We start from the raw sequence: 144,179 nt of genomic DNA, 5'->3' as shown, positions 1-144,179 counted from the left end.
AAACTTTTGATAGAGTATAATAGTTCAAGGATATTAGTAATGTTATATACAATACTTTATCGCAGTATAAAGCACTATGATAATAATGATAATAGAAATAAAAATTTAGATAAGAATGAAACTTACGTATATTTATATATATATTTTGAGTTATGTGTGCATACCCCTGTATAACCGTTTTGGCATGTGCATATCATTAAAATGTATCAATAATAAGAATGCACAGTGACGTTTTTGATAAAATACTCACTATAATATTTCAAATGTGTCAATGATATATTATAGATATGTGATAATATGAAGTTATAGATTATATAACTTCATATAATAACAAAAAGATAAAAATAAAAATATGTTTATACCAATATATTATGATTTTTAAATTGTATATCTAACTAATATTAGTATGACGTTAAATTAACATATCATCTACCTATTTTTTTTTAAGTTACATACATAATATAGTTTTGGTAATACTATCGTCGAACTATTAAATTTGAACAATAATATGTTCATAGTTATTACTAAATAATTACAATAGTAATTGACCGAGTGCTTAATAAAAAGTGTTTTTGAATAGTTGTAATACTTCGGTACACATAATATGTAATATAAATGGTGTTTGCTAATAATTACTATTAGAGTATCGCATATACAGACTTTTTTAGTTTTTACAGCTGAGGAAAGATTTAATAAAATATAAATTCGAACAATTTTACAATGGTAGGTATATTTATCATTCTTAATATCAAATAAATTCAAAATAGTTTTATTTACAGTAAAAATGTATACACTTTACAAATGAATAAAACTTGCTCTCTATGATTCAATACGTTACGAGTATAATGTTTATAATTTATAAGTGCATATTTTTTTTATAGATAATATTATTTTAAATCCAGCATCTATAGTAGCCACTAGAAGTATTTATTGTAATACGCAAAAAAAATAATTACTATTCCAGCAATCAGTATTAACATTATACCCCACTAAAATTCTAAATTAAGCATGAATTCATTTTAATAATAAATTCATTATTGGATAGAATGGATACTCAGAACCTGTCGATATTTCTTGAGTGAACTGTTTTTAAATTTAATATGACTAATAAGTACAACAAAAATAAAATTAACCTTTCTAAGAAATCAAAACAGACATGATAAGTAGTTGATAGGTAGTTAAACATAGACAACATATAAAAATTAAAATGAATTAATTTCTTTCAGTTTTCCACAAACACACGAGAATCTGCTGTAGGTACTTTATAAATAATTATTATATAAAAATGTTAATTTTAACCAAGTAATTATCTTTATTAAAAAAGAAATTTTAATAAAAACTAATTAATTTGACATAGTATTAAATCTAATAACTTCGTAAGCATAATCGTATTTTAAATATAATATTATTAAACACCGGTTAATGTATAAAAATTATTTCTCGACATCTATTGAACCACGCTTTGTGCAGTGTCCGTTTGTACCTTTATAATTGATACGCTTCAAAGCTTTTTTATATAAAAAAAAGTTGAACTAAAACATAAAATAAGGTGGTTGATGGCTGAAACAAACCATTTAAAAAAAATATAATTGTGTATGAGCAAACGACCGTTAATATCTGATTAACCGTTTGTAAAATCCTTAAAATTATATTTTATTCAGTGTACACTCGATGTATAAAATAAAAAAAGGATATTCTACATTTTATAAAATATATATATAAGGAGTTAGAATAATATTTTAATTTAAATTGAAACTGAGTAACATAAAAATTAATTATTTATTCTAAAAACATCTCCTCGAAAATCAAAATGTTTTTGCAATTAAAAAGAATATCCTAACCCTAGCTACTTATCGTTATTTTAAAATAAATCTATTTTTTAACGTTAATTAATGAATTAATTTTATTCTTTTAAAATGTTAAATAATATATTAATTATTAAAATAAGATTTATTGCCTATATCGATTATAATAAAGTTTCTTTTAACAGAATATTTTACTATACGTCAAAACGTATGAATACATCGTGTGGTGTATATTATTTATTCTCGTCATTAGCTAAATAAGTGGCAACTAAATACTTACAAAAATAGTTTTACCATACATTAGCACATTATTTACACATAACTTTCAATCTGTATAGGTTAAAACAACGAAATTTGCATGATAATGTTGAATGTTTATCCATAATATCATTCTGTTTTCATTCTTCATGTAACTTGTATAGCATGTGGATTTACGACACGCACTACGGTATGCTACCCACAAAAAAAAATTAAATCTACACAAAATTACTGTACTACCTTTTTATACAGCCCAGTTTTGGTCATAAGAAGTATTTATTTAATTTGCTCAAATATACCAGAAAGATCTCATTTTCTACTATTTTTAAAAAGCGTCATTTATTTATTTATTTATTTGTTACACATATTCTAATTTAGTATAATAGCCTATGAGCTTTTAAAAATTGCATCACTCAAAATTCTTTACATACATAATTCACCTTAATTACTCAGATTGAAAAAATTGAATATAATCTAACCTAACAATTAATATACACACATTTTTCAAACGTCAAGTATAATATTAAATACATATTATATTATAGGACATAATGCAATCATAACAAATTTGTCAAATTAATAACATTGTATTGAACATTTTGAAGATATAATATTATTATGTATAGCTTTATTAAATAAATATATAAATATCATAAGAAGTCGGTAGTGTATTGAGTTTTCAGAAACTGTTAGAAAATTAAAAAAAAAAATAGTGCAAGACTAAACTATTCTATTCAACAATAAAACATAAATTCGTAGTAATGTTATGTTTGATATAAAAATAATAATAATAACCTAGTATTATAGGTAATAACGACAAAAACTGCACTCAACGATTTAAATCAAATTTATTTGAATATCAATGAAATATGGTCACTGCGAATTCTTCGTATTAATAATAATATACAAATTATTAATTGTCTATTACCAAAAATATGAAATTAAACAATTATCTTGTTAAATATTATAAATCTTTTATATATTTACTAAATAACAGAGAATATATTATAATTTAGTTATTAAAAACGTCTAATTTTTAGAAAATATTGAAATTATTTAATAGTAATATTAGCAATATAATAATAAAATTATAATATCATAATATAGTGATGATAAATAGGCAGGTAGGTACCTATTTAAATTATTATAATATTATATTTTGTAATTTACATTATTTTGTTAAATTTGATTATAAATCGATAAATGTCTAATCACTAGGTAAGTATATACTATGAATTATGATACAAATAATATGTATTATGTATTTATTAAAATCATTACAAATTATATTATAACGTTGACATAAAAACCTTTGATACAACTAATCAATGTTTTAGTTTTAACAATCAATATTATAATAATTTATAAAGTATACATTTTAGTAATTATCGCTTTCAGAAAAAAAATATCTTAGTACACTAAAAGCGTTTTAATTAGTCAACAACCATGATTGGCGTAATAGATACAATAGTAGTTGTTTATTCAAAGTGTTTAGGGCAACAAATATAAAAAAAATAGAGGGTGATTAACCATGTATTGCCATCCAATATTTTTCTAAATAATGCTGTTATTCAAAATATGATTTTTATAATTTTTAAAAATACATTGATATTATATTTTCGAATACTTTATAGTTTATACTTGTCCTAGTACTTTTAAGGAGAGTAAAATAATATCCCGTCTTTTTCAATTAATACAATTCACTATTCAGCAAATAATTGTTTTTAAGAAATATTAAGTATTCGAAAATATGATAATATTTAAGAATATTGTTTAAAAATTTAAAAATCATATTTTATACATATAGCTGCATTATAAAATTAATAGACAGCTAGACATGCTTGGAAAATCACTTTGTATTTATTATTTTACTTCATAATATAATATGATATAGATACGCATCATTGTCGAATCGAAAAAATCAAAAATTGTATGAACTAAAACAAAAGATTAGATACACTTGACTAGTGTTGACTACCTCACATAAGCAAATGCCATGAGTCATGTCATAAATTTGAAAAAACAATCTGACGTCAAATTAATAAGTAGGTTTTCTTCACTAGATGAGTTTCGTCTTGGTTTTGGAAGATTGCTCCAAACCGTGTTGTTCGTGTTTGAAGTGAAACTGGGCAATGAAGTGTCGCGAGATTAAAGGCTGTTTTGTGTATTTGGAGCGCACAAAGCGAAGACGGTACGTCGGATAGGAAAAATAGGGGCAACAGCGTCGACGCGACACGGAAATTCGCCAAAACCAAATTATTAAGACTGTCTTTGACTCGTGGTGCAATATAATCGAAACGCGCTCATCCGCGACGCGATTACGCCGCTAAGCAAACGATAATAATGATATTATACCAGTCTGTCCGGTTCGATATTTCCGCGAAAATGATAACGATAGTAACAACAACAACAATAATAATAATAATACGTGTGTAAGTATACCTATCTACTTTGTAAGAGATTATGTCTTAATCAACTTTACGTTTGCCCGTCATTTGTTCGTATTATTATCAAATTTCGTCCGAATACCAACAACTGGTCAAAACAACATCATCAAATAGTTCTTATTTAGTCGCTGTCGTTCTTACTACTGAATTGGCTGGCACAATTTGATCACGAATTACGTTTCATGAAATAATTTACTATTATAATCATTATTTTTGATATTATAACACTATAATTTATTATTACGCTTATCGTCATATTATAATATAATACATACATATAATATTATGTAATGTTTCCATTTTTGAGATTTTCAGTTGATTAAAACTGACACTCCCGTCGAGTGTGCAGATGTGCAGATAACACAATTATAATTATAATGAAACGCAAATGAAAATATTTTGGGGGAGGGGGTAAGTACGTACCTGCCAATGAGAGTAAAATATTTAATTGAAAAATGAAATAAAAGTCTTGATACAATATTTTTGATATCAATGATTTTTTGTTTGATTAAGTTTACCTAATAAACATGAAGAAGTAGTAATGCTGTTGAAAGTTAAAATAAATTACAGTCTCGAAAATGCTATTTTTGTCGTCATTCTTGCACTACGTCAAGAATGTTCTCGACGCCTTAATTTAAATTAGATGGCTCAACAAACAGGGTAACTTTTATATCATATAACCGTTCATTACCTACAATAATCTCAGGATTTACGAATCGTTCTTAATTAGTGATAAAATATATATTATAAGCACAAAGCTCAACGAATAATTCAATTCGTGGTTTAAAAAATAAAAAACGAAAAGATGTTATAAAAAAAAAAATTTTCTTGAGGACTAAAATCCAAGAATTTAAAATGAAGTGAAAATTCAATGCACAAAAAAATATATACAAAAAATTCATAGTCGTTAATTTTATTATGATTAAATTTAAGTTATCTTTAAATTTAAAAAATTATCATGACCAGCCGCCTTCAATCAGCTCAGCAAATACATTTTTTATACAGCTTTTGCGTAATTAGCTAGACGCAACAACAGTATAACATTTATTTTAATTATATTATAAAAAATAGTATTTTTTTTTTTTTTTAATCACTTTCTCTAAAAGTAAAATCGTTTTATTTCCATAAACAATTTTTTTATATTCTATAAAATTATTTTTGGGCAAAAATTGTTTTTATTATTTTCATAATTTTATATTTAAAATATTTAATATTTTCCTAAGAACTAGAATTTGTGAAAATCGAATCTCAAAAGTATTATTTAATTATTTATATTTCATAAATATTATGTATTTAAAATTGTATACCGTGAGCGGTGTGGTATGGCATAGGAATAACATTCCACTATAGTTGTTAGTTCACTACTCCACTGATAAAAAATAAATAAAAAACAATAATATAATTAACTAACTACTTATATAGTTTAAAATTTGATTTTTATATTTTAAATTTCCAGAAAATGTCAATTTCAGAATATTAAATCAGTAATGTGCGTTGCAATTCCAAAAAGTAAAAATAAAACATAGACATAAACAATGATAGTTTTAAATAAAAGTTGTTTTGTAATTATTTCTAACTTAATAAAAATTTACACTTTTAAAAATAATAAGTAACTAATAAGTATTATAGTCATCGTCCCTTGGCTTTAACTTAATTTCCCTGTATTACCTACCTATGTGTTATTATATAGAGCACATTTAGGCTCCAGACACAATCAAACCAATATTACATAGGTATTGGTTCTTGCACATCACCACTGCCGGAATATATTCTACATATATTCCGTATAATATATTTTCATTTCAGCGTATAATTTTTCTTGCTCACACATGCCTAGTGAAACTCACCGGTCCTGAAACTAAAGTTATGCATATTAACATACAGATCTTTTTTTCATACAAAAGTTTCGCTTAATTCTATATTAATGTTTTCAAACACATAATGAGTTATTCCCAGCGGGAATATTTTATAATTATTATCGGGGTTGCGAGTTTAATGTATTTGCATATTGTTTTTATTTAATTAAAAAACCTGAAAGCCTTTGTCGAAATTCATTCCGTAGTGATATTTCCGACGTAAGTGTGTTGTTTTGTTTTGCATTCTTTTGCATTATTTAAAACATTCACACATAATTTTGCATATACCTACATTCGTTGGTACATAGCATTTATTTATTACAATACATTTAGAGACATGTTATCACGTAGGTGATTGTGTGAAGTAAATTATGTTTTTAATGTTTGAAAAATATTTAAATTAAAGTTGTTTCTTTGTTTTTTCATCAGGTCAACTTATTTTTATCTGATTAATTAGTTCTTATTTTTTAACTACAAATACTTTATATCATTTTCATTTATTATCAGATCAGTTTTATAAAATTAAATATAGTTTATTGTCATATCTATTATATTATTATTAACCACCAACAAATTTAAAATTTAAAATACAATATAATATATACATAATATAATGAGACATTTTCAGCTGATTTATATTTAGTTTAACTGTTTGACCTTAGTTTTTACTTAAAATTGTGTCTGTCTTCTTGGTTATTTTTATAATAAAATAATTGTTATAAATTTTATATTTAAATAAAATTATGATTATTTATTGAATATCGATATTTATCAAAGTAAACAATGTGGTCAAGAATTAGTTTTAGTGAAAGAGAATAAGCGGCTTTATTTTTATTTTATGACAGCAGTAACTTTGAATTTTTTTTTATTTTTAGTAATATTGGACCTTAAAACGAATAATATTGTACATTATAACTAATAATATACCAATAATAATTATTGTATTCTGAGTGTGTTTTGTTTTTTAAATTGTCAAATAACTAATTGCGTGTCACCGAAAATATGCATTTTTGTTATTATAGACTGAAAATTACAAATATATATCATATTTAACCCTTTAAAAATTATGATTATACAATATAACTTTAAAATAATGTCATATTAATTATGTCGATAAAATAATAACTAACTTACTGATACGAAATAATATGCTAGTGAGTTCCATCAAAAGAGATATAAAAGTTCGAAAAATGGCTTGTATTTTGAAACTGGATATTGATTGAACTTTGGTATTTATCAAGGTAAATAAAGTTACCCGGCAATAGGTTGATTGAAAGAGAAGCAGCTACTTTGATTTCCTTTTAAGTTTTATGACAATAAAGACTTTTATTTTTAGTTTGATAGTGTTTTTAGCAATATAAATATCGGGAAAAAAAAAACTTAGTTGTGGAACTATAAAAGGTAATGGAAAGTATTTTCCTCCAGTAGCTTATGAAATTTATAAAAGTTTCAAGTAAGATGAATTTGAAATAGTTACTTTAAAAGGCGTCTTTTATAGAAAGAAGAAAATATGAGGTGCTAAGTATATAAATGTTATAACAATAGAATTCTGTTATTGTAGAAATTTCCATTTTGAATCAAATAAAAGCTTATCAACTGATTTAACTACTTATTTTATTTTTATATTCAATATCACTCTTAGTATGCACAATAAGTATTATAATTCGTAGACTTTTATTTAAATTCACTACAAAAATTGTATTTTTTTAGTAACGACGTCATGTTTGGTTGTCTTATAGCTCATCTCATATGAGTTATAATATTACTAATAGTACACCTGTTAAAATTTTAGATTCTGAATGGAGCGATAAATATATATCGATTTTTCAACTTGAACTAATATTCTCTGTAATAATTGAATTTTTTTCTTACTTCTTCAATTCAAAATTCAATAACCCTTGAATAAATTTCTATTGTAGTAATATTAAGTTTTGAGTATAACCATAAATGTTTATATTTTCAATTATAATTTATATTTTTGTTTATTATTATTATTATTATTGCTGGTTCGCAATTTTAGGTTAAACTTTTAGGTTTTTGAATAACTCAACCGCGCACCTTTTTATAATAGAATCCTGTTGTACAAATTTAAATTTTGAACATATTGTAAATGTTTTGGTTATTTCACAACTTTATATAGTCGTGTTTCCATGAAAGTATAGTATACTGTTTGATTCTTAATAAATATTATTGCACATTTAAATTCAGATTTCAATATTATATTGTTAATTTATAATTTGAATTGGTCTTCATATAGGTAATATAATATGTAATATCAATTCAACTCCAGCAATCAAAAGAATTGTTATAAATACAATTCGACTTCTACATAAAAGTGGTTACCTATTTTGATTAATTCATGTATTTTTCCAGGTTGAATAACCATAATTCAATTCAAATTCAATTTTAAATTTAATTTAATTATAGCTAATTTTCTTTCTAGTTATCTAGAATCTAGGTGTTAACAAGTATGGATACAATAATCTTACTCATGCAGATATTATTATCATGCATAATGTGGTTATTTTGCATGCGTATTGCGTCAGTTAATAGTGAAAATGTACAACAAATAATACACTATGTGTACCTATGGTTCATAATTTATTATCATTACCTCTGTAGCGTTTGTACTCGTATAATATGTTAATTCTTTTAATTGCATTTATCATTGTTTTTATCTTTTTTCTAAATCTTATTAGGTAGGTATATAATATTATATCAATTGTCAAATTTCCTATTCCCGAATTTTCTGCGTACATTCTTCATCATACACTCTTAACAAGAATCTACATGTAGATAATATGTATATATATTAAATATTTATATACGTTACATATATATTATACCAGGGGTAGCTAAATTGCGGCTCTCTTCATCGACGTATACGGGGTCTTATTTACAAAAACTAAAATTTTAATTTTTCTTGAATACATTTATAAAAAAAAAAAAAAATGTTTTTATTATTATTATTATTATTATTTTATAATTTCATATTTCGTAATTTGATATGTTTATCGGATGTTAGCTAACTTTATTATTTTTGTGATATAAAAGTACAGATTAGATAATTTGGCTCTTAATATAATTGCATTAATATATGTGGCTCGCGTACATAGTCATGATGACCACCCTTGTATTATACACTCAGAGAGTGTGAGGCTGAGTCAATCTAATGAAACCTACGCCCCTACACCAGTGCAGGGATCGGATCTGGCGGTAATCCGGGGTTGTCAATAACGCCAGATCGAACTAATTATATTTTATAGAAATATTCAAACACTTAAAAGCAATTAGGGTGAAAAGTACAAGCTCGTTCACAAGTTCGGGTCTTAGACATGACGTTGGCTCGGATTATGTGACCTAAACAGTCATATAATGAAACTATATTTAATAGTCCGATAAATGACTGGAACAAATCGGTAATCTTCTATCAATGGTATAAATGTCTTAGACCCGAAATATTTCTTACGTCGTCAACGTTTATGATTTTTGGCGATTCTTAAATTGAGTTCCAGATTGATGATTGGCTCGCAGTAAATTTCACAGTTATCTAATGATTTTTTATTCATAATTTTCTACTTTATTGTGTCCGTCTGAGCTTTCTTGGTCATAATTATTTACCTATTAATATTTAAAATCCCTACTAAATTTTCTATACTTACCTTTTTGTGAAATTAATTTTTTTTTTATCATTATTATTAAACATTTCGCGCCGAACCCGAAGCCTATATGGGTGTCAGATATTATATCCCTACAAACTACTCTCAAAGAGAAACTTATGCTCACTTGTTATAGTGAAAATAACAAATTATATCCTTTGCGCAATATCATAACTCCTATGAAATTTCAAATAACTTTTAAAAAATCAATTTTATGGTAATTTTATTTTAAGTAAAAAAAATGTAATAAAAAAAATATATACATATATATATACAAGTCGTAATATAATATAAACAGTGTAATCACTGATAAATAAAACTCTCATTCAAATTTAACCAAAATCCAATCACAAAACTTTTATTGTACAATGACTAATATTCATAATAATACTATATTATCATAGATATTGTATAATAAATAAAATTAATAATGTATTGTAAATAATTATTTGTAACTACCAAAACTTATATATCATAATAAATTCTGTGTTATGTTAACTATTCATTTATACGCCCAATAATCAAATAATCATTATCCATTTATACTTTTGTTTTTAAAATAACATTGATGTGTTAATATAATATTAATATGCCTATAAGTATTAAATCTATATACCTACGCATATTTATGCTATAAATATTTATAATATATAATATTCAATGTTAAAATATGTATAATAATATATTAACAACTATTGTTCATTATTATATTATTATACTATAATATTATCAAATATTTTAACCAAACTATATACAGAATGTCCCATGAGGATTTACCCACCGTGTTATCTCCTGAAATAATGAAGATATCATAATTATGTTTATTTTTTGAAGACTCGCAGGCCAAGAACTACAAGTATTTCATATTTTAATTGAATTTAATGTTTTGGTAAAAAAATTAAATGTATATTATATATTATATATAGCTATATATATTGTCATTTATTAACTTAATTTTTCTTCAAATTAATTAAATTTTAGTACACTATTCATTTATAATATTTTTAAACATTTAAAATTACTGTACTTAATTATGAATAATTTATGTCTTAAGGACATAAACCTTATTTGGGCATGTATAATGGACTCTGGCATTTTACTATGTAGAATAAATGAATCATAATAAGCAAATATGACAATGCGAGCAATATCAACAAGACGTGTGAAGCCACAATAACCATATTGTTATAATTTTAATCAAAATTCAGCGATGTGAACATTATTGTAATCATGGACCATTATGATATTGACGAAAAACACTGCAGGCGTCAGCCGGACGTACGTACATAAGTACGTTGTCCCCAATGGTCAAGCTGAGCATATTAAACTATAACGTCCCTAGTGAATCTCCCAAAATCAGTAATTTGGTATCCAAGTCTGAGTACCTTCACATCAGTCGATGCAATAATATATTACTCATCACTTCGAATGATTTCCAACTGAATATAAAGGATTTGTAATCGTTTTATTATTTTGAAACGTAAACTATTCAATTGAAATAATAATTTGTATAAATAATAACTTTAGATGATTATTTAGATATTCTCGATAAAAGTATGAATACAATTTGGTTCCTTAAGTCGTTGCTAGTACAAATATAATTTGTTTTTAATTGTATTCACTTGAACAAACAAAGTTAAAATTCAGATAAAATAATTAAAATGTAATATTGAAATATCTCAAAATTATTTAAAACAAAATGATAAATACAATAATTATTAAAATATTGAGTACCTACTATTATTTAAGTTGTATAGATCGTGACTATACCTTTTATTTTAAAATGTTAAAGATAAAGGTTTAATAAATGTATTTATTTATCTGTTTTCAAATAACATCAATGATTTGAATGTTCTAAGTGAAAGTGAGCTTCCGTCGGATTTGGCTTAAATTGTTTTACACATATTTTATACATTTTTATAACACTGTGTAGACCTTGCAAAATTCAGTACAAATATCCACATTCTACACATTTACGGGTTCAAGAAAAATGTAAAAAATAAAAGTTTTGCTGCGCACATATACCAATATTTTCACCATTTATATTTTGTTTGTATACGTTTCATTTGGGCTTAGTCATTTTATAGTAGGTAGTTGTTATTCCTAATCTCGCTATTACGTCGAACGAAAGCAACACGTAGGAAATCGCAATTAAGACTAATATTTATAGTGGGTAAACATTAACCTGTTGTACAATCACAGTCGGTTATACACGAGGCGAGAACTCCAAACGAATATAACGTTTAAACAATATTAGTTGCTAGTTAGTTTAGCGGTTGAGTGGCACATGCCATGCCAGACACCGCGCTGCACTTTACCATCAAAATAAAGTATAATATAATAATATAAATTATATTAATAATTACGATGGTTATGTAACTACACAAAGTATCAAAGTCATAAACGCATTTATTATAGATGGACATTTTCGAAGTAACATAAAGTATATACGTTTACATTCTCGTCCAAAACATGAATTATTATGTTATACACGATATAATAGTATAGGTAGGTCATAATATGACCTCTAATAATAATAAAATAGACAATATTCTGAAATCGTAACAATATACAAATTAAGTTTGAATTTTGATTGAATATAAATCAAATTATCTACCTACTTAGCTCTGCGTAAATGCAATAACAGCTGCTTTTAAGTTCAATATAATATTATCGTGTATTGAAAACACCTTACGCGCACTTTTCATCTATTCTGTCCATCGTTTAAATTCGTCGCTATAGTTACTAATAAATAATGTACTGATATTGTAAATAATATACAACATTAATTAACTCAATTTCTATAAAATTGCATGTTCAAAAATGACATTGATGGGTGTTATAAAAGCGCTGTGTTGTATTTAAAAAAATGATGAAAATATTAAATTTTAATTATATTTCAATTCATTCTATTTCTATACATACGAATCAAATATATTGGCATATATTTCTGTACCTATTTCTATTCTTAATTATATATTTTTACTTATTAAAATGTAATAACATTATGTATACGTAAATATTTCATTTAGTTAATTTAGTTTCTTCAGATAACAAGAAATTAAGTCTCAGTAGAGATGTAGATATATAACTGAATAGCAGCAATAATTTATTTTAAAACATTATAAGAATACCTTTTTTTTATTTTAATGAATACGCAGTCATTATTAAAAACACTTCTCGACTTATAATCTAATTAGAACGAAAAATCTTAAAAAAAAGTATGTTTTTGTATGTAAAGTGATCCATTAATGTCTATAATTAGTATTTCAAAATGTTTTACGTTTTTGAAATTATTGTTGTTTATATAAATGTTTTAGAAAAACATGTTTTTATCCTGTACATCTTTAAATTTATTTTAATGGCATCATATTTTATTAATTTCATATTTTAAATTAGCCGATTTTACGACACATTTCAACATATTTTGAATAAGTATAGTTAATTACTTATAAGTTATAACTAATTAACTACTCCTTCGAATTGCGAATTATATGTATCAAGATACTTAGAAAAATATTCTGCATAACATTTAAAATGTATGCTGGCATTTAAAAAAGTAAGAACTTGAAAAATATTAACAATAACAAATTATAAGAATCTCAATAAATTTTACTTCAAAATCGCTTTTACAATGGAATTATATTATAATTTAAAATAAAATAAAATAACATAATAATAATATAGTGTTGACACTATAACGGAATACCTTGAATTCATGGTTATTATTTTTTTACAAGTATTTTTTTTCTTCTGTAAACGTTATTTCAGACACTAAACATTCTTCAAAATTCTTAATTAATCATAATGTCATCATATGATTAATTTATTAATTATTCATTTATTTATAGAGTGATTTTTTCATTTTTCCAGTAATCTAACAAACGTAAAAAACATATTAAAATTTTTTTGAAAACGAATAGTTGTTTTTCTGATTTGATGATAATTGATATTAAATTTATAATAATCCATATACGTAGCTATCGTGCACGATATATAAGGTGGATAAAGCAACTCGACGTCAATATATTCAATTCTAATTCTAAATTTAGTTCATTTGATTTAAAGTTTAGACAATGACTTTTTAACATGCTTAAAAGTTAAAATACATATTATATTTCTTAACATAATGTTATAATTTATTATTATATTACAATTTAAGCGTATAACCTTTTTTTTTAAATTTAACGTAAGGTTAAAACGCATAACTGTTAAAATTATTTAAAGCTTAATTTTTAAATAAATATTTAATTTGTAATTTGTTACTACTATAAATTATACTGATTATAGTATAATATACTCTGTGCACCTGTTTCATCATATAATTATTTACACATAATGGCTATCGGTAAGTTTATAAATCAAACGACTGTATTATCTTAAAACTTTTTAATAAAACCACTATTAACAAATCCGTTAAACATTTTTAATGCACAAATTAAATAACAAATATTATTTTTTTCACTTAATTTTATTTTTAAACTAAACATCGTTACCTAAATAATATTATTATAATACGTAAAACTAAAATTATTGCAGCTGACATGCACCGCCAAATTATAAAACTCAAAGTTAACATGAAAATACATCAATAAAGCGCGTATTTAGATACTAGGTATTTGTTCGTAGTTATCCACGTTTTAAGTTACGATGAAAAATTAAACACAATTTCCCATGAGCCGTGAACCGCTTCGCAACGAAAATTTTTTAATCTACCCTGGCAGAATAATACTGAAAATTATAATCATTAAACTATACAATATACAATGGTCTTTTCGGCAAATATTCCCAACATGGTCAGCAGGATATGTATTCATAGCCAACGCAAAGCACATTCCACTTGTACCATAATATTATATGATAATATGTTCCTTGTTTTAAATATGCAGAGTGATTCGCCAAGGAGGTTCAACCCCATCATTACTTTTAAAAACAAAAGTATTTAAATTATGATTTGTGAAATGTCTAAGTACTCTATTAAGAACCATATTTCCAAATACTAATATATTTTTATATATTATTTTAAGGAGTATTCTGTTGACGGTACCTACAAACTTCATTTTTTTAAATGAGATCCTACTTTTGCAAATTTTCATGATTATTTTAAAATACAGTTTATCACTTCTTGTATCGAAGTCAAAATTTTATCAAGTTGTTTTTGAGTTATTAATATGTACATACTAGTGATAATAGTCATTAACAATTGTCTTACAAAGATATAAAATATATATATTATGTAATATTTAATTTACCTTAATTTACTTATTAGTTATTACACTGATAATTTTCAACAATTTAAAAATTATAATTCATTAATATTTAATTATCAGCTATAATTTTAAAAATCATCGTAGCTCTTATAAGTCTTAATCCATAATATCTTCAAATCTGTCACCATAAACCTATTATACATATTCTAACACACAATTTAAAACCGCAAAAACTCATTATTTAATTTTAGATTCATCAAAAATTTCAAAAAATGTATCAGCTTAACAATTTTGGGGGAAAAAATTATTATTCTCATTTAAAAAAAAAAGATCGTATGTCTAAGGAGCTCTTTAAATTATATAAAAATCCAATTATTAGAAAGTATGATACTTTGGTATACCTTAAAATTCTTGAAGTCATAATTTAAATAAATTCTTAATTTAAAAAGAAAAAGGGGGTAAGCATTATTGGTGAATCACTCTGTATAAAGCGAAACGTGTTAAATACATAGCCTGCAATATTTATAATAATATATAACATGTGCATAATAATATTAGTGCACACAAATATTTCGTATTTTTTCAACGCAACGTTTGGCGATGTTACGTGCATAGATTTAGTGTTTCAAAATCCATAACAATGACCAGGCATTGTACTTATACACCTGATAAAATAATGAATTTTATGAAAAAAGTAAGCACGTAAAAGGATTACCTCGATGTAGCAATGGTTATACTAAAAGAAAAAATATAAATATGTTTATGTATAATACACAACGACATATGTTCACATTCGTTATCGTCCGCAGTTATTTGCGTACAATATTTCCACTGATTTAACTCCCAGTCATAATAATATTACGTGCTTAAATGCTGTACACGTGTGTGGTTCGACCAATAATTTCCCCAGTGTATAAAAGAGAACGACATCGTAAAATGCGTTATTTTTCGCTAGTTTTCCCACTTCGATTATACGCAATTTTGAGCCAATTAAATCTCCAGTGAACAAATATTGTAATATTATTTAATCTAGTCGTTTATTGTTGTTACTAATATTGTAATATTATTATATACACGGATTATAAACGTGTATAATGGAAATTATACCTATTGTTATTTTCAATTTCAATTTAAAAGTCTTTTACAATAATATTGATTTTTTTTAAATGCGTCGGATACTTATTGGTAATTTATAAATAACTATATTATATTATTATTGTAACAAAATAAAACTTACACCGAGCGCTTACATTTTATCCGCTTATCATTCACTGATAGTATGCTGTTAATAACGTATTATTGTCTATGTATTTTTGAAATATAAAAGTATACGACGTTCCCTGCAATGAGAAAAGTCGAGTGGAAAATGCGATTTCGTCAGTAAGCTCCGTACAATGTACTCACGTCGGTATGTATCAAACGAACTTTAGCAAACGACTCGCGTTCAATTTTTCCGTCGAAACGTTTTGTTAGACAAAACTTGAGCTTGTCTGTGTCACTTATTTTCCCAGTGTGGTATGCACACCTGCAAAACTTCATTCGTCTGCGAACTTAACGTACCTAACCATTTTGGCCGAATGACCTCTATTTTACGGTTACGTCATTATCTCTCGTATCTCGATAAACCCGCTCGAGTGTACGTGATTGAACAGTGATCACGCGACACTTAATCTATAACTAAAATATAATAAACGTATCGTCGCAACTAGCCATAACTAACATTTTAAATATGCTGTATAACTTTAATGTTTGATCCAAAAATAACTTGATGTTCATTTTCGCGAGTCAAATGGTAAACGAATAAAGAATCTATTGAAAACGAATCGCTCAGGAGTTTATAATTAATTGTATGTATATCTTTTTTCATATTAGTTCTACAGTTAAATATCAAACTATAGGTTTTAATTATTATCACTAATTATATAGGTGCCTAATTTAAATACTCTACAATTACAGTAATTAAAATTAAATTGTCTATCATAAACATATTTAAAAACTTAAGTTATTATTTTTGAATTTATAAACTCAATAAATTTTTTGTTAACTTTAAACTGATTGCTTAACGTTTTTAATATCGACTTAACTTTACCAATTCAAGTCATATTGTTTTCCACCGTTGAATAATAACGACAAACACTAATCTAATGCGATTTTTTTTACTCATAGACAGACATTCTTGTAGACTTTCTAACTCGAATATCGTGGCGTGATGATTATTCACTTTGCATACTAAAAGGTGGAATACGCGTTATTATTTATGCGTGATGTAATATTAATTTCTTCCCGATTAAACAGACGGACAATTATTCGATGTGTACAAAATCAATACAACCGTACGGACGTAATCGTACGATAACGATGATAATATACCAACTATTATTGATTAAATACACTTAATAGTGATTTTAGTAAATTATATTTTAACAGATGATTAGGTATTTGGTATACCATTATACGAGTATAATTTAACATAGTCAAGGTATGCACCTACTATAATATACATTGTATGAAAATTATTGCAGCAAGTGATACGTGTTAATTTGTGATAATGCTTTACGATGATGTTCAAAACCCCGTCGTTCGTGGCTCACCATTTTTCTGTGTCGACTAAAGTAATAAAACAGTAAAACATGGTGATTCGTTCTATAAATATTATATATATATATACAAAAAATATTTATTTGAATTGTCAATCGTACGTTACAATTATTATGCATACATTAAGTAAAATAAGAACTACAGAAAATAATAAAATTAAGTTTTAATGTACGGCCAATATGATGAACATTATTAAATATATCAGTGTTCTTAGAACACTACAATTATTAATTTTTGCGTACAGTTTAATATAGTATTTAGTATTTACACAGTATAAACATTCCGAAAATTAATAATTTCGTCAACTATATTATTATTCCTAAAAAAAAAAAAGAAAAAAATCAAAACATGCCTGGTCTTTGAGTTAATGTAATAATATGCCATTGACTTTTGTTTAAATCATCTTTTGTTTATTATTCCACTCAAGTCTGAAAATAATTTATGATTTTCGAAACAATTCCTCTGTATAATAAATCAGACATGTCTATGCGAGTTTAAATAAAATATTTTTTTCCACTCCTTGAATTTTATAATCATATATATTGTAACTTTGAACGCTATTTATGTTGAAGAAATAAAGTATATTTATCATCTTCTTTTGTCTACTATTATTAATAGCTGTTAAGTGCATTATGACGTATAGTTTTATTGTATTTAAAATGTTCATATTACCAAATACCTAACCAGATATGAATTTAATTACCATGAAAATTCTAGGATTTGTATTTCCGCTATATATTTAGGGTTCTGCTGAATTTATTCCATCCTAAGCCTCTCAAAACATAATGCAAATGCTAATTGTGTATATGTCGGTACTTTATGTTGTAAATTGAATATGTTTTAGTTATTTGAATGTACTTCGTGTTAAAAGCTTGTGTTAGCTTTCACGTATAATTTTTCTTAACGCTATTTAATATAGTAAAAAATATATCTATTGAATAATGGTGTATGGTATCTGAAAAATAATTTAGATAAATGAACAAATGTTAACTGCTACTTACTAATTTGATCATATCCCATCAGAAAATCTTATGTTGTTCTTTTTGTTTTTGGATGAGTGATCTAAGTGTTTTTATATAGTTTATAATTATGTATATTATGTATTTAAATGATAATTATATGTTCTAGTTCAATATATTTTTACATTTTAAACCTATAAACTAAAGAGCAAAAGAATAATAATAACATATAGATATGAAGGTAAAGCTCTCGTCCTAATACGTCTCCCAGGAGAGAGAAAATTACGGGTCTCGGGAAAAAACCCATAAATGTTCTCTCGATAGTTTTCGCCTACCGCCCTAAGTGAAAACAGTTCTTTCTCCTTTTAAAATTGCACAGTATTTTTTGTTAGTTTTCGATGTATTTTGATAAAAATGTTTGTTTCTTGGTCTTAATATTCAATTCAAGATATCTTGTAACTTATAAGTTATTTTTACATCGGATACAAAAAAAAAATCTAAAGTACATAATACATTATAGTCCACAATTCTAACATGCCATAAATTAATTTTACAATAGCTTTTTTCCGCTTATTGATAATATAAAAACCAATTAAATGACTTAAAAAAAACATTATTTATTTGTGTAATTCAATACAATTACAATATGTAGTGACAGTTAATTTTGAAGTAAATGTATTATAATTCAAATAATATCCGCAATACGCCAATATATTGGTTATAATATACCATATATTATTATATTTTATACATTATAATATTGTAATATTATATTTATAATTTAAATACTTATATGTAACGTATATGATATATTACGTTTACTATGATATACTACATATTATAATCTATAATATAACCTGCAATGGCTTCGGCGTCGTCAAAACAATTCTATAAATACCTACGTATACATTTTAAGCGAAGGCACTGCAACCGTGTGCGTGCGGGTACGTTTAGCTGCGATATTATAGACGGGTTTAAGACAACCGGCAGCGTCGTCTATACAGTAAAATATTACTATATTGGATACATTTTTTTGTTTTTTTATTTAACTGCGTGTACGCTTGTCGTTGTCAGTTGCTAATCGCTATTATTATATTTAAACGTTTTGGTTATTTTACACGTATTAATACAATGATATTATATCATTATCTATATTATAATAAGAAACGCTCATAAATTATAATCGTGTGCATAGTGTATGCATGTACATTTAAACTGCAAACTTAATTATACGTTTTGGACGACCGGCAGCGTCGTCCGTGGCACATTTCATATTATTGTATTCATTTCTATTTTTTACTTTCATACGTCATCTTGAAAGTATAAAATGTATTATTTATGATTTGGCAATTCGAAATTGTTATGAAGCAGCTGTTTTGGTGTACAAATATTTGAAAAATTGTAAACGTTTCACAAACCGCTAAATTAAATAAATTCTAATTATTCAGACATACATCAAATATTTTTAACAAGTGCATGCGTAATACACACAAAAAATATCCATGTATGGACTATGGATATATATAAATTATGTCTGTTATAAATTTTCTTATATACTTTTATATAATATAAATAAATAATAAATACATATATGATTCAAATTATCAATTTAACATTTTATCTCGTTGTGAAAATATTTATACAATAGTTTTCTAATTATTTTTACGTTCTCATAATATCATTATCAGAATTTTGAATTAAAAGTTGTAAATTGTATACACAATATATAAATAAAATAAACTTAATAATTTGGATGCATTGGAACAATGCAAGAATAATACTCGGAATATACGCAATATGTATTAACGCAATAGTACTACAGGAGGTCATTCTGTATCCGAGTTAAATCAAACAACCGTATTTCAATTTCAGTCAAGCATTTTAGCTATATATAAAAAAAAAAGTATAAATTTGATAAATGAAATAGTGGTTCCTCTAATGCTCTAAATTTGCAATAAGGACAAACGGAAATCGAATATTTTTGTTTGTGTAGGGTTGCTATTGGTTAGGAATAGAAAATTTAATAGTTCTTACAATTGAATATTATTTTTGAACTGTATTAAATTATATGAAATTTACCCAAATTAAAGTGTTTTAATTTATTTAGTTTATATTTAACCGAATTTAAGGTAGGATAAATCTTTTGATATTATTTAATTTAACACGGACAACTACGCTATGCAGACTCGATCATAAATTATATGATTTACAAGAACATTCTTACAAACCGGCGTACTAAAATGACACCGGAACACATGGAACAATATATAGTTATTAATTGTTATTGTAAAATAGATTAAATTAAATATATTTAAAACCAAATTAATAAAAAATAAATTTAAATAATAAATAAATAATAATTTAAAATAATAAATAAAATATAATTTTTTTTTAATATTAAAAGAATATTTTGCATATTTAAAGACATAAAACATCATATATCTGGTATTTTAAAATAATATTAAGAGAATATATTGCCTATTTTATGTGACATAAAAACATCATATTTTAAGGATTTTAAGAGAATATAAATCCGACCTCTAATCATATTAAATTAATATATTTATTTACAATATAAAATAAAAGGTCTTAAATGGATGACAGATGGCTCTTATGCAAATCCACAATCTTCGATCGGTTATCATAAGATTTTCGTCAATATATATTCAGCAAAATCCATAGTATCATAGAATATCTTCTATTACTTAATACTGTTTACATTAAATAACGAATATAATTGATTCACGAAGAACTATTATTTTTTATTTGTATATTATTGCCCATTATTTACAGAAAAGTAAATATTTGTTATGATTGAATTTAATGATAGATCTGTATTTTATAGTTGACCAAAATAGCCCAAATAATTGTGTTAAAAATCTGTGTAATTTACTTTAAACAGAATTTAAGAAGAGTGGGGATTTAATTTGTTTTTTTATTATTCATCGTATACACAAGAAAAAAATATATTTACAGCTATAAAAACTATACATAACTATTGTGTTACATTTGACCAGTAAATATCTTAGAACAGACTATGATATTATTTTAAATAACAAAACCATGACTGCACATTATGATATAATACTATAGATAATAAAAATGTTTATTATTTATATTATAGGTAATACGCGAATTATTCAAATATCAAAATAAAAATTACATAAAGTAAAACGGCGTCTTGAATAGGCAATTTAGCTACATGTGAGGGGTCTTAATTAATAATTTTTGAATATTATTTCGGACATAAAAATATGCAGTTACGGTAGGGTAGCCATACATCCCGTTTAGTAAAAAGGATTGTAATTTATTTTAGCTTTATATGCTGTTGTTATGATGAACTTCTTTGAGGATGCGTTTTATCCTGCTTTTTTGTTGATTCCAATTATGCCTTATTCATTTTTATTAATATACCTACATAATATATATCACATTACTAAATATTCATTTTTCAATTTTGTTTTTTTAATAAAAAAAACTTATTGATAAAAATATTATGTTATTGTATAAATAACGACTACGTCACTACGAGAATCTATTAAATGAGTGAAAAATGAAAATACGTAGGTTGTATTATATAGTTTTGTGTCGAGCGGCGATCGTGATTCAATCGGAAATTCAAGCAATAAAAATAAATGTGACTTTGAAATCGTTTATTTTTATTTTTTGTTTTTATTTCATAAATAATATTGTTACAACACTCGTTAACGTAATATATCATATTCGAATATATACTAATAAAATACTAAAACATTAAATTTAAATTAACCTTCTTAAGAGGATGTCACACGCTGTTTTCTTTCTCTAGCCCACGCGCAATATAGACAAAACGCATTTACACAGTCTGAGTAGAACTAGCTCAATTTTGGTTCTAGAGTAAATATACCTATTATAAAATTAAATTTTGATAATATTTCTGAGTACAAGACGATGAGTTTTTTTAAAAACATTAAAATTTTGAAAATTTAAAGGTTATTTAAAAATGTTGTAATTTATAAACGATATAATTAACGATGTATTGAGAATAATAGAAAAAAACTTATCGTCTTGTACTCAGAAATATTATCAAAATTTAATTTTATAATAGGTATATTTACTCTAGAACCAAAATTGAGCGAGTTCTACTCAGACTGCGTAAATGCGTTTTGTCTATGTTGCGCGTGGGCTAGAGAGAGAAAACAAACAGTGTGTGACATCCTCTTAAGAGGTGTGAAGGTGTGTATATACTCCAAATTTAAAAAAAATGCATTACCGTTTTTTAAAGATACTGACGAATTCGGAAATGATCTAAGTTCTATTTTTTATTTTTTTGAAAAATGGTCACCATAATTTAAGGTAATGATAATAATTAATATTCAATTTTCTACTACCGAACACCATATATACTCAACCAACGCTTGAACATTTTATAGACAAACGATTGAAATTATTTTATATGATTATTAACAATATTTACTTATTACTGAGCAAGTTTTATGCGCATGGTTAAAATCTATACCTAATATATATTTCACAATTTTTAAATTTTATGTTAATGATGATAATATACAATAGATCAATACATTTATTTATTTTTTCAAGGTACCTATATTGGCACAGGCCATGTAAAACATGAACAGCATTACGTTCAAACCACGAGTACGGTATATTATAGAAGGGCTCACTCATACATACTTTCAGTTTGATTAACCATGCGAGGCACAACATTACTTTTTTAATAATTTAAAATAACCTTTTGTGAACGTATCTAAAATAATAATAATAACTACAATGGGCGCGCATAATAAAATCATAACGGACACTGCAATATCTGCGGTATATTATATAATATATACAATTTCATTTTATTTTTACTGTAATATACGTAATATATATTATTATGTATAAACGAAAAAAAGTAAATATAACATACATAAAATATAATAAATATTATGATATAGATACTATACATTATTATAGGTATTATGATGTAAGAAAAGGATGAAGTATTTGTCCTGTATCAATCTTTTTGGAATTGCAATTGCATGTGCATCGTGCTATACTGGGGCAATTGCAACTTGATAAGTTTCTTGTGACTTCCTAGTTCCTTAACAGCTGACATCATTGTTCTTAGATATTATTATAATGACATATACAAAAGTTAAGTATACATACACCACTACACCTATACCTACTCATTTACTTATAGTTATTTTTTAATCTGTGATTGAAATAAAATAACCGACGAAAAGAACTGGTACCTATAAAACACGTGAACAAAATGAAGTTAATTATCTATCACAATATCACAAGTGGCTATTGATTCACAATAAATAAATATATTTTATAGTTAATATAGTGATTATAAAATAAATCATGTCAGGATAAAATTAATACCTTAAATATTAACATTCAAAATAATATAAAATATTACGAAATATTAATCAACATGTTTTACAACAGAATTAAACCTGGAAGAACCTATTGATTATAATATAGAACTGAGTGACTGTATAATACATAAACATTCCAACATGGTTTATGATCTTACAATTCTTACATTGACTCGATCGTGTTATGATTTCCGCGTATCACGAGTTGTTTTGCATTAATTATTGTATTTTATTTTTTCTATAACCCGTATAATATATATTATGTATGTACGAAAATAAAGTAAAAATAACGTACGAAACATATAAAATATACAATATTATATAAAACATAACTCTATCATTATGGATAAGCAACACAAGTACGCGATATAATACTTGTGCTGTAATTTGTATAATACTGATGGTCCTCTACGCATGTTCCCATCGGACTATCGGAGAACGCAAACGCCGAATTAAATTAAGCTACCATCAGACTTTATATTGTTATATATAGTTATATAGGTAGGTACGTAGAAATAATATAATAGAGATAAGTACCCTTTATTATAATAGAATATAAGTTCGAATTAGAAGATTTTAATATAAAATAAATATCACCTGAAAAAAGTATGGTAGAGTTCTCACAACTAAGTAATACCTACTGCAGGGGTGAGGTACTTGTTGAACTCCAACCATGTAATATGCATAACTAAACGTAATATCTAACAGTTACAGGGGATATAAGGTCAATATTTTATAATTTACCATGGGGGAACAATAATGAAACTTCAAATGCCATTTATTTGATAAAAGGTCCCAAAGGGTCGAACACTGTGCCAAAACGTTTGAAATATATTTTAACTTCAATGTGTACTATGGCTTTTACAGGTCATCCACATGGTGGACATTCACGGATTAATTTTGATTTTTGAATAATAAATTATATAAATGCTTATGGTCTACCATCGGACGAAAAGTTAAAAGCCGCACGTTATAAACCTATATTTTATAGATAATATATTAGGTAGATATATAGTATATACCAAAATATCTATGCCATATAGATACCATGGCGGTGGTCTAACGTTCTATTTACAATTCACAGTCGTTGTTTATCGGTATAGACTATACTACCATAGATGATATCTATACAGACGATATAATTAACGCTTAAAATTAATAACATGAAAATAGCAATAATTATGTTTTTAATTTTATTACAAACATTTTTAATAAATCAAAATAATAAAAATGTAGTTCAAAATCTTACCTTTAATTCCATAAACCGATTAAATTTTTTAATATTCCAACAAATGTTACCTATAAATGTTGATAAGCCAGGTAAGATGCATTTGAATTTTTCCTTTTTTTTAAAAAAAATATTTTACATAAATCTACAGAACATAAATCTTTTGTGTAAAAAGAATAAAAATTGCTTGTAACGCATTTAAAAAAATAAAATATTCAGGATTCTTGTCACTTCAAAGTAGTTATCTGCAATGATGGACTATTATACAATACAATAATAGATATGTTCATACTTTATATGAATTCTTCTTACATATAAGTAAATTTAAAAAATCCTTTGATAAATATGGAATATTTTGTGCCAAGACACTTTTTAACAATCGCTTCAAAAGTAGTAAACAAGAAGAAGGAAAAAACAATACAAAATATATAACAATCATTTTTCGATTTACTCACAAATATATATATAAATATATATATAATTATTCAGAAAAATGTACATAAACAAAATACATAATCAAATAAAATAACAATAAATTGAACTTAATTAACACTATTGCTTTTATGATTAGGTACACCTACGCATAAATGTTAAGTCAAAAGTTATATAGGAATTTTTTTATGATCTTTTGATTTTTGTTTTTTTTTTAATTTTTTTTTTTGTTTGTTTATAATAACAAATTTTGATCTAAAATATTCTTGACTAATTGACTAAATTGATTAATATTTAATCAAAATTAACTAATATCAGTATGGCATGAATTATTATTTATATGATAAATTATGATATACACAATATAATAAATATTGTAATAGCAACCATCAATGATCATGTGTAAATTTTTTAGCAAAAACTTGTAGATTTTGTTCGATAATAATTTCCTACAAATATTTTTCTACATAGTATAATATTCGTTTAGTGTTTTTGGAATGTTTAAAATAATTTTATCTATTGATTAAAAGGAAAAACACATGAATTTTTTTATGCGTGATTGACTTCACAAATGCGATGACAAACATTAAATATTGTTTTACAGATAACTATGTATGGACTATTACATAATACAGGTAAAGAGCACCATTACAGAACAAAAAAAAAAAAAAACAAAAAAACAAAAATAAAAGATAAGTAATAGTAGTAAAAGTAATAACAGAACAGATTAAAAATGTTACGTATACAATCGTTCTTATCAAAATATGTCGATGAAGGAAGCATAAAAGGAAAATGGTAAAAGTCACAAATATATAATATAATATAGCCGTAAGACGCTGAGAAAAGGTTAATAAATATATTTGTATAATACATACATTTGAGAGAAAAATATTTTCTAAAAAAAAAAACAAAAAAATAATATAATAATAATTCTGTTTTCGCCCGGTACGACGCACAGCCCATCGAGGTAAATGACGGCACTAGGTGTGCCGTATGCCGTTTCACATGCGCTCACTATACAATATAATACTATGGTACTATTTTAATAACTATTCAGCACCTATTCATTGGTTAAGCGGATATTATAATTATGTATATCGTTTTTCAACCGCTTTTTTGTCATTTTATTACTTCTTATTTAAAAATAAATAAAAATATAATTTAACTATGAAATTAGTAATACTTAATAATATTTAAAAAAAGATAGTTTAATACAAACATATTATATTATGTACAAGATACTTATTACAAATAAAATACGATATTTAAAATAATATTTTTGTTTATTTATTAAACACTATATATCATTATGCCGGACGTTTTTATTTTAATCTTTTAAATAAAAATTAAGGAATGTAAACCACAGATAATGGATTTAATGGGTTAGTTTTTTTATTATTTTATTTTCTGTTAAAAAAAAAAATAAATAATAATTATACAATTTTGAGCAATGAAAAAGAAAGAAAAATTATTTGTATTTTTATAATTTCTCTAAATAAATATTCCTTAAGTAAACACGACCCTGGTAAATAAATGAGCATATAATAATTTTTCGTCAATTTATTATTGTTTTTAACTATTTAAATAAAATGTAATAATTTTTTTTAAATCTTTATACAAATCGGTCGACACGATCAATCGACTCGAGATGATATGACTGGTAAATGTAAACAAACGTTAGTTTACTTCATACTTGATTTATTGACGTTGGACGAGAATTTTCAGACGAGTGAAGAAGAGATGAAGAAACAGAGAAAAAATAGACGAAGGGGAATGGCGATAACGATAGCGCGCAATACGCACGTATATAGAAGTAAACGTGTACACATACGTAGCGACGATATAATAATATTTTACAAGTAAAATTACGTCGCGAAGTCTATTCGGTCCCACAGGAAGTCCATATTGGCAGGAAGTTTAAAGTCATTGTCGGCGGCTTCACCATTGAACAGGTCGGCCAGCGGTTCAGCTGATGGTGGTGGCAGATCCAATGAATCGAGCCAGTCGGTATCCACGTCCATCATTAGGTCATCGTTGCACACCACGTCCATAGCGAATGGATCGTCCATGTGTATATCGAAGTCGGATGCCGCATTTACCACCGAGTTATCGACTCCGGATCCCGCAGACGTCTGATCGTGCGCCGCCGACGCGGGCAACTCGCCGTTCCTGATCAATATCTCCAGGACGTCGTCCATCATCTGACTTTTGGACACATTATGCCGGCAAGTGTCAGCCAAATGGTCCTGAAACACAACAACATATTTTTATTATAAAAACGATTAAAATAAGAGATCGACCTGAACAGAACATATGGGTTAGATTAAAATAGCATGTAGGTAACGAGCTGTTTAACGATTTTATATTTAGCAAATAAAAAAAACAATTTGTGATGCTTAAAATAATAATGACCCAACACGTAAATTGAGGAGAAGAAAACCAATCACGAGATTCTATCCAGATACCGAGTACAATAATTTAGAATATTAAAGAATCGACTCACGTTTTGAAACAGTTTAGTGTCGTCGAACACCATTGGCAGACTGTTAATATCGATGTAAGGAGACGACGATGGTGATGGTGGTTTTACGTCCTCCTGTTTTGGACTTTGGTTGTTGTTTTCCAACGTGTCTTGGTGTCGATTTTCCGACGATGATTCAATAACTCTCTCTACTAGCTGCTGCTGCGATGGCAAGTTTACGGTGGTTTGTTGCTGCAATTTCACGTCATCTACTACCATGGGAACGTCGATTTTGTCGTCATCCACCACTTTGTGGAACCCGGAGGGGGTCTGAACGACTGTAATTGTCGGCTTGTTGTTGTTGTTAATGTTAGTGTTGTTGTTGTTGATATTGGTGGTAGTCAGGTTGGGTTGAACGAACGTACCCAAAAAATTCGGCAGAGAAGTTGTTCTACTGAAATAGATTTAATATAATAAAATAAACACGATAGACGACAATTAGAATCAATTTCAAAGTTTAATTTGACACATACCTTTGATTGTTGTGGTCTAACTGACTCAAAATCGATGCCGCTTGTTCCTTGTCCAATACGATTGTATTGCTCCTCCGTTTGGTTGTCTCAAGATTGTTGTTATTATTCTTCATTGAATTATTGTTGTTCGTCGTCAAGATCATATGTTTCTGTTGTTTTTGTTGTTGGTTCAACTGTTGCTGCTGAAGGAAGGCTGCCAGATTTGCTTTCGCATTAACCGGCTGATGAGGCTGAAATATAAATAATATAAATTAATATTATGAAACAAACGTTATGGTTTTAATCATTAAACTTAATTGACAATAATTGCGATACATTAATGCCAAAATAGGGGATAGTCGTTTATACGTATACACGGTATTTCGTTACCTCTAATATCAAACAATTAACCATGAGGTTAGGTTATTTTCCAAATACATATTTAAAATAGTACGTACAAATATAAATATATATGCATATTAAGTATTCATCAACATCTTAAAATAATAAACTGTTGTAATCAACAAATAAAACCTAAAATGGGGTTAATACATTTTTTATTTAGGTCATTAAATTTAAAAACGAGTCGATGACGATACCGTTGATTACATTTAATTGACTTGTAATAAATTCGATAATGTGGAATTATATTGCAATCATTTAAGTCTGTTACCTAACTGCATTTCTATTACTATGTCGTATAATAAATTTGCTTAAACGTGTTGCTTTTTTGGTAAATGCATGTTACGTGAACGCATTTTTATTTTTAAATACCTGGAATGTTTGTACCCTGGTTTGCTGTTGTTGTTGAAGCTGTAGTTGGGAGTTAAGTAGTTGTTTTTGTAGCTGTTCTATGCGCCTCTGTTGTTCCCGTATGATGCGGTCTTCTTCTGGCGTATTTTGGGATCCCGGTGATGGTAAGGGTGGTGGTGGGGGTGGAGGAGGTGGCGGTGGTGGCGTGGACGACGACCGCGGAGGACTGTTTGGATTCGAATGACTACTGGGTGATAGTATCATGTTCGACAAGTCCGAATTGTGTTCAGCAAATGATCGTAACCTTTCAATTAACTGTGGTTTCGGCCCAGACACGGGTAAATTACGTTTCTTCAGCTCAGCCTTTAAGTCACTCACTAAAACCAAATTTAATAATTATTTAAGTAAAAACGTTAGGTAAACAAAAATTATATTCGAATTTGTTATATGTATATATTAATATAGTACTAACCCTTTAAATCATCGAGATTTCGTAATGAACGGGTTTCGATAATCTGCGGTAGATTGTTGATGGTCTGGGCGGACGCTGTAGACGACGCAGAAGATTGCGCAGACGACGGCGAAGACGATGAAGACGACGACGACGATACAGTAGAAGATTGCTCAACGATTGATGAGGTCGATTTGTGTGGTGGGGCGGGCAGTATGAGTTGAGGATACTATGGATAAAAAAAAATAATTGATAACATTTTAATGTTAATGTTTCCAAGACACGAGGTATACACGATGAACTCTTACTTTTTGTTGCCATTCGAGTTGCCACTGTAAGAACAACTGCTGCTGCTGCAAAAGCAATTCATACGAGGTCTCAGCCGAATTGGCATTTAAATTTTGCGATTTATGCGCACTTGGTGGACCTTTGTACTCATGGAACTTGATCGTTCTGGTCTTCGCCTGCGACTTACTTTTGCTTTTCTTTCGGTTTTTGTCCTTACCCGGTGCCGGCTGCTGCCCATGCACCTGTAGCGGTAGAGTTGACGGAGGCATTGGTGGAGGCGCAGGGGGTGGCGGTGAGGCAACAGAACTCATTGGTGACAAGCTGGACGTGGACGAGCCCAAGGGTGAAGGTAGTAACGTTAAGGTGACAATACCTGCGTTGGCAGCGGCTGTCTCTATCATATCATACGCTGGCCTGTGGGTCAGCGCTACCGTTGGTGGCGGTGGTGGTGGAGGCGGTGGTGGCGGAGGCGGAGAACACGAACTTCCAGCACCGCCCGAACTTTGAGAGTCCTCGTCTAAAGTCAAATACTGATCGGGGAGTTCAGGTTTGACCTTTTGTCCTTCGCTGGTGGCTTTGAATTCGATCTGACCCTCTGCAAAACAAACGAATGCACGTCTATCAAAACACACCCGTGAAGCGAGATTAGGAGCCAAACACAATAGCCAATGAATATTGTATTTTTACTAACAGCTAAATAAACCATGTTATTTATTATGCATTTTGTAATTTTTTACCTCAGATAATAATTTACTGGCATAAAAAGAGAGGTAAATTTTAACGTTTATCTTTCACCTTTATATAGTACTTTCAAAACTGTCAACTATGAAAATTTCAGAAATGTTCACTTAAATTTGTGGTCAATGTATACACATACCTTTAACGGCCCTTTCAATAGGCTCGTCTGTATGAAGTATATTCTTTTTGATCAATTCCAAAGGACCTGGCCTATGTGCTAGTTGGGTATTTAGCGAATCGGCCAAACGACACTTGACCAACATGCGCTGACGTTCGGCTAATGATCGGTCAACGTCACCGACGTCCTCTAATATGTGCTGTCTGACCAGCTGCTGTTTGTCAGGCCTCTGTTGAATTTTGGCTTTCAACAGATCGCCCATCTTGGCCCTCTCCAACTTTTGTCGTTGTTCATGGAAGGCTGGTGGGCTTTTCAAACCTGCAAATACGCCAAGCGAAGATTATAGTTAAAAGACTAAATCACAAATGCTGACACACTATCGTAGTAGTGTCGACAAATAATCATTAAACAACAACCGCAAGACTCATGACTGATACACAGTAATATCATCTGGTACATATCAATTAACAACCAAATGCTCCGGATTAAGCATATTTTTTTTTTAGATTACGCGCGACTAAAATGAAATAAATGCATGCTAAACACAGAATGTGAGATTTGCTAATAGTTAACTTTCGTTCAACCTTAAAGGGCGGTGGTGCATCATAAAACATAGGGTAGAACGCTCAAAAAAATCGTCTTGCGTGTCGCCGAGTATATGTCGGGCGTGGTCGTATACTTACAGGGCATAATTCCTTGGGCAACCAATTGGTTAATGGGTCTCCTCAACATCAACTTGACTTTGAGAGCTGAAAAAAAAACAAAAACGAATTCATAATAATAATTATAACCAAGATGAATAAACCAGAGAATATAAATGTGTCGCGTGCGTACACAATTATTACGCTTATGGTTTCGGTCATAAATTAATGGGCGTAATGTATAGTCACTATAGTAGTAGTAGTAGTAGTGTGTTTTTGTGTATGTGTGTGTATTAGAGGATCAAGTAGTTAAAAAAAAATCATAATCTCCATCGCGTCCGTTATTTTTACGAGCGTACAAGCGGGTTTTTCTATTTCGGTACGGCTGGCGGCGGCGCGCTGGCTTAAGAAGACGTTAAGACTGTCGTGGGATATTAATTTGAATCTGCGGGCGAGTGAAATGAAGAACGGGGGAAAAAAATTACATAACACGAACCGCGGAGAGTAAAACGTTGAGATTTTTACAGGCTATGGCGCGGCAGAATGAATTATACGTGTCATTATGTGGACATTGTGGCGGCGGCGGTTGGACGCCAAAAAATAGAATTTTTTTTCCGCTGAACCGATAACAACACATTGTAAAATCTCGGCTTTGGCCGTCGCAGCAAAAGAATTATTTCGAAGAAGAGAGAGGCGGCGGCGGCAGCGGTTAAATATGCACACATAATATATAAATATATTAAATATAGGCAAATACTTTGCAGACCTGTGCCAGACAATTAGGTACTATTTTTTTTTCCTTTTTTTTTGCTACCATTCATACATAAAATATATACATAGTTTACACCAGGGATAAACAATTAATATTTTTGGCCACCATAAAATTCATGAAGTCTTAGTCTTCGTCATATTCAATGAACATGTTCATTCAAATAAATCTAAGGTAAAATCAAATATCAAAAGAAAGCTTATAAAAACCTCATTTAATTCAGAATAAAAGTAATAATATATTTTGTCCTCGCACCTTCATTTGTGGTGATGTCTAATATACGTTTTGATAAACAACATATATGGTGTGGAATAACAATGCTAGAACTTTATTACGGGAAATTAGAAACGATATAATTCACACGTTTCCATACGTAAAGCTGAAGGATTTCATCGTCGGGATTAAAAAATGAGTCGGAAAATGGTACTGTTTTGTTTTACCAACGACGTGACGACAAAAATTTCGTCATCTTTGCAGGATGAACAATATTATATAAAAGACAGCTGCAGTTGGATAAGATAACATTCGTTTTCGGAGAGACAGCTATTGTTTACCCGCACCGTTGTCGGTCCAGACAATAATTCATGTACGACAGTTGACGACAAAAAAATTAATTTGGCCGGACACGAGTACGTTTTTTAAATTTCTATATAGAGATGGAATACGAAAACAGCTCGTACGGGGTCAAGTCCGCAACGATCATATCACCACGACTGCACAACTACCGCAACGATTGTCAACACGCCGCTAAACGGAATTACTTAACAACAACAATAATAATAATAATAATAATAATAATGTGTGTATATATATATATATATATACACAGATAGAGATATGTACGGTTCGTGATTGATGGCCTATGCTTTACGGCCGCCGCCATCGAGTCGACCGCACGATTAGAAAGGGCCAACGTCTACGAAAAGGGACACCACACACACCATGCTTGCGTAATTAGGTATATATATATATATATTATAGCACAAGAACAACGGTACAATTACAGTATACTACATAATATACATGTATTCTTGTTTGTGTGTGTGTAAAGTCGAGATCGCAGCAAACGTTTCCGATTATACATTATTATATACGAGATGAATATCTTGGCGACACGGTCTTGCGAAACCGACAGAACTATAAATGGGAGGTTGTCGATCGGTGTTTTTTTTTATTCTCCATAGATAGGTTGTACGTGAAATGACCACCGTACAATCACAACGATCATAATATTGTATTTTTATTCGTCGTGATTATACATATGTTATGTACGTACGAGTATTTATTTATTTATTACTTATTTTTTTTCAACAAAAATTATGGTTTTGATATTAAAATCATCTGGACAAGAACGAAACGGTACGACGCGGCAATATTAAAAAATGTTTTCCTGTCAACAACTGTCGACCAACAGTTGCGGCGCAATCGCTAAATGTGTCATCATTAGCGTGATTAATTCAATGCCGCGCGGCGGCCGAGACTTGGCTGTAATTATTGTATTGGGTAAAATATAATATATACTTCGGTCGAGTACCGTATAGTAAATACTAAATAGCAATCGTCAATCGTAAGTTTTTTTACTCTAGCGGCTGATTAAAGTATGTACATTATACATGGTGTAAGTACGTATAATATATATCAATGTGGTCAGTCCCAAAACCCAAAATTCTTCTAATCGACCTCCTCCCCCCCGCCACCGAAAAAAGATGAATTTTAAATTTTAAACAAAGTTAAGTAAATTTATTAACTCTCTAAATTGGGTGTAGATGAATATATTGAATCGAGTTTGGAATACCAGAGACCAATAGAGAATATATTTAATATAATTGTTTAAAGTACCATAAGTGATAAATACAAACAAATTCTTAATATAAAAATATACATATTTACCGGTCCATCGTATACAGCCTAAAATTAAAATAAAATAATTAATGCCTATTATTGTGCAGACCATGTATAAATTATAACACCCAACAGCATAATTGCAATTAGTTTGTTTTTATGCACTTTTCGTGGCTCCAGGTGGTATTTATTAAATCTAACGTTAATTGAAAACTCGACTAATAGCAAGTCATTCAAAATTGCACACTTACATAAAAATATATTGATGAGAGCACTTTAAAATTATTGGTCTTTGGTCATACAATATACAGAACCTATAAATGATTTAAATTTTCACCACACTGCCTAATTATATTTATCGAATAATTCATTATTTCTAAATATAAAAAAAAAATGTTCGGGCCAAATGAACGTGAGATAACTTTTCTGGTTTACGGGTCATTGACTTAGACCAAACAAATTAATTAAGAAATGTGTTTATATTATTAAAAAAATATTAGTTTCCATATTATTTTTAGATCATTTTTTTCTTTGTATTCCGCTGATTAATTACTAATGTTTATTTTATAAACAAAATATAGTACAATACATATCTGTGGTACAATTTCCACGAATTCACTGCAAACTTTGACTAAACTCAACAATTTTATCCTACAATAAATACTCTGAGGGGACGGAATAATAAAATAAATAGTTACTATGGCATAAATTAAGCACATAAATTATTATTCATTTAGTTTATAGTAAAAATATCAAAAATCACACCTACTTCCTTCACACACAATATGTATACTTCAGTTTAATATGTAACTCAGAAATATCAAATATTAGGGACAAAAAAATTACAAAATAAATGCTATACAAACGATTTATTCCACAACAGTATAATAATTAATAATCAACAAAAATATAATATTATTATATTTCCATGCCTACACGCGACACAGTACTCATTAATGTATTTAATATAAAGTAGAGTATAGCACGTAGCGCATACTTAATGCATTTTATTCACACCATGGTGCCTGTAATATGGTACAGTAATGGGTTGTCAAGGCGACGATGAGGCATTCAAACGCAACTACGTTATTACGATGACAAAACGAATGATAATAAAATTTAAAAAAAAACGATATTGCTATGTTTATTATCCAAGAAGACCTCGTTCGAGTTTTCGAACAATATAATAATATAATTATTATTAACGTGTGAACACACTTTAAACAATTAATCTTGTCTATGCATATCGTATAATTTACAGAAGTTTATCGCGTGAACAGTAAATACACTGTATTGGTTTTAATATCTATTTTCATATGTTTCCTTATATACATATATATTTTCACCCGCCGACATGCCATGAATTGTTTATCTTTGTTTAGGGTTGTGTTGACAACACGCCCGTCTATTTTTATTAAACACTTCAGCACATATTATACATATATATATATATATTTTATATCTTAGTATTATACAGACACATACTACTAACGTTCGGTTTACAGATGAGCATCGTCTCACACGAGAGTCGGTCGTAAGTCGTAACCCAACGACGCGACTTTATTGTAATCGGTGTTTTGTTTCTCGTACACATATTCACATTGCAGCTGGACGTAACGCCATTATAATATGTTATAAAATGTTTAATATTATAGACTATATAATGCGTACAAGACGACAGTGTTCATTGTTATGTACATCGTATAATATTCACTACATTCAGTTGGGCAAAGTTTCTCTATAACATAACCGTTTGGTTGTTGAGCATATTGAACGTATATCAAACATATTTTTGGTGGGTTGTGACCAAAAACAATAGATTTTCGTCATGTCAATCGTCGCGTACGATAACATATTAACCGTATTATATTATATACGACATATCGAATGTTTTACATTAAGGCCATCTCCCACGCAACGCACTAGACTATATAGAAATACGATATATATAAATAGCTGAATATGACATGCAGATCGTATCACACATCGTGTAACCTAAACCTATTCGCAGATGGTTCACCGTCGTCTCGCGAGTTAGGCGGTACAAATGCTACAAATTTAACCGATAACCGATTTAACCGCTGTACAATAAGAAACTGTAAATGCTTTAAGCAAAAAAAAAAAATTTCCGAGAACATTTATGAGACTAATTACAAAAAAAAATTCCATCACCACCCCACCCGTCCAACACCCACTAATCTTGTACTCGGTTCAGCTATTTCATACGCGAAAAATCTCATGATGCTCCTATCTACTTATGCTAAATAGCTTAATTAAACTAATTTTGAAACTTCCCAAAACGTTGTACTCGAAGCCGTGGGCGAAATGAGCAAATCACTTTATCATATTAGGACTATAAGAGAAAAATCATTTTTGGGTGAAAGGAGTTACAGCTCGTGAAATCCTGTAGTCATTCACTTCGAAAGCACATGTGTGTACAGGTACATAATATTATTATGTAGATATACTAACACATATGTATATAATTAAGACACAATAACAGAACAACGCGATCGTCGATTGTCGTCGGACGTCATTATGGACGATTATTAGACGTTTTGTGTTTCGTCGAGGCTGCGATGACTGCGCCGAAAGAAGGAAATCATTTAAGTCGTACGTGCGACGATGTGAGGTCTAAGAACACCGCGAAACTCGTTGGGCAAAGCCAATTAATAACCCCGTCCGTGTATGCACATTGCACGTCATCACTCCTTCCACTCACCCGGACACCCATGGAAATATCCTAATCCTTCTCTTCCTTCGCGGGGTGGGTGAACACATCTAGTCGTGGGGGGGAGGTGTCATAAGGCATGACGTACACCGACTGTAATGGAAAACGGGGAAGGTAGTGACCAGAAGTCTGAGTGGAGGTGTAGAGGAGGAAGAAAGTACACGCAGATTTCGCAGCCCGCGGACAGACCATATGTCGCAGCAGCGCACAGACGACGCCGCTGGGCGCGTGACATAATCATATAATATTATTATTACTATAATGGTTTTTATTTCGTAGAACGGCGACGGCCACTTGTTATTATTGAAATATTATCGTTTCGTTCGATAGCATAATGACGGCGCCACCGCAGCCGTCGGAAAGTCTGTATTACTATTATTATTATTATTATAATCTAAACACTGTATAACCACGTATTGCAATATGCACGTTTAGTCGTCATTGCATCGCGTTTTACCGTAGTCGTGGTCGCATAAAATTATACAATTGATATTATAAATCCTTCGCAGCAACAGTCCTTTTATAATAATAATAATAATAATAATAGGTAATAATAATGCATACGATATGCGTCGATAAATTGCATATCGTATTATTATTAAAAATAGTACCGTTTTTTATTCGCCGCACAGCAGTGGACCGAGAAAATCACAAAACCATCCCCCTCCGCCCATTCCTCTCGTCGGGAATCCACCCACCCGCGGGTACAGAGTTGACATGTGTGTAATAATCGTCGGTTATTAGTCCGCTGTGAGCATATAATGCATATAATATATATTATTTTATTATTATTACTGACGTGCGCGTGTACTGGCTGCAGTATAATTACGCAACGTTAACCGCCCACGGGCCCATATTATATTATTTGTATATAATATACGTTATATATTACGACTGTGTATCATATATATTTGGTTTATTAATATCGCACGTGTCGTCCGTGGCGAATCAACGGGACACGATTTTATATTTTGCGGTCGTCATTACGCACGCTACCGCCGGTCACCGCAGTAGCGACAACGATGACAACACCGCGCCGCTACACGCAGGCTGATAAACGAACGACGTATACTCAGCAGACGGAATAGATTTAAAGAAAACTATATCTTATATAATATAATAATGAATGTACAATTATAAGAGACTCGTAAAATTGGAAAATGTAAAACCAATAGACACGACATTTCATACATATTGATTAAGCCTCGCGGAATGTTTTTTGTTAAATTTTTCAACCCATTTGATACCATTTAGAACCCATTTGATTCACGAAAATCAATTTTTTTTTTATTTATACTGAGTGATTTTTTTATCTAACAACAATACTCATTATTTCAAAGTCTATTAACGTAGGTATTTGTAAGAAAAAATTTTTACTTTCATAATCTCCAGAGTATAATTAGTAGAGGTTAAAAAATTGTATAACGAATAACGATTTATAAATGTTTTATAATGATAAAAAATATTAAGATATAATTTTTTTCATGGTTTTTTCGGCTGAAAATTATATAAAAAATTATTTTTACTAAGATTTTAAAATTATAGTGTTGTTTGAAAAAAGTAGAACCCTCTACTTATATATCGGACTTTAAGAACTCGTCTATCCATAATGCCTTGACGCAAGATAATATTATAATATTATTTTAATATGATATAAAATAAATCACAAGAAATAAAAACCCACATATTTTATAAAGAATTTTAAAGCTAAATATTATTTTACGCTTCTTCTACAGCTAAAAATGTTATTAGTTATTGAAAAGTATACTGATGTAAATATTTTATTTTATTATTTAGTTAACGATATTAACACCACGTTTTGAATTAATAAAACTGTCTGTAATAGTTAATAAGGCTATAATACACCTATTATATTTTGTACATTATTTTGAATTATTTATTACTATTTTAATTATCCTAACTTTATTAGTTAGTAGGAAAGTTATATTTTTTTATACTATTGTGTAATATTTACTTAATTTACTACTGTTAATTATAATTTGTAAATGAAGTTTTCTCCGTATATAAAGTATAATAAATAAATAGTACCAACTCATAATACGGGGTTAGTGGTAAATCATAATATATGGCAATGTGACATACGAACAAATGTATTCGGTTAAAACTTCATAATTTCTCCAATAATTGTTAAAAGTAGTTATATTGGTCACTCGAATGGCATTTTCAAAATGACATATTACCAAATGGTATACAACACTATAATTGTATACAGTCCAAATAAAGTAACATTGTGAATCCAAAAAACCTAAGTGTTTTTCATACTGGGATCTAAACTATTACAAAAAACGAGAAAATATGACTTGCTTTATTTTTAAATTTAAAAATAGTGTGGGATTCTCAAGTACTATATAATACACATACACCTATTGTACCACGAGTGTACGCGGATATACAAGCCGCCGGATCGGTGCCAGCTGCAGCGGGTGTGCACAGACAGACGGACGCAGCTTTGAGTCGGCAATGTCATATGGACTGTTTAAGAAATCGCGTTAACACCTCTTGTTTTCGGAAACCGTGTTATTATTATTGTTGTTGTTACGATCTAAAGAAATCCGCCGGACGTTACAGACACCAGACTCACGTGTACGGGTGGTATATGCCGTGAATGTTATGTGTATAAATATATATAACGTATGATGTTTTTTAACGTTTCAAACAGGCAACTTTCCAGCATTCTAGCTGGGGTTGCCGAGCAGACGAAAATCGCGAAGCATTAAATATATATATATATACATATGTATAACGAGAAAAAAAAGCTATTTACTTACTATATGACATTATATTACATAAACATGTAAATATTGCTATACACTAAAGTAAATACATTGCGTGAATGGTAAAAACGGGTTAGTTTTTCGTTATCTCATTTCCCTACAATAAGGGTACGTTCATTATTATTTCGCCTTTGGTTAGGTTCTCTCTCGGTCACGCGGCTGCAGCATACACGTTATTACTATAGCATTACATTATTATACCGTTTTCATTATTTTAATTTTAATAATTACCGCCAACAAACGTCCCGTGATCGTGATTGGCAGTCTCGGAGGCGGGCGAGAAAAATAAAATGATATTATATATACGTATATTATAATAATGTGTAAATAGGAGAACCGTGATGTCGCTGCAGGAGCGGCGGCGGGTTGGTCATTAAAAGATGTATAAAGATAATTAAAGAATCTTTTATCACGCCAGAACACAGTTGGCAGTGGATGCGAGAAAGCACTTTCATCGAGTGTGTCGCGCGAAACGGCCGCCATCAAAGCCAGCGGGCACGCGTGTATATTAAACATATTATAAAATAATATGCTCACCCGCTTCGGTCGCCGCCCCATTCGTATATCACTACATCGTCGTCGTAGCCGGGAATCGTCACCGATCATCATCATTAAACTAAACCATCATACGATTTCTTCGTATCAAAATACCATCATATGGCATATAGACCTTTTGATTTCGTAGGAGGGGCTTAAGTTTAAGATTTAAGTCTAACTTAAAATGTCCTCTAACTAAATGCCATTTTTTATTCTAATTTTTGCTATATTAATAAAATAATAATTTTACAAAAGAAACATCTCTTTCGAACGGTTCTTATAGTCATACTCATATTATATTCTATACTTGAGATGCAATTTTGAAAGTATTATGTAAATATGATCATAGAGTGACATTTTTATTTAATAAAATAAGTACATAGTATAATACGCTCTTCGTGTACGTAATAATCGTATTATACCAAACGTGCGCGACCTCATTTTTAATGTATATGAATCAAAAAAAAAAAAAAACGATAACTTTTCGTCACATGATTCAACTGCTACAGAATCAGACAAAAATATTAGAAACCAATATAACACGCACTCGTGCCCGAAATACCCATACATATTATATATTTTTTTAACGTACTTCCCGGAATATCGTTTTGGTTTCCAATAGTTTGTCTCGTAGACTTCAAACGAAATATATTGGTCAAACATTAACTGTCAGACGGTTTTGGCACGCAAAAAGATCGACAACTGATTACGACGGCTGAAAAAACGATCCTAGAATAAGACCTTAAAACGATTCACCGCAATATAATATGATGGCGGACATGCGGTTAACAAACTACATTTAGTTGTAAAAAATTAAAAAATGTATATTATATATATTTCGCGATAAATAGCATATAAATAACTTATAAGTATATAAGTATTATCTAATAAATATAATATTGTAAATTACCGCTGCTACGCTGTAGTAACATATTTCCACAAATCCAAATGTGTTTCACACGCTCAGAGACGCCGTACAAAATGAAAACTGACCAAATTTAAGTAGAAACAAACGCACCCACATATTTTTTTGTTCTTTTTATTCGTAGAAGCGCATCGAATAATATACTTATAATATAATGATGATCGTCGTTGAATAAGGTAGGCGTCGTGAACACAAATATAGCATAATTCAGTACCTAATAGTAAAAAGAAAAATGTGTTCATGGTGGATAAATGTGAAAAAGAACATTATTCTACTGACATACAAAAGTTAAATCACGGGAAGATGCCAAAATTAATCCTCCAAGTTGGACATGACCTAGTGAGTCCGGCGACAAAATCCCAAAAACAAATGTTTTACACAGAAAAAGGGTTAATATTATTAAGTTTCTCCTGCTAACACACAAATTATTTATATGATCGACATGTACACGGGAAATAAATTAAAAATTCGAAGATATAGATAAGCAAACGTGGTTTAAACTAAGCTCTACTAAAAATCATTTTCATAATACAATAGTTTTCCGTCGTTATTTTTGAATTTTAAATCACAACACAAACATAACACGTCTTTCTTCTGCAAATTATTATTTTGTAATTAGTGTTGTGTTTTTATGTGAATTAAGAATCGATAGTAAGATGTTTGTATACTATACAATATTCATAATACGTACATCATACGCGTAAATAAACTAACCTATCCACTTATTTGTGAAGTAGAATTAATATATATATATATATACAGTGGTGTTCCCATGAATTTTTTTGAGAGTATACTATATCATCAAATACGCATGTATTATGGATTTATGGGTATACGCAGTTACCCATAATATTGAAAAAAAATCTTGAGAGTATACGGCGTATATGTAGTATACCCTATGGGAACACCCCTGTATATATATATATATATATATAGGTTATAGTCGAAGGTTCAATTTTTTTTATTTCTTTAATGGAACCTTATCGCTGTGACGATCAGTTCCAATTTATTGTTGTCAAAACGGTATTTTATATTCCACACTATAAAAACGTTTTAGACGATAATTCGTCTGCGGGAGTCTGCTCGAGCAAAGATTACAAATATATATTGATTGTAATATGTATATACTAAGGTATATATTATAATTTATCGTTTATCACTATTTGCGTTGGATATCTACATACAATATATAGTATGTTGATAATATTATAATTCAGTTGGGATGATATGTAATAATTAATAATAGCTGACTGTTGCACTATACAGAGATTTATTATATCGATGACGAGAGATTAGGATAGATGAGAATTTTTAAACATTAAGTATCCTGCAGCGACGGTGAGTTTATTTGCGCGTCAAAAAAAAATGTATATACATAAATATAATATGTAATATTATGTATAGATATAACATTTTCATTACGATCGTATAATAATGGTACGGCAAATCAAACGGCACGTTTTATACATTAATCGACTGATTTATGTATAATATATATAAACACACATATTGTCAAGGATGCAAAATTCAGTGAATGGACCCCACGCTGATTGCCTTCAATAGTAATCGTAATTAAATTGTCATCATTTACGGCGATTTTAACGTAATAATATATAACATAGTCGCGACCTCATCGGTAAACGATCGCATTAATATACTATTATATAACCGCAAAATTTGACATGTTAGAGAATGTACCTAATGACAGCCATTGTATAATATGTTTATACCATTATATCACCAACAACTAGACTAGATATTCGTTTCCTCAGCTTTTCGTAGGTTAAGATAAGATGAACCAATGGACTCACGAATACGACCCTTCCTTGGCAGTACACTTGATAACCGAGAACTGTCTGACCACGAAATGTCTCGTATTGTTTCTTATGATAAAATTGTATTTCATATAATAACAAAACAATTTCACAATACTGGGATTTTCTATGATTCTGGAACAATACTTTGGGTTCATACTTGTAGTATACATTTAAAAAGAGTGACGTGCCACAACAACTAATATAAGTCTCTTTTTTAAACTTAATCCTGAATCCCCTTTTCCCCGGCCGAGTATTATTTTTATAAAATAACTTTAAGTCAAAATCCAGACTTAAAAAAACAACTTTTAAATACTATATTTTATATTCTCTACATAACGAATGACCAACGTAACTTATTATATGACCCATTTTGAAAACTGCTAAATGACAGCGTACAAAAATATTCCTATTTCAATGATATTTTTTTTAAATATTCAAAACATTTAAATTTGAAAATAGATAAATGTGGGTTGAGTATAAAATACTCTAATCAGTATAATCTATACTTTACAGTTTTACACTACGGACTTCATTTTATTTAATTTCTTGCACAGCATAATTTACCAACTATGCTTATCACTTGTATAATATAGGTATTAATCTATACCTAAATGTATTTAATATATTGTTTAAAATAATCATTAAAGACTATTTAATTTGTACGCATATGTTTCGATAAACGAAAACTACTAATTCAGATTTCAATGAACAAACTACAAAAAAAAGTTATCATTTGAAAAAATAATTCTGCTGTGTCGTCATATAGACAACAGTGCTCTACATAAAAGTTTGGAGAAATCTAAGTATTTGAAAATATTAGATGGTATTTAAGTAAACTTAAAAATTCAAAAAATACGAATTTGAATAAATGGCGATGAAAGGAGAGGTGAAAATAATGATTGGTAGTGAATCACCGTTTACAGTGAACGTAATTGCCATTGAATGACACAAGAATCGCGTAGTTCTTTTGATGATCACGTCGTACAGCGTATCACATCGCTTTATCATAATATAATATATATATATATATATATATGATATGTATATTTGCAGGCACTTCAGCGACTGAATATAAACACACGCACACACACATATATATATATAATAGGTGCGTATAATAATAATGTATGTATGACAGGCTCGATCCGCGGTCACGTACACGCGCGCGGACGGTGGTAATAATATAACAACACGAGTTCGTATATTATTATTTTCGTATTTACACGATTTTCCTCGAAATGATAATATTATATACTTGTTTATTATTTTTTTGTTTTTATCCAGCGGAGGCGTATAAGTAACATCGTCGCACGTGACAATAATCGCGTGCCGGTCGCGTGTGTTTATTTGGGTCATCGACTCGAGCAACGGCGGCGGCGATGGCGACAGTGCCACCCCATCACCGTCGTCTCCTCTCTGGAGGCCGAGGCGAACGTTCCTCTCGCGATCTGGCACGCCGCCGCTGTCTTGGGCAGTTTTTCTCGGAACAATTAGCTTCCGTTATAATAATAATAAAAAACAAATGCTAGCGAACGCAATAATATCAACGACGATTTATCGCTATATCACTTATATAATTATATACATTGTTGCCGTCGCCGTTGCACAGAGTCATTAATCGTTCGGTAAATAGGCCGTCGCCGCAGCAGCGACCCAACCCTATCACGTCGTATTTTTCGAATACAACTGCACTGCCGTTGCCACTGACGCCGCCGTGACGGGATGAACGGCCGGCCAAGACTTTTTTTTTTTCACTTACGACTATTATTAAGTTATTTTTTCGGTTCGATTTTCGAAGGCGGAGTTCAGGCGACAGATCGTGACATAAACAATGCGATTTGTCACGCGTCGGCTAATAAAACGAATGTTTTATAAACAACATAATTATTTAAACTTTAAACACGCGCCTTATATACAGAGGGTTCTAGGCCTACACGAGTAATGTATATTTATATACATGTGTGTATATATATATATATATATGTGTGTGTGTGTGTGTGTGTGTGTGTGTGTGTGTGTGTGTGTGTGTGTGTGTGTGTTTATGTAAAAGAGACGCCGTCTTGAAATTTTTCGTAATAAACGATCAGCAACAAGAATCTGTCAAAACGGTATTTCGACGACAATATGTTTTCGAGTGTTTTTTTTTTTATTTTAATGTGTGTAATATTATTTACTTATTTTTCAACGGACTCGAATCAACAGAAAAGAAAAACAGCTCGCGATAACAGGTCACGACGATAATAATTTTATCAATATGTTTATAACACGCGTCCTCCGTAAACAAGCGCTATTCTCGGGATCGGAATGATGAAATCATTTTCAAATTTTTTGACTTTTTTAAGCGATATTCGTCGCATCCGCCAAAATATACATTATGAAGGTTTTATTTCCATTTCAAAAAATATATTGTAAATGCGTCTGAATAGATTTTGTATGATGACGGTCACATGTAAACGTTTTTGCAGAAGTTAATTTCGCTACGCTCTCGAAAACTTTTGAAGCGATCAGTTATACACTTGATGATATTTTGGTATTCACAACCATGATAGCAAAATTGTTTGAATTTATATAGGTAACATATACTTATAATTGAAATATGTCGATAAATAAACATGAAAAAACAGCAAATCCTTATAAACCATAAGCTTGCAAAGTTTACAAATTAATGTAAATACTAGCGGTAGGTACACTAGTACAGTCGTCCACTACGAAATAATTATAAGTTCTAAAGCTATTGGAATATACTTGGAACGCAGATTAGATAGACATTTATATGATTCAATAGTTCATAAAAAATGATAGCTATTTTTCGTATTGTGGTATACGTATACCTAACTACTAACATAACCTATAGAGTAGTATAGACCAAAGTGAATAAGGCCGACGAAAGTCTCAATCTATAACTTATTGATTTTCGCAGAAATATTTATTGTGTTTACTTATATAAGACTTTTGTGATGAACCATATATTTATTATATACACAAATAATGTTTTATAGTGCTAATATAATCGTAACCCAAACAATGCAAGACTAATGCGATTTCATATAAACAAAAAAAATATTTGTGCACCATATACATATAAATATGCAATCATTGACTCAATGTTCCCTCGTCATTGTATGAATTGATAAAAAATTAAATTTATATAATATGTACAACAATAAAGTATAGTAATGCAATAACTCCATGGTATAGTGTAATCACAGTCATAACTGATGCTGTAGTGGGTACTAAAAATAAAAGTACTATGTGTAAACCTTACTACTTTATATTTATGCACGGGAGTGGTGTTATTGTCTCATATACTAGATAGCCAATAGGTGTTATATCCGGTGATTTGTAGACGGAATTTCTATCGCCCCACGCGATATCCTAGGGGAAGGGGAGCTGGTCCACGGAGTCACGCATGCACGTCAATATAATATAGTAACCCCGCCCACTACTGAAGTACGTATTTGTGGTTAACCACAGGTCGAAACGTACAAATTTTAAATTGTGGGCTATTTATATAAAGCAATTCCAATTGTGTGTTGATAGCTTAATTATAATAGTAAATATTGACCTATAATCGTATTTAAAGAAAAGCACATAATCTACAGAGCTTCTCGTAAGTTATTTTTAAATATTTTAATTTAAAATATTCTTAACAATCAACGAGAGGACACAGATTATATTCCAATCTTTAAATTTAATTATATGATAATTTACTCTATTACTTATCTAAAAACACAAATTTTACACTGATAAACATACATTTTGGTATGTTATATATTAGTAAGTCAGAGACAACATAAATTATGAGAAGGAAAAACGGGATTTTCATCGGCAAACACGATATTATCCCCCGAGGAAATGGGACTAAACCACAAGTCGAGCTGTATATATATATACACCAATAGATTGTACCCCGTTAACCACTAAGTATGTATTTGCGATAAAATATATATAATTAAAATGCAAGTACATAATTATAATATTTTGTTCATCTTCTTCGACTATCAAGTGGTATATATTATCATTATTAACACAAAAATAATTTGCAGGAATGATACCATACAGCTGGGAGAATTGCATTTATATAAATAATATATATATATATATTAATAAACATAAGTCAGATTGTCACTTACACTCTTTGTTTTTGTCCATAGACTTTTGCAACGGCGATTCGTCCACCTCGGCTGAGGGCGGAGACGATTGTGAAATATTGTTCTGCATGGTCAACGAGTTGGTATGCTGCTGTTGCTGCAGCTGCTGTTGCTGCTGCTGTTGCTGTTGCTGCTGCTGCTGTTGCTGCTGCTGCTGCTGTTGTTGGCGGAACCACTCGGGGTAAATTGACGAAATGGTGTCCACCAGGTCTTGGTCAAGCTGAATTTTCCAAAACAGCTCACCGCGGCCGCGATCTATGATATAAAAAGAAAAACGAAAAAAATCAATAAAGATTCGTTACCGGTTATAAAATAATATCGTTATATTATACACAATTTATAGAGCAGACTGTAGGCATATAATTTTTTTTTCATATAGGTAGTATCACATGCTTGTGTAGTACGGGCTTATTTTTTAAGTTTCGCAATTCATAGGACGAAGGTCACCGTTGTGACGTGCACAAATAACAACAACAACGACGACGACGAACGAGAGCAATCCACCGCATAAACACACGTAACGTATATTTAATAAAAAAAAATTATAATGAAAATTATGGTAATTAAGTTATAATTATAATAAGTATATAAATATTATAATAACGCGTTCCATTGTCGTACGCGCACCGCGAATTCGCAGGTATAAGGCTGGCGTTGGTGGGCGACCAGCAGCCGCCGCCACCACTAGTGCCACCCACGTGCATCTCTGCTTCGTGTCTCACTCGCCTACTCGTCCCATTATATAGCCATTTGCCGTAGCACTGAAATTCAGACGTCCGATGATTGAAGACGGTCGACTCGAGCGAATTTCCGGTGCCAAACCCGTTCCGAAAGCCTACCCACCCTCAATATAACCTATACAACCGATCACATTCGAGTAGGTACATATACATATATAATATATATTACATGATACACCTATCTATGTATACTATATAGTATATTATATTCCGACTACTGTGAGTCGTAGTCGGCGAAAGGTCGCGGGTGAATCGTTTATTACGTACACTGGCGCAACGGCAGGCGCGATGACACGATATTATGACAATATAATAATAATATACTTGTTTATGTAATCTCATAATAATATTATATTATATATAATACTATATACTGTACAGAAAACCGTTCGTCCTCCGCGGTATATTGTGGTTATACGGCAAACTGTCATGCCGTAGCCCGTGATCTATACAGGTATAGATGGGCACTTTCTGGTATCAAATAGGCGTATATAATTATATGCGCTATCACTGGTCGAATAATAATATTATTTACATTTATATAGAACAAAATATACACAACCAATGATAAAAATATTAAAAAGTCTTAAGTTTTTTTTTAAACATTTGTCGATTTTCTCTATATTACAATCGATAAGTTGTAATAACTTAAGACACACAATATCTATACCTGTATATAATATTATGACGAAACTGTATTTTCTATTAGTATTCGTATAGTTTTGTACAATAATGCATTTAATGTGCATATTATATTTATTAGGTTAAATTAATATACAATTCGAGAAAGGCCCCCTAGACAAGTCCCCCGCCCAATCGATCCTCCCTCGTGGACAAGCGTATTATATATTGCGTAACACCATACATGCTACATAATACATATACCACATATAAATAACAATCAATATATATATATATATATTCACACTGTAATATAATATACTCGTCAGTCGTCGTAATCGACGACAGTACATATAGGTATGGATTACGAGCGAATGGAAAAAAATATATAGAGTCTTAAAACAACCACCTGTACAACAAATATAACACAACATAATTTTTATACTCGCTCTGATATATTATATAAAAATAACTCCTTATACGTGAACAAAAAATAAAAACAAAAAATTATAGTCTAAATTTATTTATATATATTATGATATACACTACCTACTTTCCGACGTTTACTATATACGCACATAAATATAATCGTTAATATCATCAATATATATATTCGCACCAACTGTTCGTCGTAAATTAATCGTTCAGACATCGTTTTCGATAAAACGAATATATTATTATTTTTAACCGACTATATTATACGCACATCATCCGTCGATTCCGTTTAAACTTTAAACAAAACTCGACTTGTTTGTTTACCCGCGATTATTTTGCTCGTCAGACACGGCTATATACGTGAGTATTATACTGCGGTATACTGTAAACCATTTCAGTGTTTTGTACTCTCGTAAATAATCATAAGCGAAATAAACAAGTATGTTACGATTGAGTACAACGTGCGCGTAAATTATATACAGGAGGTACCAATACTGTATAAACAATATTAAATTATATCGATATGATGATAGTATCATACATAGCAAACTAGAAATCGTGTATGGTACCTACCATATGTGATTAAAAAAAAAAAAAAACGACTAAGCGAAATGGACTGAAAATTGTGATCTCATACACTAACAAAAACCTTCAAATATTTTAAATGAAATGCTACTGCTCGCGTATAAACGAGTATATATGCTGGAAACAATAAAGTATGTTATTTATTTTGTTTCACATAAAAGTGTAGTGTACAAGAATAATATTTTCGAAATCAAAAAGATCAATCTGAATAGACAATTAAACATATAATGATATATACATATTATATGTACAAAATAATGATGATATGTTTTTACCTACATATAGTCGTAATAAACACGAGTACCGTGTACAACAGCAAAACAAGGACACTGTAACAGTAAAATACAAAATAATGTTTAATGCATCGACCGTAGGCTTCTGTAGGCTCGCCAGTCGTCATCGTCGTCCGGTAAAAATCGCGTCATGGTTTTATTTTATTTATTTATTATTTTTTTTTTTTTTGCACGAGGTAGGCCGGGCAATAAATTAACGTCAAATTACTTATACGAGTACACTACACACTAGTACGTGTACGCACGAAAACAAAAAAATAAACAATAACCGTTTATTGTTTTTGCGTTCGATACAATAATAAATAATATTATATGTAACAGCGATATAAACTTTGTATATATAATATACACGTCTTATCGCACGCGTGTTATTTTCTCTGAAATGTAAGAATTCAAAAAAAACGAAATCATCTGAAATTCTTTAATAATTAATCATTGCGTGATGCAGTTTATTCAAAATACTGCATACATCATGTGCCAGAACTCAATAATTATAAGTATACCTATACAAATACAATAATATAATTTTCAACAAATTAAAGTATATTGTACGTGCCGGTAGGTATAGCCAAAATATTAAGTTGGTGGCATCCACTTGAGATAACTTACTATAGTATTATTATAATATGTACGTTGACCCAAAAATGAGTTCTCGAGCGTATCATTCTTTTTTAACACGATTATTGATATCTTCGTTTTGTCGTTGCGCGAACGGCAAAGAGACGGCATCATATTACTCGTATTGTTATTCTATGGATTGTGCACGATTCTATATATTATATAACATTTAACGGCGGTTGATATGTTTTTAAATGTAAGAACATTACCTGTTTTTACTGCGGTATTCTCAATGTTTTAATTTTTAAGCGAGACGTAAACATTTTTAATTGTTATATTTCATATATTACTATTGCGATCAAAAATTAAAATATTTTCAAAATACTGATGCAATACAACGGATATTTTTTTTACCGTTAATACTTAAATTCGATACCAAATCAATTCCCTTCAATATTAAAACTAAAGACATACAATTGAAACTGCCAGACGTAAGTTTGTTATGCGTGTTACCTTCGTATGTAAAACATCATTATACGGATGTCATATTGTCCTCTTAATGCTTTATTCGTGAAGCGAGCACGAAGCATTTTCATGAACAGTTTTACACACGTCGTTTCAATTCAATAGTAAATGAAATAAATATACAGACTGCAATACTCAGTACCTACCAAACTCGAATCAACATACACGGGATAGACACTTGATTGGAAACAGTGAAAAACACATCAGTCACCGTTAAATATATAAATATATGCATCAGAACTGTATATACAGAACTATAATTCATAACGATATCATAACAATTTCATCTCCTGACTCCTTGCAACAAAAAAACGAACACAACAATAATAATTGTGTAGAAAAAAAAGTGAGAAACGACGCGATTGAGGATAATCTTCTTTTAGGTAGATGCGTATAATATAATAATAATATTCTATTGTAATTTATATAATATAAACTAATAAATGTCGCCCAACGGCCAGCACTATTCGCCAGCCCATTGAAGATTGCTGACCGTAATTTCGCGTTGGCGACCCGGCTGGACTAACAGGTGTCAGCGGCCGGTCCATCCCACGCGCTAATGCCGGCGCCGCAGTGGTTTTACATCCGAAGCTGATTGAGAAACTCACGACCCCGTACATACAACAGCAACACGTATTAAACATATGCTGGCCGCGGGAAAACCATATAGTCAAATGCAAACGGAAATCGAAAAAATTTAAAAAGACGATACTCATAATGCGTGTCCATACGGCATTTATAAAAGTTAAAATAAAATAGATGGCTCTGCCCGATATAATATACGTGTCTTGCACCTCTAGATAAATATATTTATTTATATACACATATATATATATATATATGCGTACGCTCTGTAAATTTAGAACACAACATATTATACGCAGCCAAACGCCTCCCACAACTGCAGTACACACATCAAAATATATTATACGTATATGCTAACGTGAAATAAATGCACAGCCTTGTCCAGATGACAGACAACCAGACGCAGCCTTGGACGAGACGACGGTGAAAGCAGCTTCTCCGTACGCGAAAAAAACCAACACGCATAATATACTATTGATATACATAACCATACGAACATATGCGTATAATACGACAGGTATACGCACACGACAAAATAACGTATGTAATATTATAATAACGACACCTGTTTGCTGCAAACCGGGAAAACAGATTGTCAATAAGGATTTATCGAGTGTTCGTCGACTGATGTCCACTCGGGTCATGTGGAACTGTCGGAAAACGCGAAAGAAAAAAATCCCTATTCTCTCTATTTGACATTATCTATAAAAACGCACATACGCATATAGGTGAAACGATCTGCTACCGAGATGATCACCCTTATTATATTATTATACAGAATACTTTGGGCTTGCAGCCGCATGGAGAAAAATTGTTAATTACTGCACTAGGCCTAAAAAATTCACTCTTTAACTGTTGGCTGAAAATAGTTGTATATTTAACGCTCAGCAGTGTCCACACTCAAAACTTAGCTAATCCAAACTGCGAATTCAATCCATTAGACCTGGCATAACATATGTGCGTATTAATAATATATATGATAGGTGGGCAAGATGCAGGCAAAGTAAAAAGATTGTTCCCTATAGAACGTCGAAATGCTGAACTAGAGAAGAAATATCATGTAACATATATTGGTCGACGTTTATAATACTATACAAAATATCAAAAAATATAATTACTTAGATAACGCATATAAGTACTATATATACTCCTATATACGATGTATAAATCTTGCAAAGGGTACTGTACTGGATTCCCATGATGATTCTACATCGCGATTTTCGGAGTCCACGTTACGCGAAGCGTGAGACGAGTACGAACACATTGTGTATATAATACATACATAAGCATTTACCAAGTTATTATATAATATGCGTATAGATATTATCATATTAGCACAAATATCGGGGAAGGGGTAAGAGAGTTATTTAGTCCCCTCAAATTTCAGCTAAGTATCCTTATTTCAAGTCAGTACTAAAAATTCTAAGCATATTAAATTTTTTCGAATATATTCTACGTGGTCAGATGCGCCCATATGGTTATTATTATATAACGTATATATATAATTCATCATCAACGTGTGATTTTACTTTTTGACTGCTGCCCGAAGCGTACATGACGGCGGTGGTTGCCGGGAATTCGTGCAAGCAAACGGTAACCGGTGCGGCAACGGCTGAGGCAGTGGCGTTTGCCGGTCAGCTTGACGATTACACTAGCACGCGACGGAAAAGCCGAACGGGAAGAACACTATTTAACGCGACACACCACCGCCGATGGCGAAGGGAACAACACACGCGAGCGGAACTTCGGCGGGGACGCACGACACATATACACAGTACGACGACGGTCGGGGGAGGACTGCGAGCACACGACGACCGGTTCGAGCGACGTTTCGGTTCGTGATGCGTACGAGTTCAGAGCGAGCGGTGCGTGCAAAACTGTGGGCGAATCCCACCACTCCGATCCGCAACAGTGTCGTGAATGCAAGCGTGAGATAACGAGGTTACTGGTCCCGCGTATATCGGCAGGGGTGGTGTCACAGTGCCGATTGCGGCGGAAAGGACATTTATTGGAACGTAATGAGGACCTCGCATAATAATATTATGGTATAACATGATGTACGTTCCATAACGCGAAGTATCGTGAGTAACAAAAACATGTAATATCATAGAAAAGTTTGTTAGAAGGGCCCCGCATGTGTAGTATCCGTCTAACAAACCTAAAATATATCAAATTAGAGTTCAGTAGAACCAATTTTTTATTACTTGTATAAAGATTAGAGTGAATTGACCAGTTATGATCAAACTTTTAATAGTAAGAACATTATACCTATTGATGAGCATTTATGTATATATATATATATATATTAAATACTGTAAAACTAGCTTAAAAATAAAATATCGTATAAATTAACGAAAGAACACAGATAATATTCATACCTTTAAGTTTAATCATAAGTTAATCCACTGCAATATTAAATTTAACAACACTAAATTGATTATCCTGATAGCAAATTTGTTATGTTATATACTTATATTTGTAGAACTGAGTAACAAACAGGGGCCGATGTGGCGTTAATTTAAATATAGTTCATTAAATTTGTTGTAATTTGATTTGGTTCTCAAAAATATTTCGTTAATAGAAATGTTGTCGAATGGAAATTCTTTACACGAAAGTTTCAAAGTATCAAACTAAATACGAACAGGTTTTTTCTTGGAAATCGTATAGTTCGCACATCATCTTTACAGAATGCCAAGCTGTGTGTGTGTGTGTGTGTGTGTGTGTGTATGCATGTGCATGTTTATTATATATGTGGTTCTCTACAAGTGAGTATATGAACAAAAAATAAAATTTGAGTTTTAGACTAGGGGGTATATTTCCTTCTTAGTCATATCGGAAAACTCAAACCGGTATATATAATAATTCGAGTGGAATAATAGTCGTTATCATCATCACCTTGATCCACCCATTGCCGTGTGATAATTGCTACGAAATAGTTTCGTCTTATAAACATGTTTTATATGTATTATGTATTCACATACTTCGGTTATTAGTATACAATGTTTATATTCATTGACATTTTATCAGAACACAAAACATGACAAACGAGCTTCAATTGTTTTAAATTCATTTTTTCAGAGCTGTCATAATTTAAGATAATAATCCAGTAAGTATATATAGATTCTATGCAATTAAAGAAATCTGTGATCATATTATTATATGGTAGCGGTGCGCATATATATACGATGTACGCTCCACCCTTGCCACAATTCACGTATAACTACAAACGAAACGGGAAAAGGCCACGATTTATTAATGAGTCACGGCGCGGTAGCAAAGTGCACGAAAAGCTCATATGGGTATTATAATCACGCTTAAGGACATCGTTTTTTGGCGTCCGCACACACGAGCGCCTTTGAGCATTTAATCGCATTAACCTAGTTTATACGCGGCACGATGGCGACCGCACAAATATAATAAACGCGTGTGTGTTTTATCACCTTTAAGAATATTTTTTACAATGGCTAGTCGTCCACCCAAAGCGTCGCGACACGTACGATTTGGGTACACTTAGTTGCCGCCGCGAGTTTCACGGTCATCGGTAATGAATTTCGCGCACAGTAGGTGTGCGTCTTATAATATCAAAAAAAAAAAAAAACGAGAACGGTCTTCGTACACTTCAAAAGATTAACGTAATAATACGTATACTGAAAGCTGCTAGACCGAAGAAAATAAATATTTGGGAGAAAAAAACGCCCGTCTGAGCCAATAATATTATATTATTTTCGCAAAACAAGCGTAAAGGCCAAACGTGCCTTTTTTTTTGGCTACAAGGGCATCGAGTACGGCACAATAATAATAAAAATTTTGTTGTTGTCGACTCCGCCACGATTTTTATATTATTATATGTATTTATCGGTCGACGGCAGCGCGTGTGTGGTAACCTAACGCACATGGTCCCGTTGAAGGGTTGGCCGGTCCGTCCCAGGTCGTGGTCAGAACGACAGCCGTCGCCGTCGTACGAGCACATTGGCCACAAACTACAGGTGTGGCCGACCGGATGGACGGAAGACTGGCCAGAACAACACCATATGGTTCGGCCACCCGGCCGGATGACGTCATAACTATTACGAGGACGGGCCGTGTGCGTAGAATGTACACACGCGCTGCCGTGCTAACTGCTAACGAGCGGTTTTGCGTTTCGCATAACACAACAATAATAATAATAATATAATAAGATCTCAATGATTATCAAAATGCGCGTAGTCCCTTAAATACTCGAGTGTTAGGGATAGAGATAAATCGGATTCTTGTAATATTATGAATCCGATATAATATGTTACAGAGATTTCTCTTGTATGCACATACTATATTTTATACAAATTATTGTCACGTGCGTAAAATAAATAATATTTATAACACACTTATCCAAGAGCTCGTAATATATTAACGTGTAGAAGTAACGTGTTGTACAATACTGGGTATAATTATGTAGATCAGAGAAAATACTATAAATTGCAGAGATTCGCCGAAAACAATTTTCGTTTTTCACAGATTTATCCGAGTTCGGACAATTTTTATTTTTATTTTATCGTTGACGGCTATTCACTTGATATAGTTTTGAAGAAAATCGCGCATAATTTAGACATTTAGAGATTACGTCAACCGTTATCTACGTTAATCAATAAATTGTTATAATATAATATGGGTATTCTAAAATTAAATTTGTCTATTGGAAAATTATATATTATTATAAAAATTATGATTGACATTTGCATTATATACTATGTACCTCTTAATTAAACACATACGAATACAGAATTATCAATATTTAACTAGCTATACAAAAGTTTTAAGTAAATTTATATGAGTTTTAAAGTAATATTCATATTAAGCAGTAAATAGTTAAATGTGATATTTAAGTATAAAAGTGTTTGAGAAATAGTTTCTGAGTCCAACATGAATTTATATTTTAGTGTACAAAAATGTAATATTAAGTGCCTATTATTATTAATACCCTTAACTATCATGCTTACAACTATTATCCTAAATATATAGAATTGTAATTATTCAAGTCCTCAAACGATGCAATTGTATATATACGTGTGTCTATTGTGTTTACTGTGTACAAATTTACATCACATAAGAATCGACAGTAAATTAGTATACGATACACGTAGTTATAATAGCATTATTATGAAAACCAATTGGCCCATTCGCATTATATACATATTTATGGAAACCAATGGCGAATTCGTTTTGTTGTCATGAGAAAAAAACGTATAGCCACGACAACAATAGTTGACTTTCACCGTTAACGTTTTTAGAAGAAAAAACTACTATCCCATATTATTTTTACTGTCATTATTATTATTACTAGGTCAATAGAGGCTCCTATATCTGGCGTTATTTTTAATAACGACATTTAAAATATCATAAGTCGACATGAACAGTGAACACCAATATTAATACAACACGCGGTGTTAAAATATACGTACGAACCCATACCTTGTAGTGCACTGTTTAGGGCGAAAATATGAAATATCTATTTGGCTACAAGGATGACCTCATAAAATGGCAGTGTTCCAGGAGAGTGAAGTGAATTGTTAGTAAAAAAAAAATTAACACCCTTTTATTTAACTACCCAGCTTTTAATTGTAGAAGATGTATAAAAGCGATGCATAAGTTTCAATCATTTTATTTTACTTCTAAAAGCCCGCATTGATAGTATAATTGGTTAAAATAGTATGACGCAACGATGATTGAACTAAGGATTAATTCTTTTGACCAGTTGGCGATTACCAATCCTGAGATAATTACGTACATATGATATTAATGATATAATGATATATACATAATATTATACTTATACATCTCGCTAATTCGAAAAACATATTATATTAGTAATAAGAATAAGTATTATAGAGCTCCCTAATAAAAGTGTTTTCATCCTTTATGCAAACAAATTAATTAAATATTAAATGTAGCTTAAAGTAAAAAATAAAAGATAAAAAATAAAAACAGACGTCTCGTGCCAACGGTAACACAGATTAGTTTTTTTTTCGGCGTCTCACCGTCGCAATCGTGCGGTGTAACGCCGTCCACACGAACATAATCGGACGCGAGTATAATATTAATTATTATTATTATAATGATCTGATATGATTGTAATGTACAATATAATCTCCAAAACAAACACGAAACGTTCCAAACCTTAACGGGACGTCGCCACTGTACACGCAACTCGCAGGAAGACGGCTGGAAATAAAAAAAAAAGCTACCTTTATAGTCAAGTAAAATTTATTTTTCTATATATCCCCTCCCCGCATTAGCCTATCAACACTCATCCCTAAACACTTTATGATAATAACAATAATATATTATTATAAAGTCGTTGTATGACCATCACACATACGGCACAGACGAGACACGACGCGTATTATATATAGGTATGCACGCATGTTTGTTCTCTTCTCCTGTCATAATAATGTGAAAGTCTATAAGACGTACCGACTACATATATATGTAATAAACGTTTTATTACAATAAATCAATGCCACGATGACGACGGCGTTGTCGCATTTTGTTTACTCGACGTATATTATGTTTATAAGCATTATACGATTGCTTCTGCTAGCGTATAGGTATTATACCTACTGAAAATACAATATGCGCAAAGTATTATATTATCCTCGTTTAAAACAACTGAGGTCGGTGTGGTTTTTCAGAGTCCAGGCATAAGAAAAATGAACGAAAAACATCGCGGTGTATGTACATAATTTAATATATGCTGTGTATATACGCATTATGGACTCGTACTACATAATATAATACATTATAACATATGTTATAATATTCTGTGTATCAACCACCTGATTCGTAATATTGTCATAACTCATAAAATTAAATGTTGTGTCTTTATATTTAAATTTTAAAAAATTGTGATAATAATAATCATACTAATATAGGACAATGGTAAATGATATTCCGTCGCATTACTTTTCAATTTGGAAAAATTAAAGGAGTTAGTTTTATGAAAAATTGCGCATCTCAAAATAATATAACTCAACTTACGTCAACTTACAGGTTTTGTTAACCACATATACGTGTAATCTAGCGCATTTCAAAAACTCAATATAGCGTACACGTTATATGCATTGAGCTTTACTAAATGGCAAACACCACGTTAACCATATCCTAGCAAATAATTCTGCGATAGTTTTACGAGAAACATATTTTGATGCGTTGTTGCCAGTTTGTCCATCGATCTAGAATCACTTGAATTTCTTAGCCACATCCTATTGGATTTTGTACAATAATCTGTTCAATAGTTGCAAAAATCAGATGCAGTAACAACTGATTATGCGTGTATATTGTAAATAATAATATATACTATTTATTGGTTAACATTTATTTTATCAATAATTTAAATGAATCTACGCAATAATAGAATAATATGTTAAAAGTTGATGTTTGATTATTTTATACCTAATTTTGTTTTTATATTACTTATGTTTGACGCTGACTGTTTCTATCATGTTTTATGTTCAGCGACTGATAACAGTATTATTATACAACGCTGTAAATATAATGCCGTCAAACATCGCCTTAGTTCTAAGAGCACTCGCTGTGTATATGTTGACAACACATCTTACGTACTGTACTTATATCGTACCTAATGTGTATGTCAGTCTCTGAAGTAACAACGAATGAAGTCAAATTAAGGGTAGTTGAAAAATATATGGTATAAGTTAACAAAACATATAGCTAAAATTATTATAATTTATAAAAAATGTAATACAGGAATAAAAAACAAGCACGTTATTATTATTATTATGTTATATTAAATTTAAGAATAATAATACAATTAATCGTTTCCTCTAGGAAAATCTCTTGTAAAACAACTTATCGATACCTATAATAATATGGAATTATACGATGACTGTAAATTAGGCCGAACGATATGTAATTTGGTCGACCGGCCGGTTTATTGTAATTTCTTTCAATATCATATAATATTATTGTTATATGACGTGTATAATAGGTTTCGTACAAATCATTTCTTCGTCGACGCTCAGGCAATCGCGAGTTATATTGGCGGCTACGATGAATTAATCAACCGACGGCGGCGACGCGAATGTTTGCCAACAACCGTTTGATAAATTCACATTTTAAAATCGAATCAATCACACGCAATATTATTATGACATATTAATCACATATACATAATTATATATGATATATCATACGCGATACGTGTAAATCGCAGAACATATTATGGGCACCGATGATTAAGATTTTAGCAACGATTACGATGTCAACACGACGCAGTGGGGTGACACTATGTACACATATATACATTATTATTAACAGGACGGGGGATAAGTCCCCGTAAAACTTCGCTTTTTTTATGCGGTGGCGACGACGGACGACAACGCGTGCGTTGAGAATTAAACGCCTAATAAAACGCCGGGAGATGTTATTTTTATCTGCGCGCTAGCGCCGCGAGACCACTGATTCGGATTTAAAGTTGTTTTTTATTTCGTTTTTTTCTTTTTTTTACACTGGTTCTCGGCATTGATCAACGCGTTTTATAAAAGTCACGCGCGTGTGGTTTTTTTAAATTTTAATCGCTGTATGTCGGATTTGTTTTGTTCACTTTCTACCTATATCTATACGAATAATTAACTATATATTATTATAAATATGTATATATAGATGTGTATAAATAGTATAATGTGTGTGCGTATAAATATATATATATAGGAAGTGAGAGACGATAGGGTTCTATATTTTTTTTTTTACATAATTCGCAACTTTATATAAATGATATTCAGTTTAATTGTATTTATTCTTTTTCGTTTTAAAATGTTTACATGGAAAATAAAAAATAGCGGCACGCGCATAAATAATACAATCCTATACGTATTATTCACAGACAATAATATTAATGAATAAACAACAAACATAGCAATCCAAACCAATCCACCAAATTCTTTTTTTATTCTTTAAACACCCAAAACTCGTCTCGCGTAGGTATGTGCACCACATAAGTTTTATTGAACGTCTGTTCGTGATATGTATTGATAATCTTTATAAATATTTCCAAATCGCTCTTATAAAAAAATGTATTTTTAATCAAATGTTATAAATAGTAAAATATGCAATAAAGTGGTATACTCGACTTAACAGAAAAATAAAATAATTAACATTGAATCAAAATCGAAAAAAAATTACTTACTCATATACAATCGCAAAACATAATAAACCTGTACAGTACGAGACATACTTTTAGAAACTAAAACAACACATGTTTTTGAATTTAAAACAGAAATATAAAGAATTGACATACATTAAATTTTATTATAGGTGCCTACCTAATTAATTTTTATGCTTTAGAACAAATAAGTGTTTTTTAGTAATAGAATGAATTAGGTAATAAAATGCGGTTAAGACCAGGTATATTTCAAAACTACACGTCATGATAATACTACTGTATACACAATGCGGAACAACAAATTTACGCAAAGATTGAAAATAAACTGAAAAATCATGTATTATCTGTATTATGTGTATACCTATATCTACTTATTTCACAAGCAATCCATATTAATTTATAATTCCAGACATTATGTTAGTGTTAATTCTTTTTAAATATTATTTATAATATAAGTAAATGTCATAGCAAACAAAATTTTTTTTTTTTTAAAAGTTTTTTAAATTTGTTACCATTTGAATGACAACATATTATTTCGTACAAAATATTTGTTTTTATCATAAGTACTCAGATATTTCGATTAACATAAATTGTATTTCGAACGATAATTAATTATTAAATATTTATGTAAGCAGAATTAGTAATGAACTAACATTTTTCGAGAATACCCTTTAATCACGCTATACCATGCTCAATTAAACTAAAAATGTACGATGAAATTAAGAATGTATATTGTCATTCAAAAATCTAAAAACTAATAACGATAAAATATTATGAAAAATATAGTCTTTTTCAAAAACTATTGTTTGAAACGACATCAAATTGTAAGTAAAATTTTATGTTCGAAAAAGTCAAAACTTCGAAATAAAGATTGCATAGACACTTAAATTTCAGGTCCTATTAATTATTATACCCATATACAAAGTGTATCATACAAAATACATATATCATAATATACAAATCGATGGCGCCGCGGACATTGCACAATAATTTCTCACGTCGGATGTCTGTGTACCGTACTATTTAATGGCGCGGCATGCAACCTGCAGCCTACGCATTCGATCGATACGAAAAATATAATAATCAACGCGTAACATATAAATTACACGATCGTATACTACACAAGTCGACCAACTGTCAACAACAGTTCCACAGTTATCAAAATGTAATAATAATAATAGAAATTATTATTTATTATCATAGCTGCTGAGATGGCCTTAACTATTCCTACTCGCACAATCATCACCCAGTCCACCCATTAGGCTTCGCTGCAGGAGGAGCTGCACGAGTCGCGAGAGGTGTGCATGTGTGTGTGTGTGTGTGTGTGTGTGTGTGTGTGTGTGTGTGTATGTGATTGGCGTCGTCGTCACTTTATCGTCGTGACAAATTCGCATCGGCATTCGTTGGCAAACGACAATGTGGGACTCGACTATAGTCGGCGAATGCCGAACCACGGCGGCAGCGGTAAATCTGCTACCTAAACGCGACGGGCGTGCATAGCACAGCGCGTACAGAAAACTCGCGTACTCGCGCGCGTAGTACAGTATACGCACGCACGTACGCGCACGCGCAATGCCTCTCCGGGCCGCCGCGTTTGTATTATATGTATATAATATGTTTTAGAACCGAAAATAGCGTTCATTCCGCCCGGCCGCCCGGTGCCAACAAAACGCCATCGCACACAATCGCGCCGCGCTGGCGTGTGCCAATAACCACCAATATAATACGCTCTAAATAGGTCCGTCTATAACCCCATTACGACCGATGCTACGCCGCGATCACCTTGCCTCCAGGACGAACGTCAAAATAATCGCCAAACGACCCCGACCGTCACCTGTGCGCACCGTCGTCCCGCAATCGCATAAACATTATATTCTTCGCCGTGTACACACGAATACGCACTACAATAATATAATATATAGGTAGTGGGCACATATTATTATTATTTATTACTGATGGTGGTGTACGTATGCGGTATCGGTAAATAATGCCTAGAGAGAAAGAGAGAAAGATAGAGAGAGAGGGGGAGTGAGAAATATACTGCAGACAGAGTCGGGAGCAAATAAATTGTTTGGCGCGAGATTAGGTACCTACTATAATATACTCATATATTATAAGATGTACACCTGTATAAAATTTCGATTATTCTATTTTCCGAGATACTCTCATGTGTACGCCTAATAATAGTAATAATAATAATATAATATAATGCACTACGTCGCAACCATATTGTAACGTCATTGAAAATGTATCAAAGTAAAAATAATAAGTAACTAAGTATCAATTATATATATACATATACAAGTCGGTTTACAGTATCTTGATATGACTTTAAATAATATATTATTATATAGTACTCGTACTACTGACTTGTTTTATTTTAAATATATAAACAAAAATATTGGTTTTAACATAATCTATAAAAGTCGAAAGAAACAATACAATTGTACGTAGGTATTCTAAACTAAAAATGTTTTATCAATTTAAAGATTTTTATTTATTTCTAATTACTTATTATCCTAGACTTTAGATAGATACCTAATTTTAATCCCCCAAAAGAATATTTACTTCAGTGAACAGCGATAGTAGATGTGTTCCATTTGTATTATTATATCAGATATTTTATCTGTAAGCGAAGTTTAATTGTAGCAATAAATATTAATATTATACATCGTTTTCGTTCCGATCGTTATACAGTCCCGTATACGTAACGGGCCGCTTAAAATCGTCAGAATATTATGCTCTTTTTTTACCCTTCTCGTCTAAACGGAAGCCGGTCGATTAATTTTTGGAACCTATACACCGAGAGGAAACGTCCCTGTGTGTGCGTGTATACAAACGCATCTATTTATGACGCTAACTAGGTCACACGGTTCAGGTGCGTACATAAAAGACTGCCGTAGGGTTAACTCGCGTGAACAGTATACGAATAGGTATATATTATATTATATATAGTGTCATATAGTGGCGTCACGGTTGCAGCGGCGGAGCGGCGGCGGCGGCGGTCGTATTTCTAGACTCGGCCGCCCGCACCCGGTGGACCCGCTCTGTGTCAAGGACGTTGTTTAGCGACGACCGCGAAGGATAAAAAGGACGACGGCATTTCGCTCTGCAACTGCTTTTCATGCTGGAGAAAGCCACGCATATGCGACAAATAATACTACATAGGTATATATATATGTGTGTGTGCGAGCGCGCGCGTGTGTGTGTGTGTGTGTGTGTGTGTAAACGAAAAATCATACTATTATATTTTACACCCAGATTTACTATACGGATTTCGATCTACGCGGTTGTACGCTATTGAATGAAACGTCCCACTCGCGGATGCTGCTGCAGTACAATCTCCACGCAAAAGCAACAATTCATCGACGATTGATGTAGAATAAATTAACGAATGGCCACATGTACATATAACGAGTATATATATATACAATATTATATGCATGTGTTTTGTAGGTACGTTCAGACCGTCAATCCAGAATTCTGCAAGCGGCTGTGTTTTTCGTTTCGAGCGATTTATAAAAAGAACAATCGCGTTTCCGGGTTATATCATTATAATATTATAAGATATACTGCAGGATGGCGACCAGCCGGCCGACCAGCATACAGTGTCTCGTAATTACACAGAATAATCCTGCCACGCGCGTATATAGACAGTCCGAGCCAATTTGGCGACTGCATTTAATATTTCCTCTGGTCCGGAGAAAAAATAAATAAAAGTCAAGACTCAAAAAACACGGTAGAGTGGTTACATTAGTGTGTTTTCTTTGAGTTTTAAAATTAATTATTATGGTCAACGAACGTCGGCGAGTTAGTGAAATAAAAAATTATGATTCTATACATTTTTTTTTTACTACAAAATACAGAGCGATGATCGTGGTTGAGAATATTATATAAATATTGCACTCGTATATAAGTAATGGCTAAAACGATGATAATCATAGACACCGATTTATTTATTGCGAAAATAAATTATGAACAATCAAAACATTAGGACAACAAATGATTTATCAAAATGACGAAATTTCGCATCGTGAACATTATTCTCCTTATATGCTGGGATAATAAATTACATTAGTATGCATGCAATAAAGCTGCTTCTCTGACGTTGACAATTAGCATTGATCTACGAAATCTGTAATGGGATAATTACCAGTGATAAGACTCGAATAAAATAATATTATTTAGATTTGTAAAGAGTCGACTAGGCGGTTTGGCAGACGTCCTGTTTTTTTAAACCATACTGTATAAATATATATATATGTACTTACACACACATCGAAAATGTATATCTATGCGTATCGTGCGCGGATGCGACGTTTATCATTCGTAATCATCTACTGACAGGAATATTTTCTGGCGTAAACTGGCCGAAACTAATCTAGGACGAGTTTTGAAAAACTATATACACGTGATGATTCTGACGGATGTGATTAGGAGTATTAAGAATTTATCTTATGCATTGATTACCGACAAATCGTTCAATGATGGTAGACTCCACGCGCAACAGTTGGTCGGTTAGGTTAGGAAGAAAACGAAGCAACGACGGGTGCAGCTAGATTAGAAATCCACTAGTACGACTGATCTACGCCGTTAAATACGCGAACTCGTGTGCCTACATTTTATAATTTACTAGGAAGCCCTACTATATGTTTATATCGTTGTTCGAATGGTTACATAGCATATCACGTTAAATATTTATATTGTATTATATTTTGTTCAACAGTACCTTGACAGTGTTTACAACAGCATTTGGCATCTGGTACCTCTGTGCTGCTGCTGACCGGCATAATGACCCAGTGACTCTACGGGAGACGACCTCCACGCTCGCCGTTCCTCCCATAACACGTGCCCCTCGCCACCACGCGCATCACCGCCGATGACCGCCGGGACCGCCGCCGTACCTCCGCCGGTTCCGATGGCGATTATGTCGGGACGACGACAACGATAAGCCAACCCCAAGGGTTTGCGTTCATCGGCGGATGGTTTCAGGCACCCCAATGACGGGGTGAAAAGAGGTTTTGGCGACGTTAGTTTAAATAGTACACACACGACACACCGTTGCGTTACGACGCGATAAGATACGATACGATACGATACGACGACAGCGATCAATTTTCGTGTGATCAACAAAATATTATCAGAATATTATTGTTCAACTATTTACGCGTGTGTATTATACCTACGTGTATAACAGTACGAGCGAAAAAATCGAAAAATTCGAATACGTTTTTTCCTGGCTACGAATCATGAAGACCAAAACTTGTTATCGGCTTCTTTTTGTGCGTGCGTGTGTGTACCTATTGTGGTTGAGTGTTTCTATATGCAAGTATGCCCGTTTTGTCATGTAATTGTATGTGCGATCGTTCGTCAGAAAATAAAAAACTGTTTACATCGGTTTTGCACTGTACGCGGGGTAGGCTGGCGTTTCGGCGTCTGCGGGCCGTATGCGTTATAGTAACGTGGTCCCGGGGACGTCGAGCACGCTCGGCATCAGTCGGACGCGGAATTCCTTGGCACCCGTCCAAGATCCCCCGTGTGCGTGTGACTCACGGACGACGGGTCCCGACTAAGAATCCGCGGTCACACCCCCCTAAACGTCAGTATACGACCCTCTTCCGGATGTATAAATACGTGTACGAAATATGCCTACATAGACAATAATATTATACTATACGACCACGCGATTTCCGGGTCATCTATTGACAAATAATATAACAAATATAATTGCCAATTTACGCTTATTATAATATAATATATGTATACACCTAACTATTCCAAAATCTTGATAGTATTAAAAAAATTGTCTATTATGTTTTCATTGTTAGTGGTAAAAAACCCACAAAAATACCACCCCCATAAATAACTGTAGGATAAATCAATGTCACATTGTCACCCATACATACAATATTATGTATTACCAGAACAAGATTAATGTTATTAGAGAGACATGCATACATTCATACTTGAAGTCAAAGGAAACCCCTCGTCGATTTTAAAATTGTAAGCACATATTTTTAATGTAATATATCACCATGATTATAATTATTATATTTTACACGATATAATTTCTAACTAAAAATATTTTTAAGAATATTAATTAATCAACCAACATTATTATTTGTCTTAATTAGTACAATTTTGTGTATTTATTACATTATCGACTTCCTAAATTTTTCATATGATCAAACAATATAAAACAATGTAATAATAGATACAATAATAATTTATTCAAGATAAAATCGAAGTAACAAGAATAATAATGAAAACCATTATTATTTATTTAATTTTAAAAATCAGTATTATTTTTTTCTTGGTTATAATTATTTCCTACATCACGTATTTATCTCCCCTTTAATACAAGTCTGTGAATCATAAGAAAAATAATAATGTTATTATCATTATGACATTATCTTTATGGTACCTTTATATTTAATATATAAATGCATTATGTAAGTACAGCATACAAATATTCATGTGTTCGCGGGCGACTAGGAATTTATAATTAATCTCGTGAAAATATGCAGCTAGACCCTAGAGAAGATCTATATTTAGAACTCGATGCGAACCCCGGCGGATTTATGGCCCAGTGTGGGCAGCAGCCCGTTAACGATGCACTTTTTCGCACTTTTACCCATGCGTCGGGGTCAAAGATAAGCTGCATACGCACGGAGGAGTAGTGAAAACCCGCAGCCATCAACAAACTCAACGGACCGGGAACGTGCAAAGCCAGAGCCCAAGGGCGCCACGTTATAAAATTCGCTATATCAATATTGAAAACGATAGATGTGCGAGCTATAAAAAAATGCCACCGACGCGAGACTAACCCAATTATATTATGCTGCATACATTTGAACGGGGGAGGGGAAAGGGATGAGGTGTTTGTGTTTATTTACCAATGCTGCACCACGGTATTATACTCGCTGCTAAGTCTCGATTATGTTTAATTAAAATTGCATTCTTGGCGCCGTATTACTCTTGCAGCAGACACTTCATCGAGTGTATAGCAACGGTATACATACTTAACAATTATATTAATGCGCATTATTCTATACGTGTATAATTAAAACAGAGATAGAAAATATGTTTATATTGATATTTTTAACATTATTGGTACGATACAATATTGTTACTGTTTCATTAAGACCTGATAACATCATAATAGGCATTTACATTATACATATATATAATATCAACTGTCGATCTATAATAAAACACCAACGCACGTATATAAATTATAAAAAAATGTTTTTGTCCTTCAGACTTTACTTATACCTGCAGGCCTTATCGATTCAAAATAAAATAAACAAGATTTATGTGTACATAAAAACACTAGCAATAATACACCAATTTGCAGACTACACATAAAATAAAAACATACCTACTGCTATAGCGTTTACGAAATATGCGATTTAATAAACATTGGTAGGCAGTTATTGTAAATAACTAGAATATTTCAAACAGAATCTAAGATACATGTTTATTATACAACAAAATTCCAGAAAAATACTGTTGCATGAAATAACTGAAGCACTAAAAATTATATTTTCTTCTTTCGTTACTATTTAAATTTGATTTTGTCATCCTTAAAACCCTTATAATTTAATAACTAATCAAATTAATTCACGGTCCAAGCAGATACACATATCATATAATCAGATCTATATTTTGAATCCAAAGCATAAGCTTCTACTTAGTAGTTAATAATTACAGAAATATATTAACATTTATTTATTAACTTAAGAAATACTGCAATAGTTTTGTTATTTGTTGTTTAACATTTAAAACTCATTTTTAACGTTCATAAAATATATATTTGACGACATTGAATGAACAAAAATAAATTTATAGCATACAGAAGATTGAAATTGTTAAATATGTCCAATAAACTTGTGCAAAAAAATGTTAAACGACCAAATTAATTTCCTTAGAAAGTAATTATTTTCACTATAACAATATGTTAAGATTTTAAGAATTCCTGGCACAATATCATGTAACTTAAAGTGATAGCAGACTTACTTAACTAAACAATTTATGTAAACATTATATAGTATGAAAACTGTTGTTGGCAAATAAATGATCATAATTATTATAATTTCAACACATGAAGTGTTTTACAGTTTTATAAGGTGGAAGGGGAGAAAACGATTGGAAATTTTTTATTTAATTTATTACAAAATAACATTACAATGTAAGAAAGTTTTCATGAGTATTTTCAACTTAATTCAAAGTGAATTTTTATAAATAATAAAAAATATTATTATAACTTATATATATTCAACATTTTTAAACAGTTAAATACTAATACGATATTGTAATAAATAGGATTTTTAAATATAAATTGGCTAAAGAAAAACAGCTAAAAATGAAAACTGTAAAATGTACCTCCAAGACATTTACTACTCAACGAGTCATACAAGTAATAATCTAAATTTCGATCTTCCAAATAGCACAATGTAAGATCTATAAAATTAGGTACTAATATAATTAAGTATAAAAACAAGAAATATACTCAAAATAAGCAATGATTACATTGGCTACACTTCAATTGTAAATCATTCAGATTGTAAAAAAAAGCAGTTTATTGTTAATATACCAACGCGATAAAACAGCGTAAATTGCTAACTTGGAGTACAATAAAAATATGTTAATACAACAAGGTAAAAATCCATCGAAAAAATACATAAATAAATAAATATACATTATTTTTATACCAAAAACTAATTTTATAAATGTCCACCATCAAGAGCTTATACCAAAATTAAAAATACGCATTTTGTTTAATTATTAAAGTAAATGCCAACAATATTATTATGAAGGAGGGGAGAGGGATGAGATATATACATGATCTAAACTCTCATACATACCTACATTAATTATATGCTCTTTCCAAACGAAGACGCATAATATTTCAATGTAAACCATCGACATTTTAACTTTGCTAAACTAAATGGACTACTACAGAAATGATTTCCCACAAAACTCTGATCAAACTTCAAACACCGTATTTGCATTAAATATCACCAAGTATATAATATGCGTGAATAATCTGCATTGCAGCAAACAGGAAGAAGGACGCATGGGCGCGCGAATCATCGTGGGCGCCGTCGGTATAAGAATGGATCGGACCAGCTGATCAACAGGTTTATACGGCTATTTCGCGATTTCGAATGAGTATATACATATTAAATACAAGAAAGAGAAAAACAGTATACTTGTTCGCCAAAGCGAAAATATATTTTTATTTTTTGTTTTAATCCAGGTGGGCGACTCCAATGGGCGTAATAATGCAATAATATCCGAATTACGAAGACAAAATAAGAACAGAAAGACGCCCACTGCACTTGAAATACACAGTGTTTTTATTTTGTCAAATCTATAAATTAAAACAAAAAATGCTGCCAACTGACCATTAGACTTTCGTGTACATATTAATTTTTTATATTCAGAGTAAGTCATTTTGAACAACAATCATTACTGTATTATTCCTTGCATGTGAAAAAAAACGTAAAAAGCTGTAATCGCCATAATTTTCTGTTATTTTATTATTGCAAATATACCCACCTACCACGTTCCTCCTTAAGACAAAAACTATTGACTTTGGTCTTAGAATCTAGATACTAACCAAAGTTAACTAAATTAATTTTATATACAAAAGTAAACGTCAATTATGGAAGTTTACTAAAACTACATTAAAATCGTAGAAACTGTGAGCCAAATGTATAAGCTAGTATTCACATTCTGAAAAATATTTTTTTTTAAGTTAACAAACCAACTAAATATTTTTAAATATTGCAAATAAGAAAAAAATTTACAAATATTGCCAAATAAAAAAACAATTTAACTTTAACCGGTAATACAATGTTACTATGAAACTAAAAATGAATAGGCTATTATTACTAAATGTATGTTCATAATGCATCATATAGGTATAATTTATTGTTTATATACGAAGTATTAAGTATTTATACGTGTACCAAAATTTAAAAATTATCAATGACATTTAATATGAAATTTTTTAATATTTAAAATATTAATGTCCATTGTGTATCGTTTTTATGTCTAAAAAGCAATTAAATATATACGTTATTTTCATCAATCACTCATTACGTACTAAAAATCAACTATTACTTTAATCATTACTTATGAACTATTGTTTTCAATAATTTCCATTATCAATACCTAAATAATAAAAAAAAGTTCGAATGAGAAGTGTTAACTCATGTTGGAGTGTATGTATGCAAAAATTCTAAAAATAAAGAGTTTCATGAATCTGTAAAAGTTGTAACGAGTGACAAGGAAACTACAATACAACATACGTAGGTACATTACGTATAAGTTAAATATTATACTACATATAATATAATATAATATAATATAATATAATGCACGTCAAATAAGATTTTGTTTGTTAACTATCAATATTTCACTTACTAAAAAACACATTAGCATTATTTTAATGTATCAGAGTTAAAATTAAAATACTAAACATATTTTTGGCAATTTGTTGTTTCGATTTAATAGACTTGGTAAAAACATACTAGTTATATAATGCAATGCAAGAAAAGTGCAATTTTTGACGTAATATACATGATTAAACAATATATTCTATGCTCAACCGTCTACACTCAGCAGTATGAACCCAACAATACGAATTAGGAGCTTATTGGGGCAATGTTCCAACATTCAAGTGTTCTTGAGGACCGCCGATGATGATCACGATGGGACATATTTTAATGGTCATGACCCTCGTTGTCACTATGACTGGGGGAAACAAATAAATAAAAAATAATACTAGTCTTCTCAAGCTCTACAGACACCACGTAGCCGCGTGGAACTAAACTGAAAACGGTCCATAACTTATGCAGAATCGCTCGGGCAACCGGCCGATCATTCTGTACCATTATAATAATATACAATATAATATACTACCCATAGCGGAAAAATGTGAAACGAGAAAATTAAAGAAAGAACGATTTTTTCAACGAGATTTTACATAATCATACTGACGATGGGATGGCATTCGGACGTTGTTTGTGACAACACATATGCACAACAAATTACTGTGCATTTACGGTCTATTCGCCCACATAAATTGGCACATGTAACGGAAATTTTTTTTTCTTTCTTCACCGCCAAAAAAACACGACCCGGCAACAGCGATTATTGCGATTTTTTATTTTTGAAACTAGCAACACATACACAAACACACACACACACACACACACACACATTCATCTAAAACAACAGTTCCAGACGCCTCCGGACAACAACAGACCATCGGACACGGGATAAAACGAGCTGGGTGACCGCGTACTGTGGAGACACAACAAAACTTTTCACGCGACTACATAATAATAATATAATGTTTCCCCCTACCCAATGAGTTCTCTTGCTATACCACGAAAACGTCTCTCATCGTTTAGGTCGGACCCACGCGATTATTCCGGCTTTTCATCGCGACGGGTATATAAGAACACACGCACACAATAATAGATGGTAATTCGTTCTCGCAAAGTCCGTAGATCAATAAATAAACACACACATTGTATACCCACGGCCGTTGATGGTTTGACGACTTTATAATTTTGTGACTCGAGTATAATATGTGCATGTATTATATAATATTTTATACCTAACCTATAAAATATAGATATATAAACACAAATAATATGCATGTGCATATGTGACATTATGTCATTATACATTATACTATTCTGTCCACTGGTATATTTCGTGGTCGTTTCCACGTTCAATTAAAGAGCTCTCAAACAATGACATTTACTTTTTCAACATATATTTTATTACAGTAAAACTTGATTAGAAATGCTATAATAAAAACAATAAGACTTCTAAAATTAATACCAACTTCGAGCGATATATATACCTAATATCCAATAAAAACACGTAAATGATTAAATTTTGATTTTAATATACGAATTATACAAAGTGATTATTTCTTCAATTATTCCGTTAATAATGAATTTTTTCAAATACCAATCTTTTGAATTTTTAAATATACTTAAATACTTTATTTTTAAATTATTAAAATAAGTTTACTAATTATTGAGTATCCTGTGGAGATACAAACTCTTATCTTTTAAATAAGAGCCCACTTTTCTACTATACTTTATTAAGTAGATTATTTTTTACCTAAATCAAAATTCAAACAAGTAATTTTTCAATTATTTAATGTTTACATTAAAGGATCAAGTCTTCAAGAATAATTTTATAAAAATATACAATTTTTGTAATATTGTATCAATATCTTTCATTCAAACCCATTAACATAAACTTATTATTCTTATTACACAATGTTCAATAACTCAAGAAACTACTCATTCATATTTTTATTTTGACACGTAAATATTTTCAGAAAACTATTTGCTAAATAAATTACAGTAGAAAAGGGGGTTCTCATTTGAAAATTAGAAGTTTGTATATCGCCATTAGATACGACATAAATAGAAAAAAATCTCAATATTCTATAGATTATAGCCTTGAAGAGGATTGGAAGTGGTGATTTTCTGTTTTTGTCTAACACACGCGCATAGGATTATAAACATGTTATATTTCCAACGTACCAATTGATATAATGAAACGATAAAAATTTTAAAAATAGATTCAAATTTATCTTCAAGTTTACTTGAAATAGACATTCCCATATTTTTTATAGATCCCCTCTCCCCCGCAAAAAAATCCTAAAAAGTAATTAAAAAATTGACATATTTAAATTTTTAGAAAAATTAAAATCAAAAAATCAAAAATATGATAAAGCCAATTGTCATAAAGATTTGACAACAAATTCAAATCTGTTTTCAAAATTGTTATCACTTAATTATATCAATCGGTACATTGGAAATATAACACGTCTATAATCCTATGCTGCGCGAGTGTTGAACAAAATCACCGCTTCCAATACCCTTAAGAGGGTTAAGTTCAAAAAATGAGATTATAAATGTATTATTCAAAAAGAAAAAATGGGAGAGTATACTTTGTGAATCACCCTATATAGTAAAGAACTAACAAAGTGCATGACAACAAATGACTAAAGTGAATTAAACAGTTAACGTAAACCTATCTATTGCCATCACCAAAACAATAACATAAAACAATTTTATTTTTATTTTTAAGAATACAATGACATTAATACAAAAAAATATTCCTTTTTTACCTAAATATTTATTTTGTAAAACATAGTAGCAATTTTTACAATTTCACTACATTCCATTACTTATTCACCCTTGTTTGTTCATAAACACAATATAAACTTTTGGTTTTTACAAAGCAACCTATATTTTTAATTTTAAAACCTAAAGCAGAATATTCTTTGCCATAATATATTAATGTGTATATTTATACAAATATTGAGTAATGAATGAATGATTTATTTCAATAATAAGTATTTAAAACCTATATATTACCTATATTTTTAAACTGTTCCTGTAGGCTGTATGCCATACATTTTGTAGAATACCCCTCATACTACACTTTCCATAACTAAATTAGATGTAAAATGGAATTTAAAATTTGATGTTTGAAATAATAACATATTATATTAGACATATTATGCTTGGTAAAAAATAAAAAAAAAATATTGCAAATATCAAAATAATCAAAGAATAAATATAGGTAGATTCCGTTGCTATTTCAAACATTATACATATAAGATATTTGAATCAATGTTTGTTTCAATCTTTGATAGTTAATTTAAAAAAAATCATTTTGAATACTTTTAGGAAATACTGGTGTAATTGAACAAAAAATATCATTAGAAAATTTCATTATAAGACCGAGAATTTTATTTTCGAGATAAAATTATGTAGATCTATTTTTTAACCAAATTATCATTAACATTCATTCGTTTCAAATACGCTTATTAAAAATAATTTTTTCATAAAATACAACTGATCTACAAGACTCCTTTGGCTGAATGATCCAGTTGAAAAGAAATTATCTTTCAACCCAACCGTGGGTGTAGAGCTATGGACGGACAGCATTTTTATTGGTTTCTTCAGTTATTTATGTTAAACTCGGTGGTTATTTGGCAAAACCTCGTTAAACATAAATTTTGGTTGACGGGCAGACGAAAATGTTGGCATACAAATTTTTAGATTTCAGTGTTCCGGTGTATTAATCAAATTAAATACAGCAAACACCAGGAGAAATCGAATTTTTTATACAAAGGAGAGCTGTTAATTTGAAGAAAATTAAATAATTCTTTTTAATTAATGAAAAAATTAATTGATTAATTAAAAAATGTATATAAAAGATAGCCCGATTATAACTATAATTTTCTAAATTGGATTTCTATAAAACAACAATTTAACTAAAAAATTAATTTTTAAAAATGTCAACTGCGTTTGTTAGTTCTTTTTCATATTATATCATTCAAAATATTAACTTTTCATGAATTTATACAATAAAAACCACCTAACTTTAAAGGAATAATTACCCCATATTATTAATAATAATCAAGATATAATTCTTAAATAAATAAATTTAAAAATCGTACAACTAGTTTTAACTATTAGTAAATATAATACATTCAAGTAAGTATAGTATTAATATATAATATTGTTACATCCCATTTATTAAAAATTTTATTAATAACTATGTTATAAAATTATTAATTAAATACACTAAAAACAATTGTTTCGATTTATTTACAAATATCAAATAATTTGGTTAAATTAACATCATAAATTCATTATAATTTCTTCTTTTTTATATTTATTTCATATAAGTTTAAACTTTTTTCTCTTTAATTTCTTGCTTGTATATTTAAAATTAATTTTCAATATAATTATTCATTTTTACCCGTTTAAATGTTCATACATTTTTAGTATATTTTATTATTTATTCACATCGAATATTTATATATATATACATAATGTAGCAAGAACTACAGGATGAATAATAATAAATTCATAAAACATGAGCGACAAAAAAATGTAGTAGATATTATATAAATTATGTAATATTATTTATATGATTCACTGTGTTGAAAATATAAATGCAACATAAATTTAAAACATTGTATTTTAAAACTAAAGAAAATGAACAATTTTCGTATTACGAAGAAGTTGATTGATATCCTATTGATAACCTATCTAACACTTAAATTTTATGACGAATTATGTAGAATTCAAAACCATAAGTAATACTATTTTAATATCTGAATTCAACAAATAGTTATAGCAGATATAGACTGAACCTTTATAAACATCTATACTTCGATTACACAACTAAATCATATTATATACTAGATTATGGCAATACATCTTGCGAGTGCAAGACGAATAGGGATATTTTTCTACTCTGAGCTAAGGTAACAACACATTATAAATCACCAAAAATAACAAGCACACATGTAGTTGTAATTTTGGGGTGACAATTTATGTGATTTTGACAACGTGTGCTTATTTATATAAAAGTAAAATACGTACGTAAAAAGTCTCTACAGACGTTTAACGTGACAATTTCCACCGACACACAAATCATATTTGCTGGCATCGACATCAGGACACGTACGCCTGTAACACACCGTATATACCATATGCATATACCCACTGCTGCCGTGCGGACGCCCCACGTACACAAGTGTAATTTATTTTGACGCCCGAAATTCCCCGAACTTTTAAATTTATTTTATTTTATTTTATTTACATTTATAATATACATGTAAATATAATTCATACGTGTGTACTGGAGCTTATTATAACTTTATTTTTTAAAGTGTTTTGACACCACCGCGACAACGTAAAAAAAAACTTCGTTAAAAAAAGTCAGATTCGATAATCCAAAAGATATTTTGTAATTTACCACGCATCATTCTTATTACTCCGCATAAACACGTGGTCACTATAAAAATTGCAAGAACCTCAAAAAGTTATATTTTTATTCAAATCTATTTAATGAAAAAATTAACATCAAGAAATTTGTAAGATGTCAGTGTGTATAATTCTATTTTTACCAAGATGTGAAATATCGCTGATGCGGACATTTTGGCGAGCATTTTCTCTGTTTATTATTATTGTTATTGCTGGAAGGAGTAAAAAAATTAATTGCGCAACGACCATCGGGGTTATGTAATGCACACACGTATATTTTACAACACGTACATTTTAAATAAATTCTGTATAAAGGGAAATATATCTGCAATCTTTAACAAAACGATAAGAGTTGCAAGCCAAAAATATAAACAACACTTTAGTGTAGTGTAGTGTAGCAGTTGCAGGAATTCTTTACATACAATTTAAATAATGTTAATAATCAAAAGTGAATTTAAAGAACAATTGGACAAATTAAAATGCTGCCAAAAATTTTTATATTAAGAAAAAAAATAAAGAAAAAGATTAGTGTCTAGCGAATTATTATTATTAATATTATAGAATGTTTCAACCATTATACTTTTACTATGAAGGTACTTGAAATAATGTGGTCATTATTATGTAAAGTGTAAACATTAGACGTTGTTTAATTGTGACATGTCTCTCAATTTAAACTACACATTTATAGTGTAAAACTGTTAATAAGTTGTTTTGCTTAAATTATCTGGAGAATGAATATCTTCTATCTTTTTTTTCCAAAAGAGGACGAATATATGTTTAAATAAGGTAATAAAACAGATAAAGGAGAGTCACATCCCAAAGGCTTACGCGTAAGAGAGCCCATAGTATTTTCAGCTTAAAAATACATGAAGTGATCACTCTTTATAATGTAAAAAAAGTATGTATTAACTACTACAGCTACTAAGTTATTACCAGATATTGCTTTAAACTATTATATCTGTTTATAAAGTATACATTTTTTGATATTATTTTATCCTCTCAATACGAATAGAATCGAAAAAAAACAAAATATTTATTTAATTATATTATAGTATTGTACCTTTTTAAATATTATTTGAAAATGTATGTATATAATCTAACAGTATTCAGGGACACTATTATACCTTTTATAACTTACAACTATTAAAACTGAACGAATTTCATCGAATGATTGAAAGCAAATATAGACCTTTCTATTAGACATTTTTTAGTTTCTTTAACTTATTGTCAAATACGCAAATACAAGCAGACATACCTAGCTTTGATGTGAGCAAAAGAGAGAACATACGCAAAAAAATGCTTTGAATTTCTATTTTAAAACTGTGTATCTAATCTAAGGGGACAAACATCCTGTTCCTTTAAAGCGCTAAAGCGAAACGTTGATGTTAATATTTTTTTGTTATACAAATCCTAAATATATTATTTTTAAATAGAAGTCAATCAAACCGCGACCAACCGACCAAATTTAATGAAACTAATACATATTTCATAAATAACATGATTCAACAAAGTAAGTAAATTAATAATAATATTTAAACAATTTTTTCAATCATATTTAATTAAATGTAATAAATAATAACTGTTTCAAGATTAAACTTTAATCTAAAGTTAAATTAAACATAACATTTTTTCGATACATTTAACTTAACTATTGTATCTTTTAAGTATCAAAACGTATACCAATCATATTACAACATTGAAAAATTATTGAAAAAAAATTTAATTTTGTTTATTACAATTAATTTTCTCATAAAGTATTTAAGTTGCATGGTTTAAATTGGACAAATTGAAAATTTGATTTTTAAACATTAGATTTCTTAGAATATTTTGCTCCGGAGTATGAAATTAAAAACATATACTGTTATAAAAAAAGTAAAAACCTTAAAAATATTTTTTTTTAATAGTTACCTATACTATACATATTTTTTCAAAAAAGTTGATATAATGTTGACTTTAAATTATCCAAAAAAAATATTTTCAAAAATATTTAAACTTTTCGAGAAATTTAAAAAAAAAATCACCCCTGTTTTATACACTTTTACCCTAAATTTAACTTAAGTTACTTTTGTCCTAGAAAAAAATTTACCAACTTATTCTTCTTAAACTAATACTTGACTGATTTTATTTAAACTAAATTTAAAATAATAATAACTTGCTACTATATTAGTTTAAAATTTAAATAATGACTATATAAATTGTATATAAACTAATAAATAAATTTATTTGTACATTTAAATCGTTAAAAATAAATAAACAAAAAATTACATTTAAAATTTGACGTATAAAAACGTCACTATTGCATCATTTATATGTTCTAAATTTATCACTATACGTATTATTATTGACATTATTAGATTTCATAGTAAATTTGATCATGAAAATGAAACAGGTAATAAGAAAATTGGATCAGGCAAAATAAACCGAAAAAAAAATATTAGTAAGAACAGCAAACAATAACTTGACAGGTTAACTATAATTAATTATTATTAAAAAGTAATAACTATAATATTTTATAAGACACTAAACCTATCATAATGTTATTCGAAAAATTATTCTGTAGTAATTATATTTTTGTAATACACACAATGCATCCAAAAAATAACGCAAATATACATAGTTATAGTTGTAGTTATGCAAAAGTGTAATAAGTACCCTGTCAATAACGAAAATGTAGGAGTAGGGTGGAATTACTTTTACTCGCAGTTGACCCACTTACATTATTTCAGTGTTGGCTCAGCCAATTAGACAGGCAAAGATATGTAAGTCTATTTGTTTAAATGACGCGTTTTTATGGGCGTCTACAGATTCGTGTCATATATGATTGAAGTTCCAAATTCAGATAGCTTAAACTCCGCCCACGGTCATTAAAAATGGGGGGCAAATTTAAAAAAAATGTAGGCTGAACATAGGAAGTCAGCATTTCTAAATTTAAGTCACCGAAACAGTAGGGAAAAACAAATGGAGCCTGAGTGCCAACTGTCAACTATAATCCGCACTAAGAGTCATTCCAGATCTACTGACGACGACGACGAATCGACTGTATGCTGGACTGACAGAGTAGACATAGATAAAAAAAAGTCGAAAAGTCGGATGATTTAATAATTTTGACAACAGATTTTTTAACCCAGAATTTCAAATTCTAGTAGATATACAAAAAAAAACTCGCAAATAACGTTCGCAACCCATGTTTTCTTCTTTACGCCCCAGATGCAATGCTGCAATGTGCCACACGCCGTATAACATCTAGAATAGTGTACGACAAATGAGAGTGCGCGATGTACCTAAGGGACAGGATAAGATAAAAAAAAATAAAAATAAAATAAAATACAACCCATTAAAACACGCACCGAATGGCAATATAAAAACATTAATGTTCTAGTTTTTCTTTTAGTTATATATATACACTCAGATATACACGAATTATACTTATAATAAAACTAATAAAACTTATTCGCCTGTTAGACCATTTTAATGGGATACACTTATAAAAAGGGAACAGAAGCTTAAGCTGAATTGAAAAATAATAAATATACATCACGATACACGTCATATACAACAATAAGTACGAATGATACACAAAATAAATAAATGATACAATGATAATAATACATAATATACATATTAAGACAAAATTCTGAAAAATAAAAAAAAATAAACATGTATACTATACAGAACCTACCTAATAATATCACATTATAAATGCAGAACTATATCACATATGAAGCAGTAAAGAAAAACCCGATTACAACGATCGTTCTACATCGTAAATATTCTTCGTGAAAACAGCTAGTACATTTATCGTCAATCATTATACATAGTAAATCTATGTATTTTTCCCATTATTTGTTGACTGTTGTTAGAAATAAATATTTAATGAGCTTTCAAAGTTATAGTTCCAATGAACAGTATAATTTTCAAGTATAAATTATTAAATGATGTTGATACATGCATATAAAAAATGAAACAATATAAAAACTTTACTACAGAATTAATTTATTATAAATATACCCAGAAAATTAAATCCTACACTATAATCTACAATTTATTTATCGAGGCTTGAATTATCACAACTCATCGACTGATTATATTAAATACACAATACTAATAGAAAATTATGAGTACAATTATAATGCTACACCAACGGGGATTAATTAAATATTTCATTCAAATTTTAAATAAGACGTTCACATATTTAGTATTTTTAGTGACGATATTTAAATTAATAATTTAAGACCATTTGTTTTTAGGTTGAGATTTTTTGGCATGATATACAGAATACATGAACATGATAATCTTCATAAACCATTTTAATGGCATATTGTATATTTAATAGAGTGGTTTAATAAAATAACTGACTGGAAATTGGAATAAATAAAAAACGACACAAATAACCTATAATCTTAGTTAACTGCTAATATAAAAAAGATCTTACAAAATCAACTATGCATACAATAGATAAGTGTATGTATCACTTTTGTTTAATGAATCCCTAACTTTTTTTTTTTTTTAATAGCATAAATTAATATTTTTATTTTGATACGATCGGCATTATATAATTTAATTTATATATTTTTATTTAATTTAACTAATTAAAAAATATAATAAACAATCATTTGATTATTAAATTATGTTTCAAATAATAATCTACCCCGGGTTTTCAATCTATATATAAATCATTAAATATATTTTAGATTCTAAGCAGAGTAATGAATGTATGTTTTTTTGTGTCTGTATGCACAATAACTAGTTAAAAAATATTTCAATCTTCAACTTTGAGGGTGATTTCTGATAGAAAATTGAACCTAATTTGTACTTTTGAGGGGACAAAACTGAAAATGTTCAGTTTTTTTATGTAATTGAAAAAACACACAAAAATAAAGAAAAATGAGAATTTTTACACAAAACCAACCAATTCTTGATTTAGATTGCCTTTTTTAACTCAAAAACAAATAAAAATGTATATTATTTTTTTAACTGTTGAGTCAATATCACCTTACGATAAAACAAGTGTAAATGGTTTCGTGGTAAAAATATAAATGGTAGCTTAATAATTAATCTACGTATTTTTAAAATGTTATTATGAATAGTAAAATATTTATAAAACACGTAAAAATGTTATGTCCTCGCAATGATAATATTTTTGAATTATAAAAAACTTATTAACATTATTTTCCGTTTAAATGTGCAGTTTGATCCAAATTTTTACTTCAAACATATAAAAATAGTATATATGCTAATATATTTTTAGATTTTTTTTTATGTGTATATCAAAAATTTAAATTTATATTAATTTAACATACACATTCTATATATGAGCTAAATCTTTTATAATAAATATATATATATATATATATATATTAAAGAGAAAATTTAATAACACTTTCCTATGATTGATTTCTGGATACACTGCGAACAATTATTAACAAATCTAAACCAAAATAACTGCAATACTAGTACAATACATTAATATTATTATAAGTTATAAGTATCTACATAAATATTTTCACTCCCGTAAGCTTATCTATATATCTATGTTAATATTTTCAAATGTCACGTATGTTTTTTTTTCACTAGTATTATTTATATTGTACAAAAAAAGAAAAATATTATAAGCAATATGAAAATTATACATTTATACGGTTATATCATTATTATTAACATAGTATAATAATGATGATAATTGATAATATTTATTATTATTATTATTAATGGAAACAGCTGTTAGTGTGACTTTCCACTGGCAACAAAAATATGACGGTCCAAGCTATCTGCTCATTACTCCGGTCACGGAAAGCCAAAACGACAATATCGGTCATACCTTTATTACAAAAGGTTGGAGAGGTTTTTAAACAATATCCAAAATAACACCGGTGGAGGGTACATTTACGTAATAGAACACAGACTTAAATCAATATTTTTTAGTACGTATAAATCTCAACCTCAGTCATATTGTCGATAAAAAAAAAGTGGAACATAATAGTATTGTACACGCGACGACAAACGCCACAGCGCGATTCCCTATGTTTTAATGTGTAATTCCAAAGGTACATCTAAAAAGTTATACTACTAACAATTCTTAACCTGAGAGAGGTCAATAGATTTTTTAGACTCGCCAAAACATAACATAATGTAAACTTAAATTTAAACAAATATTATATAGGTAATATATATTTTTCTTTGTAAAATGTGTTTTAAATAAACTTTTTGTACCTATTAGATTTTAAATTTTAACATAATGAATTAATTAATCAAGTACTTATTTATTATTTTAATTATCTTACAACAATAATCATAATAGTTTTTAACAACTTTTTATAAGACATTTTTTTGTAAACACACACAATCCATATTACACATGTATACATATAATTATATTTTATATTTGTACGTGCGTATCAGACACGAGTCATGACATTACGACAGCAATAATTGTTATCTCGTCATTAAGTAAATATGCAATTCGGTAGTTTGAAGAATGCTGTTTTCTAGTCTAAAAATATTCATAAGCCGTTTATATTTTGTCGAGTACTCGACCAAAAGCCATTTTGCCACCCACGTAACGGTCGAACATATTCACGCGTTTACAGATACACACACACATTCAAAAACACGCGGTACGTTAACTTATTACGCAAAAGTTGCTCATAACACATATACACGCACATACAATATAGCTAATATTATAAACCTACCTAATATTATAAATTATAATATAGGTTCGACGAATAGATGTCTAATAAATCAAATACAGTAATATAAATGTTGCGACGACCAGCGGTAGCGACGATCTATTTGTTCTTCGACAATTTTGGACACCAAATATATCATAGGCGGACTTGGTGGTTGAGCAAATAGGAGATTGCTCCTCTCCCACAATAGTAATTACCTCATTTATTTTAGTAAAATTCAGTCATTTTCATTTTCTATAAATATTAAGAATCAAAATTCGAAGGATATAAATGGTTTTTATTTTTGTGAGTACGTTGAAACGATTATATTATATAAAACGCTAATTAATAAGTAATATAACATCAATAACATAATAACACTATTAATATTATTCCATAATAATTTAATATCACTACCTAGCTATGATAAATTAATTTGTTATAAAATAATTACAGATATTAGAATAAAGCATTTTACAAGCCACCTAAATGTCTTAAGATTATTTTTGATTAAAACCTCTCTTAAAATTTTCCAAATTCACGTATAACGACATATCCAAAGACAACTACCCGAACTTTGATATCTACGGTAATATAAATTGTACAGCTAAACAGCACAGCTGCACAGTAGAATGGCTATGGTTTTATGACAATTTTTACATGTATAGTAACGTATGAATACATTAATCGCAAAAAGAACATACAATAAAAAAATTACAAAATCGCATACAGTTAAACATATATAGATCTCAAACAATTGATCATTTATAATGGAAACGAAAATGGCAAATACTCGTGCACAAACCTAATGAAAAGTATATGCACATGGTAGATACATAAGCAAATTATTATACTTGATATATTATATTATACTGACGACACGATTTCTCCTGATGGGACAGAATACTACATCACCCTATACGCGCTCTCCATACGTTTTAAATTTATGAAAATTCATCACGCACTGTAAAAAATAAACAACATATTAGAATAACAATAATAATATGCAGAAGCCGATGGTCGATGTACATAATATTATATATGCCAATACCAGTACTTTGTGCGCGTGCATACGGCGTCGTTCCAGTTAAGCCAAATAATAAAATAAGGCCATAAACCATGTGCCAGCGCCAAACATAAAATGAGTCATTTGTTTTCGTATGACACAAAAAAGCTCTAAACCGCTGCCCCGCAACGTGGTGCAGGCGGGGGCGAGACAGACCGGTGGTGCTATTTATAGTCGTTAAGTTTCGCTGGTCGACAAGAGAAAATGGTCAACAACTGTACACACATACGCACACGGGCGCAAGCGCACACTTATTTCATACTCGTCATATATACTAAGGATGTTTTGCGGCCAAATGCGAACGACGTATGCAGATGCGAAAATAAATAAAACATATTAACAATATTATCGTCGACACTAGCAAGCATAAGAGGCGATGCTCTTCGGTACAGCAGAGAAAAACATTTGAAAAATCCAAAAAGGTTCTGCAGCTATTTCGATTTTTGGTTCTGCAATATCCCAAAAATATTAAACGATTAGCTTTTCCAGCTTTTTCACTGTAGGCGGGTCTCTTCACATTTAACGTGCACTGCTAGGTCAATATCTGTGATAAGACAATTCATGAACAACCCACCTTTATGGCTATATTCCGTAACCGTATGCCAATACTATATCATTGTACAATAGTAAACCATGAGATATGCAAAATATTTAATAACAATCTCGTGCGGTCGACTATATATTATAGAAAAGCGTATAATACATGATCGTTATATTTTAATAATCCAATACTCGACAGACGAGGTACCAGCTACCTATCATTCCTGGCGTACTAACAATAGTTAATAGATAGATATTATTTTAATATTTTTAATATTATATTAATATCAACAATTTTAAATAATTTTAAAATAACGAGATATATCAAATACTGTTAATAGAGTAACCTACCTGTCTCTTTCCTTTGTCACTTTTATGTAAGCATTTATATCTTCAAATTCGTTAAAACTTAAGGGTTGTATAGAAACTTACGAATTGTATTATTAACAAAACAAACCGAAATTCAATTGCGGTTATAGATTTATAATATATATGTAGGTACCTCAAAAACCTAAACATTGATGTATTTAGTAATGCAATCCACGTATACGCTCGTAATATCGTAATAGTACGTTATAAGTATACGTATATAATAGGCATACAACATTCATTATACAGTATAGTCATTACTCATTATATTATTAATTTAGTCCCAGTAAATTTTATAGTCTAAAAAATTATTTTGCGCCAATATATTCCGTTCTTTAAACGTACACATTAGAATCTGAAATGATTAGTTCAAAAACAGTTGGGAACTCAAAATTTAGATGCACATTAATTCTAATTAAATTTAAATTTATTTTATTCTCAATATCTACAATAAACAGAATACATTTTTACAATTGTGTGATACTACTATTTAAAATGGTAAACAATCATAACTAAACAAACTAATCCAAAAAATTTAAAACAGATTTCAGATAAATAGATAAAAGTTTTAGAGCAAATTATAAGGAAAATAATATTTATAACATTATTAAAAATACTATTATCACCTAACATTATAATCAACCATGAGTTGCGACATTGTGTAGTACAAAAAAAAACAACTAGATATAATATTATAGTATAGTTTCAGTTTGTTCTATCAACAGTCAACACATAGGTATTTCAATTAATATGACCAATTGAATTAGCTATTTCCAAATAATAAAATGTAAAATAAAGTAATTCATAAAAACAATTATTAGTTCCTACTTTAAGTACTATTAATCTAACTTCATAAATGAGAACAACAAATTAATATGAATACCTATAAACAAAATTGTAGAACACATTAACAAAAATAAAATGAATGATATAAAAATACATAATAATTGTAATATATAAATAAATATATATATATTGTAAATATTATTTGTTATAATTATGTGTATATATAGGTATATATATATATTTCTATTACATTTTATAATTTAACTAGTTCAATAATGTAATGACTTATATTATTTTGCCTATAAATAAAAGTATAAGTTAAATTTAAAATTAGAAGTTAAATTATTTGACAAATAAAAACATGTAAGCAAATTCACTTTTTAATATACCTACTCCATAATAAATGAAAATGAAATCATTTATGATCATTATTATTTATGTAGGTCAAGGTTAACTTTAAAATATATAGTTAAAGGTACCTATGCTATACTTTAATGCTTTATCATTGTTATTGTAATAAATTTAAATATTACAAAAATTGTATTTGAAGAAAAAGTGAATTTAGTATAAATATGCTAAGTCCCTACTTAGTTTTTAAATATTATGATTTTAATACTTATTTAAAATAATCAAATCACAAGGTCAATAATTTTCTCAATAGATGCAAATATAAAAGTTAATAATTAAAGTTTAAGTGATAATTTTACTCTGAAACTAAATAATTTTAAATTAATTTGTATCTATTACCCAATAAACTCAAAATGTCAATGATACCTACAAACATTGTGTTTTTAAATAGTTATCATTATTTTATATACTGTACTTACACTAACACTGACACCTAACTAAATTCAATAATAAAGTAATACAACTACCTATATATTCAAACGCCTGAAACATAAATAAATTTACACCTGAATATGTTTGTATTTGACTCCCAACACAATCATCATCCAACTACCTGCTTAAACAAAATTACAAGTGCCAAAATATTGAGCACAATACAATAAAACTTATGTACCTAACTAATTATGAAGTAGGTAATAAATTATGGTAAGAAGTTTATTACTACATGCCTACAAACTAACAACAAATTATTTAACTTTTTACAAAACTTTTTAGTTACATCAATATAACAACCTAAACAACAAATAATACTCTATCAGAATGTATTAAACATAACATGGGAAAACAATAGATGACTACCTATATAGGTGCTAGACATTTTTGTGTTCTATCAAGTATGAGTTCTATAATAAAGGTACCTATGTGATTTTATTTCATTATTATCTTTGTTCAATAATAGTAAAAATTAGTGAAATAATAGAAAAATACACTTACATAATTACATTCATGGGCGAATTCCGATGGATAATATAATATCTGTGTTGATATTCATTATTTTAATTTTCTTTTTGGTAGTCTGCATCTACGAATTATTGAATTTCGCAATAAATACTTTGACACTAACACTAATTATTAACCCTAAACACAAAACATACAAGGAAACTTAAACGAAATAAAGATAACATTGACTAAAGTCTCAATTATTTGAAAAATAAAATATGAATTTTTTATGTGTAGGTATTATAAATTACAATAATAATAATAATAATAATAATAATAATAATAATAATAGTGATTTGACTGAGAATCGTATTGAAAAGTCTCTCGTTTCAATGATAAGCACGACGCCAACCTAACAGAAACCAAATGAATTTGTTTCCGCAACGTTGGGACTCCCGGTCTATATTATTTGTTTTCAAACATGAGTTGATAAAAACAAGATTTTTGTTATTCACTGATGAATGATAATATTCCGTTGGTGTACATTTTCACTATCCCGGTGTTCATGCTTATGACCATGATATAACTAACATATCATGCCTTTGACTTTAAAACTATAAATACTAAATAGTAAATACCATCTAATAACTATGGATGAATTACCGAAATTAGAACATTTGTCATTAGTATCGAAAATATGTACCGAATTAGAAAACCATTTGGGACTCAATGACAAAGATTTGGGTAAGACATAATTATTTAAACCTAATATTTCCTTATAATATTTTTTCTATCATATTACTATTATACTTATTCTGTTTTATATAATATTTATAAATTGTATTCATTTCTAGCTGAATTTATTATTGACCTAGCTTTCAAGAACGATACATTAGAAACATTCAAAAAGGCTCTCTTGAAAAATGGAGCTGAATTTTCGGTTAGTCAATATTATTATCACTAGATATAGAATGTTGATGGCCTAAAAAACTAAAAAAAATGTCCTAAAATCTAAAATTTTAAAAAAATGCTATAGATTGTACAAAAAATACAAAAATATATAATATAAAAAATGACATTAAAAACAAAAAATGCAAAATAAAATTAGTATATTCTAAATCTTTAAAATATAAAACAAATTTTTAGCTGCGATAGCATTTTATAGGATTAAAGCGAAAAAAATGTAAAAGCTGTCAACATCCTAACTCTAATTATCACATATACTTTTTAAACATATTTTGTATTCAATTCTTTTTTTTCAAGGATTCTTTTATTGCCAATTTGCTACGTATTATACAGCATATGCAACCGAAAACATCTAAACAATCTGGAAATAAATTATATGATAATACTGATAAAAGTGATACATTGGCATGTAAATTTCCTGGTTTAGCAATACCCAATGATATTGTTGGTGAAGAAAATGACCCCATTAGTGCTGTCATGGCTGAATTAGAGTCTTTTGCTCCGATTCTTAGCACCAAGTATGATTACATTTTGTAGAATAAAAATAATATTTAAACTTTATCTTTCTAATATTGTATTTAAATAATTATCTTTAGTGGCGCTGTAGATGACAAAACTAACAAATCAAATGTATCACATGATAAACGTTTGTCCAGAAGTCGATCTAAGAGTCATGATAGGCAGCACAGGAGACGAAGTTCTAAAAACAGAAGTAGAAGTCGAGAAAAACATCGAAAGGACAAAAGTCGTGATAGACAAAGGGATAGAAGCCGTGATAGACAGAGGGATAGAAGCCGTGATAGACAGAGGGATAGAAGCCGTGATAAACAGAGAGATAGAAGTCGTGATAGACAGAGGGATAGAAGTCGTGATAGACAGGGGGATAGGAGCCGTAATAAACAGAGTGATAGACACTATAAAGAAAAATCATTTAGAGATAGAAGTAAAGAAAAACGAAGAGATCAAAATAATGATCGCTACAGAAATCAAGATAGGTATGACCATCACAATTCTAATAAAAGCAGGAGTGAAGATGGACAAAGAAAAGAAAGATATGATAAAGAGTATGTTATTTTCTATAATCTAGGATTGCTATCAAAAAAATTACAATTTATTCTAATATAGATTGGTCTTGTGTAAAAATTGATTTTTAATATATTTCTATTATTTCATTTAGAATTGAATCAAGGAGCAAATTTCCAGAATTGGGAAAAGTGTATCCTGGTAAAGTCTTAAATATTGTAGATTTTGGTTGTTTTGTACAACTAGATATGTTCCGTCAATCCCAAGGACTTGTACACATTTCACAATTACGTCAAAAAGGAAGAGTGACTTCTGTTAGTGACGTTGTTTCTAGAGGTGATAAAGTCATGGTATGTAATTATAATTTGGCAACAGAGACATGCTTTAAAATTCGGTGAATTGTTAAAATATTAGTTATTCAATTTTTACAGGTAAAAGTTTTATCTATAAGTGGTAACCAAAAGATTTCATTATCCATGAAAGACGTTGATCAAGACACTGGAGAAGACTTAAACCCTATGATACAGCCTGGAGATTTAGAGTATAATACAAAATATCTAAATAACACAATATCTTTTTAACCTCTCTTTTAATTATCTTAGTGAAGACGATGATATGATGGGTGGCCGTAACCCTGATAGACCAACTTCTTTATTGGAGTTACAGACCATTGCTGATGCAGATGAAATGACAAATTTAAAACGAATGAATAAGATTTCATCTCCAGAGCGCTGGGAAATAAAACAAGTAAATACTAAACATATTTAAAAATGGTATACTTTTTTACTTATTTTATTATTTTTAATAATTATAGATGTTATCTGCCAATTGTATTGACAAAAGCGAACTTCCCGATTTTGATGAAGAAACTGGTATTTTACCCAAAGACAACACTGAAGAAGAACAAGATATAGAAATTGAAATTGTTGAAGACGAACCTCCATTTTTACATGGCCATGGTAGAAATCTCCACGATCTCAGCCCTGTATGCAATACACTTGGAACAAAATATTAAATTCACTTTTAATTTATTTATTATATATTTTATAACTAATGAATTTTGTGTTAGGTTATTGTATAGAATAGTGCTTTTCAAACTGGGAGTCTTGGCTATATTACTTGAATACCGTGAAATATTTATTTAATTTAAACTATTTTCTTTATGCCTTAAGCCTTTATATAAAATAAGAAAAACCCATAATTATTTTCGACTCAAATTTAAATAAGGTCGGTTATTTAGTTTAATGAGTCATTTGAAAAAAAGATTCCAATATTACAGGAGAGACCAAAAAACTTATTTTGGTTTTCTGGTAGATGTTTCATTTTAAAAATAACCCATTCGGTTATTAAAATTATTAAATTGATACCAACATATCTCTGTGGAACTGCATTTTCATAATTTCAAATAATAAAAACCAAGCATTCGTCATGCTTTTCACAACAGTCTGTGGAAGCTAACTTGCACATTGCTGTCTCAAATATCACACAGCACATAATATGTTGTGCAAAAATATATTAACCCACCCATCACATTAATAATTATCAACATTTTTACTGAATATTTTTGTATAGTTTCACAGTTATTACTAATTTATTTGTATTTATACATGTTTAAAGTTTATTACTATTAAAAAAACATTAAATTACAATATATTTCAATAATTTATCTGTATGAAATAGTATATGTAATTTTAGTATATAATTAAAAAAAAATAATAAATAATTTTGATTAAGGTGGCCTTAATAGTTTTACATTAAATTATGGGATCCCATGACAAAATGTTTGAGATGTAGAACCAGACGTCATAAGCTTTTATAAAATAATATTTATTGTTTAGTACATACAACAACTTTTTTTTACTTTAATATTTTAACTATTAAAAATTTATTAGTCTTATTTTTGTAATTTTTAGGTACGTATAGTTAAAAATCCAGATGGCTCTCTTGCACAAGCAGCAATGATGCAAAGTGCTTTATCCAAAGAACGTAGAGAACATAAAATGTTACAACGTGAACAAGAAATGGATTCTGTGCCTAAAAATGTTACTAAAAATTGGATTGATCCTCTACCAGATAGTAAGTGATATTAAATTGCCAAAAATAAAAAAATGTACTTCATATAATTTTCAAAAATGTTTAGACGATAGTAGACAATTAGCTTCAAACATGCGAGGAATTGGTTTGACTGCCCAAGATGTGCCGGAATGGAAAAAACATGTTATTGGTGGTAAAAAAAGTTCATTTGGAATGAAGACCAACTTGACTCTCTTAGAACAAAGACAAAGCTTACCAATTTATAAACTCAAAGATGAACTCATCAAAGTAATAAATATTATATTTAATATAATATCTTTAAGTGACATTTAAATTATTAAAAATGTACATATTATATTCATATTCATTTATAATAGGCTGTGACTGACAATCAAATTTTGATCGTCATTGGAGAAACTGGTTCAGGAAAAACTACTCAGATTACTCAATATTTAGCTGAGGCTGGGTTTACATCAAGAGGTAAAATTGGATGTACTCAACCTAGAAGAGTGGCAGCCATGTCTGTTGCAAAAAGAGTATCTGAAGAATTTGGATGCAGATTAGGTCAAGAAGTTGGTTACACTATACGTTTTGAAGATTGCACTAGTCCAGAGACCGTTATCAAGTATGACTAATATTTATTTTATTTGTAATATTTTTTTAAGAGTCTAACAAAATATTTCTTATTGTTTTTAGATACATGACAGACGGAATGTTGCTGCGTGAATGTCTAGTAGATTTTGACCTGAAAAATTATTCTGTAATCATGTTGGATGAAGCTCACGAAAGAACAATAAACACTGACGTTTTATTTGGATTATTAAAACAAGCTGTCACAAAAAGGAAAGAACTTAAACTAATTGTTACGTCTGCTACTCTAGACGCTGTGAAGTTTTCTCAATACTTTTTTGAAGCACCCATATTCACAATTCCTGGACGTACATTCCCTGTAGAAGTGTTATATACTAAAGAACCTGAGACTGACTACCTAGATGCATCACTCATTACAATTATGCAAATACATTTACGAGAACCACCTGGTGACGTATTGCTTTTCTTGACGGGTCAAGAAGAAATTGATACAGCTTGTGAAATTCTATATGAGAGAATGAAGTCATTAGGACCTGATATACCAGAGTTAATTATTTTACCTGTCTATTCAGCTCTACCTAGTGAAATGCAAACTAGAATTTTTGAAGCAGCCCCTCCTGGATCTCGAAAAGTATAAATAAAACAGTATTCTATCAAACCATTAGAAATTTGTTTGTAAATATTTATTACATTGATTGTCATATTTATTTCTTAGGTTGTAATCGCTACTAATATTGCTGAGACTTCATTGACAATTGATGGTATCTATTATGTTGTTGATCCTGGATTTGTAAAACAAAAAGTTTATAATTCAAAAACTGGAATGGACTCTTTAGTTGTCACACCAATTTCACAAGTATGTTTTTTAATTACTTTTTGGACATTGGCTTAAAATAGTGTGATAGTACTAATTTGTACATAGAAAATATTGAAATATTACCCATTTAATATATATTTTTTTTTTTATATATATATACATAGTTTACAATAGTATATAAAAACAATTTATTGTTTTAAATTCATTGTATATTAGTGTAGTGTAACATTTTAAATATTGTATTTATTACTTACATAAAATTAATTATTTATTTAATATTATATTGTCAATTTAGGCACAAGCCAAACAAAGAGCTGGTCGTGCTGGCCGTACTGGACCAGGTAAATGTTATAGACTTTATACAGAGAGAGCCTATCGAGATGAAATGTTGCCAACACCTGTACCTGAAATACAGCGCACAAATTTAGCAACTACAGTATGTTATTAAATATTAAATTTCACGTATTTGTTAATTTCAATTTAAAAATTATTTACTCTAGGTATTGCAACTGAAAACTATGGGCATTAATGATTTACTTCATTTTGACTTCATGGATGCCCCTCCAGTTGAAAGTTTAATCATGGCCTTGGAATCATTGCATTCTTTGAGTGCATTAGATGATGAAGGTCTACTTACCAGATTGGGAAGACGAGTATGTATCCGCTTTAAAAAATTTAAATGTTTAATGCATAAAAGTATTATATTATTTTAGATGGCAGAATTTCCATTGGAACCAAACCTCTCCAAAATGTTGATTATGTCTGTTCATCTTCAATGTTCCGAAGAGATATTGACTATTGTATCCATGCTTTCTGTTCAAAATGTTTTTTATAGACCAAAAGATAAACAAGCATTAGCTGATCAGAAAAAAGCAAAATTCAATCAAGTTGAAGGTGATCATTTAACACTTTTGGCCGTGTACAATTCTTGGAAAAATAATAAGTTTAGTAATGCTTGGTGTTATGAGAATTTTGTCCAAGTACGTACACTCAAAAGAGCCCAAGATGTTCGTAAACAATTGCTAGGAATCATGGACCGGTAATGATTAAATTATGAATACTTATAACTTATAACTTATAAGTTATAACTAATTAATTTTTAAAATCTACCTCTAAATTTTTGTAGACATAAGTTGGATGTCGTTTCGGCCGGTAAAAACACAGCTCGAATACAAAAAGCTATTTGTTCTGGATTTTTCCGTAATGCGTCTAAAAAAGATCCACAAGAAGGTTACCGTACTCTTGTTGATGGACAGGCGGTCTATATTCATCCTAGCAGTGCTTTGTTCAACAGACAACCTGAATGGTTTGTATTTTGATAAATTAATTATTTATGTACTAATATTACACAAAACAATACTCATAAAAATTGAATGTATTCTATTATCAGGGTAATGTATCATGAACTGGTTCAAACCACCAAAGAATATATGCGTGAGGTAACAACAATAGATCCAAGGTGGCTTGTTGAATTCGCACCAGCATTCTTTAAATTCTCTGATCCAACAAAGTTGAGCAAGTTCAAAAAGAACCAACGGCTAGAACCACTTTATAACAAATATGAAGAACCAAATTCCTGGAGAATTTCCAGAGTGCGTAGGAGAAGAAACTAAATTTTTTTATATACATTATTATTTTTTATGTATAATATTTTGAATATAAACATATGTATAAATAATTAACTGTTTTTATGCATTAAATTATTGTATTAATACTTATTTTGCCGTAGCTGATCTGGCAAATTGTACAATCATAGGTTTGTCTTTTAAAATATATCCATTGGTTTCATTCAATGCCTGTTGGGCATTTTCTACACATGGTAATGTCACAAACGCTTGACCCTTCATACGCCCATCTTGCATCAGTCGTATATCAAACCTGCAAATATAGAATATTAAATAATTATATATTCAAATAAATATTATTTGATCTTACTAACATAGTTCCTGGTTTGAGATCTTCAGATTTGATAAATCTCTTATAAATGTATTTTAAATCATTATCCAGTACTGTTTTTGCTAAATTTTTTATGTATAACCTACAGGATGGAGCTCCAGGATAATAATTCTTAAAAATAGGCATATTATTTATATCTTTGTCTGACAATCTATTTGTAGCTAATTCTTCTTTACTAATACAATCTCCTGTTATATCATCATCTGACTCGCTTTCTTTTTTATCTTCTTCTTTGTTTATACTCTTTGATGAATATATTACACCAAATCCGCCTTCAGTGTCCGCAGTTGGTCCCTCGACAGGTTTTAATTCTGCTGGTACTTTGACTTCAATTTTCTTTGGTATCTCATACTCAACAGTGTCAAAAACATTGGCCAATTCAACTTTGGCCTTTTTTGACACTGTAGCTGTGATATTTTTTAAACGCTTAGGCTTTATAACTTTACATATTTTCTTTTTGAACAAAGATAATTTAGGTTCTATATTATGATCACTTTCATTATCACTTTCCATTTCAGATTCTGACAGATCTGGATCAGTTTCATCAGTGGTGGTGTACTTATCTGCAGTTTCGATTTTCATAAACTTATTCAGAGGATAACTTATAACAGGTTCAAAAGGTGCAGGCAGATTCATGCGATTCATCAAGTGTAAGACTTGATAGTAGAACTTCTGATTATTAGCTAATGCATTGGTAATATTTGACAGTATGTATGGGTTTGGATCAGGATAACTATAGTGCAGATGATGTGGCGGTGGTTGGTTTAGGTCGATTGCAGCTGACCAACTATTTAATTTTTTTAAATAATCCTCTTGTAATTGTTTTACTTCGTCAGTGTTGCATTCAATAACTGGTAGTGGCTTAGGACATTTCATAAGATTGACATCGAGATCGTTTGCAGATAATTCAACAGTCAACCTATGGCCTAACAATTCTTTTTGATGCAACCGCTGAATAACAGCTTCAGCAAATTCTTGGGATTCAAACCTAAAAATATAGACAGTATATAGCAAACAAAAAAAATAGGTAGTATCTATGAAAAAATTACCTTGCATATGCAATAGATCTCTGATTTGTTTTAGATGTCAATATTTTAACATATTTGGCACCAAAATACTTGAGAAACTCTTCTTTATCTTCAGACGAAATTTGTGGAGGAAAATGGCGCACTATGACTGTAGCAGATGCCATAGTTTTCACATAAACAAAACATGAACTATGTAAACTGGTAAATTGTTGAATACTTTTTGGATCTAGGTCCTAAAATAAAACAATAATAAAATATAACAACAATTCTTCTCATATAATTTTAAATGAAAACTCACCTATAGTAGAAGTGGTACAAATAATAATTAGTCACAATAATATAACATAACGTTTACTTGGAAAATATTACACCTCATTCCGAATTTAAAAATATAGATAAAATAGGACTGTTCAATAGATACTAAGTTATAAGACGTGGGTTAAGTAGTTAATTTGGACTAAAACTACTAAGATACCTATCAATATTTTACGAAATAATAAATTTCGTATTACAAATTTGCAACTGATCACTGTGCGTGAATAGCCTGTGCAGGCAGGAATGCAGTATTGCAGTTGCTATTGCTACAATTTTAACAACGCCACAACGAAACTTGCCAATTTGAGTTATCGCAGTATCACTATATCCGTCGTGCTAGACGTTATGGATAAATGATAATAAAAAATATAATATCATCGAGAACGATCATAGCCGATGGCCGACCGTACAAATACAATTTTCTTATTATACCAAGAACGGAGTTACACATACATTAGCTCTATCTAGCGGCAGCCATGGAAGTTTCATCACGGATAAGTTTTACGCGGTGGCGCTGCCTTAATAGGTAAGTACGTTTATGGTTTATCGTCCTAAGTCTTATTCCTAACGTTAAAACCTAATGCTATTATAAAAAATTTCACTTGGTTAATACGAGTTGTATGTTTCTAGTTTCTTGCGAGAGTTCTATAAATTTAACATTTTTAAAATGAAAATTATTAAAACAGAGGAAAACCCGAGAAAACTAGGTATTGTAGATAGCTTTACCTTACCTATGTAATACAAAAGTTGATTACCGTGGGAGTCGTATTAAAAAATCAAAATTATATTTAAATATAAATTTATAATTATTTAAAAACCATAAGAATTATTACACAAATTAAACTAATCACAAGAATATGTAATTTTTATATTTAGATAATAGGTATGTTATATTCATTTTTGTATTTCTGGTTGGTTTTGCTGAACGCAAATTTGCCTGACTTCTTATGTTTAGTCAAAAATATGGAGGCCCCGAAAAAGTAATATCATTGTTTTTGTTTACTGTAGTCTTGTACGTTAATCGATTGCTGTTGTATATTTAAAAATAAGTATTTCCGAATTTTTTAAACTCTCTCGACGTACTATGAAAATTAAACGAATGATCAATATATATGTTCAGTGGCGTATTTATTGTGGGGGGAGGGTGTTTAAAGACCTCAAATTTTAAACTTGTCAATATTCAATAATATAATTATTTGTTTATTTTGAAAATTCCGTACAGCACTCACACCTACGTCGTATACGAATAATTTGATACGGTATATGATCGGTCGGATACTCGGATCGATCGATAGAAAGTCGAAATATGTGTAAATTATTACTGTATTCGTAGAAAAACAATTTACTACCAATTGTTGAAACTATCGTCATTTACCAATGTATCTTTATCACTATTATTATTATTATTATTTATTCTATCGACTGTTCTTGATTATAAAATTTAACTAGTGTATTATGTCATTCTCGATCTCGAGTTTTGACGAATGCTATTACTGCTGTCTCTCCGACCCACTCGCAACATAGATAAAACAAATTCACCCAAAATAGTCAAAAACGTTTGTAATTGAATTTAATCAATGAGTAAAATCGCCCATCCATGCAAAAATGATAGGTAGTGAGTAATTTTTGTTTTTAACGTCGAATTTATATTTCATTTATTATTTGACTCTACCTTTTCAGCTTTAAAATGGATATTTTCGATATAGTATTAAGAAAGAATGTTCTGTAAATCCACAAAAATATTATTCTCCATAATTTTTGTTGGAGGTGATTTTACATTGATTACTCAAAAAATAGAAAAAAAACGATATTGAGTGAATACACTTTGTTTAATATGTTATTACATATTTACATGTGAGTTAAAGTAAGAAAAGTAATAGTGAGCTGACATCTCTAAAAAAAATTAAATTAAGTTAAAGTTATTAATTAGTAATAATTTGATACATTTTTAGTAACATAATTAACTGCATTTAAATATTTCTGAAAATTATTAAACCTAAACTAAAGTTTAAAATTATAAATTAATAAAAAAATTTCACAACATTGTGAAAAGTACATTAATATTTAATACGTAATACTACTGTGCAAATAATGGTTAAGTTTAAATTATGTAACACTACAGTGTTCAAATATTTTAATGTTTACCTAAGTCCCAAGTAATAGGTGTAGGAACAATGTTAAATCAATTTGTATTATAGTTTCTAATAAACTAAGTAAAATATCTAGCTATAAAACTATAAAATGACAAAATAGAAATTGTCTAATTAACTTGTAGGTACATTGGTTGTGTGAATGGAAATGTGCAGAAAATATTATCCAAATTATATAACATGACTCCTTAGATAGTAGTTAGTAGAACTGTGCTTGTGGTATAAATGTATAACTATCGTACTTAATATATGAATAATAATAAATATTTTATTTTAGATATATTAGTACACAGGAAGAATAATATATATTGGAAATATATAATTAATTTTAACCAGAAAAAAATTATTTCACTTACAAGGTGAGGGTGGTATTTAACGAGCTACCATTTGAAGTGAAACGCATGAAATAATAATTAAAATTTGCAAGATATTGGGAATACCGTGGAACATCTATGTAAGGAGGAGTGACGGAGAAAAAATAAGGACCGGATTACGAAGATACAAGTACTCTATATATAGGTCCCTGAATTTATAAGTGGGTGCTTATTATAAGTCTTGTTTTAAAAAACTCGCGTTATTCGTATATTACTACAGGTATCCGGTGAATTGGTCGCGAACAATTGATCGCGAATACAATTGGTCGCCAAGATAATTGATCGCCAAACGAACTTTTTTAGTTTTTTAAGTATTTTATTATCCTAGGTATATTACCGAATTTTATGTTTATTATTTTAGAATATTTAAGTATTCTTATTGTTTTATTTTTAAATAACGTACAGTTAAATGCTAATTTTAATTAAAAAAAATAATAAATAGATTATGTATATTGTATATAGTGGATAATAATAATAACAATTTGATCACGGCCATGTTGATATCACCTTAACACTAAAAGGGTTAATAATAATACAAGTTAATTTGACAATTATATAATAATAAAATTACGTGACTTCGAATTTTGACTTAAAATTAGAAGACGTTGGCTTTTGACGAACAATTTGAGATTATGCCGCCGTGATTAGAAACGACAGAAATAAACTGATAATGCCCGTGTGGGTATATAATATCAATAATAAATACTTTATAACAATATAATGATACGAACTCGATAATGAAAATTTAAAATTAAATCAAATAAAAATTATACATTATATTGTTAATAGTTAATAATTACACATGAATAAAATAAAATAATAAATAATAATGTCAATTAATTAAATTTTAAAAATACTTAAATATTCTAAAATAATAAACATAAAATTCGGTAATATACCTAGGATAATAAAATACTTAAAAAACTAAAAAAGTTCGTTTGGCGATCAATTATCTTGGCGACCAATTCACCAGCGATCAATTGTTCGCGACCAATTCACCGCGAACCATTACTACAGGTGTGAGTAGCATCGTACATAGGTCGTATATATAATATGGCTTATGCAAATCGAATTTCCGTGTTTTCCGAGTACGCGTACTTGAAACCTTTAAAACCAATATACACATATTATGTAGGTATGACAGGTATGTATAGTACACGACTTTTCTACTTAAAATAATAAGCACCTACATATATAATAATATAATATCAAAATATACGTAATGTCGTTCGATTAAAACAACGGCGGTGGCTTCGAATGCCGCCAAAAACATGGTACCTATATATGTGATGTTATTCTATACATTTAGAATATTATCCGTGACCTACTCTACACAGCAGTTCTCGCGATAACGACCACTAAAAAGTCTGGGCTGATCACGCAGGTCACCCGTGCGCAGGGACACGCGTCGTCGCGTCCTCGGTCTTGCACCGGGTCAATCTGCGCCGTGTGTCCGTGTGTATACGGTTATAATATTATTGTTGTGACGATGCGTATTATATCGAAAACGCATTTTGCGCTCATCTATTATGCAATGTCGGTAGGTACATCGCGGGCCGCGTGTTGACAAATTAATTGGGTCGATATATGCGTTACGGTTACGTTTCCCAACACTCGACACACATGTATATTATAATACCGCGACACGATTAATCGCAATATTGTACATACAGGGCGATGTTTTTTAACGTCGCGATTGCTCGCAGTTATGTCTCGGTTGATTCTTGTTGGTTTGCAGAAAAACTACGATTTTTACGATTATACGCAGTTAACCATAATTTAACATATTTCGTTATTTCAATCTCCTATAATTCAAAGAAAAATAATAGTATACCAATTATAAACAATTTCTATAAATATATTATTATCTTATATCATTTAAGTATTTGCAATATATTTACGAGAAATGAGGGTTTGAAAAAGTTTAATGTGTATCAGTAAATTCCTTGGAGATATTAACATTTCACACCAAAATTTTCTGAAAAACAACCAGGACCATTAGAAAAAACTTAGTATATAGTAACAACAAGTATGTTGGTGATGTGAATACATGTAAACAAAATTGATGATATCATATTGTTGTATACGTATAAAAAAAACTATAATACCATAGAATAAAAATAAAAAAGTGCATGTTTATGGGACGTATAGATTTATAATAGACATGTCCAGATTCAAGCCAGAAGGATTCGATTCTAGGGGCAATCTCTTCCTATAAATTAAGTCTTACCAAAAAGCAAATTACAATTTACCAAATTTATTTATACTGTAATAAATAATAATTGATTAAAAAAAATGGATCTTGTGTCTTAGGCGATAATCAAACTCATAGGTATAGTATCTAAACTCATATACCGTTGTAGGTACCTATCTTATTCATCACTCTGTTATTGATTTGAGTTGCATCAGTGTAAATAAACACTGTTTGATAAACGCGAAAATCCAGCGAGACGATATAGGACGAGTATACCTATACGGTAAATGGACGACAAACGAATCACCCTGTATACAAAATACGCGTGTACCTATATTATTATGTACACTATTGTACGTATATGTATCTAACTGCTGATAATGTTATGCATGTCGCATATATTATTACGGGTTGACATACGACAACAATAAATAACTCGTTGTTGTGATGTTGGCGCGAGCGATTAATGAAAACAAACAGGAAAGGACATATTTGTATTATTCTTTTTTCGCCGCGATAACGGTCATCCCACATCGTGTACCAAATGGACAACGGGAGAGGTCGATGACGACGAGGAGAAGGAGTAACGGGTAGAAGTGGTGGAAACGGAGACAAATTTGGCGACGGTATATAAATGACGACGATGGCGATAGCAACAGTAATAATATACGCGTTTCGTACACATCGTGTTGGATTTTCATTTTTATAGCGACAAACCGTCGACGCACCTACGCGCACGTACAAATTACGGTAGAGCCGGACCAGAAATCTCGAGCACGTCTTCTTGCCACGCGGCGCGCTCACCTATACCGCCGTACACACCGTCTTCGTCGATCCACACCGACCCATCGATCCTCGGGGTTCCGCCTGCTAAGCGCGATAAGCAATTGGCCGCGGTTGCAGGATGACTTCGTCGATTGCGGTGCAGGTTTCGGTCATCGTGGTCTTGGTGTTATTCCGACCGCGGTCCACGCTCGGCGGTCCGCACGGAAGTCTGCCGCCGCACGACTACTACGCCACTGAGGACGCCGTGTACAACGCCACTGAAGCTGACCGCAACGACCGAACGGACCATGCCCGACACAGTTACGGTAAACATCACCCGCACGTTTTCTAATTTTTTTTTTCGTTCAACGTTGTTACCTGAAATATGGTTGTTACCATAAAGAAACGCCGTGTCGATTCAACTTCTGTCCAACGAATCACGTTCTCACTCATGACGTGACGACGTGTACATATTATGATATATTATATATATATTATATTTATATAAAAGAGATTTATGTTATAAAACGAGTATACTAAAAACCGTTTGCCTTGTAGACCATTATCTATGGCATACACGAAGGTTTGTATGAAATTTGAAAATTTTTTTATAAAACACATGTATATATTTAATATAATCACCTTCTTCTTACTTTCTTTTCTGAGGCGAATTGAATCGATGCGACGTGTGCTTTATATAATACGATTGCGTAGTACCTATTTGTATTTAAACAGAAAAAAAAAATTATTCACGTGCTGTTTTTGAATGTTGTTATTTTTACCAAAGATTTGGCATCTACAAACCCCTAAGTAGATGTATCGTCTTTGGTAAAATCAACTCTCTTAGACTACGCGTGTATCTCTATTATGATATAATAATCTATTTATTTTTTTGAGTACACCGTACACCTACTTAATTTTTATTAACTAAGATATTATACTGATGTTTTTATGATAAATGATTATATATTTAATCATTTTATATATTATAATGTATAAATAATTTTCAGTATTAGCTATTAACAATATATGTTGATATGTGAAACAAGATCTATACTTACTGCTCAATGGTTTAAACTTACGATGAAGGATATTATATACCGACAACAAACCGAAATGGAATATAAAATTAACTTTGGATATCGAATAATTCATCCCGTTAAATCGAATACTTCTATTAAAAATAAAAAAAAATTTCTAATCTAGTTATTTTATTAGGTCTATTTTTTTAATTATATATACCTATACTGGGTTAAGGTCTTGACAGCTGTTCAATTTTTCATCATTGTTTTAATGACAAGCACGCACTAGCTATAGAGATATTAATATTTTATTCCTTATTCCTTGAATTTGACGTTTTAATTATTATTTTATGAAATAATTATACAATACAACATTTTTTTTCGTACACGATGTAATAAAATAAATTTTTTTATACCTACCCCAATCTACGGATAGCTTGTGTTAGATATTTCAAAATATATGGTTTAGTATCGGCATATATACTGAACAATCAACAAGGTACCAATATTAGTTACTCAAAATAACTAACGACTACTTTTTATCAAGTTCAATGATCAAAAATATTTGTTGAAAATTTCATTACATTAAAATTTACAAACATAAAATATAATATTATACCTACTCTAACAAATCATTTTGTAAATAAGGTATGTTTACTTTATTTTTAATTAATATACATATAATACCAATGTATTTGTAAATAGGTACCTAATCACTGCATGCAGTAACGGAGCAAGACAAACTAATTGAGTATACTACATAGTGTCGTACGTCATTTTTCGATCTCATATTTTAAAATCAGCGCACTATTGTGTGTCAACTGATAATACGAGTTAATCATAATAGTGAAAAAATTAAAATATCTAAAACAAGAAGTGGCGGCTTGTATTATCAGTTGTAGGTACCTATTTTGTTATTTTGTGGGGTATTTCAAAATACGTATAGGTTATTTATAACATAAAATATATTTTAAATAATTTTATTCATTTATCTTATAAATTTGCATAAATTAATATTAACTACAGAATATTTAATTTAATTTTTTAGATCAAACCTGTAAGAAATGACATTTGATATAAGCTTATTGGAGCCAAACGATGTTTCCATAAACTTGAAATTATTCAAATTATTATATATTTTTCCTCTATTTGATCCAAAAAGCAAAACAATTTGCAATTTCAATGTGTACCATCTAGCTTGGTACATCATAAATTGCGTTATTGGTTGTATAGTAGTTTACGGATTTTTTGGTTATTTTACTGAAATGGAAGATGAAATCGACATCGTTGATCAAATACAGTTAATATATATGTACCTTCTTTATTCTGTAGGGTTACTTAAAATAGCTACATTTTTATATAAAGCAAACAAAATTTGGGATTTACTCCGTGTTACTAATATACATTTTCTTACGAGTACACAGTGTCAAACACATATTGGAATTCTCCTTAAATATCGCAAAAAGTCAATAAAAATTTCAAACACCATAATTTGCATTGGAATTGTAAATACCATCCAATGGACCCTGTATCCTCAAGTTCTGCTGCTGTTGCAAAAATTTAACGCATACCAATCGAATCGACGCTTCGAGAATATTATGAACTTTCGGTTCCCGGTGACTATAAACGACTATAATAATAATTATGTTAAATTTTATATGATGGAGTCGTCTACTGCAGTGTTTCTGTTTTACATTAACGTAGTAATTGATATCTTTTTTATTTCTATCTGCTTTGTTATAATCGCTCAATACGAAATGATCAAAAGAGCTTACGAAAGTGTCAACAGTGAACTGAATTCCGAAAATAATAATGGTAAGTAATAAATGTTATACATTTTTTTTATTTGCCACCTTGAACTTGAATGAATGATTTGACTGGATAACTTTATCACGTGAAGATGAAGAATAAATAATAAAATGCATGGACTAATGGTAATGCCTTTATATCATATATTTTCAGAAAAAAAAAATGAATTTAATGTGAACAACTTTGAAGATTTGGTATCAATTATGAAGGACCAACAAAAACTTTTTGCGTTAGTGCCTAATACCTATAGTCGTCCATACATAGTTTAAAAATTTAAAAATCAGTTATAAGAGATTTATTTAAGATTTTTTTCTTTCTTTACTATATCCTATGAAAACCCAATTAAAATTAATTTATCAATTTAAATATTTATTTTATTTTTCAGGAAGTTAAAATTATTTTATACTACGTATAAATTTATTATTTTATCAACTGTTATAATAAATTCGGGGTCCATGGTGATTTTAACATTTGCATCAGTTGTGGTAAAAACAAAATTAGATCAATTGAAAATGTATAACTCGGGGTGGATCTTTATTCAATAGAGTGTGTAACGCTTAACAGATACAAATTATAACAAAAAATATAATTTCTTACTAAACAAAAATAAACGTCAACCATGAATTAAGATAATATATTATAATATATTTATTTTAATTCATAATGTCAACACAGACCTGCAAAACAGGCGGAATGTTGTTTAATAGGTTCTGTGTAAGAATGTTTTACCGCTCCCCCAGTTCCAGATCCACCCCTGTGTGTGTATATATATATAAATAAGTGGTGATAACGGATTATGGCGAATTTACGTTTATATAATTTTAGGTTTTCACGTCATCAGAATCTATGCCAATTTTTGGTGTAATCAAGTTGATATCAGCGTTTGGATACATGTTAATTGTTTTATTTTTCATTTGCTATTTATTAGAACGCATTAATAATAAAGTGACGTTAATTTTGTTAACCTCTAATTTAGTTAATCTATAAATGCAATATTTTTTGTAGATGAAATCCGTTCATTTTGGAATGTATAATAGTGGTAATTGGACTTCGATGAATTTAAGATCAAAAAAAATGTTGTTGTTATCAATGCAGTTGAATAATGCTAATGAATTTATGATTAAACTAACACCGAGAAAAATTGTTAACCTACAATTATTTAATAGTGTAATACGTATTAACATTAATATATATATTATTATTATTTATTATAATAATATAATATATAATCATAGAATAACACAGATTTGGATAAATTAAAAAGAATCAATTCTTAATTTCAGGTAATAGTGACATGCTATAACGTTCTATCAGCTATGTTGAATACACGATCTAAATAAAAAGAAGACAAATAATAACATCAATAAAATTTCAAACATAATGTTGACTTCTTAATTATTATAATTATTAATGATATATCTATATTCTATGCTAGTTATATAGTTGTATTCTAAACGTAATTCTTTCTCATTTATAAATTATATAAAATAAGTTATGAGTTATCACTAGTCAACAATCACCTAAATCATTTTCTAAAATACTTTGTTCTTTATTCTATAATTTCACTTAAATAATTTTTTTGTAATTTTTATTGTTAATAATAATTATAGACATTATACGTGTATTAATTTAATAGATAGTGAATAAATAATTAGATTTTATTACAACTACGATCGATGACGGTACGTATTATAACTGTATAGTCTATAACATATTATAAATAGTATACCTACTGTTATTTCGCATTCGTCATTTATAATACTTTTGTTGTGACGAACTACGAAAATAATCTTGATACAGCCTACAAAGAGCTACACGGGAACTATAGGCAACTCGCATAATTTACTATGAGGCCCTCATAGTGTCAATGACGAATACAAGCTTTACAAAGTTGCTCAATTTACTGCTATTATTTGTTCAACATAATATATCGCTTCGATAATAACCAGATATTTACTATTTGAATTACTTACATAAAATAAATAATTTTAAGTAATACTAAACTTATTACGACATTGTTTATACCTACCAAGTATATATAATTTTGTGTCTTATATAAATATACAAATTGGCTTTTATTAATTTATACATTAAAATTAAAATTTCTAACGAGACCTTAAAGTTTGTAAAATTATATAAAAAATAAAGTAAGTTCATTAAAAAATAAAATAAATATATATAGGGCCCTTCAAAATGCTGTACCTGGCTGCAAAATCCATCATGGCAGCTGGCACTGCCAACTTAAACTATGATTAAAATATTTAAAAAAAAAGTTAGAAGTTATAACTAATTAGTAATCAGTAATCACCAAAATAATTTTTCAAAATTTTCTATTCTATATTATATAAATTCACATGACGTATGTATTATGTATTACTTTGTAATTCGTATTATGATTAATAATATTAGACATAGGGTGTATTAATTAAATTGGTTGTAAATAATTAGATTTTACTTTAATTACAGGAAAATTTTCTGTTTTGTATTTTTCACTACCTTTAAGATCAATAAAAATACTTCAATCTTCTTTTCATTATAATATTATCACATAATAATTAATAACACAAATTTGAATAAATTAAAAATAGTTAATTCTTAATTACAGGTAATTAAGTGAAACTAAATAATTACTACTAGATACTACTAGATATAAAATTATATTTATAAACTTTCCTAGACATCGTAAAACCTAATAAAATGTAAGATTATCGATTTGTACATATGTTGTAATAGTTGTACGCTGGAAAGTAATTTTATTTGGGAACCAATTCGTACACTTTATTTGATCCGGGAACCAATCCCGCATTACCCGATTTATCTTATGTGGTACCTATAAGTAATATGCTTTAAATCATACTATGACTTATGTATTTAGTGTTTATGTGTTTTAACTTACTATAATAAATACTACCCTTTCAACATGACACTTTCAAGGTTTCAACGGAAGGGTGCAATAAGGGTGTTCAAAAACAAAACATACATAATATAATACTATTGTCATAGATGCTATTGCTATTCGCGGTTTACACGTACGGAAATACATCAGAAATATCTACCCCATTTGGGGGGTGGTATGTGAGATGTATACGCGTGTAGTTATTTTAATGTGCAAATAAAATCCTCGTCGTCATCTACTCTACTGCATTCGCATTAAGTTTTCAACCCTCAAAAATATATTTTCGGAGAGTTTAATGCTTATATATTTTCAAGTGAATTTTATGCCCACGGTAAATAAAACTTGACGTCAGATATATACTATAGACTTAATTCTAAACAACTAAAATATACCTCGGTAATTTAAAAAATGCTATAAAATATAAATTTAACTATTAGGATTGCTTTAAAAGCTTGCTGTTTTATAAATGGAAGACAAGGTGTTTCGAATAAATTTCTGTTATACAAAGTGAGAACTGAGAAGGCTTATAAAGTTATAAATAAGGTGCAACCTTACTGAGCGCATGGATCAGACTTGAGGTGCAGGCGGTTTCCCTATCATTTTATGAATTTATTCATTTCGACATTAAGTCTTGGTGATGTTTCAAACAAAGCTATCATACAACATGTACACTATGGCTGTTCAGCATGACTCCGATCAGAACGATAAGGAAATGGATGAAAAGGTTTCAATCGACAATCATATCATCAAATTAAGTCTTGTTTAGCAGTACTACTATGTCAAACGTCAGTTATTTAAAAAGTTAGAAATGAAAAAATATAATTTTTTTAATCTAGTTTTAATTTTTCAGAAATTGTATTTGATTAGAATGTTTCCTTTATTCTCATTGATAATTTTATCTCAGACTTAATTGAAAACATCAATAAATTAAGTATATTTACCTTGATCCTTTAGAAACTTTTAATTATCAATGAATAAACTATATGCTAAATTTGTCAATTAGTTGTTATTAATATACTTATTAAGTTATATATAATTATGTTATATTATTAATCGAATAAATATTACACCATTTTTATCATTTCCATATAATATATAAATATATAGAATTATTTACATTGTTTATTTTTTCTTAACTACTTTAATGACGTATCGATATGGAGGCATGACAGGCTCGTGACTCTATAGAGACCTAATTAAAGAATGTATTGAATCCAAAAATCTAAACACAGATCATCATTGTTACAAAATTTAAAAATACAACGAATTTTAGAAAAAACTATGCCCTTAAAAAATGTAATTGTTTTAAAATGTATTTAATTCAATATTTTAAAAAAATCACTGGCATAGGCAATAGGCTTATACGTAGATTATTTTATGTGCAGTGTTTGCTCGTTGAGGCCTGTGATAATATAATCATGAAAAGGATGAAATGTACTCTATATTTAGAGCGGTTTAACATATGATTTCATGTAAATTATATTGGATTTAATTATTAAGTTGGTCAAACTTTTATCATATACATTTTGTGAGTTAAATTAATCGTTAAAGTCTTTATTGTTTTTGGGAGTTTTTATGTAGCTTAAATAAATAAACCCGGAGACCAATACATACATTTTTTCATACAACAAAGATTATATTAAATTTTGCAAAGCTTATCACACCCCTCCAACATGAATTTAAACTATAAAAATAAACACGAATTAGTGAAAGTTTCTATTTGAATAATATACATATAGTACGTTATTCATCTCTATATATGTATACATATTGTTAACACTTAGTATATTATATGTTACGGGCAAAAGTTTAAATGAGGTTGGTCACAACTACGTTTACTCGGGCAAAAGCCAAAATATGACATTTTGCTCATAGGTTTAGTTAGCGTTTTGTATACGCATATTTTCTGAGGTTTGTCCGATTTTGACTTTTTACCTAACATAATAACTATATATTGCGCAGAAAAGATTTTTATAAAATATGTCTGAATTAATTAATATATATATGAATTAATCAACTAAGAATAGATGAAGATAAATCTGTAAAAAACAATTGAACTATTACACATTTTTGAATTTTGTACCACACACAATTTTAGACCCTTAATAAATTACGTTTAAACATTAAAAATTTATTTTCGTTTTTCAAATCGTATACATATATTCATCAATCATAAATATTTTATTTACAAAACTCACGATGTTATTTATAATAATATTATATGCAATAGTTAATGGTGGTTACTTAATGATTGACGGCGCGTCTGTCTGCATCTGTATGGTATTATTTCGAAAATGGATTTACAAACTGTTACGTTTTGTTATTGTGTCACATCGTTTATTTAAATATTGTTTTTCGCATCATTTCAAAACAACATTTACACAGAAGATAATAATATGTTTTACGAATGCACCGCTGCGTAATACTAATCCACTGTGGGGATTTTGGGGTAGCGTATAAATAGAAAGCTACACATATATTACCAACTTGCATAACTTTTTTGAATACCTACCTATGGTACCTATTTAAAAGAACATTTTTATTTAAAATTGGTGTACACAATTTATATATATATATATACAGTCAAGCTGTGAAAATATCAACCATAAACATTATATGCACTATATAATATTATATGAGTATAAATAGTATTTTGGACTGGCTCTCGAAATAATTATGGTCGGGGACGAACACTACTACAGATTGGCGAGTGTTGATACATCCTGTATATCATACATTATAACTAGTAGTTAATAACGTGACATACTAATACGCATAGGTATAATAATATTGCAAATCCGCTGCAGTGTATTGTCTTTATGCTGTTTGCCATTGTCCTACAAGCCACGGCATTGAGTCCATTAACGTTACAATCATTTCAAATGGCGTGACACGCAATGCATTGTATACACGCGCTATTACATATTATTACGATAATATGTATTATCGCGTACAACATAATATTGTCAGCCGCGCCTTGTGCTGCCGGCGACGAAGCACATAATCTTTGTGACACGCATATAACATCATATTCTTCTTTACGAGTCATTATTTTCGCAAATGTACAGTTTACATAATCGATTATTGATATCGAAATGCTGACACAGTGACAAAACTGCATATAATTTAACGATCGTACCTCATACCGTATAATATTACGAGGTATATAGAGTATAAACGTATATTACTATAAGTGTCCAAGCAGCAATCTATAATGACGATTCGGCGAATTCGCCTTAAACCGATTTCACCCTCAACAGAGGTTCTGGGTTCAGATATACTATAATGTGATGTACAATTAAATTGTTTACAAGTTAAACTCATAATGATTATTTATCATTATGCGTATATGTTATTATCACAATACATATTACTTATTAAATCTAAATATATATTATACGAATATCGGTTGCGTGTTAAGAGATATTTGCATATGACACGCCGTACCTAGGAGAATGCTTCGATTTTCAATTTCGAGGGTGGTTTTTATGGCAAATTGAATTTAGTTTGTATTTTAGAGACATCAGAATAATTGGGAAAAACAAACACATATTCTTATAGAAGCATATATTATAGATTTATAGATACGTATATTATTATTTATTTATTTTTTATTTTTTGTACCAAATTCAAATTTAACACATCTATTGCAGTGACTCGTTCAACGTACATCTGAGCGGTACCCACTAACCCATCTATTTTAAATTGATTTTTAAATCGTTGAAACTGTTTATGTTTGAAAAAAATATGGAACTCGTTTTATAAGGGTTTAATTTATTATACCTGATTTAGCATATAGTTATCTTATAATATTGCACCGTTGCAAAAACATCAATCGTGATATTTTATAATATACGACATGATATGGAATATGCTTTAAAAATTATAAATTAGCAACGTTCTTGAAATCCTCACTATATTAGTCTTTAGGCAATATAAACTATAAGTAAAGTTATAGGTACTTCTTGATCATGGAATTACTCAATTATACGACACGTTGCCACATTTTAAAATGTTTTAATCAAATGATTATAGTATTATGCAACCATTTAATACATTCCATTGACGCAGTAATAATATAAGTTTCAATTATTTTGTGTTCCTTACCGAAAAATAAATTATCATGTCAACGGAATATAACTGTATATAGTATACAATGTTTATTGTATACTCGTTACAGACTATATAGCATACAGCATACACGGTATACAGCACATTCTAAAAAACATAAATGTATCGTGTACTGCAGTCTGCAGGTTGTTACTAGGTGGTAACAGGTAACTCATACCAATACCTGTTATAAACTTACACCGCAATGTCCATCTATAATAAGACAAGTACGAATCAACTGCAATTTGAAATTATGATAAAACTATAGAAAAACTATTCATTATGTACTATTATATATTATACATATATAAATTATATATATATTATATAAGACATTTATAATTTGTATTATTTATTTCGGTTTAGAAATAATATATTATTTACGATATAAAACAATTTTGATATTTTCTCAGAATTCTTTTAACTCGACGGTCGTCAAATATATATAGAGCTGTATAATAATATTATGATTTATGTTATAATATAATAAGTATATTGTGTATATTTTTGCGGCGACTGAAAACAAAAATGAAATAATGAATAGCACACAATAATTTTTTTCTCTCATCGTTTTGTTCAAAATACAAAAAAAAAACATTATTCACTTATTCATTAACACACCTATTAAGTATTAATAATTAACAAAACAAAAAAATATAATAAAATAAAAGGAAAAATTTTTACAAAACATTATAAAATGACAAGAATTACAAATAAACAATATTATATACTTAATTATAATAATATAAGCCTACCAACAAATATTTCGTACATCGAGACACAAAACGTTTTAATCACTATAATATATAGACACAAATATAAGTACACAAACGAACACGTATATTTTCAAGTTCATATTAAACAGAGTATTTAATATAATCGTGGAACATGCGAATTTAATTATGTTTATTATAAATTATAATATACATATTACATATAAATATTATTTATCATTATGTGTGTATACTGTATAGTATGATTTCTTTTTTGATCGGTGAAGGGAAATGGTACATATCTTACTACAAAAAACAAAACTGATTATTATTATTGTTATTATTATTATTAATAATATTTGATTGCACAAATTGAGGTAAAGTCTAGCTCATAGCTAGTGTTTAATTTATATAACAATATTGTCATTATACCATTAACATAACGTAATAATAACAATAATAATAATAATAATAATAATAATAATAATAATAATATTAATAATAATAATAATAATAATAGTGATAATAATAATAATATTTAAGTTACAAAGTTTATGAAGTAATATTATTGTTTAAGTAAACACGCCGCGAGAGAGGGAAATCGTTATTGGATTATCCCAGGGATAAAAACTAAACGACGACATTTTTCAACGTGGTCGTCATGAAAAGCTAAAACATGAGATCATTTGAAGCTTGCCTCTTATGTTTTTTTTCATTTAAAAAAACAACAACATAAACAAAATAAAAAATTACATTTAACACAAATAAAAATAAAACGAGAAAACAGCGGTGAAAAATGATCATTCTGAATCATGGGCACCACTCAATATTTATAATAATACAATGGTCAGTGACTATATAATAAGTGATAAATAAGTGATGGTCAACGATATTGAAAAATAGTATGATGAATCGAATTCAGTTTCATTGAAAGCGTCTGCATTGGATCCTAGCTAAATCCAAAAATTAAATTTTATTCTAATGAACGCTTAATTTTGATCCAGAAACAAATATAATTTTTAACTATTTGAGAAAAATCAAAATACCTTTAAGACCAAAATTATTGGTACTAGTATTAGTTATATTCAGTTTTATTATTTTTTTTTTCATTAATCATTTAACATGAAAATGTTTGTTTTTATTCGTTAGTACATAATTCGATATTGCGATACGATATTGGCATTAAAAATGAAGTCGTTGGGTACTTTGGGTATCACAAATATTAATACTGAACGTAAGTAAGTACATCGCATTGTGTTATATTAAATATATATAATATCCGGTGAGATTAGATTGGAAGAAGGTATCCAAGTATAATAATATAAACGTTCGATGGTATCTGGCTCTCTCTCGTTTTCCATTCTCAGAACAGCCATTTTTCGCCCAATTAATAGTAAATGCCTTAATGATTATTACACATAATATCAATATAATTATAATAATTATACATATATTTATGTACAAAACATAAACGGTTTAAAGACGTTCGGCTAAATTGTAAAATAATAATGAACATCATATTATAAATTTAATTTGCATGTGTAACACTAAGATATTATTAAAAAACTGTTGCGGCCTTCAGCCATAATATTATAATAATATATAGTAATATTGGTTTTAACGTTGTTTTTAATGTTGGTTTGTGCCGATTTTGAATTGTACCGAGAGAAGTAAAATATAGTAATGAATACTAACCAAGAGTCCGAGTGTGTTAAGAAAACCATGTATTATTTTAAATAATACTAAAAACCAACCTATCGAAACCCCTGGAAAGTTGTAATAATAGCAGGGAAAAATGTTATTTACGAGAAAAATAAAATGACGAACATCTTATTAAACGACTATGACATTAAATCTTAAATATACCTAACATTTAATACACGTATATATAATGTATATGATGTATATTATATATAATATATAAATAAATACTTAAGTTCTAACATTCTTATAGACTAAATGTCGTGTCGGATTTGGACGGTTTCTCAAACGAGAAACTACAATCGAAATCGCGATCACGAGGACTAGTGACCCCACTCGCATTTTCGGTCGACGTGTAATAATATAAATATATTATACACGTACGACCACGTAATATTAATAATAATAAACGTATAATAATAATGTTATGACTATAAAACGAACTGAACAAACAAATAGATAGAATAGTAAAAACAAAACAAAAATTGCAAAACGCCTACAAACTACATTTTGTCCTCGACCACGGGTGCCTATTGACCGCATTTTATTTGCACACCCACCACGCTGTCATGTGGAAGATGGCAGTGCAGTCGCCCGGGGAGAGGACATCATATTTGAAGTATTAAATGGCCACATTCGTCACGGTAACGATTTAATTATCATTGGTACATGCTTAATATTATATAAGAACTTAGTGTATTAAGGAAAGAAAAAGTATAATATTATATTATGTTATAATATTATTATTTAATTTATTGTATTATCAATATTGTATATAATATATATTCGATTATTGTAAAACAATAATGTGATGTATAATGTATACTTAAAACCTACGGAATTGCATCTTCCCAGCCTTAAAAATAATTACGTTTAATCATTTTTTTATTTTGTTTTTTATTTCAATATTTTTTTTCTTTATATTTATAATACAACATAACTTATTTATCATTAAAAATAATATTAATCTATATATGTTCATTTAAACTTAGATTAAATATTAAATTGTTAAAAAGAACCTTAAAAAAGTAGGGATAAAAATATGAAAAAAAAATATTTCATCAATGTCAGTCTTCTGAAGGGAAAACGTACAACATAATAATAATAAGTAATAACAATGTCAAAGATTAATTTAGTTATTAATTAATATTAATATATCCAATGCATTTACAACATGATATTGTGTTGTCTACTTATATTATATATTATAATAAATGGAATGTTTTGTATGGAATGCTGAAATTGTATATGGTGGAAATTATATTCTAACAACAGTCGAATCTAAAAAAAATTGCTTTATATTTGCCTATATAATTACTTAGGTATTATTTTATTAATGATGGCGTCGTAATAATTATATTGCATCGTACGGCTTCTCAAATTTAATTCGATACACTTATAAGTTATAACAACATCGTTTTATGTCTACTTATAATATAATAATATTTATAATATGTGTAATATTATAATAAAATAATATTAAAACAAATATTAATTACCATAATAATAATAATAATAATAATATTTTTTTCTTTTATTTAAAAAATGGAGGAATTTTGAACCCGTGCTTTACGGTTGTCCAAACGACGAGTAAGTACGACTACGCGGGGCGGAGCGGCCGCGGTTTTTGTATATCACGTGCCCCACCCCACTCGCACACACGCACACGCGTTTGGGTTACCACAAAATAAATAGAAAATCGCCTCGAAAATGTATAATTTTGTTCAGTGTTACGTTATTATATTATATAATGTATTCAAATTGAAAAAGTAAAATGCCTTTCTTCTGTTGTGCGTGCAGTTGTTGTATAAGGGGAGGGTTATCACTGTTATACGACAAACAATAATAATGTATTTTATCAATATGGAATATTATTATATTAACACGACCACGATAGAAAAACTAATTTAAATTATTGCCAGAGAATTCGACAGTTAGACATGGTGGGTGACGGCGAGGGATTAAAAACTGAAAAAATTAAAACGACTAAAATACATAATTATAATATATTATATAAACCTATTCGTTGATTTTTTTTTTTTTTGAAATATCATCAATTACACTATACATTGTTGTTTATTTTGATTATTTATAGTTTATTCAGTATAATATCTTTCGATAAAAAAATATAATATTGGTTATAAGAAAAACCACTAGATCAACACTAAATACACATCAATCGCTCTGCAAGTTCGATCTCTGTGGACGTAAAACTGTTGATGAGTTATTAATACAATAAAAACGCGTATATTATAACTATAGAGTATACGTTGAATAATGTATAATTTATGTATTGTAACCGTGGTATATATATTTAATGCCTGTAAAAAAAACCACAACGCACTCTTTTCAAACATCGGTCAAACAATTGTGTAAAAGAGGACAAGGAGGTAGGGCGAAGTTCTCAATGCTTTTTTAAAAAATTTTTTTTTTGTATATTGCATACTTAACTAGGGGTTGGAATACGTAAATATATTTGTATTATACGCAGATTGCTGAATTATATATTTATCAGTTTCCAAAAATATAAACTAAGAAGAAAATGATACATGGCTTTCTGTAGTTGGCGCTGCGTGATGGTGAACATTTATAGGCGAAACGATAGATTAGTTTCTCTGTATAGTTTATTAATATTCTGAATAATCGTACACGGCGCAACCCCACATGTATTAAGAAACAAATTACTTCGCCCTATCTTCTGATTTTTTGAATTTGAGGCGCGAAAAAACCTGACACCGCACACGCGACGAACCCCATGTATTATATATGATTTCAGCCCCCATTTTTATTTTGTCAGAAAGATTAGATTTGAATCCCAGAGGCCTGCGAATGTTTTCAAATGCTGTCTATAGAACCGCGCCTACGGTTATGGCGAAATAGCCTAAATATATTTTTGAGAATAGTCACTGAATTTTTATCGTCGCCGACGAGGTGGTTGTGGAGTGAAATACGATTATGCGCATTTCCGAGTATTGGTAAACGAACGGCACGATTATAATGGTACGAGGGGATAAAACTTCCACTCCACCCACACAATATAACATATCCAGGAAAATTTGCGGTGGGTAAACGCACCCCGGACAGAGGGATTTATCGATTCGAAAACGTGGACGGACGTGATGGGTGGTGGCGGGTGGACGGGTGCGCGCAAACGTTATATTCACCTTGCGCATGAGTATATTACAATAATAAATAATGTTATACGGCTGACGGTGTTTCGTCGCTATCTCGTACGTACTACGTAATATCCGCTTAAGCAGAATCAAAATATCTTTGTACATGATGTATATGCGACACCGTGATAAACTGATAACATATCATAATCAAGCCGTATACTCGCTATACAAACTTCTCGAATATAATAATATAGGTATACGCATTTATTATTAACAGTATTATACCTCGTCATATTACTGAAATCGTATAATTTAATTTTGTTGATTTAAACATAACGTTAATTCGATATACAAAATAGATGGTTTATGATAATATTAACCGTCAGTACATAACGAGATTGTTCCAACACTGCAGTCAACCCATCGTATAGAACTATTGCGATGGGAGTATGCGCAATAAAGTTTTGCGGTATCAACACGCCTGAAGAAATTCAAACTTAAACTGTCTGACGGATTTTTCAACACATTAGTAGACTAGTTCTTGCAATTGGTTTTTAATAGTCAAAATTATCCACGTATTTTAAAAATAAATAGGTACGTCAGCAACAGTACGAGTTTCGGTTACACCGTTCCTAGTTATATATTCGTGGTTTACCTTATCTTGTTGGTCAAAAGACAATTCCAACATCATCATATCATATATTCTACCAACGAGAAGAGGTTTTTATGGATTAGGCTTATTGACGGTATTTGGAGTGGTCAACGAACACGACTCGTGTCATAAAGTTACTGACATACCCATATATACTTTTTCGTGGATTCAGACAAATACTTGGAGTTGGAGACACTGCAGTTCAAAACGCGTTCCGACAGAATCTCATTAGCGTACGCTCAGTGAATCAATCACAGATCAGTCAGAAACTAGTCCCCAAGTCCTCGCATTCCATTTTAGAACAAACCTTAAATGTGTTGTCGTTTCGCAGAGGGTGATATGGCCATCGAATGGTGGCGGGGAGAGCGGGTGGTATTTAATAAAAATAAAAATAATAATTATTATTATACTAATATTATATAACGTGGTAGACACTGTGGGAAGACGTGTTCCAATACACATAACATATTATGTTTTATAAACATTTTTTTTATCATGGTTTGGACGATCGACAGTATTTACGTGACGTTATAACAGAATTAATGACGATGCGCGTTACCGTTGCAATTGACAGGTGTTACAACTGCTGCTAGCGGCGGAGGCGGCGATGACGCGGTTTGTACTGCATGTTTCGCGGTGGTACTGTGCACGACGGCGACGGCGCGATCATCACGCCGACTGCAACACCGCGTTGAGCGTGCCGCACGCTTTGAGTTCGCTGAATATCTCCGTGAAGTACGCGGGCTCAGCGTTGATGCGCAACATCTTGGATGACATGGCGCGGACGATGCCCAGACATCGATCCCAGAACGCGTCCCGGCTGTCTTCGACCAGGAAAGGTTTCAGCGGATACGATATCTCGTTGCCCATGTACGAGTACGCCAAGTACAAGCATGTGAGCACCACGGCTTGTAGTTCCGGTTCCGTGGCCACGCGTTCGTCGACCAGCTCCCGAACCAGCATGTACACGAACACCACATTTGCCGGGTTTATGAACGGCACGTCCTGCAAAAATGCATAAACGATACAGATTTTATTATTTAACAACGACGAGTGACAGTTATAATTTATATAATTAAAAAAAACACAATATAGTTTATAGTTTAAATCGTATTTCGGATAAATATAAATCGAACTCCGCTTTAAATTCATGCTAAAGTCAATGTGGAGGGAGGGGTGAGTGAGGATTTCAATATTTAGATTTTTTTGTTTCTTCGTGTGACATTTAGTAGCATTTGTAACATTGTAGTTAACATTTGTTATAAGTCTATAGTGTACATCATAATTTTAATTTCAACAGTTCAATAACGTATTTGACTTCTCCAAATTTGTTTGTGTTTTGAAGTAACTAGCTATAACTATATAGTCCTCGTTACGGTATTTCATATAAGTATAAAGTACCTATGATATTTCAATGATAAATGTCGTTTTAATAACACAAATATTGTATTGTTTTTATCAGACGGCGTCCTGAGTAGGCAATTTAGACCCACTGTTTGGTTTTCGTTTTCCTAGTATCCTTAGAATAATTTGAAGTATATAAATAAATTGTACTCATTTTTTTAAAATGTTACGAGCTAATATTTGCTAATGATTTATTATAATATGATTATTTATTAATGTTTTATAGTTTAACTTAACGTATATTAATACAAGATAATATTTTAAGGAAATGTTTTTTTATGATAGAAAAGCAATGTTTTAGAATGTACTTTTTTGGGGGGGGGTTTTATATCTATTCGTCATAACAATAGGTATATAATTATAATAATACTCATTGTAGTTTTAATTTATTTTTCAAATAACTTAACACCCCATTTATACAGTGGTCACTTAACGCACAAAGTGTCAAAACATTAAAACTGAAATCTCAATGGATGTTTCACGAGAACTGGTATAATTAATTACTTTTTGTTATTTATGTAGATATTTTCAGATATTTTACTTAAAACGAAAATGTTAAAAAAAATCAAAAACCTATAAACCAATTAAGAGAGTATAAGAAATAAGAAATTACAAAAAAACTGTTCTTTTAGTATTATAAAACGTTTTTTTTCCAAAATAATAATATTTTACCAATAAAATAGAACATTCATTCGTTCGATACGGTCTCGGTACTATGGTATTATAGTTTTTTATATAGCTACGTATATTTAAGCGATTTTTATGCTTTTTAAACACCATTTCTGATTTTCTGAGTTACCTATACTCAACGATTGGTATATTTTAATATATTAATATTATATGGTACAAAAAACTGTTAAATGTTTATAGCTACTATATAGTATGACAAGTATATAATGTAAGGGACTTTATAAAATATACACCATACACATATATATAACACGCTGCAATTTTTTTATATATTTTTTCTTATGAAGTAGCAGAATTTAATAATTCTCTATTTTACAATTAGGGATTATGAGTACTGAAAAATAAATTTATTCTCCATTTTTTATAATACATTTTGATGACATATTATATTATATACGAGAATAGTGATGAAGTCAATTTACAATAGAAGACAATATATCAATATGCATTCAAACAATGATACTACAGTATATATATATATTACTATATATTAAACTTATTATTTAATGTCGTTATTTTATACAAATTATTGTTACTAAACGTGTAATTTTTTGCCGTGGTTATACACAGTGGTAAGTAATTAATTAAAAATAAAAAACCAATCTACTTATCTAAATTTTGATACGACAACTTGATTATTGGTAGACTTCTTATCATGTTTTTTTTAAATATTCATACACTTGTTTAGCATATTATAGTGATGAATTAGTCAAAATTAATTTATTGGTCCGTTCAAAATAAAATCTGAGACATAAACAGTATTAGCCGATTGATAACATAAATGAGTCTATTTTTTACAAAACAAAACATTAATTATTAAAATAAAGTTTGTAAATTGTTTACATATGTCTATCAACTATGCAATAGATTCAAGGATAATTAAAACTTGATGTTTAATATGCTTTACATCTCAGCAATGTATTTTTTTAACTTAACAGAATTAAATATATATTTTAAAATCAAAAAAAGCAATCGTTAAGTAATAACACTAATAACCGACAAAACAATATATATCTATTTAAAAATGAAACAAAAAATGATATTGAACAGATTATACCTACAGGTACTAGGTACAAAGAAGTCTAAAGTAACTAAATATTAATGTCCTTAAATGTACGTTATTTTTAGAATAAAACTATGATTATAATGTTTTAAGTTCTTATGAGACGAGTAGCATATAATTATTTAAGCCATTCAAGGTTTTAACAATGATAACACTTATGCATTATTCAAAAAATAAAATTATAAATGTAAAAATTAATGATTTAAAATATAATTATTAAACATAATAATATTATGTATTTAAATAAACTGCATATCTACAACTTTTAATTTTTGTGACTGCTTGGCGCCTTCATACTTGTGAATACGTATTCGCATAACCCTATTTCCGGAAGTAAGTGGATAGAAATGAAATCCGTACATGTATACGTTTCATTCGCGTCGACTTAAGCTGCCACAAATCACCGTTGTGTTGGAATGATGTATTATTATTTAAGCGCCATCAATGAGGTCGGTTCTATTCTACTCACGCACGAATTTCATTTTACTCGTTTCCACAAACACAACTATTTCACACAATATATTCTATACATCATGTTCCATACGAAAAGTACATTATCATTGCTCGCACAATGCATTAGTTAAATATCTTTAACCTATACTCGTGTTATATAATATAATCGAAAAATTACGTATTTACACGCAAGAAGATTGGCGTAAATACGGTATTATAGTTGCACTTGATCTTTGAATACGAAACGACTCGTATACGGCCCTACGTCAACTCGACCCTGGTTCCCTCCTCGCAGTTTTTATTATTGTAGAACTATTGTTAATAGGCACATAAAATATATTGTAATAACATGAGATGCCACTGTTGCTGATTTGCACACGTAAGTGGGGTATAAGAATAAACACATTATTATATAGGTAATACAATTGTACTCCTACAAAACAGTGGCAGCTATCCTATGGCCTATGTGTAGCTTCAGCAATACTTATACAATTTAATGGGTGTTTGAGTTGTTAAATATTGGATGATTAATAATTCATATTAATTATTATTAAAATATACTAATCAAATAAATAATTTTTATTAATTTTCCTATTTTTGTATATGTGCAAAACGGACTAGAACTAAAAAACCTAGGACCGAAGTTATACTAAATGTACAACACAATTCACGTTTTGAGAGTTAACATTGATGTTTAAATGATGTAAAAATGGAAAACAGGTACATACTTACTTTATATTAAAAATAAAATTATTTTTTTAAATTAAATTAAAAAAAATGTACTTTTTAATTAGTTTTTATTCTTGAGCAAAAATAAAAGATTATTAATAAGTGTGATTGGTAGCCATAATTTAAAAATTTTCAAAAAGGGGTCGTCACGTGATAAGTTTCCAAATCTTTGTTTTAGAAGTGTCATTTCAGGTACATCACGTCCTAACCTGAGATTTATCTGATGTACTGCATGTAAGATATTTAGACATATTCTATATAAATCGAGGTATAGGTACTCGAGTGTATATAAAATATATATATTCTTCGCTTAGAGTTTATTATTATATCATTAAAACTTGTTGATGTTGACTTTTTGACATGCGGCATGCATGTACATACGCGATACGCATATGTCATGTGTCACGATTCACGATGATGGTGAAATGTTAAGTGAGAATTTACCGTATTATATTATGTTGTTATTTTATAAAATTAATAATGATTTTACTTGGCGGGGTAGGGTATACGAATGATTCATAAATCATCCATACGGATGTATTGTGTAATATATAAAATAAACTATATCAACCATAAACAAATATTGGTACAAAACGACACAGTACTTTTTCGTTAATCTGATTACCCTCTATTACCTCAATTGGAGGAATCCTATTGTGCATCCTATATATTGAATAATTATAAAGATATGTCAACTTTGATACAATGTGCCATATGCAGCAGGTGTGTTATAATCAATGATAACATATATTATAATATAATATCATAATGAACTTATAATAGTGTATATATATATATGCTACATTCATTATCCATATGCGAAGAATTGTCGAAGTCAACAATCGATTTGGTTTTTTTTTTAATTCAGGTGATGTTTAAAATAATTTACAATTTATTGATTTATATTTATATTTATCATGTGCGAAATTTGTATTTTATTATATTTCACAAATTAAATTGAACATTTTTGAGCACACATCTATGAAATTGTATTTTGATTAATATTTCTACGCATGCGTTTATTGCAATTTACAAAATGTGCGTTAAGTATAAATCAATTTAATACACTAATACGGTTGTAGTATATTTATGAATAAATAATAATAATACTTGATAGGTTAATACATGAATATAAAGTCGGTCATTGCTGAAACACTTTATAACGACACTGACCTAATTTTCTGATATCATCATACTAATAACCCCGTATAATATAAGACCAAGTTTCAAATTCTATTCAACTCTGTACGATATTTACAAATCCGCATTGTAAGTATTTACTTATTTACATAAATATCCTTTAAATATCGCTTCTTTTTTGTAGCGCATCGTCTTATTTACATATTATATATATATATATATATATATATATATATATATATATATTATCTTATGTTGTAAAATTGTAATATAGGTACTATAAGTATGAACTATAGTTAGGTATATTAAACATTTTCTCATCAAATATAACCTTTTTCTCCTTTATTATAATATGGACTTCCGTGATATATACTAATATTAATATATTATACAATTTTCATGTTATATTATTATGTGTTTACTTTATTGTATTAAAAACCATCTCGTTTAAAAGTTAAAATACAAATTATGGCTTTTAAACACCGAACTTAGTTGGTAGTTGACAGATGTGTGTAATATATATATATTTATATTGCAATATTTTATAATATTATATACAAATATAAATATTTGATATTAATTTATACTCAATGTGTACTATAAAGTAAAAAATGCAATTTATTAGCCTTTGAAATGGCTTGGCATCACGCACATTTGTCAATTTATAAGCAGTTCATTCAACTCAAAGAATAGCTCACGATATATGTATACACGAAGTACCTATACCTATAGTTCCAAAACAGTTTAACTTATAAAAATCAAATTTTATTTTACTAAAGAAATCAAAATAATAAATACAGTTTCAAAACTATAACATGAGGCCAATCCTGTAAACATATGTTCTCTATGTAGTAGCGCATAATTTGTTTTTACACTAGCTAGAATTTAAGCAACGAATTTCCATACTAAAATATATTCAAAATTCATGTACATACTTGTCTCTTTCCTTTACGTAACTTAGTGCTAATGCGCTAAAGTATATGCTATAGCTGTCGACTATTGCAACTTTTATTCATATGTGCACTTGTTACTTGTTTGTCTGTTCACCGTTTTGCGTTTCATTAAAACTTTTGACGAATGCGAGTGCAAGTTAAATGTAATGTAATTATATTTCAGATAGGTACATTATATAATTGGTAACTGTTTTACCAAGGTTTGATTGGAATAATCCAAGCATATATTATGTAAGTATCTATAAATTATACACTCGTTATACGTGTATAATATACAATTTAAATAAACACTGTAGTGATATATTAAATGTTTGTTATTTCTACACAAGGAACTCGTGAGTAATAAAGTTATTGATATACATCCTATTGCAACCTACCTTTACAAGCCACCGAAGCACGTAATCTTCAAAAAATACGCGGATATAGTCAGAAGTCACACTTTACACACTTTATACGGTTTGAACAAAAAATATTGTGAATCTGCAAGTGGACAATCGTAGAGATGGCTATTATCGCAGTTGCCGGCTTATAGAATACGCGGGCTTACACATTTCACGACCTTACTATGAAACACGGACAGACGCGATCAGGAGGTTGGCATTGAAATGTTTACTGATAAAATTCGGTGAAGTTCGAAACGCACACGGTCTGACCGTGGTAATCGTTGACAGAAACGACCGTCGACCATATTATTATTTGCGGTATACTCTCGCGGTATGCTGTTTTTGTACATTTTGTTTTTCACTTACACAAGTGCATACTATGTATAAAATAATGTTGTTCAATACAGTCAATACAGAAACAAAATTCTGGCCGTAAATCTCGATCCAACTCGGTTTTCGCAATACCGTTCACGAATTCATGAACCTTTACCTATATAGTATAGGTATATTGTATTTCTATAATACCATTTTATGTCTAAATTGTGCCGTGCAGTGATGAAATAGGGTTGATCACCTCCGGTCTGAAAACATGACATGTCACCTGTTTACAGATGATAAATATTGCAAAGTTGCCTATATTATTTACAGGTTATTGCTTGTATAAAAAATCATTTTTGTACATGTCGATGACCGTTATTTAGAAAGCATATTAATATGTATTATATTTATAAATTAGTATATGGGCAAGTATACAGGTTTGGAATATCTTAAGAAAACCTTTGTTAAATTATTGTTTAATTTTTAATTTTTATGATATTTAAGAATTCAAGCATTTTTGCATTTACATTTTGCCATTTTGGTTATTTTAAATGAATTCGAATTCATGTTTTGTTGGTTACAATCGTAATATTACATTAACAAAAAAAATTATTTACTTATTGCTATTAATTTTAAATGTCATTGTTATTAAACTCAACAACAAACATTTGATGAAAAATAAGTTTAATATTATATACTTTCATAATATTTAAATACAATTTGTAAAAAGACATCAGACTTACCGATTGTTTTTTTTTTTTTTTTTTTTTTTTTTTTTATTAGCTTTTAGTCAAATACTATTACAGAAAACCGATTGGTTATGAATAAAAAAAAAAATTAAAAATTGTGTATCAATTTATCAATAATTAATTTTTAAAATAATAGATGGTTTAAAATACAATAAATTAGTGTTTAAAACTTTTAAAGTAATTTATAGTGTTGACTAGTTTTTAATACACTTTTTCGAAAAATTTTAATGTACCATAATTAACTTTTATTTTATTTTTAAAGCTGTATAAACGACGCGTGTGCGTAAACGTGTATATAATTATTGATTAAATTTTTCTACGCGCGATGACGAGTTATTAGAAATTCTCTCAACGGACTCATAGAAATGTAACATATGTATATCGATTAGAAGCGGCATTATGTTTATGCCGGAACGACAAGTGTTTTACGCGGACGTCGGAATTTTATTTCACCCTCATTTTCCGGATGGGGATGAAAAAAAGTTTGTATTCTATAGTGTATACTCGGGAGACTACGGCGGCGACTTCTAGCGCGGCTGCATAATAATAATCGACGTACGCGTATATATATACGTATACAAAGTAATTTATTGCGACGGTGAGCGAAAAATGGGGACGGTGTTCGAAAGGGGAAAATTGCGTTTTTACTCTCTTAAGTTATAGTACACGTCATCGGACCATCAACACGGCAAAGAGTGCTACGAAATTCGTATAAAATGGGGGAGAACGACTGAGGCCGCGTGCGCGTATATACCATAATAATAATATAGAGAGTCTTGGTGGCGCCGGAGGGGGTGTGCAGTAGTCGACGTGGCAGCGCGAGGGTGGCGGTGAACTCGGCGGCGCGTAAATCACGCGACGCGCACGGCCTGGCACTGAAGAAGAGGTGGTATAGGGTATATATATACAGGGGGTGACTGACCGGGGGGAGGGTTGCAGATGGGTGGGGATGATGGTCGTATGACGGGAAACGTGGAGCGTAAAGCGAGGGTTTGTGTGCCAGCCGTAGGAGGGGATGGGTCAGAGGTGGGTGGGCGCACGCGAGAGGGTCGAATCGTTTGCAAAACGGTGGCAGTGGCGACGGCGCTATGAACATTTATATATATATGTATACATGTATACATGTATATCGACGAGAGCATAATATATTATATACATACGCAATACGCATATAAAATATGCACGAACCCGTCGTATATAATGCATCCACCTTATTTCGAAAACATTGTTTCGCTACAAATCCATCGTGTACCATTTTTTTTTTACAACATTCACGGCATTTCCCAGTTCAAGGAAAATGAAAACAAAAACAGAAAACCTCCCTCCGTCCTGCCGTATTATATACGATATTATATATTATATAACCGCGATATCACCCCGTAACATAATATTATTATTTATAAAAATATATGCAACTAATGCGATTTACCTGCCATCCCTGTATGAGTAGACTTCGGTCCACCGTCCTCAGCCACATGACCGCGTCGCCCGCCTGGAAATCGTTGAGCTTGTAGCACTTGTGGTGCAAATAGATGCCCAGGCACTTGAGCAACTCGGACGTGCTTGCTTGTATGATGGTCTTCCGCGGCACGAGGTTATGGCACGTGTGCGACGGGACCAGCGTGGCCCTGGGCACTAGCTTGTCGGCGCAGCCACCGCTGCTGTTGTTGTTGGCCACGTCCAACCCTGTGGTGGTGGCCGACCGGCGGACGCCGTTGGACCGGCCGACGCAGTCGACGTTGGCGTTAGTGTCCACCAGCGGTTGCCGGCCCGCCAGCAGTTGCTTCGACTTGACGCCGCCTCCGCCGCCGGTTGTGCCGCCGTTGTCCAGCTTCTTTTTGTTCTGCGACGTGCTGAACCGCTTCCAGCTGAGCGCGTTGATCAGAGCCGAATGTTTTTTCATGCTCTTTTCCAGCGTGCCTCGCTGCTGCTGCTGCGGTTCGCAGCCCGTTGTGGCCGTCTTACAATTGTTCTCCGAATTGTTGTGGTGGTGATGGCTGTGATTGTTGTTGTTGTTGTTGTTGTTGTTAATGATGTTGTTGTTGAGGGAGTTTATGTTTATGTTGGCTGGCAGCATCATGGATATGCTACGGCCGGCCATGACATCGGCGTGCCGACGTTTCGTCAGTTGCTCGTACGTGAAGCTGCTGAGCGTGAACTCAGCCGCGCTGGCACTGCTAGCCATGGCCGGGTACACGGACTTGCGGTCTTTGGGGCTGATACTGAGCACGGTTCCCATGGCAGATAGCCGAGCTGGGAACGGCGCGGACAGGCGTTGACGTGCAGGCGGTGCCGCGAGTGCCGGTGCTGCAGATGCAGCGGCGACGGCCGCCACAACCCCGGGTCCCGGACGGCGGTTTTCGATGAGCTGCTCAGATGCGGCGGCACGTCCTATCCGTACTGTGATTGTAATCTTCACCGTGTTCGTCGTTTTCGCCGACGTCTCTGTCGCTGTCGGCGGCGTCGTCGTCGATGTACGCCGCTCGCACAGTCGTCCTAACTGCGGCCGACCACCGTGGCAATCGATAGCGGCCGCGGCATCGTCGCGGCAGCCGTCGCGCGGGCGGCCGTCCCGCAGCTGCAGCGCATTCGGTGGCGTGCACTTCGAGCTGGCCCGCAGTGACACACCGACGGGCGATATCTGCACCGTATAGGACCACAACGTTATCGTGACCGTTACACAGCCGCACGGGGAGCGCGTGCAAATCGGCCGCGGACGACCTACGCCGCTGCTGACGGCCAAACGTCGTGATAACTATTATATTACCGTACGCGATTGTCGCGCGTTCGAGACGAGGCTGACACTGACGTGTGGTGATTCCGGGTCATCCCCTGCAGCACACTAGTGCGCCGACGACTAGCACGCACCGACCGCGTACGCAACACAACGGACGTCGGGTGTACGTGGTGTGTACGCGGGTGTACGTGTGTGAGGGTGCGCGCGTGTAACGACGGCAGCGGCGGCGGCGGCGGTGGCCGTCGATAGCTAAGCGCGCGCGTGCGAGGGTGGGCCCGGGGAGCTTTTCACGGCGACGGCGCTCCCGCGCCGCCGTCACTCGAGGCCGGTCGATACGCCGCAGAACGAGCGCACGCGCGCACCGCCGTTCACGTATATTGCGCTGTCGTATTAATTACGTCGAGCCCGCGATTTTCGGACGAAGCTTTGCGGCGTGAAATATAATAGTTTGAGTATACATACACACGACGAGTATATTACACGCATGTGGGACACATTCGTATAGTATTTGTCCGTAGAGCGTATAGTAATTATAGTACCTACATCTGAACGCTATAGATGACGAGGGTAGACGCATTATTTGCGTTTTTATTGTTTCTGTGGAGTTTAATTTTGTCGTATAGAGCTCATCGCCGGATACAGCGATGGACGGTTTCGTCTGTATAATAATAATAATTATTATTATTTGCAAATAATTGCCGTATAGACACACCATACTGCAATTGTATTCATATAATCGTATTTATACGGAGATTTAGTATATAGGTATATAATATTTATGCATGATGTAGTCCATCAATTTTTTTTTAATTCATGATAAATATTGATAAAATTTTAATATTGAACGGAATAATGCATTTTTTTTCTTATCAATTTTCAATAATTTTTTATTAATAATTTAGTCAAATTAAAAAAATATGTTAGATCCTTGAATCATTTATTTAGAATCATTTGGACTTTTTTTTTTTATTCTGTAAATATTGATACAAGAAACTTTTTGTTCTGTCATATGTATTTATAAATATTAAAAATATATAAATAAAAATTTTTTATGAATATTTGAAATTCAAATTTTGACAAAATTTGTTAAAATCACAAAATAAGTAATTATTGTACAGCTAAAAAATTTATAAAATGTATAATTTTTATAGCTCATATTTAAAAATTTAATACCTACACGATTCCTCATAAGTATTTAATACTGAAACCAAAACATATTTTAACACAACTTTCTTTTATATATTATAGTGAAATCAGATATTTAAATGAAGAACGGCTTAACTATTTTGTTATAATTCAAAAATATTATTCGTGGGTACTTGAAACTTTTACGAATATTAATATTTATTGTATATCTATACACAATGACAGTTTCAAAACATTTAGATTAATTTTAAGCTATTGCTTACGAATATTTATTATTTATTATTTATACTACGAACCCATTCATACAGGTTTACATATCAGGTAAAGCTGTATTGTTTCAAAAGTAACTAATAATAATAAATAATCTAAATATTATTATAATAATTACATATTAATAAATAATAATAGAATATTAAATAATCAAAGCAATGTGTTATAAATGCAATGCAAACCGATTAACCTATAGTAATACTAATCCAGTGGCGGATCCAAGGGAAGGGTAAAAGGGTAAATACCTCCCCCCCGCTTGAGCTTATTATATTTAAATTTTATACATTTTTAAAAGTATAAAAATGTTGTCATTGATACCAGTTTGTAAGAATAAATTCTAAATGGTGAATTTAATAAGTAAATAATAAGTAATTAATGTTTATATTAATAAGTATGTTATTAAGTAGGTATGAATAGTATCTGATGGATATATTTTAATTATCCCCCCTTGATGAATTTCTGGATCCGCCCCTGTACTAATCTTCTTTGGCGAAACTACTCTTTAAGAATTTTGACCGCCACCACAATAACACGTCACCTGCCTCTGTTTTGTGTTATATCTATGATGACTAATTTTTTTATTTTATTTGAAACAAAATTTAATATATTTACAATTTGTATTTACGTGTTATACAATATGTAAATTGGATGAGATTTGATTGACCACTCAATGGCGGCACCCGAACTAAATTTAAAAAAAAAATAATAAGCACATTTTATTTTTATAAATAAATACAATATAATAACAAATTATGAAGCATGAAGGCTGACCATATTTGCTTCGTACAGAATCATTTTTCATATACAATTGAATTAAAATTTAATACATACATAACAACAATTTATTCCTCAACGACGATGAAGTACACTCAACTCCTACTGTATAAATCGTTTGCCTACTTTCCTGATTGTTATATTGACTTAAAAATAATATCTATATTTTAATAAGTTAAATACGTTGCGCAAAATATAATTTAAACTTGAAATATATTTTAAGTTTTAAATATTCGATAAAAAGAGTATCCAGACCAGAAGTAGTTTAAATTGGGTTACTATCATGCGGGTATGTAAGATACGATTATTTTCAGTTTGAAGCAATGATAAACAAAAAAATGTCAATGGTACGTATGGTGTTTCCAAGCAGTCACTCATCAAAGAACTAATTACGTCCGACCTTGTTTAACTTCAGTTATCAGATTAGAACTGGTGTATTAAACGTGGTATGGTCGTTGAAGAATGTTTGTTATAATTCAATTATAATTAAATAAAAATAAATAAATATCTATTAATTGTTTATAGTTGTATTCTATTTATAATAAATACAATTAATATATAGTATACTTCTATAGCTAATAGCTATAGGCTATAATATATTGTAATTTAAATTGGTACACAACAAAAAATGTAATTTGAATTAATTCATTATCAAAGGAAAAAATGAGGATGATTGATGAATCGCCTGTATATAAATTATACATTTATACACGATACAGCCATACCTGACAACAATGCGTTGTATACATATTACTAGTGTAGTAGTATAATAGTGTAAACTGGGTTAAGAGACTTATAACATTATTAAAACTTTAAAGAATACGTGCAAATATACAAAAAAATATCAAAGTGGATAATTATGCATAATATATATACTTAAATGTTAAATCAATCAATGAATCAACTATGAGATATGAAATTATCAAAGTTTATATTGTGCATTTAAAATGGTATTATTCATTAATTAAACATATGCTATATATCATTATACATTTTAAATAATATTCTAGGGTTTTTATTAATAGTAACTATCAATGGTAAACGGCTATCTTATATTCCATGAGTTGATGTCGAATTTTAACTAATTATACTTATATCATACAGTGATAAAATAATTTAAAAAAAAAAATATAGTAACTATAATAGTATAATGAGTATATTTATAATAAATTATAAAATCCGGCACTGCATTGCCTGTGACAAATTAAACGCCCATGGAATTTACCCCTTCTTAAACTCTGCTAAATGTAAACTATACATATTTTTAACACATTTATTTGGGTGGTTTTTACCAAATTTTAAACACTAGTCCAAAATTATATGCAATTACTTTTTTTTGTGTTACCAGCAGCAACCTTTATACAAACAAATGAATATTCGTTTTACGTCAGCCAACCATTGGCTGTATGAGCCCATCTTTAAAATGCAATACTTTTCTTCAAGTCTTGGGATAAAGGATCACCTAAGTATCAAATAGGGAAAATTGTTTTAAGGAAAAATATTTTAACAGGCAATAATAATTATAGAATATACACCGTAATACCAATGCATAAAAAGCACTACATTTTTTAAACATTTCGGAAGTAAGAGATCTGTCTCCCCAGCTGCCAGCTGCCACATTAGACAATTTATGTTATGAGTTTATGACAATATGTACATTTAGTATTTACATTTCTGGTATCAATTATCTGATACTGCGTCTGCTGTTTGTGAAGTTACTTTGTATACTCTTGAGGTAAGCTCAAATAGGGTGGATACTGAACAAAGATGCTTCAGATAACTGCGTTACTAGGTATTTCAGTATTTCTATTAGCTATGTAATGTGATGTCTTAATCAGTAACGTGTGTAGGATTACACGCACATTATAGTACCTACTTTACTTTACCGTTTTTACCCCACGTAAATCAATACAAAATCCACCCTGTTTATGGATACTATTTAAACGGTTTATTGTGTTGTGATTTACTGTGCCAGCTGTTTATTGAAAAGCTTAAGCTCAATGATACGTCCGTATTTATTTCTAATCTATAATTGTTTTTAATTGTTGGTCATTTCAAATAATTAATGCGGTGGTCAGCATTTTATGACTTTTAAATTGTTTTCCAGAACTATCACTGTGCTATAAATGTTATATAAGTACTATTAATTTATTAATATTTACAGGCAGATAGACTACAGGATTTGATAAGATATTTTTCTTTGTGTAATATATTTTCGAGGGTACCTACTATAATTTATGAAATTCTCGCGTGACCTGGGCGTGACCTGTTCTACTTACAGTTTTCCTCTGTGCGCTCATATGTCATGTACTCGTGTACAATAGTATTATGTGTAATACTTAAAACATGAAATGCGTACCTATATATAATACGTATAAACTTACTATATATTTTATATAATGCCATAAAGGTAGGTTTTTTTAACAATTAAATATAAGTCATAGCAGCATATCGAGCATACAATTATTATTATTGTTATTATTATATTTTGTGTTTTCAATAGAAAAAAGAGATTCAATTCGATTTGTCCAGAAAAACATATTTTAATGACATTTAAATTTTAATAAATTTCTATCAATATTATAGTTAATTGCTTACTTAACATAGAAAACGATTCATTGAAGAATTTAAACAAAGAAAAAATTCTTAATAAATTTACTAAAAAATCAAAAAAATTTTAAATTTTCATTTTTATGACAATATTTCAAAATTAATAACAAAATATCAAATAAAATAGTGTATGTTTAAAAAAAAATTGCTTATACTTTATTTTGTCAATATATAGATTATAAGTATTGACTAATATTCATTATTCTAACAAATGTGACAAACATACAACATTATAACAAATAGTTGGTACTTTATGCGTTTAAATTAATTTATATAATTAAATATGATCATGGGTTAGTATTATACTATTTATATTACTTACTTATTTAATAATATCTACAATTTAAGATAATTCGAGGTTGATTTAATTAATTTTATCAATTGTTGACACAAATTAATCATAATAATAAAATTCTTCTTTTTCAAACGAGGCCACATAATAAATAACAATAATAAAATATTATAATATTTACATATTTTAAACTTATAACCACCACAAATAAGTTATTCCAGACATACGCATGAAGTCAAGGCCGTAACTGAAAATTATTTTCGGGGGGAGGGTGAACCCCCAAAACCCCCCCAGGTACGGCCTTACTCCCAGGCACCACCATGTTATGATAACTGCACAACACTTTTTAAACCTAACAGATAACAATTTTTCAACTAACTTGATAACAAATCGAAAAACATATCTTTTAACTCTGTAATATAGTAGGAATGAGTATAGATATTTATCTATAAGTTATAGTATAAATTTATATTAAACGACTGGATTTTTTTTCTATTGTCTATTACCTAAATTATTTATATTATTTTTTTATAACAATAAGATAATTGATTTAAACTTAAAATATCGATACTTTAATACAATAATTAATACATAGGTATAACAAACTGTTAATAAAACAATTAATAATGTAATATAAGTGATGGCCATCATTCAGTATTTTAAACATAACAATTGATAATTGGAATTAATTGCAGCAAACATGTATTTTAATTTTTTAAGATATAACTGCTGTAGCCGCTAATGATTATTATTTTCATTGATACTTATGAGCAGAGCTCGGGACTTATAGCACTTAAAATCATTAAAATAAGCACTTAAAAACATCATTATAAGCACTCAAATAAGCATTTAAAAAACATAAATTTAAGCAAAAATATTTAATAGAAAAAAAAAAAAATCTTTTTACGTGATAAAGTAGGTACTAGACATAATTTATAACTGTGATAAAAATAATATAATTAAATATTACAAAAAATATTGAAACAAAATGATTGGGAAAAGTTTCTAACTAAAAAATCAAAAAATAAATCTTTATATTATAAAAAAATAAATCTTCATTTTCGAGACATTTTGCCTTGTTGTTTATAGATATTCCTAGGGATTTTCTGAAAAAAACTATAAAAAGTAGAAAAACTGGTCAAAAATGTAAAAATTATCACAAAAACTGGAAATAAGCATCTTTTTAAAAAATCGTTAAAAAAAAGCAAAAAAATCACTCAAATTTCATAATTGAACGTGTTGTAACATGACATACACTTTCATAGTACTCTGCTATATTTTAAGTCAATCCATACAAATAAGCAAATACTTTAAGTCCCGAACCCTGCTTATTAGTTATTATCAAGGCTGTGAATTTAATGCACTTTAAAACTATTAAATATACATGCATATATGCACTAAAAACTGACAAAATATGCTTAAAAATATGCTCTAAAAATTCTTAAAATATGTTCTAATTTTTCAAAAATATGCAAAAAACACTATTAAAATTTAACTTTTATTCTTATTTTTTATTAATAATAATTAAAATATTATTAATATTACAAAATGGTATGTTTGCATGAGTATATGACTTATTGGACAGGACTAGTCTTGATCTTCGTCGTGTACAAGATCTATAATAAAGATATGCTTAGAATAAAATATGTTTCTACTTAAAATTAGTTATTGCCTTATACAATCAAGTGATTTTTGTCATCCGTTATGTACGAGTTTATATCAGTAAATTAATTTAATCTCGACTTCAAGGGTACAATAGTCAATAATACACGTTAAATACCCGATTAAAAATAGAATAGTACGAAAAAAAGCATTTATACAAAAAAAATCGTTAAAACATGCATTTATGTGCCCTAACGCCCCTAACCCATGAAATATGCAAAAATATGCAAAATAAGATTTGGTATTTGAACTATAAGTCAAAACAAATATTGGTCGAATCCATTTTTTATTATACAGTGTAGCAAAAAAAAAACATGCAAATTCATTAAATTCACAGCCTTGGTTATTATACAATTTTTATACTCACTAAAATACCCTATTAAAATTATTCGATTATTACTTATTAGTTATTATTCTTTATTTTTTCAAAGTTTGGGGAAAAAAATTCAATACTAATGTAGCGTTAGTCTCAATCAACGCTTTCTCCATTCGTTGTATTTTTATATTTTATTTTTTATCAATGATGATTCATATAACTGAATATGTTGAGCCCGTTAAAAACTCAAATGGGGTGGCTATTAGAACCCGAGCAGCATGTAGCACTCAGTGCGTTGCCCCTGTTACAAAACAACATGATCTATATGTATATAATAATATTTATTGGGTATTATTCATTTCCATTATATTGATTATTCGTGTCACTGAACTTTTTTGTTTATTTTGTTGTAAACTAACAACTGCAGTACCGCAATTGAACTTCAAAACAAGTACATTTACCAATAGCATGTGGACAATATAAAATATAATAATAATATTATTATTATTATTATTGTATCAATAAATAAACAAACACCACATAAATGGCGTATACTAATGTCTAATACTATATATTATATTAATATATAGGACATTGGTAGCTAGAATATGCCACATTGACATGGGTTGATGACATTTATTAACTATATAATACAAAACATTGAAATGTTTAAACTTTAAATAATAATCACCTGCCTCTATATTATGTATAACTAGGCAGATATTAATTTCGTATAATAATATTAGTTTAATCTTTAATGATCTATGTAATATGATACATAGATTATAAATTATAATGATATTATATGCGCATAGCAAACTTCAATATTTTATTTTAATTAGGTAGGTACATCGTATGCTTTTAAATTTTAATTGGAAGATATACTACGGGTACCTTCTAAAGTCTGTTGTTAATTTAGAAATTAAATTATTCTATTTGTTATATTATGAATTGTAATATTGCCTATGATTAGAAATTAGAACTTAATGAAATAGTTCAACTAGTTACGTCTGCCAAAAAATACCCATTAATAAATTATATAAATTATAGACCATAGTTATTATTTAAGTATGTATAAATTAAGTTTCGTGTACGATTTAGAGGTTATGAATGTTTGTAGATGAATTCTACTATGAATATGGTATATATAGTATACCATATCAGTATTTATAGTTTTTACTTTTTTAGTTTCAAAATTACGCAAAACATTTATTTGGATGGATTTAAAAAAAAATAGCAAACAGCTTATTAAATTATTTTCATTTAAATAAACATTTAATTTCGATAAATTAAAAAAAAAAACCAATAGTTATAACATTACATTATTATATTATTATATAATATTTATATAATATTTATACAAATATTAATAAACCATATTATATCAACTATAACAATTATCAACGTATATAACTTAAAATTTAAAACATCTGCCTGTAAATATCGTAAAAAAGTAAAAATAGATAATAGCTTAAGATAAATCAAAAAGTTATTGCGTATAGTAAAATTACACATAAACTAATATACCTACGTAGATATATGTTTTAAATTTCCACAAATAACGTTTTTAAATTATATCAAAATAATTAACATCGTTATTGTAATCGATTACGTAAGTAATTTCGTCCAAAATTGAATTTAAAATGTCTATAAGTACAAAATAATTATCTTTATACATCTTTTAGATTTTATGGTTTCAGTATGAACTACTCGTGAGAAATCTTGTATTAAATTTTCAAAACTTAGATATAAAAAGAAAAGTTTTAATTAATTCTTAACTACAAAATAGTTTACAATATTTTGAGATTTTGGTGAATTTCTTCAAAATTATAACTTCAAATGTATATTAAATAATTATGGCTAGATATTTTTAATATTTTTATATACATATAAAATAACTTATGTGAGATATTGACTATATCGTATTAAATTTTCAAGAACTTTATCCCAGTGAATAATTTTATAGTATAAAAACTAAAAAAACTAAAAAATATCATACCTCTAAATAGCTCAAAAAGAGTTAAAAACATTTGACAATTTTATTGTATATGGAAATAATAATTTAAAAATTTAATGACAATTTAAAGTATTTTTAATTATTTATTTTACAACAAAAGAATACAGTGAAATAAACAAAGTATCGAAAATTCTTTGTGAAGAAATAAGTATTTTATGATTGCTTATAAATAATTACATTTGCATTCCTATAGAATTCTTTTTATACATAGGTTAAAAACTTAAAAAAGAATTTTTTATTTAATTTTAAAATCTTAGGTATAAGAACAACAATTTTTATAAATTTCCATTGTCCAAACATTATTTTATTAATTTTATAATTAAATACTGTGGATTTGGATTTTTAATATTTTTTAAGTGAAAAATTTTTTAACTTATGAAGAGTTTTTAATTAAAATTGTTAGTACTTCTACCCAGTGAATAATTTTTAATCGACATTTATAGAAAAAAAAACTAAAACGTCTTACGTCTAAAATAGTTAAAATATATTGAAAATGTTGTCTTAAATATAAAATAATATTATGAATATTTAGTGAAAATTTCAAGTATCTTCAGTTATTCATTTTTAGTTACACGAAAAAAAAAACGAAATTGATTTTATCAAAAATTGGATTTATGTAAAAAAAATTATTTTTTCTTAATGTTTTTTTTTGTTTTTCCCGATTAGGAAAAAAAGTAATGGAAATTTTTACTTTAAATCAAAGTACCAACCAGATCAAATACTCTACCGAAACCACTCCAGTTTTTAAAAATGAAAGTATTTTTACTGTACTAAAAGGTAATGACAGACAAAAAAAACATATATCAAAATTAATACATTCACCGTTCCGTCCAGAATCTAAAATGTAGATTTACTTCATTACTACAGCTGGAAATAAAAAATTATAAACCAATAAATTAATAATTATTATGAATAGTTGTATATTATAACACAAATTGTTGCCAATTTAATTTTATATAAAACAATTTTTTAATTATTATATTATTATTTTTATTAATTTTATAGATGTAATTATTAATTAAAACTTTAACTTTGCTTACACAATTTTTACATATCTACAAAAATAATATTAACAGTTTTTAAAAATTGCAAAAAAACATTAGAATAATAGCACATTTTGTTTTTATTTATTTATTAATTTTTTTTAATTACTGATTTATACTATTTATGTACATAAAAAAACACCCGGGCACAACTATTTATATATCTTTTTAAGTATACAAAACATCTAGGTAATAATTTTTATTGTAAATAAATAATGAAAACGTGATTATCAACTTATATTATCCAAATTTGGTTATATACGCTATTATTATAAAACGTTACCTTACCATTTCACATTTTCATACATGATCTTAATACTTTGTTCATTGTTTACAAAATATAAATTAAAAGAGTGAAATTTTCTGTAACCCATTTTTTTCATTAACAGAAAATACTTGTATTTCTTTTTATCCGTGTCATGTTTCTTCTTTAAATTGTAATAAAAAATTAAAGTCTCAAGTAACATTTCGATTTTTATTATGTTTTTATATTCTCTGTGTGAATTCCGTTAATTTTGTATCTTATGAAAACCCGAATTTTAAACTTTAATACATTTAATAATTCTTTTGTAAATATTTAGGTTAATGGATTCAGGATTGTGTATTTGTGTAGCAGCGTTGTCTTCCGAAACAAACGGTACCATGTCCCTAACCCTGCCTATGCATTGCCTAATAGTATTTAATAATATAACATAATACCATATCATGTGTAGACTTAAATAAACTATACTATGTATTTTAATAATAACTAATAAGTATATAATTTGTGCCTTTTTCTTTTCTATTGGCAAGATTTTGTTCACTAAAAATATTCGATGGACTTAATATAATGACTGTCTGCTATAGACTATTTAGTATAATGTGGTATACATAATACATAGTATATACTGTATACTTTAGCATTTATTCTTAGTCAGATCGATTTTTCAAGAATCGTTCTATGAAGCCCAACAAATTAAAATGTATAGTGTTTAATGAAAATGTTTGTTATTGCTATGCATGTCCCACTATCCCAGAAAATATTAATTACATCATCGTTTCGAGAGAAGTCGTATTTTCATTTGCTATGGTATGAATTTCATGCTTTGGTAGGAATTGTTTATAATCGATCCGAGAACTCCCTAAATCATGGATCTAACAACTCCTTTTTAGGTACCAGGTTAGGTAGTAACAAGTATTACAAAAATTATATATTTATTCAATTAAAATACCTACTTATTTGGGCGAGATAAAATAAATTCGCAATACAATATCAATATACCTATAACTAAAAATATTATTTTAATTGCGACTTTTATATAATGTATTAATTTAGATATTAAAAATTTGAATTAGTTAGTTAATCATTCATATTTCATTTATTTGTAGACATAAACAAAAGCAAAATTTAAAAACGAACAATACGTACAAAATGTATTACAAAAACTGTATACCTATCTATTTATTTTAAAAGTGTGTTTGTCGTCTACGAAAGTAATTAGCATAAATACCTATAGTAAATAATTAGGTGGCATTAATACTACATAAACCACTAAAATCAAACTTGTTTGGATTCAATCGTTTTGTTTTATTTTAGGTAGGTTATTCGAGATTGTTCGTTATATTAACACTCTACTCCACCACAAGCCAATAAGGCTTACTATACACATATTCTTTATCTTTGTATTGTATTAACATTTTTTATGTATTTGTAGTAAATTGTAAAGAAATATATTAAATAAAAAAAATAAATAAATCTAATTTTAGGTATATAGGGTTTTAAAAAAAACCCTATATTAACATGTTGACTGCCTCGTAAATTTCACTGGTCTTGTCACGAACGCCTTGAGTATCATATATGCACTCAGTAGTTTTTCCAACCCAGGCTGAGTATCATAAATGATACTCGGGGCAGTCAATTTGTTTTAATAAAGTTTTTTTCGATAGTATACATTTTCTGCAAAATGGAAAATACAACATAACAGATTCAAACAAAATAATAACTCTAATTCCTAAAAGATGAATAGCAAAAACCAGTCTCTTACCTCTTCAACCATTTTCGAAATGCATCATTGGGTACAAAATTATTCCAATTATCTAAAATTGGCAATACCTATAAGTTACTTGTAGGTACGTCGTATACGTGTATACTGTATATATATAATAGGTATATCCCGTGATTACTTTTTAGTCCAGATAACCAAAACTTATCTAGATAAGATAATAATAATTTTTGTAAAATAAAATATCAAAAATGTAATACAAATAAACATAACAATTATTTGTTGTTGAGAAGGATATATTACAGTAGAAATGGAATTTCATCTATACTTAATTTTTCTTTAATATCACATTTTATGGCTACATTTTTATTTTTACTTTGCTTTTTTCCAGCGAGGTAAAACATTTTTGTTGAAATAAAATATACTTCCGATTTACGAGGCTACAACTTATGAATAGCGATACAAATTTTAATGACGCTAAAATATCATACAATAAAAAATCGTTTCGCCCGTGTCCACGGGCCACGAAAATACGGATTGTAGGTAATTATATACTCTCTATTTCTTTATAGTAGTATTCATATAATAACCATAAATCTCGCATCGATCTATACAATTTAATATTACAATAGTACTATACTCGTAGAACGATACAGACGAATGCGCACGACCCTCTCGATCACTAAAAATCACAAATAATGTCCTGTCCCGCAGGTTTATCCGAATGAATCATGTATACCTACTATATAAGAATATCCTTTCATGATGCCTAAAACTATGTGTGTGTGTTGCCAAAGGTGAGTTAATCATTATAGTGTAACAAATATTGGTCAATTGTCAATTGTCATAAATATATGTACGATGTACCTATGTATAATATGCAAACTTCAATAAACGCAACACGATTCGCCCACCGCCGTGTATATAAACATACATAAAACATTAACGTCATTAACATACACAACTTTTGCTGCGCCTGAATACTCCACACACAATTATATTTAATAAAAAATTTATCGACTGTACACATTACGACTGGGTACAAAACTTTGTCAACCAATAAATAAGACCGTAAGTTTTAGATATTGATTCTAAGTAAAAATATCCATAAACAAAATATCTAAATTAAAAAAAAAAATTCTCTATAATTACATTTAATTAATAGGTATACTTATCAATAATAAAATAATATAATAGTTCAATTTTATATGTTATACTACCTGAATAGTGAATACCTACTATAATAGAATAGACTTATTATACTTATTAGTTATTATTAATTATTATATCATTTATATATCATAGATACATTCATACATTTTAAAATGTCGTTATAATTGACAGATTACACTTTTCAAACAAAACACATTTGTATCAAATCAAATTTTTAATGCGAGATATACTAATTGCTTATAAATATGGATTTTACTACCTATTTAGTATTTACTATTATTATATAGTTATTACACAATAATATTGTATAATTTATACACCGTGCAATGAACTGATCTTGGTGTCAGATGATGAAAGGTACATTGATAGCAAAGAAATATAGTTATTAGTTACGAGGACTAACATTATTAAAAAAAGATAGTATAACAAGTAACAACTTGTATTAAAAAGAGAGAAAAATTTTAACAAAATAGATATCATATACAATTGTGTCATATTAGGTCATTAAGACCATTAGGTGTAAGCCAAAGTTTAACTTTTTCTTACAATGTTCGTACTAGGCAATGTTTAAATGTCTAATTGATAAAACTAAACGTCGTTGAAGTATATAAAAAAGCATTAACAAAGTTAAAAAATTAATTTCCCAAACATTTACACAAAATCCAGTAAATATTCAAACAAAAAACAGAAAATAAAGTAATACTTTAACACATATATAATATAAATACTAATTATATAGGTATATACTTAATTACTTTGAATTTTGATGCTATTTAATCTTTTAACTACAACACAGTTAAAATGTATAATAATATTAGCATGCGTTTGAGAGAGAAAACAAATATTACGCTGACATCCTCTTGTAATAAATAAATAAAATTAATATTAGTTGTTTTTTAATCAGGTATTTAATTTATTAAATTATACGAGAAATATTTAAATTCAGGAAAAACATAGTCATTTAAAGTTTAAACACCATAATATTATTTATATTATAAAATATCCGTGGTACAAATCACTGCAGGATTGATTTAAAGTTGGACAGTTAGTGTGTATTTAAAAGATTTTTTTGTGGACACGTGATGTATTTTATAAGTAGGAATTTTCATAAAGTACAATAATACTTCTAATTTTAATACCTACTACTATATAATATTCCTTATAAATTATAATATTAACTTATAAACTGTAATTATAAATTGCAAAATAATATTGAATCTTTATAAAAATGACGAAGAAATAAAAACGCAGCAAAAGTAAAATAATTTAAATAAATATAAAAATTATCTAGATGTATCTCTTAGGATCGCTGTAAATTGCGTCCCGTTTCAAGTTTTTTATGTAAATTGCGGCCCGGGTATATTTTATACATACGTAAATTGCGGCCCAAGTATATTTTATACATATGTAAATTGCGGCCCGGGTATATTTTTATATATTTGCCTACCTAAATTTTTATTATTGTTATGTAAATTACGTTTAAGGGTTACAAAATCAATATATTCCTTCCCATTTTTCAGACTTAGGACTGGCAATATTAATTGTATTAATATTGGTATGGTTAAAAATATCAACGGCTTTTCTTTTTAAAGTATTATTAAGTTTCTGACGATTTATAATTTGTTCCGAAAGTTGTGGATGGTTATGATCTTTAAAGCTATCTATACATATATTATTATTATTAAATTTTAAAAAACACTTACAAGTTTTAACTGTACAACACCAACGTTGAATATCGTTATTCAGAAGTTTTTGAAAACGAAATTTGAAACCATCAACTATTTTCAACGTTTTATTTTTTTCGCTTTTCATAACTTCCATTGTTATTAAATTAAAAAAAAATACAAATTTTAATTTACCAAATACTAAATTACAAATACTGTAAATACTGTAGACCAATGTAAAAACTCGTGCAAAGATTTTCGATCAAATGCACACTGGCTGCTAATAATATTTATTATATAAGTGAGCGTATTATTTCCTTATCGATCAATATTAAAGATAATGTAATCAGCCGATTGGAAATCGGAATATCCCGGGCCGCAATTTACGTACATTTAAAAAATACACAGGCCGCCAATTTACGTATGTATAAAATATACTCGGGCCGCAATTTACACAGTATATAACTATGACCTTTTTTGCGGGACGCAATTTACCGACTACGATCTCTTGAATGTATAGAAATCTTAAGAATACTTACCTAATAAGTCATTGTAATGCACGGTAAAATCCTTGCAGCAAATTACAAAGTTGTATCTTGTATCTACTACTAGGTACTACAAAACGTGTATGTAGTATAAATAGTATAATACCATTTTTAATACTACGAAATTATACATATTAATTGACAATTTTAAAAATGACTTTGTGTTAAATTCATACCTAAGAATACATTAAAATGTAATTGGTACACGACTTAACAGAAGTTTTGAATACAAGAATTATAAAAGAAAAATTGAGACTAAATTCTTAATATTTCATGAGTTTTTGAATTTAAAACACTTTTACTCGTATTTACTTATTTTACAATTATTTTTTTTTTTTGTAGTTCAAAGATGTTTAACTATAGAAACTTAAATATTTTTTTACTTAGAGTTTTTCTTAAGATAATATATTTTTATAGGTCCTTTTTGTGCAAT

The 144,179-nt window shown here is 29.5% G+C and overlaps 5 protein-coding genes across 11 annotated transcripts; 2 read left to right on the top strand and 3 right to left on the bottom strand.

Annotated features, from left to right (window-relative positions):
* Positions 1-26,656: 26,656 nt before the first annotated feature.
* Positions 26,657-87,712, bottom strand: LOC132928520 (myocardin-related transcription factor A-like). 3 transcript variants are annotated; one of them, XM_060993256.1, is made up of 10 exons: positions 87,456-87,712; positions 47,336-47,608; positions 31,829-31,894; positions 31,167-31,463; positions 30,310-30,884; positions 30,023-30,230; positions 29,572-29,927; positions 28,819-29,048; positions 28,328-28,739; positions 26,657-28,070 (listed from the first exon to the last, which is right to left on the bottom strand). In XM_060993256.1, the coding sequence occupies exons 2-10, from the start codon at positions 47,421-47,423 to the stop codon at positions 27,690-27,692; spliced, it is 2,613 nt and encodes an 870-aa protein (XP_060849239.1). In that variant the 5' UTR covers positions 47,424-47,608; positions 87,456-87,712; the 3' UTR covers positions 26,657-27,689. The 3 variants fall into 3 exon arrangements, with proteins under 3 accessions (XP_060849239.1, XP_060849238.1, XP_060849237.1); XM_060993255.1 differs by lacking the exon at positions 87,456-87,712 and adding an exon at positions 65,582-66,360 and having other exon boundaries at positions 28,328-28,736; XM_060993254.1 differs by lacking the exon at positions 87,456-87,712 and adding an exon at positions 65,582-66,357.
* Positions 87,713-87,919: 207 nt separating this feature from the next.
* Positions 87,920-94,550, top strand: LOC132928661 (ATP-dependent RNA helicase DHX8). Its single transcript, XM_060993475.1, has 18 exons — positions 87,920-88,145; positions 88,256-88,341; positions 88,665-88,885; positions 88,964-89,431; positions 89,545-89,740; positions 89,822-89,931; positions 89,993-90,137; positions 90,205-90,375; positions 91,304-91,466; positions 91,531-91,712; positions 91,802-92,049; positions 92,121-92,646; positions 92,731-92,871; positions 93,128-93,268; positions 93,333-93,485; positions 93,546-93,871; positions 93,959-94,138; positions 94,223-94,550. The coding sequence occupies exons 1-18, from the start codon at positions 88,052-88,054 to the stop codon at positions 94,443-94,445; spliced, it is 3,774 nt and encodes a 1,257-aa protein (XP_060849458.1). The 5' UTR covers positions 87,920-88,051; the 3' UTR covers positions 94,446-94,550.
* Positions 93,020-96,497, bottom strand: LOC132928662 (RNA-binding region-containing protein 3-like). The gene is made up of 6 exons (XM_060993476.1): positions 96,115-96,497; positions 95,838-96,049; positions 94,772-95,776; positions 93,573-94,710; positions 93,328-93,496; positions 93,020-93,236 (listed from the first exon to the last, which is right to left on the bottom strand). Exons 2-4 carry the CDS (start codon positions 95,978-95,980, stop codon positions 94,548-94,550), a joined length of 1,311 nt encoding a protein of 436 aa, XP_060849459.1. The 5' UTR covers positions 95,981-96,049; positions 96,115-96,497; the 3' UTR covers positions 93,020-93,236; positions 93,328-93,496; positions 93,573-94,547.
* A 4,754-nt stretch (positions 96,498-101,251) lies between these two features.
* Positions 101,252-108,317, top strand: LOC132930615 (uncharacterized). 5 transcript variants are annotated; one of them, XM_060996571.1, is made up of 7 exons: positions 101,252-103,284; positions 103,342-103,534; positions 103,685-104,451; positions 104,599-104,674; positions 104,831-104,930; positions 105,271-105,390; positions 105,451-105,722. In XM_060996571.1, exons 3-7 carry the CDS (start codon positions 103,701-103,703, stop codon positions 105,703-105,705), a joined length of 1,302 nt encoding a protein of 433 aa, XP_060852554.1. In that variant the 5' UTR covers positions 101,252-103,284; positions 103,342-103,534; positions 103,685-103,700; the 3' UTR covers positions 105,706-105,722. The 5 variants fall into 5 exon arrangements, with proteins under 5 accessions (XP_060852554.1, XP_060852555.1, XP_060852553.1 ...); XM_060996572.1 differs by having other exon boundaries at positions 103,342-103,538; XM_060996574.1 differs by adding an exon at positions 105,729-108,317 and having other exon boundaries at positions 101,253-103,284; positions 103,342-104,451; positions 105,451-105,612.
* A 3,590-nt stretch (positions 108,318-111,907) lies between these two features.
* Positions 111,908-128,468, bottom strand: LOC132930925 (cyclin-dependent kinase 5 activator 1). Its single transcript, XM_060997047.1, has 2 exons — positions 126,945-128,468; positions 111,908-118,638 (listed from the first exon to the last, which is right to left on the bottom strand). The coding sequence occupies exons 1-2, from the start codon at positions 127,752-127,754 to the stop codon at positions 118,303-118,305; spliced, it is 1,146 nt and encodes a 381-aa protein (XP_060853030.1). The 5' UTR covers positions 127,755-128,468; the 3' UTR covers positions 111,908-118,302.
* Between the last annotated feature and the right edge of the window lie 15,711 nt (positions 128,469-144,179).

The sequence above is a fragment of the Rhopalosiphum padi genome, chromosome 4 (assembly GCF_020882245.1).
Source record: "Rhopalosiphum padi isolate XX-2018 chromosome 4, ASM2088224v1, whole genome shotgun sequence".
In the NCBI taxonomy this organism is placed as follows: Eukaryota; Metazoa; Arthropoda; class Insecta; order Hemiptera; family Aphididae; genus Rhopalosiphum; species Rhopalosiphum padi.
The sequence above is the reverse complement of the archived record's forward strand: the minus strand, read 5'-3'. Positions and strand labels throughout refer to the sequence as shown.

Excerpts from the sequence above, each read along its gene's own strand:
- LOC132928662 (XM_060993476.1), bottom strand. The coding sequence starts at position 95,980 with ATGGCATCTGCTACAGTCATAGTGCGCCATTTTCCTCCACAAATTTCG. Across the intron at positions 95,777-95,837 it reads AGATCTATTGCATATGCAAG|GTTTGAATCCCAAGAATTTG; the intron begins GTAATTTTTTCA and ends CTATATTTTTAG. Across the intron at positions 94,711-94,771 it reads GATCTCAAACCAGGAACTAT|GTTTGATATACGACTGATGC; the intron begins GTTAGTAAGATC and ends CTATATTTGCAG.
- LOC132930925 (XM_060997047.1), bottom strand. The coding sequence starts at position 127,754 with ATGGGAACCGTGCTCAGTATCAGCCCCAAAGACCGCAAGTCCGTGTAC. Across the intron at positions 118,639-126,944 it reads TACTCATACAGGGATGGCAG|GACGTGCCGTTCATAAACCC; the intron begins GTAAATCGCATT and ends GCATTTTTGCAG.
- LOC132928520 (XM_060993254.1), bottom strand. The coding sequence starts at position 65,642 with ATGCCGGTCAGCAGCAGCACAGAGGTACCAGATGCCAAATGCTGTTGT. Across the intron at positions 47,609-65,581 it reads CTGTTGTAAACACTGTCAAG|ATCGCGGCCGCGGTGAGCTG; the intron begins GTACTGTTGAAC and ends TTTATATCATAG. Across the intron at positions 31,464-31,828 it reads TGCCCAAGGAATTATGCCCT|GTTTGAAAAGCCCACCAGCC; the intron begins GTAAGTATACGA and ends GCGTATTTGCAG.
- LOC132928661 (XM_060993475.1), top strand. The coding sequence starts at position 88,052 with ATGGATGAATTACCGAAATTAGAACATTTGTCATTAGTATCGAAAATA. Across the intron at positions 88,342-88,664 it reads AAAATGGAGCTGAATTTTCG|GATTCTTTTATTGCCAATTT; the intron begins GTTAGTCAATAT and ends TTTTTTTTCAAG. Across the intron at positions 89,741-89,821 it reads CTAGAGGTGATAAAGTCATG|GTAAAAGTTTTATCTATAAG; the intron begins GTATGTAATTAT and ends CAATTTTTACAG.
- LOC132930615 (XM_060996571.1), top strand. The coding sequence starts at position 103,701 with ATGACATTTGATATAAGCTTATTGGAGCCAAACGATGTTTCCATAAAC. Across the intron at positions 104,675-104,830 it reads GACCAACAAAAACTTTTTGC|GAAGTTAAAATTATTTTATA; the intron begins GTTAGTGCCTAA and ends TTTATTTTTCAG. Across the intron at positions 104,931-105,270 it reads TAACATTTGCATCAGTTGTG|GTTTTCACGTCATCAGAATC; the intron begins GTAAAAACAAAA and ends ATATAATTTTAG.